This window comes from Anomalospiza imberbis, chromosome 1, assembly GCF_031753505.1.
Source record: "Anomalospiza imberbis isolate Cuckoo-Finch-1a 21T00152 chromosome 1, ASM3175350v1, whole genome shotgun sequence".
Classification (NCBI taxonomy): Eukaryota; Metazoa; Chordata; class Aves; order Passeriformes; family Viduidae; genus Anomalospiza; species Anomalospiza imberbis.
The window spans coordinates 7,977,732-8,121,910 of NC_089681.1; the positions used below are offsets into that span (position 1 = coordinate 7,977,732).

Consider the following 144,179-nt stretch of genomic DNA (forward strand, 5'->3'; position numbering starts at 1 on the left):
ATGTCCAGGTAGAGTCTGGTAATGAGCGGTCTCCCCTCAAGCTGTGTCTTGGGACTCTTCCAGACCTTCCACATCTTCATCAGTGACATGGAAAGGGAAATAGAGTCTATCTTCAGCAAAATTGCAAAATTGCAGATGACACCAAGCTGAGCAGAGCAGTTGATGCAACAGAAGGATGGGATGCCATCCAGAGGCACCTGGACAAACCTGAGATGTGGGCCCACAAGAACCTCATGAAGTTCAAGTTCAAGTACAAAGTGCTGCAACTTCGTTGGGGCAATCCCAGACACAAGTTCAGACTGGGAGGAGTACTCATTGAGAGCAGTCCTAATGAGAGGTTTTGGGGTTCCTTTTGGGTGAAAAGCTGGACATGACCTGGCAATGTGTGCTGGCAGTCCACAAAGCCAACCACATCCTGGGCTGCATCCAAAGCATCAAGGGAGGGTATTCTGTCCCTCTCCTCTGCTCTTGTGAGACCTTCTTTTGGACCTGCTCTTACAGATCCTCAGCACAAGACACAGACCTGTTAGAGCAGGTCCAGAGGAAGGCTGCAGCACCTCCTCTGTGAAGACAGGCTGAAAGAGTTGGGGTTATTCAGCCTGGAGAAGAGAAGGATCAAGGGACACCTTATGGTAGTTTTCCAGTACCTAAAGGAAACTGCTAAAAAAGATGGAGAGAAACTCTTTACATGAACAGATAGAGACATGACAAGGAGAAATAATTTTAAACTTAAAAAGGGGAGATTTAGATTTGATGTTAGGTAAAAACTGTTTACTGTGAGACTGATGAGATTCTGGATCAGGTTGCCCCAAGAAGCGGGCATCCCTGGAAGCATTTAAGACCAGGTTGGATGGGGCTCTGAGCAACCTGGTGTGGTGGACTGTGTCCTTGCTCTTGGCAAAGAGGTTGGAAGTAGCTGACCTTCAAGTTTCCTTCCAACCCAAACCATTCTATGATTGTAGCTGAGTAGGCAGATGAGGCTCACTTGGAGAGGCAGAGGGCCAAGGGATGCCTGAGACACAAAGCAGTTGTTATTTCGTCAGTTTTCCTCCAATCTAATAAATGCACTGCCTCAGTGGCTTTCTGTAAATGTTGTACCACTTGCTCTCCTGCAGAGACTTTTCCCCAGAGCTCTCTGCCTGTGCATGCCCTTCATATAAGGCCACACTGTGAAAATGTCTGTTTTCCAGGGCATCTGCTGCTCAAGAAAGCTCTTTGCCATGCCCAGGCATTCTTCTGCAGCATGCCCCTCTCAGGTGAGTGTCTTCATGGAGAGCCAGGCAGACTAAAACTCCCTTCAGATGTCTCATTTTCCTCCTGATGAGCCAGGTCTAGAAGGAAGTAGGTTGCTCCCACCCACAACTCACAGGGAAAGAGAGAACAAGCTAAAAATCTGAAGCTATAGATAAGACAAGGAGAACTGCAGTAGTTAACTGGATAGCTCTGGTGGCAGCTTAAGTGACCCAGAGAGACAGGTCTCCAGAGGCAATTGAAGTGTCTGCTGTCACAAGTGAAACATCTAAGTCTTAAGATGTCTCTTGCATCAAACTTGGATCTCTGGTTCCTCTGTGGAGAGGTCAGCTGTGTTTCAAGCCACCAGAGAAGCTGCAGCAGCAGACAGTGATATGCACCAGGGGAGGCTGGGAACAGTGAACAAGGAAAGAAGCAGTGAAGGGGATTGTGCAGAAGACAAAGTTGATAAAGAGAGATGGAAGATCAAAGCCAGAGGACAGAGGGAGGAGGACAGCAAACCAGGGCAAGAGACACAAGGACAGATTGGGAGAAAATGGGAGGAGAATGAATGAAGATAGAAACTGGGGCAAGAGAGAAGGGTAGGGAAATTAATGAGAAAGAGAGTATGAAAAAATGCTGCCTGAAAAAAGGAGATGGAGAAAGGAGCAGAACACAGTGGACCAGAGAAGAAAACAAACAATACTTCCAGAACAGCAAATGTTTCCATAGAAATAAGATGTAATTGGAGAGGGGTATGGACCCTTACTTCTCCCCAAGCTGAATGAATATAAAGATATGCCCTCGCTAGCAACAGTCCATCAGCAGCAAATAGATATCTCAGACCAAATCATCATAAATGCTTCTCTTGTGCTACAGGAAAGGCACTGCCTCTCCTGGGAACAAAACAGTCAAAGCAGCCTCTTTTAGACTTGAGAACATGTTTCAGCCTCATATTTCTAAGGATTTGAGAAGGAAGGAAAGAATGAAATTAAAGCCCCTTCTTCCCTCAGCAGGAACTAACAGTTTTTTCCTCTAGGGGCTTAGTTTCCTTCTAGTTCTCACACCCAGCTGGCATCATAGTGGCAGCAGGAAGATTACAGTTGATTGAACCCATTGCTATTCTGTGTCAGAGATGGTTTAAGGTCTTGCAGTCATTTTACTCAGCACAGTTAGGAGGTGAATTACTCCAGGGTGGGATTCCTTGTAGTAGCTTCAGTAGTCTGAGTTTTAGCAAGAACCTCTCCTCCCTATGACAGATCCTATTTCTGTTCTTTCTTCTTGTGAGCAAACCCTTGCCATACCCCTCCCCTTTCTTTGTAGTCCTGGTTTGAAAGTTGACATAAAAACCTCCCTCTCTGGCTCTGGTTGCATTTCTCCAATCCTTCCTTGCTCCTGTCAAAAGGTACAGTATCCCAAAACTTGTTTCTCTCTGTCTAACAAATCTCATACATCAGTCAAGTGTGCCAGCCTCCCATCTCCATTTCCAGTTGGCTTTATGCCCTTTTGCTCCTCTTCCCTTGGAACTTTGCTGCCAGGTACAGGAACCAAATCATGACTGGTACCTACAGCTTGGAGCCCAAAGCTTGGCAGATCTGTCTTCTTCCTTGTGGTGCCCAGCTCTGTGGCTTGAGGCAGAGCACATCACTGCAGCAAAAGTCCAGAAACATCCTCCACTGTTGATTATCTGGTTAGAACTACCCAACACCAAGAAGTAGAGCAGTGATGGCTACTCACATCTTAGTTCAGAGTCATCCATACCAATTCTTTTTCAGGGTATCTAAATACGTGGTGTTTTCCTTTTTCTGAGTTCATTCCCTTCACCCCAAGATTGCAGCAGCAGCTTTAGACACACATGAGCTAAGCACCACATAATTTCCCAGGAAAAGTAATTCCTCAGCTCTATTATCCTCTTTCATACTGCATCACAGTAATCCAGAAATCCACCTTGCTGATTGTCTCTCCACAGATATCACCCAACAGAGAAGATCCTATAGAAGCAATGTCAGTCATTTCAGTCTTGTTGAGGAATCAATTAAAATTTGGATGTTTTATCTCAGGCCTGGTACAGCAAATATAAGATACATAAACATATTGCAGAGCAATAAAACCTTTAGTCCCAAATAGTACTATCAAGAAAGACGGCAACATAGTGAGGCCACAAAGAAGAAGGGAATTTCAAGATGAAGAATGGGACTACAATGAGCTACCACTTTCTTGCTCACTTCCCCAAGTCAGTTAAAACCAAGCAGAAATGCCTACCTGCATAAACACCCTGGCCATTAGGTTTAGCTTTTCAACCCACCTCTCTTACTTGCTGGATCTAATTTCAGACACTGATAATTTCTCAGCCATGTTTTCCCTCACCATCTCTTTCCTTCACTCTCACCCAGGCTACTAGGTGTATGTGGTGTATATATATATATATATATATAGTCTTGTAATTATTAAACACTTACACATATTCTCTTCACTACTCCTATTTTTTTCTGCAAAGGGATTGACATATAGAACTTTCTGAAATTTAAATTTAAAATCAATTTAGATTCAGGTGCTTTAAGATGAAAAATCTTAAGCACATTGAAAATTCTGACTTTCCATCTCTCTACAACTACAGTTATGAGGACTGTTTACGGATGGAGAGGAATCTGCATGCATCCTGGAATGTGCAATAATAGAAATGAAATTAAATACATCTCAAAATAGGTCATTCAGAAAGTGGCCATTGTTTTATTTTAAACAATCAAACAGACAAACACCACTGCCCCACCAAAGGCAAGTCAACAACAACAACCACACCAAAAATCAAAATACAAAAAAAAAAAAAAAAAAAAAAAAAAAACCAAAACCCAAACTACTAAAAAGTTTGCAGATCCTAAATAGAATTCTTTGTTTTGCTGCCACTTCAGAGTAGCTGGGTTGCAATAACCAGTGCATCCAGCTTGCTGCAGCCTACAACACTAGACCCATTTTCTATGTGAGGACACTGAAGAATGCATCAGATTAATAGTGCTTTGAAAGCACACACAGGAGACTTTTAATTACCAAGGCCCCAAAGGAGATATAATTGGTTTCAGAATTTATGTGCAATAAATCCTTCTGCTTAGCTATTTGTTAATAACAAAGTGTTATCTGTTGATAACACTTTGCAGTGCCTTTAGTGCCTCCTCTGTGTGTTGTGGCGAGTCCAAGTTTTGTGTATTGGACAGTCGGGGCATCAGTAACCCTCTAAACTTAGGTATGAAAAGGGTAATAGCTCATGCTGAGGCCAGAAGATAGTGATTGGGGGGTCAGAAAAAGTCACGCATCTCTGCATCTTTCTGCTGTGCTATGGTCTGTACAAATGGTGAGGCAAAGGATAAGGTGTTTCTTATTTTGGGAAGGCATGTGAGTAGGCAGTGTTAGAAACATCCAGCTGCAGAAAGAATGGATTGTTTTTCTGATTTGCTAGTATTTCTATAGCAAAGTAGATCTGTAAAGCAAGTCACATTTTTGCACCACTATATCTGTTCTACCACTCAGTCTCCATGAACTTCTCCAAGTCCATCTCATGAGCAACACCTCTCCATGAAGTGTTGCAAGGTGAGTCCATCCCACAGGCAGCAGGGGGTACCTTAAGTGTCTTAACACTTTGGTGTCTCCCAGACACTGTTAGTGTGTCCAAGCACACCTGTCCCCTCCCAAAGACATTCTGAACCCCAGGAGAACCAACAGTGATGTCCACATGTCACTGAGCCCCCCAGATGGGGAGAAGAGTACACAGGTCATTCTCTGGCTGCTCTCTCCATAAGGGTTAGACAGAGCCACTGTCACAGAACAAAACCATAGCAATCACAGGTAATTTCCAGGTGAAGAATGCTGTGGTTCATCATCATCATTACATCAGCAGGGAATCCTCTTGGGGATCAGACGTGAGCAGAACACAATTGTGGGTTTACCCACAATTTGGGTAAACCCCTGTTTACCCAAACAAGGGTTTAGTTAAGGGTTGTTTTAAAAAAAAAAAAAAAAGTGCAATGAATTGTAAGGTCTCATTCAAGATTGTTTGCCTGAAAGCTGATTCCACAGAGGTTTTGATTATCGTCTGTTACCAAATCACTTCTTATTTGTAACCTTTTATGCCTTTAGCATGCCCTTGCCAAATTTAGACTAGGAGATCACATATATTTATAAGAAGATATGACAAGGCAGGCAAAAACTGGGGTTTTATGGTGAGTTACAGCCTTAGAACATTGTAAAATAAATGGATGATATAACCCTACCACTGCACATCTATCACTGCTACCCAGCCTAGGAAAAGGATCTCAGTGCCTCAACATTGTTCCCTGCATTGTTCCTCTTTCTCCAAACAGCCCCATGCAACAGGAACCATACTCACTGATAAAACAGCAAGAATTTGACTGTTTAGAATCTAATTAAGGGCTGCCAGTAGTGCTCTTTCACCAGTGAATCTTTTGTTTCACTTATGTTGGAAAGGGAAAAAAATCATCAGCTTTCTGTGCTGCAAGGTACATCTGTGAAAGAGGGAAGGGAAGGGAAGGGAAGGGAAGGGAAGGGAAGGGAAGGGAAGGGAAGGGAAGGGAAGGGAAGGGAAGGGAAGGGAAGGGAAGGGAAGGGAAGGGAAGGGAAGGGAAGGGAAGGGAAGGGAAGGGAAGGGAAGGGAAGGGAAGGGAAGGGAAGGGAAGGGAAGGGAAGGGAAGGGAAGGGAAGGGAAGGGAAGGGAAGGGAAGGGAAGGGAAGGGAAGGGAAGGGAAGGGAAGGGAAGGGAAGGGAAGGGAAGGGAAGGGAAGGGAAGGGAAGGGAAGGGAAGGGAAGGGAAGAGAAGGGAAGGGAAGGGAAGGGAAGGGAAGGGAAGGGAAGGGAAGGGAATTAACAGAAATTTAATCTTTGCAGAAGGTATATTAGGGAAATAGTCTCTCCAAATAAGACCTGTGAGACCTTTTTGGGGTATTATGAAGGATATGCCCTCTCTCATTGCCCAGCTGTGTGGTGTCCCTTAGTCACCTTTACCCATTCATTTTTAGGAGTAATACATGGCAGCAGTCACAGACTCTCCTTCAGTATCAAATGCTGCTTTTCCTCTGGTCCTAGAGACACATATTTTGAATTGGCTTCCTGTATATAACTGAAATGACTGAAATGTCATCTGCCACCTAAGTGTGAATTGGGCTGGAAAGACAGCTTTCAATCTCACCAGTGCCAATGAAAAGAAAAGGAGGAAGTCACAAGGCTCCCATTAAAAGACTCTCATGCCATTCCTTGTAGTGCAGCTTTGCAATACATTTGGAGGTGAGCTGGAGATGAGACAGAAAGGTCTTGACAGGATTTATCTTCAACCCAAAGAGGAGACAGTCTCAGACACCTGTTTCTGATAGCAAGAGAGCCTTGTTGTCATAGGTATGAACATTAGCAATGGCAAAGGCTCACAAGGGCCTAAGCCAGATCCAGTGATCATGTTGTTCAGCTGTACCAGCTGACTTCTTCAAACAAAACCTAAGCCACCTCCAATACTTGGTCAAAAGAGGGCACAGGAAGAAGTTAAAATGAATCATGCTTAAGTAAAGTAGAATGTAAAGAAAACAAACCCTGAAACTTTAGTCAAACACAAAGGAGAAGGGTTTTTTCTGGACAGTTGTGAAATCCTGATCCTCTTTCACATCTACAGCAGAAAAGGAATTGCCAGGTGCTCTGACCTGTGCCCTGAACCACATCAGTGGGCATCACTTGCAACGTGTGCCTCCAGCACCTGGACCAAGCTGGTCTGCAGGAAGGTGAAGCTTAATCCTCTGTCTAATGAGCTGAAACAGCTGAGTGCTCCATTTCCTTCAGCCATAATCCCATTTCCACATATGGAATAATCCACTTCACCTTCAGACAATAATTTTATCCATCAAGGGTGAAAGAATGAAGCAGATTATCACTTTACTGAATGAAACAACCTATTGCTCCCTAAAAAAGCCCATGTCCACCTGTGGCTCTAGCTGTTGGCTGCTAACAGAGAACAACTCTTTGTCACTGTTCCTGTCCTTCAATGCATGTCTGTATTCCTACTCCACTGTGATGTCACTGTCACATATTTCCCAGACTCCCTTTTAATCTTATTTCAAGAAAGAAGCTTGATCACAACCCCCTAAAGTAGATTCTGGCTCCTCACTCAACAGAGATCAGGATGTTGCTTTATCTAGTTTTGCTCAAGACAACTGGCAGAACTTTGTTTACATATTGGCTAAGAAGCTCAGAACCTCTCCCCCGGATGTCTGAGGTTAAGGATGGAGTGAGTCAGTGCTCACAACTAACAAGATTATTTTATCCACCTGCTGTTCTCAAGGTGCAGACAATGAGAAGACCAGATTGCTGTGTGTCCTAGAGTTTATCTAGTGCTGTGGTATAGAATTTGTACTGCGCATCAGAGATTACTTTGAATAAAACAGAGACACTCCTGCTCTCCTTTTGCAGAACAGGATATATCACTAGGGTGTGGGGATTGATCCAGGACCTTCCCCTTCACAGAGTGACAATGGTTTTGAAACTTCAAACAACTGTCTCTAAGAGGCTTTGCTACAATTGCTACAGCAATTAAGACAAGGGGCTGCACCACAGTTTTCTTCTTGGAAACAAACGTGGACACATTTGTGGGGTGTGCTTTGAGGTGTCCAGGGAAAACTACATCTAGGCTAATTCAGGCATTGCTTCTAGTTATCTGGATCTATACCACACTTTTAAAATCCATACAATACTTCTCTTTTGTGTATAACAACGTGAGTGCAAGAAACGGGTCACTGAATTTTGATTAAAAGAAAGCATAAAACATATTAAACTTGGTTTGGGGAGCTTTGGCATGAAAGTCTGTCACACAGTTGTTCAGATTCTTGCACCATGTCTCAGCTGTTGATCAGAAAGTCACTGTGTTATTTTAAAACAGTTAATCTATGTCCTTTGAAGGAAGGGAATGACTCATAAGCTTGTTCTGGGCTTTGTTGCTACCTAGTATGAAATTTTTTAATATTGAAACAACCCATAAGTTCTAGACAGGATGGCTGGAGATAGACTGAATCATGAACAGATATACAGAGATATGAGCTGCATATATATACACATACTGGTATTTTTTCTTCCATAATGCTCATTACTTCAGTATCAAAGCATGCATTTGCTTAGCAGCAATTCAAAGACCTGGAAGATCTTTGATGGAAGCAGGAAAGAGAAGATTTAAGAAACTCCATTGCTGGAGGACATGGAGAGAGTTGGTTCCAGTCACCTACTTCTCATAGGAAGAAGCATGAAGAGCCTCATCTTAATAATGAACCTATATAGTTTGCATTTTATATTAGTAAAATTACACTGCAGTTGGAGTAACTTAACCTTGTCCTGACCCAGTGTTGGTATGTATGAGCAGTGTGACACACCGACTTAAATAACAAGTGAGAAACTTCCTCCTCACTCCACATGCCTTTTCCTTTTCACATAGGAACCTGGTCCACACAAAGTCAGCTGGTCCCAAAGCAGGAGTGGAGGAAACCCTGGCAAGAGTTGCAAGTGGAAGATTAGATTTAATTGAACGACATTTTGATTTGTAAAGATCACACAGATGGAGAAGCCTGATTTAAAGGAAAGCTAAAGGTCATGCGCTACTTAGGCAGCAGTGGAATTTGTCCATCCTGCTAACTCTAAAAATAAACTTTTAAGAATGTAATAAAATTGGACTTAGGACTAGAGGCATTTTGTATATTTTGAAATGCTTATGCATGAGCCATGTGGGACAGATGTGCCTAATGAAGGGAACAGGGAATTTGCATAGTGATTAAAAACATGGGCATGAACACTGTAAGTCTGCAAGATGGAAACCAAATTGCTGTCCCATGTTCACCTATAAACTAAGACAATGATTTCACTGTCCCTGATTTGAGACCTCTCAGCACCAGATCAGCAGCAATATTTGTAACCTTTGAGCAGTGGGTGCATATAATCCAGTCACTGAGACAGGGAAGGGTTATAGGACCTCATCCATTGACTTCAAAGGGCTTAGGAAAAACCCTTTTCAGCTTGTGTATGATTTTTTTTTCCTAATTAAATTCCATGATAGATAAGATTTGGGATAATGAAAAACTCAGTCTTCCACCCGCAAAGGATGATATCTGACCCACATCAGTTTCAATTAGTGTTACCAGGAAAGGCAAGCCCTTCTGAAAACCTGGCTCAGGAATACTGATTTCTCTATCATGGGTAATGACCATGAAAGGGTGGGAATACAGCTGGAGAGCAGACTCCAAGCACTGCCCAACTCGTGACTGAAGTGGATGTGCTAAGTCTAGTGGGCCGTAAGCCCTGGCAAGTCAAGGCAGAACTCTGAACGAGGAAGAAAAAGGTGTGCTTGGTATGCTTTGAAGAGATGGGATTGTTGCTAATTTTAGCTATATCTGAAAAGGTATATATCGAGCTTTTGGATTCAATAAAATTGGCTTCATGCATCCAAACCATGGAGTCCATGTCTCTATCAATCACCATCATGAAAGAGCTCAGAGCTCACAAAATTTAAAAAGCCCTTTTTCTAAGAGAAATATTTACAAAGTTTCTGCAGCTTTTAAGCCATGCATGCATTGAGTGATAGTATGGATATCTCTATTTCTCATGCCTACTAATCTTGCTTGCCTCCTTCTGAGCCCCAAGATTATTACCAGAGGCACCAATGACACAAGATTCGGTGGGAGAGTTGCCTGAGCCACCAGTGCAGGTGACACATAAGTGCCACCTACCTCCTTGTAGGTCCTCTAAGTGATGAAAAAGTAGGAGAGCTTAAAGCAATTCTCACTGTCATGATAAAATACGAAGCAGTCATCACACACAGTACAATCCTTCCTTGAAGGTTATCAATCCAATGTGATATTTTGAGAAGACCAGCTGCTACAGAGAAACATTAGATATATTATATCATCAGAACAGACTTCCACCCTAAGGGAGGCATATTGCTACCAGTTGTTTGAGGAAAGAATAGCTTAATGCAAAAATAAATACTCTGAGGCCTTTTAATATGCAAGCATGAAATGAGGCTTCATCCTACAATACTCCAAGTAAACACCAAACCATTTTTATTCCCTGTGCCCTCCAGTGAGAGCTGAGGGCCTCAATTTCCTTGAGGAGCTTAGTGTGCATACAGAGGAAGGTTTCCAGTGTGAGGATGGACATGTATTCAAAACTGAATTTTGTTTCTCAGAAGCAGAACTTTTCCTACACAAGTAGGATTTACCCTGATCATGATTTGAAACCCAGAAAGCAAATGCCAGTGAGATTAACTGGGAAGTGCTGTCTTTCAGTGGGACTTGCACACATCACTGTGGGAAGAAGGGTGATATTTTGAGTGGCATAAAACTGCCTACAGACCTCAAATATACTTCTTTTTCATTGCATTATAATTTGTCTAGAACTGTACAATTCAAGGAGTCACTTCACCATGCATGAGAACAGACAAGTATAAATCAGACAGCTTCAGGAGCAGATTTGATGTGAACCTATGCTTGAGATCTGGGCAACAGAAAAGATGGCTTCTTAAAGCAATTGCAAATACTTAGAAACTATCCAAAGAAGAAAATTTACACTGGTGAGTGTGGATTTGCTGCATAACCACTCATTTCAGGTCTTTCTGTGCAGAGCCCAGGCATTCAGTGAAATGTAGATGCTCATGAATACATCTGGCATCTGAGAAGAAACTTGCAGTAATCCAAGGCAGGGGATCAGCCCAGTGGGTCTTCTCTATGCCCCTGTGACTCTGAACACACAAAGCCCCCTTTCACTGCATCTGATCTTTGCTGTGAACCTCACAAGGACATCAGTCGGGTGGCAAGCAAAAGATTGGAAGGCTTCCAGATTCAGAAATCATGGTTTTCACCCTGGCAGGAGCCAAACACAGTAAAAGCAGGCCCAAAGAAATTATAGTCAACAGGAAATTTCAATCATCCTTTGGCTATATCTATCAGTTCCTCAGAGTCATAACCCAAACCCTTGTGTGTATGTAACAACTCTATTTGTCATGTTCTAAATAATTCGCATAGAAAGGATTTATGTGTTTTGCTGATTATGCGGACTTCTATTTCATGATAAGCATTTTGTAAACTCTTAGACTTCTAACCAGCAATTCAGAACTGAATTTAAGTTAATTCAAAGCTGAAGATTCCTTATATGGTCAAATTGTTTTAGGGTCTGTATCTGTCTGATTTTAATACAAATTACCCCCTTTGGATTTTGCTCTCAGTGAGACTTTTAGTGCCAGAATCACAAGAGAGTCTAAGAAATTCAGAGGGTGAACTCCTCAGTCTGTTCTGTTAACAGTGTCCCTACAAACACACAAATGGAATGTAGAATGGAAAAGTAAGATGCATTCCTGTCTTCACCACTCATTAGTGCTGCTTTGGGGTGAGAATAGCATCTCACTTGTGCTATGCCAGAGCAAGGTGTGAAGCAATTACCAAAAGAAAGATCTTCTTGTAAAATAGGGCCATCCCATCTCCTTCCTAAAAGCTCCCAAAAATCTCTTCCCCTGGTCTCATTGTTTGGGAGCATGTCCTGCATATACAAGCACACCAACTGGCAACCTATTTACTTGGGTCTGGCCACTCAATCTCCTTTTCCCTCTATTTTCCCATCTTTGCTCCTCTCTACAGAAGTTATATCCTTCCCTTTCCCTGTCTTTGGTTTCTCCCCCAGCCTATCCTACCAGCTGCTCTTCCTCCACATCCTATCATGTGTCCCATACGCAGGCAGGATGCCTCTTCCAGCTGTGAGGTGAGCTGGGGAGCTGTTTCCCCTGGGAAGGGTATTACCTCCTGCCCATAAAGCTGAGGCTCTCCTGGAACAGCCCCTGCCCAGTTTAGAGTCTTGTGTCTCTGACTGGGGTATTATGGTTCCATGGCTTGTCCTTCTGCCTGTGTGTGTGTAGATGAGCCTTCAATCACACAACATAATAGAGTTCTTCCAAAATACATCACATCAGGTGAAAGAAGATGCTGTGGACAACCCTCCGGCTCTGCATCTGTGTCTTGCAGCTTTTCTGTATAGCTTGAATAAAACACTTTCTCGGTCTGTACCATGGGACATGACACAGTGGGTGAAGTGGAAGAGGATGATGATGTTGGGCACTTTTTTAATGGTTCACAGAATCACAAGGTTGGAAGAGACCTTCAAGATCATCAAAGTGCAACATGTTCCCTGACACCTCAAATAAACCATGGCACCGAGTGCCACATTCTGTCTTGTTTTAAACACATCCAGGGATGGTGACTCCACCACCTCCCTGGGCAGACTATTCCAGTATTTTATCACCCTTTGTGTGGAAAACTTTTTCCTAAAATTGTGAGATACTGCCAAATACTTGGTTGAGAAAAGGTTTAAAGAAGGGAAAACATAGGGTTCTGCTTCAACCAGATAATGTAAGAAACAAAAGGGGAAGAGAGAAACATGACTGTTCTGAGAGAAGGATGCTCTGTAGGCACTTGGGACATCTCTATTCATTTAAAGAGCACTGGAAAATCTTGGCTGTATGGAAGTGATCTGCACTCTCTGCGTCACGGAATAAGCTTCCATGGAGACATAGGACAGGAGAAAACCAGAACTCTGGACCTGTGCTACCTTGTGCTATCTCACATCCTTAATCCCATACTGCACAACTTCCAATACCATCCTTGCTGCCCTAGAGGGCTGTAGTCTGTCCATCTTCCTCATTTGGGGCATTAAATGCAGGTATTGATGTTTGTTTCTTCTTCTCCCTTGAGGCCAAGGTAAAGCACTACTGCAGCTGCTGAATTCATCACTTTGTGCAAACTGCATTTCTATGACAGCAAATCTATAAAACTTTCCCGTGTCCATTTACTCTGTTGTTCAGCTGTCAAGAAAAGGCAGCCCATCAAGTCCTTGCCAAAGGGCACAGCAGCTGCCTCTTTCTCCTGGCTCAGTAGAATCCTCTGCCCTACACGAAGCCAGACACTAGAGCAGAAGCCTCCTTGGGATTTTTCCTCAAAGATAAAAAAAAAAAAAAAAAACTAAAACAAAAAAAAAAAAAATGCCCAGACCTCTGTTCCAATAAATGATTTGGTTTATTTTCCCTCAGCAGTTCATCTTTAACTTTTGACAATCAGCCTGGTTTCCCTTAATATTTCCTGCTTTCCATAAGCCATAAACATGCATAAAACAGGAAAATAAAAGGAATGGAAGAGGAAGATAAGTCCCAAGAACAGGTACCAATGTGAGGGAGGGAAAATCTTGGTCTATCTGTGCCTTGTTATCAGCCATGAGATGATGACAAAACATCACTGTCAAAACAAGCTTTGAGTCTAATGGAGTCTTTATAGGGTGATGGAAATAAAAGTTGCCCCAGAATAGAAATCTGAGATTGCTTGATAGGTTTAGATTGAAAAGAGGTCTGGTGGATCTCATATTAGGCACTGAAGACACTTCTGTTCCTAGGGCATTCAAAATACCCTAAAAGATTTTCTAATTTCTGTAGTTGGTCACTTTGGTCTTTCCATCCCATAACAGGAGAAGAATATGGTTTAGTGTTTTAAATTGAGTACAATCAGGAGAAAATAAAGATGATGCAGTCTGTAGAACTGAGTTTCTTAGAAAATGCTGATTTGAAATATCCATGGGAATGTATTCATTGCAGCAATCTTCCATTAAACTCTAAACTTGCATGGTACCTTTGAGTTTGGAAGCCATAGGGAGCCCCTAGGCTCTCCACTCTAATATTAGGTATTAGGGTCTGTAACCAAGTATCAGTTCCCAAGTAGTGCCAAATCCTTAAAAACTCCATCCTGGATTTTCATACCACCCCCAGTTCTATCATAGAAGTTTGGAAATCATAGGCACCCCAGGCTGACAGGGGATTTTCAGACCTTCTGTGTTATCTGAGGTGGATGGAGGAATCTGGAAACTAAGAGACAATATTCCAGTGGGAAAGATCAGCAGCAAAATCCAATCAGGCTGAAGTTGATTAACCTGAGCATTACACTAATGTTTACATTTTTTATGAGGCGTAACATCGCTGGACCCTGAATTGCTAAATCCATCCTATGCACAGATTGGAGTTATTTGAAACAAGTTCATTTCAATTAGAATTCAGTAAGCATTTCTTCACAATTTTTCTAGTACCACTTTAAGGGAGAAGATGCTGGTAGGACAGTAGATGTTTGGTTGTGGAGTAAAAATCAACAGATGTGACCTAGCAGGCTGCTGAACCCTTTTTCCACTCCTTGTTATCTTGCCCATGTCTCACAGCTCAGCAAAGAAATCCCACATGGATAGAATGAGGCAGAATTTTACTGGTGGCCAAATCTCTTCTTATGCAGTGAAGAAGACTCAGAGACAGCTTTTTAAAGTCATTTTTTCAGTGAAAGCTTAATATCTAAATATCCTGAAAATTTGTCCTAAGCTAGTGTGAAAAATGAGCCTTAGTCAACCGAAGTGTTAACTTTGGCTTGCTGCAGCATACAAGGGAATAGCTGTAGGTTCCAGTTTTAAACAAATAATACAGGACTTCCCAAACCTCAGCTCTGCTCACAGTGTCCTCTTTACTCCTGGGTTTCCCGTTCTGCCCATTTTCATGATTAATTTTCTCCACTGACCTCACAGCAGCAACACTGTCAGGTGTTGGGAGGAAGCACAAAGGCTACACAGCACTGAAGGATGACAGCCCTTGTCATCTGAAACCAAACAGGAGTGTAGAGGCTCAGCGGGTTGGGACAGTCAGACCCTTCCCTAAAGCCCTTATGATTAATGAAAAAAATTTAGAAATGTGCAAGCATGGTTTTTGTTGTTGTTGTTGTTGCTGCTGCTGCTGTTTTTGTTTGGTTGTTTTCTGAGTGCTTTTGGTTCTTTGTACTTCATCTTGGATTTGTGATTTTGGTGACCCATGAACAATGCAGAGCCACCATGCCAGGACATTCCATTCTTGCCTTCTTCCATCCCCTCCTTGTAACTGCTCACCTCAAAAAGCTCATGTCCACACCCACAGGAGGTACAAGGGATGTGGAGGAGTCCCCAGTACCCAAGTCAGAGGCACAAGCACCTGCCAGGGCTGTCCAAAAGGAGCTTTGGCTCCATAGAGTGGCACCCCTCCTGTGGGCAGCACCTCTCTGGGTCTCCTCATTGATGGAGGAGAATCTCTGCATGGGCATGCATGAGAACAGCATCTTTGGATGGTGCAAGGCTTGTTAAGGGGTGCTGAGCGAGGTAACCAAAGGCAGGGAAAAGAAAGCATTAGCAAGGATTAGGGAGGAACAAACACTGGAAAATAGAGGGATATGGGGATAAAGTGGCTGGTCAAGTGTAAACAGGTTGCTGGACACTATGCTTGCCTGGCCATGCTCTGTGCCTCATGAATGCTATCTGTCCTGTCTTCTCAATAAACACCATTTCAAACCTCATTTAAACCCCCTTTTTCTGTGTGAGAGATGCTCTGCTGGTATATGGGGACAGCTCCAAGCGCAGCAACTGGAACAGGACCAGGAGCCATGGGATCCCCATGTCGGTGGTGCAGGGGTCAGAGTCTGTGGTCACCAGGGAAGGTGGAGCTGGACCAGACAGGGAGGAGGTGACATGGCCTGGGAGAAAGGGAGTCAGCAAGCCTCTGAGGTCAAGACCAAAGGAGGCTGGAGAGACCAGAGGAGTCCCAGAAAGCTTTCTGTGTGAGCAAGTTGGTCTGTAATAACAACTGGACTGGGGCTGTGATCCCAGGGATTGGCATCTTCAAGTGCCAGCATTGGTGCTTACTGTGTTCACGTGTCCTCTCTGTGTGTCGGTAGCCTGCGTGTGCAGGATTTATGTATGTGTGTAAATATGTGGTGTGTAAATGTGCCCTCTGTGTGTGCATGTGCCTGCAGGGAGTGCGTGCCCAGGGATGCTGCTGGGACCTGGGGCACAGAGCTGTGCCAGACTCTCTTCCCCCTGCCTGCTGGATCCAGCCTCCCCAGCAGCAGCCAGTACCACTGCCAGGACACCTCTAGGCACAGATGGAAAATGATTTCCATCTCTGTCAGCCCAACATCACTACCTTGGCAGAAAAGGCCATGAAAAGAAGGAAAGGGAGAGCACGGCTATAAACCCCAGGATGCTGTAGCAACTGTATCCATCAGTCCTGAGTCTGTCTGATCTGTGGATTCCATAGCCCCTCTTCCCTTTCTCTCTCCTCCATTTGTATCCCACCAATCTCCTCTCTTCTGAAGGAAATGTGTAATTACTTCTCAAATCTAGCCAATGTTTTGCTGCCTCCCTCCCTCCTGCCTTCTCAAACCTAATCTGTGACCAATCCACCCACCACAGTCAAATGTCTTTCCAGGGATGAACTTTCACTCAGTCTTGGGAGCAGTTTTCTAGTTTTGTGGTTGGTGAGAATAAAAGATTAATGTGGTTCTTTTCCGTGTAGAAGAATCAGTCACGCCTTGTGTGTACACTAAATTCACAGGGTCATAGAAATTAGAGACTGGAGAGCCCAGGGGAGAGAACTGCTCCAGCTAAGGTACTGTGCAAAATTGTACTCTGCATTGCATTAAGGTGAGGAAGGTGTTTGAGCATTCCTGAACTGTCATGTCATCCTTGTTTTCTTGTCACCTTCTTCCTGAAACCGAGGTGTGGGCATTGTCTTTCCCAGAGAAAGTAGCTTACTCATTTTAATGAGCAAGGAAGATGTGTGCTGTTGAGGAACAAGCTCAAATTAAAATATTATTATTATGCAATCAAATATGGGCCTTTCACAGTGACATTTAAAGAGCTATAGCCTTATTTTTAGTTAAAACCAGCACTAAGCTGGCTTATGAACCATCAACATCCCTGTCAGAGGATCTGACCCAGATTAGATTTATTTGATTCTATTCCCAGGCTATTATACACTCTCCCATTATGGATTGAGTCTTAATGCCAATCAAATGGCATTGGAAAACCTCCAAATGGATTCAGCTGAGTGGGAATAGCCCTGTTCAGACCATGTGCTTAAGGTCAGTGTCTGCTCTCAGGTATAAATCCAGCAGAATGTCACTGAAATCAATTGAGATATAGCTGATTTATAGAGATGACATTGGCAGTAGCAATTGACTGCCTCCAAGAACCTGTCTGTGGCCTCAACTCAGCCCTGAGCTCTCAGGATGCTCACACAGGTGCTGAAGTCAATGCACTAGAGGACCTGCTGTCTAGTTATCTTCTGACTCTCTTTTGAGCTCTTTTGGTTTAATTTTCTGAAAAAAAAAAAAACCACACATTGGGTACACTGATTCTGGTGTGGAACATCATGATGTGATTGAAAAATGCCAGGTTTGCTGTAAATTCATTGTCATATGTTCGCCTGTGTCTGTGCAACTGGGAGCAACAGGAAGAAAGTGTCCTCCTTTTCTTTGCCACATCAGTTGAGGGACAGCCAAAACAACCCCGAATTTCTATGTGGAAACCAGGACTTGCCCTGTGCTGTGCTGCTCCCACCATCCTGCACCCTCATTCAGCCCCTGCAGAGATCCTGGAGATGCTCTCAGAAATTCCCTCTCTTGCATGATGCCTCCTCCAGACTTCCCAGGGTGGGGTGTGACTTTGATGCTCACCTTGTTCACATCCTGAATTCACCCCCACTTTGTGGATTTAAAAGTTCAGCAAAAGGGCAGCCCCATGCGAAGATTTAGAGGGTTCCTAAGATAGGGATGCAACAAATCTTTTACTCCCACTCCAAGCAGCAGAGGTCTGGACATGAGGAGAAATGCACAAGGAGGAAGAAAAAAACATTTTCATTAGCAGCGACTTGCTGACAATGTGGTTTCTCTGTCAAAACCTGTGACCTGAATTATCACTGCCTGTGCTGCTGGAGGGTTTATTGGAAAATGGATAGCTTTGCAGGGTAAAGAAATCAGGCTGGTGGACATGACATTTTTTTAAAATAAAAGGAAACAACCCCACTTCCTTATGTTGCATGTAAGCAAAGAGGACATGATCAGAACACTCTTGATGATGAATCAGGCTGCAGAGTTCACCTGGTCCATGTGAATTACACGTCAGGGATGTTCCAAACTACCTTTGTGTCCTCTGCAGCTAAAGCCCCCCAAAATGCATTCTCCAACCTGTAGTTATTTAGATGCTGATCGAGTTTCCAGTAAGCTAAAGAAAACTCCCAGCCAACATTCAAAGGAATGTCATGGCTGAGGGCTGTCCTCACACCATCTCCCATTTTGTATGAACATCATCCCAGTGGAATTCTGCAGCTAGCTGAGGCTTAAGGCTTCTGGTAGCCTGGAGTCCTCATTCAAATGACGTTCCCAAGTCACTGCCAAAATATCAGGGGTGGAGGAACTTGTTGGGCAGCTATGACCATGATAGGGGTATCCTGCCACACTTCTGGATGAATGCACTGCCAGGAGGACAGTGGCTCAGATATATAATCCTTTTGGTGGTTTGAAGGATGGACTTGTGTAAGCTCCTGGGGAGCTCAAACACAAAAACAAGACAACACATGGTAGCCAACAAGGCCAAATGCAAGGTCCTGCACATGAGTCAATGCAATCCCAAGCACAAACACAGTCTGGGAGAAGCATGGATTGAGGGCAGCCCTGAGGAGAAGGGCTTGGGTGTGTTGGTTGTTGGAAAGATTGGTTACCTGGCAATGTGCTCCAGCAGCCCAGGAAACCAACTGTGCCTTGGTCTGTGTCCCAAGCAGTGCGGGCAACAGGTTGAGGGAGATGATTTTCTCCTTCTACTCTGGTCTGGTGAGACCCCACCTGCAGTGCTGCATCCAGCTCTGGGGTGCCCAACAGAAGAAGGGTGTGGACTTCTTGGAGTGAGTCCTGAGGGTGAAGAGCAGGGGCTGCAGCACCTCTGCTATGGATAAAGGCTGATATAGTTGGGCTGTTCAGCCTGGATATGAGAAGGCTCTCAAGGGACATGAAAACACCTACCAGTAACTAAAGGAGGCCTACAAGAGAGCTGGAGAGGGACTTTTTTCCATGGATAGACATGGATAGAGATAGGACAAGTAGCAATGTCTTTAAACTAAAGGAGAGTAGATTAAATTAGATATTATGAAGAAATTCTTCCCTGTGAGGGTGGTAAGGCACTGGAACAAGTTGCCCAGAGGAGTTGTGGATGCCCCATCTCTGGAACCTCTGCCATCTTCAGACTATTTATTATTTATGCCAATACTTCTGCTCATCTTCATTCTTTTCAATGTTGTGATGGGTTGACTTTGGCTGAACACCAGGTGCCCTCTCTATCACTCCCCCTTCTCAGCAGAGGGAATATAAGATGGAAAATAACTTATAGGTTGAGATGAGGCAATTTACTAAAGCAGAAGCAAAAGTTTACATGCACTGAAGCAAAGAGAAAAAAAATAAATGTATTTTCTACTTCCCACCAGCAAGTAATATTCAGCCACTTCCCAGGAAACCTGACTTCAGCATGGGTGGCATTTTTTTCCAGACAACAAATATTGTAAATAACAAAAGCACCCTGTTTGTCCTCCTTTTCTTAGTTTATATATCAGAGCTGATTTTGCATGGTATGGAATATTCCTGTGGTTAATTTGGGCCAACTGGCCTGCTTGTGTCCCTCCCCGGGACCTTGCCCACTCCTAGCCCCTTCATGGGGAAATTCTGGGCAGACAGTGCTGATGCTGTGCCAGCTCTGCTCTGCAGGAGTCAAACACTGCTCTGTTACCAACACCTTTCCAGCTATCAATGCCCAGCAGATCACCATGCAGGCTGCCATGGGAAAATGAACTCAATCTCAGACAGACCCAATAAAAATGCTTTTCTTCTTTCTGACTCCAAAGTTCTTGGATTAGTCAGATTCTCCTTTTTTATAACACTTCTGCAAACATGTGACTAAAGGGGAAGTCAACACCCTGCAGACACAGACGAGTTTAGGCAGAGTGGCCAACAAGCCGAGTGCTTGACTGCTCCCCTCCCCGACAGGCTGTCTTAAGTCAGCTTGGATCAACCAGAACTTTGTATCTGTGTTTGCCCGTGGTGAGTGTTTTTTGTTTCATTTTTTAAAGAATGGTGGGTGGATTTTTGGCAACAAAATGAGGATCCTAGCCCACCTCAGGTAAGTTCTTGCTTTCCTCATAAAGAACAATTAATCCCATCTTTATCAATATGTAAAAGTTCCTAAATAAACATCACCAGTCAGAAGGGGAATATTCGAACCTGTTAATTTTTTTCTCTAGCAACCTCAGTTTTTGAAAAAAGCTTCTACATTACTGTAGAAGCTTTTTCATACTTCTGGTTGGTCCTACATGGTTCAGTCTTGTGCTGTGTAGATATACCCAAGTCATGTCTGAAAATACCACATCAAATACAGAAAGCAAACTGATCATATTAATGGAATCTTCCAACCAGACAATCAGTCCTCCTGAAAAGCAAGATAAAGAAGCCAGGAAGCCTGGCTGTCTCATTCAGGACTGTTGCAGTTTCTTTGTGTGCTCCTGCACTGCTCTGCATAAATACCCCTTGACTTACAAGCTTCATTTATTTGCTGAAATTAATGCAACAGCATGCAGTTACTATGGTGATGTCGGCTCCCTGTCTTAGGCTAAATCCATACCCACATGAGAGCTGGTTCCTGCAGTGCCTGGAGTGTGCTGGCTCTGGAGTACAACCAGACTGGAAGCCAATGTGTAGGAAAGGCTGGGTGATCAGGGAATGTGGACATCACTGACACAGAGACATTGGCTCTGCAATAGCTATGGACTTTGTTTGCCTGCCTCCGTGTCCCTGTATCCTCCATGCATGGAGGGGACAAGCACAGATGACCTTTAATCTTTATGAAGAAAGCAATGACACAATTCGTGTCTCCCATCCTTGTTGCTCATGTACCCTTAATGATGCTTTCCTTTTGCCAGGCTCCTGACTTTAGAGACAGGAAATAAGGATAGTTCTGCCTTATTCTCTTGACTGCAAAAGGCAAGACTTCAAAAGTAGGTGGAATTCATGTGTCCTGGCTTGTAAGTTAAGCATATATTCTATTTGCCATCTGTTGGAGGTGGGCATTTTTCTTATCTCTTCCAAGAACAATGTCTCCCTCCGGGGAGATATCTTCTGTTAATGGGCCATTGAATGACTCACTGTGTGACTGATGGGGTTGCATCATCCCATTGTGAGATGCTCCACCCAGAGGGAAGAGCCAAGCATCCCTACTTGCATAAAATCAGCATTTTTTGAGACATGAACTCAGCCTCTTCACTGGATTCCCAAAGGAGCAGCTTCTTCTCCACTGGATTCCCAGAGGAAGACCAGGCCCATCTACTCTATCACCAGACCTTCAGAGAAAACTACACCCTTCTACAGGACCACCGTTTCAGCAGCATTTCATCTGCCACTCCAGGAGGAGCAGCCACCACTTAACTGGACTATCACCAACACCCTGACTCCTCAGGGTGTCAGGTTTCTGACTCCATAAGTAGTTTTTTTTGTACTGATTACATTTTTTATTATCATTATTATTTTTTTTCCTAGTAAAGAACTGTTATTCCCATTCCCATATCTTTACCTGAGAGCCTTTTTATTTTGACATTGTGGTAATTCGGAGGGAGGGGGGTTTACCTTTTCCATTTCATGGGAGACTCTAGCCTTCCTTCACAGACTCCTGTCTTTTCAAACCAAGTTATCATGCAATGACAAGGTCCTCAAAGTCTCTGAAATACCTTGAATGCTGTGATATCCTCTGTTTCCAGGGCTTCAGGGCATTTCTCAGATGCAAAGTTTTTTCACTGGTCTTCTACATAAAAGGCTCCATTTGTAATTACTAGAAGCAAGTAGGGAACTTCCAAGAGCTTTAACAAATTCTCTGTGGCTGGGAAAAGGGTGCACTTAATCAAAGCTGTGGTTTGCTGTGAATTACCCACTCAGCTGGTGATGGTGACTGGCTTTACCCTGCAGCTTATTTGTGTTCCCTGGAGCCTCAGATACCTCTGTGCTGCCATGAGGATTTTGTCTTGTTCAACCTTTTCTTCAGGAATAAATCTGTATCCAGTGGTGCCTCAGTCAGCAGGTTTGTCTGCTTGGTGCAGTTCCCCATGGCACAAAGTTGTGCTGTAGCATATTCTCGAAAAGAACAAAGTTGCTCAGATGTGCTATAACAAAGATGGTTTCCTTGCTATGGTGGCACAGAAATGTTTGCTCTGTTGAGAGATTAAAGAACATCTGCAGAGTTTTCTGCTGACAGGAATGTGTCACTTCACAGCCGGCTGTTTGCACAAGTACCCTGTCATTACCCAAGCACCCTGTCTGCAGCTGTGTGGTGCCCAGGGAAGGAAAGAGAAGCGGGCTCATTGCACAGTCTTTCTAGCAGATGACTTACCTGCTGCTTGGAGCACTAATCAGTGTCAAAACAACAGGGTCTACCAGGCTGGAAACATATTTATGGGTAGATTTTGCAGTGTCTGTAGATGCAGAAATTTTGGTAAAATTAGGGAAAAAAAGAAAAGGGGGGAAAAAAGGGAAGACTTGGAGATAAAGGGAATTTATTTGTCTAAGAAGTTAGAGATCTTAAAGCTCCCATTTTCTTAACTTAAAAATCCACAACTGAGATCCATGAATGCATTTGAGCTCTTTAGCTATGGAGGGTTGTATCTTTGGATGTTCTTTCAGTTCCCACTGAGTCTGAAGCTCTTCAGGTGGTCTCCAACACCTGACTCAGAGAGAGGAGAGGGCTGTGAGCTACAGAGATAGTTCTTCATGGAGACCTATGAGGCTGACAAAATGCTCATCCATAGGTATTGTGAAAGAGTGTCTCAAGCTGTTTTGGTGCCTTGAGAGGCTACCTAGAAGAGAGGCTAGACAGTGTTAAAAGAATAAAGCAGGTATTTATTAAAAAGGCCTTCAAAGGATACACCTTGGGCAGTACAAGAGCCCGGCCAAGGCTACACCCAAGATTGACTCCAAGTCATGAGTTTTCACACTTTTATAAGTTTTGGCCCATTTATACACTGGGTTAATTGTCCAATTACAGCTTCAGGTTATGAAGTCCCAACCTCCCAGTTTGCTCTCCTCAATTCCCTGTTGTTTGTACTTTTTGGGCCTGAAGTTGCAATTATGTCCTTGGTTCTCAGGCTGGAGAAGGATGTTTTGTCTGACTAAGCTGTGAGGAGAACTTGCTAAGACTTTATGAAGTTCAGAGTTCTATACTAATGCAGTACAGAATCTGGAAAATATGAAAGCTAAAACTTAAGGCATCAACTTCAAAGGTCTTTCCTGGAGATGGGAGGACCATGAGGAAGTGGCAAGACTGCAAAAAGAGAGGCTTCAACATATCAAGTTCTTTAGCAACATCAAGGCAACAACTTTAGAATAAAATTGCAGATTGTTTTAACCAGTCTAGAGCAGCACAGCTATCATGAAACAACAATCCCCCTGGGACTGGCACTGATGCATCTGAGCTTTCAGCTCTGTGACACCTCTGCATTTTGAAGAGAACAGTCTCCCACAAAACTTCCCTTTGTAGAGGACAGAACAAACCCAGCTGGTTAACATGCCATGCTCCCTCACATGGACTTTCCTCTTAGCCTTCCTTTTTTGTTTTTCTTGCAAGGAAAGAATTATTTTAATGCTATTTAAGCTGAAGGAATCTGGCTGCTGTTACTGTGCACTGTAATTCTGCTGCCCTTCTGGCACAGCACAGCCCTTTCCTCTCCATGGCAGCCAAAGGAAAAGGAAAGGGGAATGAGATCTGGGCTACACTGAGGTGATTATTTTAAAAAGCTCATTGAACAGACCATTTTGCAGTACAGATGTCACCTGCCATTAAAATGGGAAAGGAATTTGCTCTTTTCTCTAGCACACAGCAGTGGGGTTTGCCTCATTGAAATGTAATCCAGGTAACTGCCCCATTCAGGATGCACTTCCAACCCAGCAGTTTGGGAGTTACAGCTCTGTTTGACTCCTTAGGTAAACAAAGACAATAAACTGTTCCCCAAAATAAATAGGAAGCAGAAGACTTGACCTCAAAGATAAAAAACATCCTGTGTAACCATACACCACCTCTCTCCTTATCTCTGTATGCCCACATTGTCTCCCTGTGATGTGCACAATCACCAGCCCACATCACCAGCACAGTGAATTGGGTGGGAGTGGTTTTTGTGTTCACTGGCCACTTCAACTCACCCCACTTCATAGCCATGACAGTCAGAAATTAAATGGAAATGCTCTCTTTTCAACATGTAGGAACTAGACTACAGCTAGCAAGAATAGTAATTAAAACCCAGATCCAGGCAGTTGTAAGACTTTTCAAGGGTGTGATGCTGGAGAAACTAAGGTCAAAGGATCCCTGAGTCAGTGAAGGCTTAGATGCTAGCAGGCATTATGTAGGCCAAAAAAGGGTAAACAGTGGCTGTAAGGTCAGCAGGAGCCTTTGTGGTCATCTCTGCTGAGCTCCTGCATAAGGTACAGCAGCGTTTCCTCGTGGTTCCCACGTCTCCTGCCTGAGCATGAGTCCCTTTAGAAGGGCACAGAGCCAGCCTAAACTCTCAGTCTTGGGTGAAGATATCAAGGGATGGATAACACCCCACTGCCCTCAAGAAGGAGATGTTAGAGGAGGAGCTTGGATTTGGCCTGGAAAACCTCTCATTCCACTGCTCTCATGCCCTAGCTAGGACTAACACCCTCTAGGCCCAACAATTGTCCTGGCTGCTGCCTCAGAGGGCAGGTATTGGGCTTTGAGCTTGTTCAGAAGTTAAGCTGTTAGTTGATGCCTCTCAGCTGAGATAAAAGGCTTCACACATGTCACAAAACCCAGCCCTAAGGAGTCAATCCTCTTGGAGAAGCATGTTCCAGAGGTGGTCTCTATCCCTCAGCACTGCTGAGGGGCAACAGCTAATGGCCCCCTCTCACAGCTGCAAGGAGCTGAGTGTTTGTGTGGGTCACTGTCAACATCAAAGGTGGGACAAAACCTCCTTGGTGTTCACTTTGACCTTCTGGTGAAGCTTTGTTCTCCTTTTTCTGAAAAGTTTCCAAGTCTCACCAGGGTGAGACAGTGTTAAAACAAGTATTCAAAGATGGTTAAGCACTGAGTGAAATATGAATCAGGACCCACCCTGTGTCACAAAGGCTGGCAGCACACCTCCCCTGTTTGTGCTATTTATTCATTGGCCTTGTTGTGATGAACTGTCACCTTACAAATATATTTAGATTCACTTTTCAGACTGTCTCTCATTGGATACAGTGAACCTGGAGATGTACATAGATGTATAAGGCAAGTTGTAACTCCAAAATACCCCACACCTGCATAAGGAATCATGAAAAAACCTTGGTTAAAGGTGAATTCAAGAGCTCCAAGGCAAAATCTGTTGCCGATGTGTGAGGTACTTAGAACCTTGTGCTTTGTCTGGTTTCTGCTTCTTGACTTCTAACTGGGCATCAGAAGCCTCTCCATAGATCTTCAATATGCTGTGATCTGCAGACACAGAAACCTGCCTGTTCCATGGGAGCTCCCTGCACGGCTACTGGTTAGCCCACATGGCTCCCAAATGCACTCAAGAGATCCTCATTGATTTTAACAATAAAGCAAAATTCAAAACAGGTGAATCATTCCCAAATCTCCAAATCAATGTTAAAATAGCATTCAATATTGTAATATATTTTGGAAAGTTTTGGGTTGCATTCTGGTTTCCTAATCTTCAGGGTGCATTCAGTGCATGTTCTTAGCAAAATAGAAATAGTGTATATATAAACTAAAATACAGTTAATACTACATTTACATTTTATTTAAGTATTACTATATATAACATTTAGGTACATAAATGTTAATATACTTCATCAAAGCTAGAAATATTATTTTCTAAATTGTGAGATATTCCCATGTATTTTTTTTCCTGTGATAGTGTTAATTTTCTTTATAGCAGCTCATATGGTGCTGCTGTGTTTTGGATTAATTCTGAAAGCCAATGTTTTCATTACTGCTGAGCAGAGCTTACACAGAGTCCAGGGGTTTTCTGCTCCCCACCCCACCAGCGAGGAGGCTGGGGGGAACAAGGAGTTGGGAGGGGACACAGCAGGGATAGCTGACCCCAACTGACCTGTGAAAAACATTTTCACTCTCCTGTGAAAATTTAAAAAGTTTAATAAAGGACAGTAGGAGACAAGGACCACAGAGCAAAGGTTATTATGCACTGAGCCAAGACCACACTGTCACCTTCGGGGCTACCCCTTAAATACCTTTTCCTTACCTCAGCCTGGTGCATATTCATAGACCCTTATGCATATCCATAACTAGTTTACATTTTCCAGGAATATCTTACATGGCTCCTCCTTGGGTCCTCCTTTTTAGAGCATGCGTGTTTCTTGGCTGTGGTTTTGGCTGCTTGTCTTTATCACTTCCAGTTTGGGCCCTGGTCCACACTTCCTTCAGACGGTGAGTGCTGATAGTTGGCAGATCTGTAGCAGGTGTCCTCATCCTGTGTTCATTGGGTGCTATCCCATCCAAGCAGGCATTTTAACACAAGCATACTTATATGCAAGCATATATACTATGTCTAAGCTTAATTAACAGCAGAAATACAAACTATATATTTATAACAAAGTTACTTTAACACCACACATAAAAATGCCATTTTAATATTTGTGAAAAGCCAATGTTATAATATGTATCTATAACACGACCCAAGCGATATTGCAGGTCACACTCTGTGTATAAAGCTGGGGGAGAAGAAGGAAGAAGGTACATTCAGAGTGATTGTGTTTGTCTACCTAGGTAGGGAGATGGATCATGGCTTTCCCTGGGATGGCTGAACACCTACCTGCCCATGGGAAGTGGGGAATAAATTCCTTTGCTTGGGCATGCAGTTTTTGCTTTACCTGTTAAAATGTTTTTAACTCAACCCACGGATCTTCTCACTTTTACCCTTCCCCTTCTCTCCCCTATCCCACATGAGGGGATGAGCTGACTATCAGGGTTAAACCACAACACCCTCAAAAAAGCTATTTCCAGAAATGGGGGATTTCAGTGAAACAGCAACACTTCTGTGCACTGTTTGCTCAAATAGTGGCAGTGATTTTTCTCCCCTTCAGATTTTTTTAGGGATGAAGCCTTAGCACAGTTCAGTTCTAGAATTGCCACACAAATATTGCTTGTTACATCCGTAATTTGAATGCTGGGTATTCAGAAATGACAATTCAGCTTTCTAAAACTGAGCACTAAAAAGTAAAAGCTATTTCCAAAAGTCCATTAATAACTTGCTTATGCAATAACATCCACAAATCCAGTGTCAGAGTGAAACTTTGAATTCCACAGACTTTAACTTGCAGAAACACACTCGGCCTCTGCATATGCTACCTTGGGAGATGAAGATCCATCTGAAAAAGTCTATAAATTTGAAAAATAACTCTCATAAAAATGAATGTGATTTATGTAATCACATTAAGGGGAAAATACCCTGAACAGTTGGTTTAAGTGCTTAGACTTCTTTAACTTAATATATCCATATGGTTACATTGTAATTTTAGATTTTTTTTTCTTGCTTCATACTCTTCTTTGTTAAATTTGAGAAACAAATCAAGGTACTGGCACAAAGAAATTAAGCAACAAAGATGCCTCCAAAGAGTGCTTGATTGTTCCCACATGAAGTAATGATTCTTTCTACAAATTCCCCTAATCCTCAAGGAAACATTATTCCAATTGTCACAAGGTCGTTTGTATGATTGTCTGTGAACAGACAATCATCAAAATTTTCTGATATAAAAAGCAGAAAAATAAGTGAGGAAATGAACAAACTACATTTATTTTTTTAAAAAGCAGGATCACATTAGCTAAGTAAAGATTAGTTTCAAAATGCCAGACATGGTTTGAATTCTTAGTAAATTGTTTCATGTTTTTAACACTTTCACATTATCCCACAAGATTTTCGCTTTTGCCTAGATTTTACTACCCCTGCAATGATCCACCACTAAAAATACTCCGTTTATCTGGAGCTCTCAAACTGGCTTATGTGCTGCTTTTTAACTACAGCTTCCAAAGATCTTGAAAATGATTATTTAAACCAGCACAACACCTTGTGTCAACCTTCTCAAACCAATGCAAGCCCACATTATATTGATTTAAGTGAAGTTGATTCCTACCAACTGAAACGAAATGGATACAAATCACTTTTAGGGCAATGTGGAGCTGCAAGGGAGTGGTGTGATCTCACCTGCACATCTTGGCTCACTGACTGCAATAGTGTACAGCAAAATTCAACAAGAAAAATCTTTTCTGGGTGGAATTTCTTCTTCTCTGCAATTCATTCTTCCTGTCCCAAACATGGTAAGAACAAGGGATAAGACAAAGTAATAAATGCCAAAATGAATTTGCTTTCATTTTCTATATCAGACCAGTTTATGGCTAAAGAGGAGGTTGATGTTCAGATGAAAGAGCAAGTGTCAGCTGAAACTTGGCTCTAGGATGGCCTGAACATCTGTGGGGACACAGAGCTAAGTAAAAATGGCAACACTTGTCCAAAAGTGCTGTTCATTTTTCTGAAATTATCTGCAATTAGAGCTAGTAAGCGAATGGGGGAAGAACACAGGGATGGAGAGAGAACGGGCAAAACAGAGGGGAGAGAGAGACAGATGGGGATAGGACTCACCTGAACTGCTCCTGCAGCTTCTGGTGGAAGACCTGCATAAGGAACAGCAGGATTCTCTTGAGAAAACTCCTTATTTCTCCCAGCCAGAAAGACTGGAACATCCCCCTCAGCCCTACATGCCACCCATGCAAGTAGGCAATATATAAATATATCAATCATATTTATTATGTGAGAACATTCCAACCAGCCTTTCTTAACACAGAGATAAGATGCTGGGCAGGAGAAAGGATTTTCATTACACTTCTTTCCTTCAGACCTAATAAGCCACAATGGACTGATGGTCAACACCCCAACACTTAACACACTTTGTATGAATTAAAGGGAACCTGCTGAGATACACAAATCTTTTGGCATTTGTTGCAGAGAGTATGTAATTCTTAGCATGTCTTATTCAAGTGACAGAAGTAAAAAAAAGCTATCAAGAATGGATTCATTGTTTTCTGCTTTATAACTTGACAGATGTAAGAATTTATTTAACAATAAAACACCTGGCAGCTGTCTGGCAGGGCTAGTGGCTGAGCCTGGTACAAATAGATACAGCTGAATGGCTAATGTTGGAAACCAAGCTGGAAGGAAGGAGCTGAAACCTGTGATGCAACAATGCTTTTTAGTATCAGAAAAAAGGGAAACAGTTACAGAACAAAAATATCAAGATCAATAGTTACATAATCTGCTCTTTTTCCAGGGGACCACAATTATTAAGGCATTTTCTCATCTGAGCTACATGCAACTCATTAAAAAGGTACAATCAATAGCAAGCACAGACTGTGGACAGCATAAGTATTGAAATCCAGCTCTATCTCCCTAACCACATTTTCAGTATGCTGCCCCTGTGTGCACCCCCAGCACTTGAGAGTAAGTCCTCTCATACATAGGCAATAACACCATGCATCTGCTGGAGATCTGCAAAGCCTCATCAGTGTGATGTGCAGAGGAGGATGCCAAGGAAATGATTCAAACCTGGGAAAATGCCTTAGTCCAAAAGTCAGACTCATCTTGCCTAAATATAGAAGTCTATAATGCAGGCTGTGATAGGAGAGGTAGCCAGCACAGGGTTCCTTGACTGCTGCTAGAGAGAAATAGGAATGCTGTGAGGGACATTTATCCAGCCTGGTTTAAAGATTCACTCTGGGATGAGATGAACTTCACCATGAAAGGGCTCTCATCGCTCCGAGCTGACTCCAAAGGGATGGTGACTAGTGCTGTACAGCCATCTGTTGGGTAGAAGTGCACATCTGGCCTGATATATCCATGTGAGAGACCGAAAAAGTTCCATCTACTTAATTTGTCAGAAGCAGATCACAGTGCTAACATATCAAGGAGACCTTCATGTAAAGACAGGTTTGTTTCCAATGGGCATTGTTAACAGCAGACAGAAACAGGAATAAACAGGTGTAGGCTGAAGCCGGATACATGCAAGGAAAATACAAAGTGAAGGGCTTTGTACAATGAATGAAACAAGCCACTGCTCAACAGTAGAAGAGGTGGCTTCTTGATCTCTGGGAGCCTCCAATGTTTTTATGAAACATCAGTGCTCCAGTTCCACTTAATGTGGATTAAAGGAATAAACCTATCAACCTGAATAAAACTGTGTTGCTCCATAAATCAGACCAGATCAGATTACTTCAGAATGTCTGGCTGGTCCCTGTCTTAAATTTGTTTTAAAACATGCATACTTTTCTATATCTAACAGTCTTCTCCTCTGTTCTCCAGGGGAAATAAATAAACATATAAAAACACAGTAGGTTCTTTTGTCTTCAAAAGAGAGATAATCCTTTTCAAAAATAACTGCATTCTACACAGCCATGGCAATGAGCACAAGGATTTCATCTGCAAAGGCAGGAGCAATTTTGCAAGCCAAACTGAGTAAGTCACCTGAGCTGCTGCCCCCAGAATCAATGGTTCTTCAGTCTCCTACTTACTCCAAGTGACAAATGTAAGTTGAAGGGGTTGGGTTTGTTCAGCCCCCTCCAGGTGGTACTGGTGTCCATAACCACCTGGTTTCTGAGATAATTAGAAATATTTGCCCTGAGCTCTGCATTGCTGGCTCAGTTTAGATCTTAGAGAATTCAGTAGAACATGTTCTATTGCCTCATGTGAACTGCTGCCAGCTCCTCTGACTCCTTTGTGAAGCAGAGTTAGAGCATCACAGGGGCAGCTGGGAGGTGATGCATGCACTGTGCTATGTCCTCATGTCTTTACACATGTTGTTTCTTGTTTTGCATATTTTCCTTGCTGTAAAACAAGAAACAGTTTTGTGGAAACATGAAGCTACCGTTCTTTATACAAGGAAGTGTGGGTCTAACGTATTAAGGCAGGTTATTTTCTCAAACAGGAAACCATATAATATACTTGCCAGGAGTGCACCAAGCCCCATATGCAAACTTCAGAGAATTTGTTCATCCTTGCATCTTTCTGACTTTTGATATGATGGTTACCAACATTATTTTAATTTACAGTCTGAATACCTTCACCTGCACATGATACTCTTTTCTCCTTCATCTGCTGTACATCCTCCCTTCCCTGACATTTACCTCTCTATCAATCAACAGCAATAGGACCCCACCTCAGCTTTCGTTTTACAAGGTTGAGCAAATCTCATTCACCCATTTCAGGGCTTCATCCTGCCATCAGCTTAAAGTCATCATGTACATCACAATCTTTCCCCTTCTACACTGGAAGCATGTAAAGAGCTCTTATCCCAAGGCAGATTGTTTTATAAATTTCTAAGGGTGAGGTTCACTCAGTTATCTTGCCCTAAAGGACATCTTGACAGCTCCCTCAAATGTGCTGACTGCTTTCCAGCAGTTCATCTCTCAGTCCAGGCAACTCCTCCTACATAGATCTTGGAGAGAGTTTCCAATATTAATGATTCCATGGTTCTGTGCTTTATTTGGATACCTTCTCTTCCTGAGTAGTGGGCTTATCTATGATCTTGGGTGATGTTGCACCCTACCTCATGGAGGTGTGCTGTGCAGCACTTTGAACTACATACTGAAGCTTGCTACAGGGGCCTGTTTCTGCACCCTGGCTGCAGGCACAACCTTGTACATCAGTTGGGCTGCTGCAGCAGTGAAGGTGAGCACCTCAACATCAGGAAAAAAACAGTACATCCAATGGGATTGTAGGAGACTGGGAAATGTTCCTGTCTCCTTCGGAAGCTATTTTGAATCCACTTTCACTAAAAGCACCAAAGGCTCTGTCTGCACCTTCATAGAACCATAGTTTGGTTTGGGCTGGAAGGGACCATAAAGATCATCTAATTCCAACCCACCTGACATGAGCAGGGAGACCTCTTACTAGTTTAGGTTGCTCAGATTCCCATCCAGCCTGGACTTGAACACTTCCAGGGATGGGGCATCCACAACTTCTCTGGACAACCTATTCCAGTGCCTTACCACCCTCACAGGAAACAATTACTTATAATACATAATCTAGATCTACTTTGTCTCATTTCAAAGCCATTTTCCCTTGTCCTATCACTAAATGACTTTAGAAAAAGTCCTTCTCCAGCTCTCTTTAGCTCCTTGAGGTCCCCAAAGGTGCTGTAATTTTTTTTCACTAACTTTTCTTATCTGGTCTGAACAGCCCCAACTCTCTTAGCCTGTCTTTGTAGGAGAGATGCTCCAATTCTCTGATCATCTTCAAGGCCTCATTTGGAATTCCAGTAGGTCCATATCTTTTTCACGTTGGGTACCCCGGAGCTGGATGCAGTACCCCAGGTGGTTCTCACCAGAGCAGAGCAGAGGGGCAGAGTCCCCTCCCTCACCTGCAGCCCATGGGGCTTTGGATGCAGCCCCGGACACGTTTGGTTCCTGAGCTGCATCCAGAGCACATTGCTGGATCATGTCCATCTTCCCATCCGTGGGCACCCCCAAGCCCCTCTCCTCAGGGGCTGCTTTCCTTCTGTTCATCCAGCAGTCTGTGTTTGTGCTTGGGACAGACCACGCTTAGCACACACGGACTCTGTACTACCAGTCTGGTTCTACCCTTTGCCCCAAAGAAAACAGCCAATTATCGGGTATCTTTTTCTAACTTAAGTCTTAACTAAAGTCTTTAGCTTAACTAAAGTTCAGGTAAACACAATATATTTTATTAATCTTTTCCTGAGAATAATTTATTTTCTCAATAAACTTACAAGGTAATCTTGTTTACTGTCTCTCTGATAATCACAGGTTTGAGTTTTATCCCACTTTGTATTTATTTCCAGATGGTAAGTAGTTTTTTTCCTTCTGGATTTACTCTAAGAAATTACACTCTATTAAGCTTAGACGAATCATTCTCTGGTTCTCTAAATGTTTTTTTTTTTTTTTTCCTATTTCTTAGATGTAGGTTATGCTCTGAATGCAGCATCTGTCTGGTTTACACTAAGACGATTTTCAAGTCTTTGAAATCTTTTGTCCAGATCTCATATTTAATCATTACATTCCTTAGTTTACACAACTTCAGTCTTCTGCTATCAGAGATGTGTACTCCAAAGTGACCTGTGATGACAAGATTTTCTCTAAACATTGAATTGTTAATATCAGATCTAAAACAGCATTGCAGCTGACTTGGTGTTGCTTTACTGAAGAATTCTGCTAGCTTTTGCACACAGAAATAATGTGACATAAGTATTTTCAATATAATAAATTGATTTCTAAACATTTTTAGTTTTTTTCTTTAGCACCATCTCAACTGGTCTGTCCTGCACTGAGCTCCAAGCCGTCGATTAACAGCAGATCTTCAGAATTATCCCTGCACGAGCATTCACCATGCCTCCTCGGGGGGGATTCTGCTCATACCATTTATCCCTTCCCAGCCTATCTCAGTAGCTAGAATGTACTGAAAAGTTACTTTAACCAATATATCTGTCAAGAAAGCAAAAACACACAAACTTTTCTATCCTACCTGTGTTGTTATACTGCTTTTCTACCATTCAAAATAAATGCCTATCCATACTAAATTAAGCTGTGTGAGTAACATCTGCCAGGTGTGCTTCGGGTTTTTATTCACAACTTTCCCTGGGGATGAAGTCCACCTGCAATTACCCTTTTGTGTTATTTTTGTTTAAGTTAATACAGAATGTACAGCCCCTGGTATGTGTGTGATGTCCTTTGAGGAAAAGAATTTGTCTTGAGAACTGCATGGTGGCACAGCTCGTGTGCTTCTGTGACATTCAGGAGAGATGAAACTGTTAGCTGGTGCTGATCAGACAAACACATAAGCCTGACTTTTAAAAGGTTCTTCTTTGTTACTATATTTATTTTTTTGGAGCCACAGAAAAATGCGTTCTTGTCAAAATGTGTCTTTAACAGGCTTAGCTTGCCATTCTTCTTGTGAGCTGGAAACTCAAACAGAAGCCTAATAAACACTTCAACCTAATCAACAACATTTATTTTCTGGGTCTAATTTCACCTTATGGTTTATTCCTGACTATCCTGGGGACAAGTGAAATGAAATAAAATTACATGATGCTAATAACTTCCCAATCACTTAATGCACTTATTTTCAAGTCTGTACTTGGGAATAGATGGTACTCAAGGCACTGCGAGATCCAGATGGCCAAAGGTAAATTAGGTTTATTTTACTTCTGTGATGTTCTGTAGGTGACATCTGAACTGCAAAGAAGGGCCATTTATGTTGGAGAGATTGAACATGTTACATTTTCTGTGAAACACACACAAAGTACACATGGCTGCCTCTCTCTGCCATGTAGTTACTTACCTTTATCCTCATTTTAGGTGCTTATGCCGTTTCTTCCTTCTGCAGTAAAATATATATGGCCAATTGTTTTTATATTGTTCTAATCTTCCTGTATCCTGACAGATGTTGAATCATAGAATCATTAAGGTTGGAAAATACCTCCAGGATTATCAAGTCCAACCTTTGATCCTGCCCACTAAGCCGTATCATGAAGTGCCATATTAACTTGTTTCTTGAACACTTTCAAGGATGGTGATTCCACCCCTACCTGTGTTATGTTCTTTTTTCTATTTTCATATCCCATCAGTGCCTTTTAATTTTTTTTAAGTGTTTATTATTCTTCTCAGGGTTTACACTGTCCTTATAGCAAAACTTGCATTTATCCAAGAGTACAAAAGTGAAGATGTGTTTCATAGCACAGAGAGGTTTTTATGTGAATTTGTGGGAGCCCCAGATTTGCTGAATATTTCTACAAATCTGGCTTTTGGTGTTTACTGTGTGTTTTTATGTGCTGAAATACTGAAAAGTTTCTCTGACTTTCACAGATATTTATTGAGAGCAGATTGTACCAAATCACAACCTTTACCCATAGCCAATGCTCCTGTATACAGCACTAATGAGTCCTAGCAGCAAAAACCACGTCTCTGTGTAATAGTTTGGCCTGACAAGAAATCTTCCTTTGATGTCACAGCTGTCTCTGATGTGGGCCTGCACCCTGGTCCTGCGAAGCAGAGGCTGACACCACTGACTGTGTGTCAGTACCACTGAGCTCTTGCAACTTGTCATCATTTGAATTCCAAGAGCAAGCAGGGAAGGATGTTGTTTGTTGTTTCTCTTCTCTTTGCTTTTAATGCACCTCAGTGCCAGAGCCTGGCCGTGTGAAGCATGGAGGCTGAGGATGTGATCTAAAAGCCTGCTTTAAGCCTGCACTCTTTCCACTTGCTTTTAGAAGACTCTGGAACAGGGAAGGCTGTTACAGTCCTGTGACGTCTGTCAGAAGTGTGGGGTGTGGTTTGCAAAAATAAAAAAAACAACAGTGAGAAGACCAAGCCAGACATGAAAAAGCTGTGTGTCACTTATGCAAAGTCTACAGCCACCAAATAGCCTTATCAAGGTTGTTAGCACAGTGTATAAAGTGCTACTGTTGCAAGTTATACAAAATAAGTGCAGTGACTCTTACACATTTGAATACAGAACACAATGTACCTCTTCAGTGGAGGTAAGGCAGGTACACATATATCACCTGTCATATGGACATAAATCATCTGTCTCTTCTGCCAGTCAGAACAAATAAATTGTGCACAGTCCACCTGTGGTCAATCTTCTTAGATTCATATCTATAAAGTTGGGAAGTATTTAATCTCTTTCACATTTAGTCATACTGATCATCAGGTGTGTTCTGTATGGTGTAAAATAAATACAAATCAAATACAGATCATTAACTAATATAAATATATAGATTACCAGTAAATCTCTTTTAAAGGGCACCACCTGTGTGGAGCTTGAGTCTGACCTGGGGGCACAACCAACAAGGTCAGTAATCACTCCTGGTCTGTTCACTGAGACAGGAGCTATCCAATGGCATTTTGGCCAGTGCAAAGAACAGCCCCATTCAACTCATTCAGAATGAGTGGGAGAAGCTGGGGATGGGGCACTAGTTGGCCACACTCCTGGATGTCCCCTCTTTCCTCCCACTGGGAGCACAGTGCAGTGCTTGCACATCTTTTAGATCAAGACAACCATTTTTGAACGACAATTTATTTACATAGGCAAGGAGAAATAGCTTCTTGGCAACTGTGTACATGCCAAATGCTGGTTTTCTATTTTAACCTCTAGACACAATGGCAATTGGCTTGTTTGAAAGATGATGGATTATGAACTGAAGGGACAGCTAATGAGGGGGGAGCAAACATGAGCCCAAATCTGCACTTCCCCAGTGCATTGCCTCAATTTACAGCTTGGTGAAACACTTGAAATTGGGTTTGGGCCCAAGAAACTTTTGACCAATAAATTGGTACCAATAAACTAGTAACCAAACCAATTTATTTTTAGCTGCAAATATGGAGTAACTTTAAAATAGAAATGAAAACTGGATAATCCAGGAATACAAGGAGAAGTGTGGGAACCAGTCAATAAGGTTGAAACCCAAGCTGCCTTTGAGCGTCTGCAGGGTAGATGCCTCTTCCCTTTCTTGTTGCAAGCAGTCAGGAAGAGACAAGAAATGAAATCCATAAAAGGTTGTTATTCACCAACAATTAGCTTTGCCTATTAAAACTGTCAAGAATTACTCAGATAGTGTTCCTAGAGCAATATTTAGGGAGTTAACAGGATGTTGGCAAAAAAATACTCCAGACATCCTGCAAAAAATAACCCAAAGACAACATGTTTCATGGCTCCTTCTCCAGCACTGCCTGGGTCCATCCCTTTGGAGCCTTAGAGTAAACAAATCACAGCTGCTCTACCTCTACCTTGGGATGAGGCTTCTTAAGATGGGAGAGCCATAGTTCTGCCCACATCTGGTTTAGCAGTGTGTGCAAGAGGAAAAAAGTACTGCAATTGCTTCATTTCTCATCTTTTCTGATCAGTGCTGGTGATAATGGTTTCCTTGTTATGGTTTGTAGACTCCAGCATGCTGCTGTGTTGAAGCATAGGAGGGCTCAAATCTAACTCTTAAATAAAAAAGGTTTTGGTTCCAGCACAGCATGTTTGTAAAATATCTACTGACAAGTCAAAAAGTGTTCCACATGGCCTGTAAAACATATGTTAAAAATTATGCATCATAGACCAGCTTTAAATTATTCATTTTTAATTCCTTCAGCCTTGAAGGGGCTTTAAACATTGACTACTGAGAAACAATCCTGCCACTGAGGGAACAGCTATAAGATAAAAAACTGGCTACTTTAAAATATAGAGAAAAATGCTTTACCTAGGCACAGTTTCTGAATTTTAAAATAGGAATAAAGTCTGGATCCCCACTTGGTAAAAGCTGATACAGCTCCTTTGAAGTCTGCATAACTATCCCCCATCAGCAGCTGAAAGCCCTGGCCCAGACTTTAGAATAGATATAGTTTCTCTACATAAGATGACAAGCAAGATTTGCATGGTTAGTTCAAACTATTCCATATTCACTGAGCTGTTGAGGAAATACTGTCTGTGAAACAAATCCTGGATTCTTTCCCAAAAACATCTAAATGACACTTCCTAGTGAAATGCTACAGCATGAGGGGGATTGGATCCAGCACGCTGGGTTGGACCCTGCTGTAATTCTGATGGCATTATCAGAGAAGACTTGTTACCTCCATGCTCCTTGGGGTGCATCAGGGAAGTTGAGAGCATCTGAAAGAATTAAGTGAGTGTAACACTGATATAAAAAGGAGAAACAGGCTCCACACTTGCTGTTTCAGGTGGATTTGGTCTTGTTCTGTGCTCTTGGCTCAGCCAGGTGCTGGCAGAGTCTTGTGGATCTTCTCCATGCTCTGCACTTCTCCATGCTACACCCCTGTCACTGTGTCATGCCTCCCTGAGGCATCTCTGGGGCAAACACACTCCTCTTCTGCCACCGTGCCCACCCTGAAGTCCTCTGGCTTGGCTTGCCTGGCAGAGGCACGGTCAGCTGCGGGGGACACTCCCCTGTGTCTCGAGGAGAGTCGGGGAGCGGCTAAGACAGAGCGCTTCGCTGTCTGCCTTGTATGGAGGAGAGGCAGCGTCCGAGGAGGTAATGAGGGAGTCGGCTCAAGGCCAGAGGAAAAGTCTCAAGTTTAATCCAAGCTCCGAGGAGCTCCGAATGCCATTGTCCCAGCGGCGGAAAGCATCCTTGAGGCTTTGGCAATCATCTTATAAACCGGGGCGGTAACCAGGGGGAAGGGACGCCCACCACCCAGTGGGGGGATTCGGGGGAGTGGAAGGCGGAGGGACAGACAGAAACACAAACCAGAGGGGGAAGTTCAAGGGAAAGACCCCTGGCCCTCATCCACTCACTTGACACCCAAGGTGGAAGATTCTGGGAGAGTGGGATGGGGAGCCGAATGATGGACAGGGTACCAGGGAGGGGACAGGGGAATGGCTGAACATTTTCAGGGAGATTTTCATTGAGGGAAAGGCAGGAAAGCTTGGGGTGGAACCACCAGGAGAAAATGGGGGGTGAAGGGGCAAACCATTGCAGAACTGTTACAGAGATATAAAAACACAATATAACACTCTTCCACCTTGCTTCACAGAAGGGAGCCTTTCTGAGCAAACTCAGGCACTGCAGAGCTCGCCTCCATATCTCCTTCTTGCAACTTGTGACCAAGGTTGGTGTGGCTGGAAGGGTGCACCATATCCTATCTCTTGTGTGCTCCAGAAAAATGATGCAGAGACGGGACTTAAAATACAGGAAAAAAAAAATATATATCACTCCCTTTCTTCAGTCACAGAATCATGGAATAGTTCGGTTTGGAAGGGATCTTAAAGATCATCTCATCTCAACTCCCCTGCCATCATCAGGGACACCTTCCACTAGATCAGGCTGCTCAAAGCCCCCTCCAGCCTGGCCTTGAACAGTGCCAGGGATGGGACATCCACAGTTTCTCTGGGCAACCTGTGCCAGTGTCAACTTGATTAACTATCAATAATTAGGACATTCTTGGCTGCTGGGTTAAGCTTTCCTTGATACAACCTAGTGAAACTTTATATGTTGTATGATGATAAATCAGCTGTTTTACAAGATACATTTTTTTTTCTGTTGAACTCATGGACAGACCAGGTGTGGTACAACAGCTAGTGAAATGCAGAGTGCTCAGACTCTTTCTCATCACTCTCTCACACCCTCCCTCCTCCCAGAAATACTTGGCAGAAATCTCCAAACCTGATGCAAAACTGAATTACTGGTGAGCTGTTCCCCAGAGATTCGTAAACAGAGATTTTTCGTAAACAATCCCAGTCACCCACTATTATTGTGAAGCAAATGAAGCACCAAATTCAACCAATTTGCCTGAAAGTATGAGAGCATCAAGGCAAAAAGGTAACAGAGACACTAACAGACAATCAAATTGGAGCTTCTCTTCCCACTTCCAGCAAAGTGTCAAGCAGCTCCTGGGAAAAAGCACTGAACAGCTATTTAATAGACTGTTTCCACCACACAGTAATCCCTTGTATTGATACGCTCCTCGTAAAAGACTACTGTGCTTTTTTTTTTTTAATGCTCATTACTGTAGATTAAATCCCTTCCAAACCCTGTTTATGAAGGATATAACATTATGCTGCTCTTCAGTATCCAGAAGCAGGATTCAGTGATGGGGTGAGTCCCTTGAAGGGCTTGTTTGGGCTTATGCTTCCTAAGCAGAAAGCTCAGGCTGTCATAGGTGCTCTCATCCGCATGCAAATGTCTGCACAGCGTGGTACATGATGTGACACCGGTCTAAATCCACACTCAAGCTTTTACTAACATAACTCTATGGAAACAAGCTCAGTGGTGATTGATGAATTACAGCTCCTACACAGCACGTTACAGTTTCCACTGGAAGTACCTGGTGCTGGATTTAATAACCCAACAATGTGGGCAGTTTCAGTAATTAGATTAATCACCTGTAAACTCATCTGCTTCACAAAGGGAGTTGTGCACCGGCTGTCCAGGGTTATGGAACATGTTTTTCAGATCTCAGGAATGCAATCTCCCCTCTGATATGTGCTGTGCATGTTCACTGTGCATATTCGCCTGCCTACGGAAGGGTGGAGGAGAGAAGATCAGAGATCATTTGCTTCTTTGGAGGTGCTATAATCCCCCCACTTCTAGTCATAGCCCCAGTCTTTACACATCTCATGGCTCCAGTCTTTACACATCGACACTAAAAAAGCCAGCATTACGTTGTTAAATAGTTTTAGCAGACACTTTATCACTTCAATGTATCTGTCTGGGGAATTCTTTAATGATGCTGCTTTCTTTTTAATTCTACAGTCACCTTAAAAATGTCTGATGCTGGACAGAAAGAAGAGGGCTGAAAAACCTCTCCTGTAAAAACAGGCTAAGGGTGGGGATTGTTCAGCCCAGAGAAGAGAAGCCACAGGGGAGACCTTATAGAACCTTTCAGTATCTACAGGGGCTGCAAGAAAGCTAGAAATATTTGTTTGTTTGTTTGTTTGTTTTCCCAAGGGAATGTAGTGATAGGATAAGGGGGAATGGCTTTCAAATGAAAGAGAATATGTTAGATATTTGAAAGACATTCTTTCCTGTGAGGGTGGTGAGACACAGGACCAGGTTGCCCAGACCAGTTGCAGATGACCCATCCATCAAAGTGTTCAAGCCCAGGCTAGATGGAGCTCTGAGCAATACAAGCTCTGGTCTAATAAAGGTGTCCTGTCCATAGTAGGGTGATCAAAACCAGATTATCTTTAAGGTCCCTTCCAACCTAAACCATTCTATGACTGTGAAAATCGACTATGCACTGTTTTTATTTTCTGCCCCGAGAAGCGCCGAATTGCTTTCCACTTTCCCTGCTGCGATCACCTTCGGGATCCGCGCAGCCCAGTTTCAGACACAGCAGTTTGGCGAACACCGACATCCCTGGGAGGTGACTCTGTAGGGAGGACCCGACGAGAGCCGGCTTTCATCCCGGGGGCGCTCGGGGCGAGTCCGGGTTCGCATCGCACCTCTCCGCTGCACAGCCCCGCTCAGCGGCCTGGGGGAAGTGATGGGAGGGGAATGGGGGTGAGGTGGGAGGCGATGGGGGAGCGATGGGGAGGGGGGTGATTGGGGAGTGAGATGGGTTGATGATGGGGGGTGAGATGGGGTGATGACGGGGGGATGATGAGGAGAGGCGATGAGGGGGTGGTGGTGGGGGGTCCGCCCCTCCCGGCCCGGCCCCGAGGAGGAGCCGGCGGGGCCCCGCGCCGTCCACGTGGCCGAGGGCGCGCTATATGAGCGGGCAGGAAGCGCCGGGGAGGGAGCGAGGGGAGGGACGGGGCGCCCGGAGCGGCTCGGCGGGTAGGGCCGGCAGGCAGACGGACAGTCACACAGACAGCGCGGCAGCAGCCACAGCAGCGACCGACCGTCCGTCCGTCCGTCCCCACGGCCATGGGGCTCGGCCGCCCGCCGGCCCCCCGCACCCCGCCGTGAGTACCGCGGGACCCCGTCCCTCTCGCTGCCGCCCTCCTTCCTCCCCGCTTACCTGCAAATCCCCCGCTCCCCGCCGCTGCAGAAGGCGCGGTGGGAGCCTCCCAGTCTCCCGACTCCTCACTCGGCTGTTGAGTTGTTGGGGTTTTTGAAAAATTATTTCTGTGATTTAGAAGCAGGGGTGGCCCCGGTGCTGGCGGAGCTCGCAGCATCCCCCGGCACTCCGGAGCGGGGAGGCTTCTCCCCATCCAGCCGGGATTTCCCCACTGGAGGGAGGCAGAGGGGAGGCGGCGGGTGCCGGGGTGGGCTCTGGAGGAAGGGGCCACCTTCGGGCGATGCTCGGGGGGCGACGGCGCCGGAGAACCCTCCTCCAGCTGCCCCACGGGGACCGGTCCTGCCCAGCGCCGCCGCCGGCTGGGAGCAGCGGGAGGGACCAGCCCGGCGGAGACCTGCACCCTGGCTGGTTTGTGTTATTTCTTTCTCCCCTGGGTAGGCTGTGTGCCGAAAGAGTAAAGCCGGTGTTACTCCGTTAGAGGGCAAAAAGCAGGCTAGCTGTCTTAGGTATCCGCTCGCACATTCCGCCTTGCAGAATTAATTTCTAGAGGAGCATAAATATAACTACTCTCCGAGGTCAGCCGTTTGTTTTTATCGTACTTGGTATATTTATCTCAGTAGCAAACATCTCTCCCAGGTCCTTAGTGTGACTGTGTGTAGTCTCGGCACAAGTGAGAAGCCAGTTAAAAAAAAAAAAAAACAAAAAAAAAACCTTGATGTATATTTACTCATTTGAGGCACACAAGATTTTTCAACTCTTTATAACGGTTGGGCATGTATGAATCCAATATACTGAAATAACTCATTCATGCAATTGTAAGTCTGAATTATATATTTGTCTGCTGGGCACATGTGTTGAAGGAAAAACCTCCCTAATTATGGATCTTTCAGAGAGATTGGAAGGGTGACAAAGTCCTTGTAATCTTTTGGGTCAATTTTCATAAGCTCCAAAAGCTCTCTTTGAAAAGGAAATTAAATTTCAGTGTACAAAAGGGACAGGAGATTCAAGGATATAAAAAAGAGTCTCTTATTCTACTTTGATCTTGTCCTCAGGAGTTCATTTATTTTAGTGCTCTTCAGTGACAGAAGTTAAAATGAAGAGTTGCCTTTAACTGGAGTCTTCCTGCCTCTTGGCATTTCGGGAGGTACTCAATTAGCAGCACACTTCTCCTGTGTATTATTTACACAGCTTCAGCTGGAGGGGTGGCTCTGTGTGAAGCATCTGCTTGGAAACACTTGGCTTGTTACATCTACAGCATCCTGTACCACCCATGCCAGCCAGTACCTTCCACAAGACAGTGTGTTCAGCCCTCCTCAATTTTTCTGTCCCAGTGCAGAGCCGGTGGTGCTCTGCCCACTGTGCTCAATGCCTCGACAGCGCTGCTCTGGTGTTGGAAGAAGTTGGGGGTGGCCCTGGGCTCCTTTTCCTGCTTTCAGCAGAGGCAGGATGTTATCTGCAGGTCATGGCTGTGCTTAAAGTCCTTTCTGGACCTATCTGGGAACCTGACAGTTTCTAATCTGCTTGAGCACGTCCATAGGGGTAAAGGAGGGAATGGCTGGATGTGAATAAAAAGAATGAATTTGTTTATTAGTTAATAGCATGTGTTTTCTTGATTATCCTGGAAACAACAAAGCCCCAGCACAGGTCTGTGGTGAACTTGCTGCTCTGTTCCTCTGCTGATTTCTCACTTCATTTACTCTGTTTTGGTGCTGCTGTAAAGTAACATTTCTGTGTCAGGAGGTTTAAGTCCTCTGCCTCAATGAAGTCCCAGTCTATGGTTCTGCCAAACCAGCTTTTAAATTACCACTAAGTTTTTAAACTATGGTTCTGCTAATACACATTTATTTTACCTTTTTGCTTAGTAGTGTGTAGAATCGTTGTCTCTGAAAGTGCAAAAGAAGAGAGAAATTGTATTACTTATTCTTTTGGCTCATTCACCTGGTGCACAATCTGATTCTGCAGAGGAGACTGTGAATTGCCCTGTTTGTATGAATTTGTCACACATCCCAACCAGAAACAAACCTGAGACCTTCTTTACAGTTTTTCTTCCAAACTTGATGGTACTGCTAATGGTAATGGCCTCTCAATTGAGGAAGGTTGCTTTTCAAACTGAACATAATTTTATGTAAGACTTGGTATGTGATTATCAATTTTCTTTTTTTGTTTATGTAAAACTGTGAACAACTTGAGAGGAAATTAAGGTCATGCAGATGGGACTTCCATCTTCTAGGTTATAAAAACATCTTTTATGTCAAGTGAGTTGCAAATGCTGCCATTAAATGATAGTAGAAATAAATTTTTACTTGGAACATCTTTTGCACTTTTTTTCAAAAGCGTAGTGAAGCAGAAACCTGCTTTTAAAAAGCAAAGGAGAGGGAGCAAACTCAGCTCACAGCATATTTCAAGTGCTGTTAATCCCACCACCTGGTGGAGCTTTTCATGGCTCTGGCTGAGGGAACTTTGAAAAGGATGCATTTTTTGTCTTGTTTCAACACTGTCACATACCACATGTAGAATTTCTTCAACTTTTTTTTTTTCTTACCAGACTTAATTAATTTTCTGTCTTCTGTATCTTTTATACTTTGCAGAAGGCAGCATAGGACTACTGGTGTCTCATCTGAAGCAGCAGATAGATAAACTGGTGAAGTAGGGGGTAAAGTTTTCACCTACAATACTTCTTAAGTGAAAGAATTATTTTTAATAACCAGCCCCTCTGCCAAGATACTCTGGTGGAACTTTTCAGTGCAAGCCCAGTTAGCTTTGTATATATTTTTATATAAATATTACTATAAAATATTTTTATTTACTATAAAATATTTGCTAAACAGCCTGTGTTCAATCAAGCTTGCAAGGAGCGGAGAGGCAGATATATTTTGAACTGATCTGAGGGTCCCGATGTAGGTTATTAAAACATGGGTATGAATTCTAGGAATTAAGGTGAAGTATGGCAGAGATACTTAGCCTCCCTCTGCCACAGTTTTGCCTGACTGCATCAAAGCCTGTCTGTTATGTTTATGGTGTGCCTCCTAACTGATAAGTGAAAATCTAACTCCCAGGTATGCAAGCTGAAAGTAAACTCTGGGGTTATCTGTCAGCTCACAATTCAGAGGAATTGCTTACAACAGCGAGAAAGCTCCTTGACCCATACAGACATTTCCTGTTCAAGACATGCAGCCTTGCAAAATGTTGTTGTAAATGTTTGTATTGCTCTTTTTACCACAGTGCCTGTGGCAGCAGCCAGCCAGTGGAGGCCATGGCTAGCCCAGGAATGTGACTGCTCCCATCTGCCTCTCCAGTCCTGGCAGGAATGGTGTGCCTGGTGCCACTGGTGGGATGGACAGCTGCCTTTGCAGCCCATCCAGGGCACATGTGCATCCCTCTCTGGGCTAGCCTGGTGTCTGATTCGCTGTCCGGTAGGCGTCTGCTCTGTATCGCCCAGCATGTGTCTGCTCCAGGGACCTGGGACTCTCCTTCCAGGCTTCAGGGGTCTTGGCTTCTCAACTGTAGTGTCTTAGTGCTGTTTGAACAGCCCTGGACTATCTGTCCTTGTCTTCTGACACCTGGCGTTGTATTTGAGACTTCAGGAGGGTGGGTTTGATGTCCAAGGTATCTTCAGTGGCACTTGAAATGTGTTTGGTGGCCAAATTGACCCTGTGGGAGCTGTGTGTTTTCTGGGTACAAGCGTCTATCTTATGAAATAGATAACCTTATCAACATAAGTGGTCTCTGTTCAGGATGTATGTCTGTTAGTTGTTCAAAGTTGTTACTTCTTGTGACCCCTCTTGTCCTGATAACTGCTCTGGGCTGACCTGGCACTAATTAACAGCAGCCACAGAGGAACTGCTGTCACCCTTCTGGTCACCTTTCCCACTCTTACCCAACCTCCTCTTCCCACTGGTGCCACGTGTCCCACGCTCTGGTTTGTAAGTAGCAGTTGCTTTATGTAAAATGTCCTATAAAACTTTGAAAAGCTCTTTTAAGTCACAACCCCCTGAAGCTGTGAAATAGCTGTGGAATGTGGAAAATGGGGGGCCTTGACAGACAGGGAGCTCTTTTTAAAAGAAACTTCCCCCATAGTATTGGCAGAAGCTTGCTCTGAAGCATGAGTTAAGATTAGGAATGTCATCAATTGTAAAGACTGTAGTAATTGTTAAAATACAATTCTGGGGGAAAGGAGGGTGGAAAGCAATTCTTTCCTGGCTTTGCTTCACTTTGAACTGCCTGTGATTAAGTTGCTTCATCTGGAATGACATGCACATCCTTCCTCGGGGAGAGGAGGATTTGTGCCCTGTGTACGAGATGAGCAAACCTTTGAGCAGAGAGGAGTTGTGCTGTTTCTGGAAACCTGTTAACCTCATCAAGCCACATCTGTTTCTCTGGGCCAGTCCCACAGCTATTTCTGGCAAGCAATTGCAAGGTATCCTAAAATGAAAAAGAGACACAACATAAGTGGTTGAAACTTGCACCTGGTGACAAATGTTTGAAGCGTAGCTGTCATTCTCTGAGGACATCATCTCAATAGAACTTTTTTGTTTGTTTTTTGTAGTACCTTTTCCATCTCTTTGGAAGTCCTTTGTCCAAGCAGGTTTTCAGTGCAGGCTCAGCACTCTATACCTTTCCATCCCAAAGGATTTGAAAAGAGGACAAGGAGGAATGGGGTACAAGTTACAACATTCCCCACCTTGCTGGTGCCTGACAGAAGACTGCTGCTGGCATGGAGGCAGTCACACATGCTCCTGGTATCCCCAAAACTGCTGCTGTGGGCTCCTTAGCCATCTCTTTGGAGGATTGTTCTGCACAGTAAAAACTGGCACAGTGACACTGAGGTATTAAGTCTGATGCAATTTTAAAATGTCTCTGGACTATATAATTGCTACTGACATTTTTCCAGGAGCTGTGGAGTTTTGGATTTTTTTAATTTTTGTTTTTAGAGCTTTGGTACACCACAACAAAACAAAGGTTTTTCCTTTTAAAGGACACTGCATTATTTCTAGAGGCTGGATCTTCAATCAAGAACTTAATCTTACTTATCTGAAATACTTTGTGTGCTGACACATCACAGTGCTGTACCAGCTCGAAAAAGAAATCTAATTCTATCAAATCTGCCAGCTCAGTTAATATGACCCTGCCAGGGAAGCATAAGGCATCACTTCCAGTTCTTTTAGGAAGGTATCAGATTCCCACTGCCAGCTCAAATTCAAAGCACAGTGCATGTGGCCAGGTTTGGATTTAAAAAAAAAAATTCTAAGGTACTTCTTGCATCCTGGCATGCAAAACCACAGATCAAATTGGAAGATGTAATCTGAATATTTGGGTTGAAACATAGCAGTTTGAGTCCTACAGACAGTCCTTTGGGATTAGCCTTGAAGCAGAAACCACTCAGAGACTTCTACAAGCTCCTGTGTAAAGAGCATGGTGTAGGGCTACCTGCAGCTTGAATCAGAGCTGACCTGACCGTTTTTGTCTCTTTTTGACACTCTGGAGTGCATCCAAAGCTGCCAGGGTGTGATAAGGACACTCATGCCTGTATCTTGAACTCCTTTAGCCTGATGGGATATGGTGATGCCTGCTATGGAACCTGCAGCCTGCATTACTGCAAGACTTTGCCTGGAAAAGCTGTTGCTCCATGCATCTAATGCTTTCTCTTACTAGAGCATCACTTAAATCAGTTTGTGTAAATTATCTGACTTAGACTTTTTTTGGTGACAATACTGAGAAAAATACTCAATGACATTGAGTTGAAGCAATTTTTAGTTTAGCAAAGGCAGGTCAAAATAATTATGGTTTTGAGAAAGTGATGCATTGTTGCTTTTAGATTTACTTTATCTTAATTCCAGGTCCATTTCAAACCTATCAGGTAGTCAAAATCACTCATTTTGAAAGAACCAAGTTTGCCTTCAGAGATGTCAGAATGATTCCTCTGAATTTGATATGATTGTCGCAGTTTGTCAGCCAATAGCAATACTGATATTATAGCTGAATCTGGTGTTTTGTTTCTTTTCTCTTTGAAACTATTTTTGTAGCGAAGTTATTATTCTTTGTAAGATTTACCCCGTTTTTCTCTTCAGAGACAATTCTATATATTTCAAGTAAGAAAAGGATCTCTCCTGTTTCTCAGTCTGGTGCTTATTAGAAGAATTAGAACTCTTCCTTCTTGATCTCTCTTCTCTTTTCAGCTCCTATATCCTCTGCTTTTCCCCTTCAGTTAAAATCTGCCTTTATTGAGAAGCATTGACTTTATGATCAGGTCTTCTGTGGCTTCACTCTGCCTATTAAACCAGATCTGCTGCTCTTCTCAAGCAGCTGGCTTGATTCTAGCCTTAAAATTTAACCAGAGAAGTGAAAATGAACTTCTGCTTGCCCGCTATCAAATGTTCAGCTTCACACTTCAGACTCTAATTCTGAGGGCTACCTAATATCTCCAGGGGATCAAGCAGTAGCACTGGTGAGAACACAAAGCAGGTAGAAACTGAATTTGCAGGGAGGACATTAATGCATATACAGCAGCTGAGAATGCCACAGCCACTGGAACTGTGCAAGTTATCATGGAATCATGGAACATCCTTGGTTGGAAGGGACCCACAAGGATCACTGAACTGGCCCTGTGCAGGACATCCCAAGAATCCCACCTGTGCCTGCGAGTGTTGTCCAAATGCTTCTTAAGCTCTGTCAGGCTTGGTGTTGCAATCACTGCCCTGGGGAGCCTGTTCCAGTGCCCAGCCACCCTCTGGGGGGAGAAGCTTTTCCTGGTATCCAACCTAAACCTCCCCTGGCACAGCTTCAGGCCATCCTGTCCAGAGCTGTGACTGATCACCTGAGAGAAGAGATCAATGCAGCCCCTCCTCTTCCCCCCTTGAGGAAGTTGTAATTGCAGTGAGGTCTCCTCAAGGCTGAACAATCCAAGTGACCTCAGCTGCTCCTCATGGCCGCCCCCAAGGCCCTTCACTGTCTTCATAGCTCTCCTTTGGACACTTCCTAATATTTTTCTATATTTCTTGTGTTATGTTGCTGTTGTGATGTTATGATGAAGTTTTCTCTTGTGCTCTGGAGACTGCTGTAATGGCAACACAGAAATACAAGGGAGAACTGCATTTCCCTTTGTAAAATGTCAGGAGTTAAATAGACCCTTGCAAGAACTTCCCTTGTTTAGAAAGGCATTATTGAAATGTAAACTGGCTCTTACAAAATATCATATGGAAACCAAAATTGTCTCTTCTGGTGCTAGGAGGAAGAAAACTATTTGGGAGGGCAGTGTGAGGATGCTTTATAAGTTTTACTAAAAGGTAGCTCCCTTCTCTTGGGCTGCTGGAAATACCTATGGTGTGGCTTGCTGGTGTAAGTGGGGACTCTGCAGTGGATTCATGGAGAAATTCTGGGCAGGGAACACAGCTGTGGGGTCAGGATATGGCTTTGCTTCAAGATTGCAGCTATAGGCAAAAAGACAGCTCTACCTATTCTGATGTCTGCCATGTGGTGATGTGAAGTGCCCATGGAAGTACCAACTGTGTGTGAGATACTGAGAGCTTCTTTAGAGCTTCAGGAGGGTTTTTTCTAGTTCCATCTCCATTTCTCTCCTTCCTGAGTAGGTACTAAAATGTTCTTTAGTTCTGCTTTTCAGGATTTTTCCCTGTCATGCTTTAACCCCCCAGACAGCAGCTAACTGTCACAGCCACTCTCTCACATTCCCTGAAGTGGGAGAGAACTGGAAGGGTAAAAGTGAAAAACCCGCAGGTTGAGACAAATTTAATATGTAAAGCATAAGCTGCACATGGCCAGCAAAGCAAACTAAGGAATTAATTCATCACTTCCCATGGGCAGGCAGTTGTTCAGCCATCCCCAGGAAAGCAGGGCTCTGTCCCCCATAATGGTGAATGGGAAGATAAAGTCCATCACTCTGAAGGTGTCTCCCTTTCTTCTTCTGCTCCCATTTTCATATGCTGATCATAATATGACCTTGGGTCATTTGGGGTCAGCTGTCCTGGCTGTGTCCTCTTTGAGTTCCTTGTGCACCCTCAGCCTCCTTGCTGGTGTGGTAGGGTGAGGAGCAGAAAAAGGCTTGGCTTTGTGTAAGCTCTGCACAGCAATAATGAAAACATGTGTGTGTTACCAGCAGTGCACCCAACACAAATCTAAAACACAGCCCCATACCAGCTACTGTGAAGAAAATTAACTATCCCAGCCAAAACCAGCAGAGTCCTTCTTTTGCACATTCTTCCTCTCATCCATTCTTTTTCCACAAATTCTCCTTGCTTGAAGAAAACAGACTATTCCTGCAGCTTCCACCAACCCCCTTCCTCCCCTAGGCTTTGTTCTCTGCATGCTAGGATCAGAGTGAACCAAGACAGCAGGAGAGCCAGGGACACTTAAAGTTTGCATCTGAGGACAAGTGTGTGGTGTTGGGAGGACGCACTTATGGCTGAGAACTTGGAGTGAGGGCCTGGCCCCTCTCAGCTCCCTGCTCCAGACTTTCTGGCTGCAAAGGACAGTATTTCAGTTTCCTGGAGGTTGACTTCCGCCTGTGAAGTGGTTGGAGATTCCAGTAAAGATGTAAACACTGCCCTTTTGACCAACAGCTTGATTCTTGAACTACAAAAGTAAAGGGAAATGTACCACATGGAGAAAAGAGATTTAGAGAAGGGATTCACTGTCTGCCACTCCATTGAGTGGTGCAGTCATCAAAGATGTATGAAAGCACAGCTGATGCAATATAAATCATCTATATTTCTGTTTTATTTACTACAATGAGGTTATCACCATAGTGCTACAAGGATTGTGCAGTTGTGCTTTATCCATGTGGCTGTTCATGAACTTGTTTTTGCTTGCCGGGATCCTAAGACCTTACAGCGGAACAGTGTCATTGACTCACTGTGGCTGTCACAGCAGATTTTCTGCTAAAGAGTATGCAAAAATAGATATGCAAAAGTAAAAACTTCTTCAGACCCGGAGTTACAGAGAAAAAGCCTGTATTGTGGTGGCAGAATGTGTGAAACAGCAGCAGCTTCACAACTTTGTGATATAACTATGAGGATGCTGGACCACAGCTGTCCTGCATCCTGCTGTTAAATCCATATCTCTCCAGTTCAAAGACAAGGATGTTGTGTGGGACAGTATGTCAAATGCTGTGTACAAGTTCATGTAGATGATGCTGTGGAAACCCAGGACATCCCTCTGGCTGCCTGGAGACCCTGGTAGGGGACTTGGAGACCTTGGCATGAAGTCAAAAACACCCGTGGCTTTGATTTTAGCCTGTGGAAAAAGCTGCCAACTTTGTATGAGGAATTGCAAGCCACAAGGGTTTGAGTAGTGTGGTAGTTGAATTAACACAGGGCGAAAACGTAGAATTTTGGGGTTTTTAGAATGGGGTTCAAGGGGACAAGATGGAGAGATTTGGGCATGTCCTGACCTTCTTCTCCTTCTTCTTGTCCTCCATGTCTTGCTGTGATGGTGACACTTTTCTATTGGTTTAAGGTAGAGACACACTGTCCAACATCAATGATAGATATTGGCATGTTATTGTAAACATAGTACATGTAGTTTTTAGTATAAAATGTAAACACCACCCTAGAGGGCAGACAGAATGCCATGGACGTCTTGCTAAACAGAGCTCAGCAGGTCAGAGAAAGAATGTTATAGATAAGAGAAAATAAACAACCTTGAGAAGCCGACCCTACGCATTCAGAATTCTTTTTTTGGCTGCGTGGGCTAGGAAACAAAGACTTTTACATTCTTGGGGTCACCTCAATACCTGGACCCCAAGATGATGCCAGTGGCTCTTCCCTCATCACATAGCATTGTAAGACCCTTGTATGCCCATTGCAGAAGGCCACCAGATTAGTCAGGAACAATTTTACATAATGCTCACAATTCAGTTAATTACGCCAAAAGTTGTGTGTTAACGCCCAGGTCAGACACTGATTTGTGTTTCTCCAAAAGCTCTGTAACTCTGTTGTGTAAAACACCCAATGCTTCAAACAGAAATTACCCCAAACAACTACATAACTGTGAGGCCAAAGAGCAGAGGAACAGGAGATGGAAACTGGCTGTTTAAAAATACAGGGTTATTGAAAAACAAATGGTGATACAGTAACTGCAGAAGTAGCTAAAACACTTGGAAGTAGTAGTGAAACAAAGGAGTTTAGGATAAGCTGCTTCTCCCCAAGGCCACAGTCTCCTTTTGATACTGAGCTGAGTATTGGCAGAAGATGTTGCTATGGAATTGCAATTAATTTTGGAATGATTTAATGAAGGAAAACAATGGAGGCCTGTATAGAAAAGAATCAATAGGTTAGAATTACCAATCAAACTCCTTTTGAGGGAGATGTCTCTGTTTCACAGAGCACCAGAAGAGGCTGCTTGTTTCTTCCTCTGTTGCCACCTGACCCGCTGCTGCTGTAGGACAGGGGCTCATTTGCTGAGCTTTGTTTCTGCTGTCTTAGGAGGACACACACTGTTCCTTTGCCTGTAAGTGGTCTGGGTGAAGAATTTTATCATTGAATCAATTAAGTTGGAAAAGATGTCTAAGATCATCAAGTTCAACCATCAAACTACCACCAACACCACATTCACCCTTAAACCATGTCCTCAAGTGCCACATCCACAAGTTTTTTGAGCAATTGCAGGGATGGTGATTCCACCACTCCCCTGGGCAGCTGGTTCCAATGTTTACAACCTATTTAATGAAAAATAAAAAAGTCCCAGTATTAAATTTAAACTTCCCTGATGCAACATGAGGCCATTTCTGCTCATCTTGTCACTTTTTACTTGGGAGAAGAGACTGACCTCCACCTGGCAACAACCTCCTTTCAGGTAGTTGTAGAGAGAAGGAAGGTCTGCCCCCAGCCTCCTTTTCTCCAGGTTAAACACCTCCATCTCCCTCAACAGGTCCTCATAGGATTTGTATTCCAGCCCCTTTAGCTTTATATACCAGCTATATAAAGCTAAAATTCTACCAGATTAAGGCGGAAGTGCTCAGTGTGTCTACTCTCTTTACTGTTCCTTGGAGAAAAGCTTCCCACACTCCAGTAACAGTAGCCCTTTGTCCCTTTGGCTTAAAATACCCAAGTCCTGTCTGTGGTGACTGTCATCACACTAATTGAGAAACAATTCTAAGAAATTTACCCCGTTTTCAAGTTATTATCTTGGAAAAAGGACAGTTGTCTTGTGGGAACAAGCTGGACCAAGAGTTATATCTTAGTGCAGCAGAAAGCAGTCCTTTGATCCTCCTCAGGCAAGCTGTCAGAGACACACCCAACTTTTTGTTTTTGTTTGTGTGCTTGTGAATTTTTAAAGAAGTATTGCTCAAAATGTCTTTTTTTCTGACTTATCATACCCCACACAAACTGAGAAGTCCTCTGTATTTTATGAAATAAACCCACCAGGCACAGCTCCATTGTGGAAAAAAACTTTTCATTAAGGTGTAACTCTCCCCTGCCTTGCTCTCAGATCCACTAACCCTACGCTTGGCATGTCTCTGAATTTGGCAAATAGTATTATGAGTCTGGCTGTTGTCTGCCAGTATAATTTTTACACCTTTAATGTCTTGCTTGGAAATTTAGTGGCTCTGATGTGCAGAAGGTATCAGTGAGGAGCTTCTCATAGAACAGACTGGAGCTGGAACAAGACCCCAAGGCAACTTGATGCACTTGCTATGGGAGTTTCAGGCTTGCTTGGCAGAGGGCAGCACCCTGAGGGTGGGATTCCCTGGGTGCCATGCAACCCTTCCTGCTCCTGGAAGAGACCAGCTGGCTTTACAAGGGTGAAACTTGGTGCCGTTGGGACTGGTGCCACCTGTTGTGCTGCTGGCACCCTCCTCACTTAAACACTGAGATGTGGCACACTGCCACCTGTGCCAAGGATTAAGTTAAGGGCAAAACTGGGAGCCATTTGCTTGTTTTGAAAAGTATCTCTTCCACAGTCCCTCATTTCTACAAAGGAAACCCCTCCAAAGTTGCCTTTGTTACTTTTGTGTCTAATCAGACTTCAGTTGACAACTCTAGTTCTTGGAGCTGGAAATTCTGTTATTAGGGCGCTGACACTTTTCTGAATATTAAAAATCTCTTGCTTTTATAGCTGTCAGAATCAGTCTTTCAGATCTGCCCCTCCAGCTGCTGTGCTCTCTTGTGAGCAGATTGCTACTTCTGGGCAGGTAAGTGTTGGCATTGTTTTGCCAGGCACCAACAATATTGACTGCCAAGGAAAGGAGGGTGTTTCTGCATCTCGGATCAAGTCCTGTGTTTTGTTTATGATATTCTCTTCTGTCAGAAAAAAAAAATGCTGCATAACACTTTCCCCTGTCTCCAAGAGAGAATAGGGTTGTGCTCAGTAACCCTGAGTGTAGACTTGTTGTGTCTAGTGAGCTCATTAGAGCTTGATCTGCTCATTACCTGGAGACTGTTGAAGGCAAAACCAAAATATTTGAGAAGTCAGCGAGGGCAGCATGCTTCCAAGAGTGAGCATGGAAATGTTGTTCAGCACATGTATTTGAATTGATTGCTGAAGCTGACATCTGCTTACTGATGTTTACAAAGCTTGTGGCTTCTCATAATCTGTAAAACACATGGCATTTGTATGAACAGGCTTGTCAATGGTAGTTCCCTTACCCAAAGCCAACAGGATTCTTCCATCTGTGTAGCAGAGCCCTTTCCTTAGAGCCATCAGTCATCACTGTCTAAGAGTCTAGCTGAAAGTGAGTAAAAACAAAATTTTCTTTCTTACTCTTCCCTTCCCCAAGGAAATTATTTCACTGGTGTGACAGCCCTTCCCAGTCCACTTATAGCTCCTGCTGAATTTTAACTTCCTGTCCAAAATTGTTGGGACATGAGATGGTTAACAGGATCATGTTCCTGAAAGGCCACAGGACAAGGGATCCTTGTCAGCAGTACATGGTGAAAGATTTCAAACCTGATGAGTGGTCTTTAGGGCATGCAGCAGTCACCCAGAGAGTGTCTTGGGTGTTGAGAAAGTTAAAATTGGTTTGCATTTTTTTCAGGAGGTGCAGAATAAAGCCACAGCACTGGCATTATCATGAAGGATATCCTTCAGCCTGCCCAGTCAGCTATTTTAGGAGGCATTAAGTGATGTAAACATCATGGCAGAGACTGAAACACTTGTTGTGGTTAACCCCAGCCAGCAACTAAACACCACTCTCTCACTCTCCCTCACCAGTGGGACTGGGGGGAGAATCGGAAGGGTAAAAGCTGGAAAACTCATGGGCTGTGATAAAAGACAGTTTAATAGGGAAAGCAAAAGCCATGCACACAAACAAAACAAAGAAATAATTTCCTTCTTGCCATGGCCAGGCAAGTGTTGAGCTATCTCCAGGAGAACAGGGCCCCGTCACAGGGAATGGAGACTTAAGAAGACAATCGACAATATCCCAAATATCCCCCCTTTCCTCCTTGTTCCCCCCAATTTGTACACTGAGCATGATGTCACATGGTCTGGAATATCCCTCTTGTCACTTGGGGTCACCTCTCCTGGCTGAGTCTCCTCCCAGCTTCCCATGGACTCCCAGTCGTCTCATCACCATGGCAGTATGAAAACCACCCAAAACACAGCCCCATACGGGCCCAAATCAGACACCACTCCACACCAAATGGAGCAGTGTTTGTGCAAGCTCATGCTATCCTTCTCAGTGGGTAACTTCATAGTTCCCCATCACTTCTGGGATTTGTATCTTTATCTAAATAGGATGGAGATTTGCCACTTGGCTTTTTTCACCAGGATTCTCTAGGTGCACAGTGAAAACCACTGTGCAAGTAGGGGGTCACCACACCATGGTGAATGGCAAAGTTACATCCTTTTAGTTTAGCTGAACAGAGATGAACTTTTCATTAAGGTGGTGACTTGGTTCCTGAGCTTACCTAAAAATAAACAAGGTGCTGACTGGCAGGGTTATATTTTCCCTGCTTAACCTATCAAAGTAGACAATGGCAGGGAAAGGACACAAATTAACTTTCAGATGGCATTGCATTAATTTGTAGCACTGCTGGAATTTCCGTTGAGATGCTTCCTAAGGATGTTGGACATATCTGGCTAAGGCTCTGCTTGTTCTTTCCTTTCATATATACCCAGAACCAGAGACAGATGCTGTAAAATGGAGTAATTAAATGTGTTGATTTCTTGTAAAAATGGTTATTGTAGTTCATTTCATAGTTTGGGGGTAGGGGAGGATTTTTAAACATATCTTCACTCTGCTTGTGTAATTTGAAGGTGGCCTTTTTTCTCTTTTTTTGGTGTCAATTAGTGGAGGTTTTTTGGGTTGGGTTTTGTTTTTTTCTTTTTAAAGCACAAGGCTTATTTAAGAACTTTGTAGACAAAAATACTTTACAATGCCAAAAATCTTCTGCTGTGTGTTCAGAGCAGGACTTTCTTTGCTTTTCAGATCTGAGTGCTTTAGACAGAATGGGAGAAGGACATGAAAGAGAATTGTGCTGTACTTAGCTGAATTAGAATAAGCCCACAAGCACATGGTTTGTACTTTTTAATTCCAAGAGCCTGAATCTGATCTCACTCTACTAATCTCTGAAGGGATTATTCCTGATTTACACCATCCTGAATGAAATCAGAATCTGGCCCTGAAAGCCTGTTTGTACTTCAGACATTGTCTCAAGGCAGCTGACCTGCAAATATGAAAAGGAGACCTGAGTTCCTGTGGGTTAGCTGTTTAAATTTGTCAAGCTAAGTCGACTACAGCTTGTTTAGCAGGGAAATGGCACTGCAAAACCTCAGGCTAGAACCCATTTACCTCTATTGGACTAATAGGAGGTAATCAGAGGATCCTCTTTGGTACAACACAGTGCTCTGCATTTGCATAGCATCTTTCATCTGAGGACATTAAATAACTACTTCATTGCACTTCTGGAAGCTGTTCAGCCAGACAAATCTCTTTAATGACCTGCCACGACTATGGTTGCTAGCAGTGAAGCAAAAATAAGTAAGTACATTGAGTCTCTGGTCATGAGTGGCATCTGTAAGAAGAGGTCTGCAACCTAGAACAGTGTGAAGCTGTTAGCTGAAAATACTGGGGTTTCTGGAAAAAAGGCTATGTCATACTTAGCTGCTGAGAAGAAAATTGATTTTTATTAGCACAGGCTCAGTTAATGTTCACTGAGACAGGTACCAAAAGCAAATGTACAGTTTCAGGGTGGGAAAACACAGGTTGCCTTTAAGTCATCATGACAACTTTTTTAGGGCTCCAAATTAATATTATTTTTGTTTGTATTTTGGTTCTCTACATGCTCATTTTTAAGGCTGTGTTTATATTGAGATTAAGGGAAAGTTGAAAACACCTTTTCATGGGGCTTCTCTAAAGGAAACTGGTATATTATTATATACCTGTGCATATTCTCAAATGAACACGTCACATTTGTCATTCTGCAAAGCACAATTTTGGTGGGAACCAGATGGGCAGCCTCATGCAATGGCTCTCCTATTTCCTTTTTGATTTTGTTCTTGAATTCTGTTACCAGCTCAAATTTCTTAGTAACTATGTCTTTGCCATGCCAGCTTGAGTTGCTCCAAGCTGTAGACTGCAGTAGTTAGATGACTCTGGATGGTGCTGTCTTTATGGACTGTAGCATGCCTACATCCCATGATTCACCCAGCACAATGGAAAAAACACTGAACCTCTGGGACACTTACCAAAAAGGCTCAGTATAGGAAGATTTGGCTCACTCTGGTTCAGTTACCCTATGCAAACATCTACTCCTGCTCTGCAGCTGAGCTGCTTTTTCCTTTCCAACCCGAAAGCATGGTTATGACATTAAATATATTGAACCAAATTTGACATGCACAGTCATTTGTCTGGAAAATACCCTTAATTTTTCTTGCAAAAAGTAAGAAAGTCTGCTACTTCCTCAAAGGTGTATTTAATTTTATTGCTGGTCACTCCAAGTTGTTAGGCATGGCTGATGTAAACCCTGCCTGTCCATCAGCAGAGACTGGAGGAACTAATGACTGTATTCCTGGAGGTGAGACTTCATTGATTCCAGCTGAAACAGCTGGTGAGCAGTGCTCTGAGGAGTTGGCATTAGAATAAAAAACACAGTTGGCTTTGTGTCTATATTTTGTTCATATGAGTAACCCAGAAAACTCTGTAGTGAGGTCTCTGCATTTTTCTGTTTTCCATAAAATAATCATCATCATCTCAGATCCACATCTCTCCACTTTTCTATATTTACCTGATATAAACCAGAGTAAGTGCCATGTAAGCAAATGTGGGATTTACTGCGGGAATGAGAACTGGTTAATCCCACACTCTTCAGCAAAGCTCTCCCTTCCTTCAATCCTATCTCTGCAGCAATGTATCAACCTGGGTCCTCTTCAGTGAAAAAGAATGATACTGGACCTTCCTTTGAAGCTTTTGCTGTTTGATTGAATCAAATTCTCTAAAAATTCTCTCCATCTAAATATCTGCTATAGGGTAAGAGACATTTTCCCCTATTTGTCTCTGCTCTCAGCTGGTCCCACAAAGTCTGTGGCCAAAGCAGATGTAAAGGTGGAGAGATTTTAAAATACACCATATACCAGATATAAAATCTACTGCCTTGCTGGACTGGTTAATGTTGCTTAGCTGACATTTCTGCAGTGTAGGAAAAGCTGCATATTACTGGCCAAGCACTTTGTAATTTTCTGTTATTTCTAAAATGGATGCCAGCAATTGGAAATATTGAGTAATTTTTAATTGAAGTGATATGATCAGTGGGTGATTAGTTTTTGGAGTGCTTTGGATGTGTGCTATGTTGTAGAGACAAGCCATCTGGAGCAGGGCTGTGGTTTAGCTGCTGTAATGAGTACCCATGCACTGCAGTGCCAAAATGACCAGGTTTATTACATCGATGAAGATCTTGAGTAATTCAATTCATTTTCACAGATCTAAATGAACTAAAATGAGAACATAATTTGGCCTGAAGTTTTAGTTTGATGCTCTCAATTATTAAACCAAGGATCATCGATGCATTTTCTACTATGCTTAAAATAACCCAGCCACAGCAAATCAGGCTGTTGAGTTCCTTCCTCTGCCTGCAGCTTTTACCAAATTTACCACAGCCAGGATTCCCCATTTTGCCTGGATGGCCAGTGTGGCTTCATTAGGTGCTTCTTGAATTTGCTGCTCCTCTGACCTACAAGCATCACACTGCCTCTGACCTTGGGGATAGCTGGCAGGGGAGAAGAATCCTGGAAGCACAGAATGAGTTGTGTTGGAAAGGACCTTTAGAAGTCATCTAGTCCCACCCCCCTGCAAGGTGCAAGAGGACCCAATCCACTAGATCAGCTTGCTCAGAGCCCTGTCTGTGCTGATCTTGAACGTTTCCAGGTGTGGAGCACCCATCACTGCTCTGGGCAGCAATGCTCTCACTACTGAGGATTGCTGGGCAGATGAGTCCCGCTGCAAATCTGGGTCAGTCACAAAGCTTGCAGCTTGCATTGCTGCAGGGTACCTGTAGCAGCCCTGGGTGTCTTGCCAGGCTTGTAGCTGCTGGACTTATTTACTCCAAAATGAAGACTGATTTGTGGTATCACACCAAAGTTAATCCTCTCTCTTCCTGAAATTTTCATTACACAGTCTTTTTGCTGAAGTCTGATCGGTCATGGTGATGATGTACAGCCCTGAAACTTGAATCCGAAGTACTGCCCTGTATTCAATGTATTAAGGGGTGTTTGGAGCAGTGAGGGTTACTGGAAGAACTGACTGGAAGTGGCTGGAAGGGAAAAAAAAAAGCAAACAACCTTTGAGAATGCTTTGATCTGAAATCAAGTATCTGCAACAAGAAGGCAGTGTATTTTTAGGAAGAGGGCACAGGCTTCGTGTAAGTAGATGCATTCTGTTTGATGTGCTGAGATCAAGGTGTCAGAGTCTTTAACTGCTCATCTGGCCATCTTATCTTGTGTTTTCCCTCTTAATTTTTCCCCTGTGTTTTAAAATTGTTTTTCCCACTTGTTCTGTGAAACATTCTTATGCAAAGCCAAGTCTCCTGCAACTCAAGCAAGCTTGTTTGTAGCACAACAAGAGCAAAGAGGTGTCAGAGTTTTGGTTTTTGCATAAAAACACATCACTTATTTCCTTTTTTTTTTTCTTCCCAAGCTTGTTATTAAATGAGTAGTACTTTAATGAAGCATTTAATGGCGAAAACAAAACAAAACAACTTCTATATCCTCTAGATTGTACCCAAATCCCCGAATGAAAAAATATTTAGAGATTAAAACCCTTGCTGTTTCCTGTGTCATTGCAAAGCAATAATAAGCAGAACTTGAAAAGCTCTTCTCTCTCCTGTTTTAGAGTACCAGCCTCTATCACAGCATCAAACAGCCATGCCAGCACTTTTTCATGGTACCAGCTGATTAAGTTTCATAGCAGATTCTCCCCCAATTTAATGCTGCTAATGACTATGTGAATGAAACTCACAATATAAGCACAAGTTTGAAATCTCAGCTTCAGCATTGGAGCTTAAACAATCTGTACAGGAAGAGGCTGTTGAGAATGTAAGCATCAGCTTAAAATTGTCAAGTTTTCCAGTTTTTATTGCAATTTCCCCAAAGCCACGCAATCCACAGCAGACCCAGGAAAAAATTGCAGGAATCGGGTTCTTGCTGTAAGCAGGGACAAGTGGCATGGCCTGAGCAGTGGCACATGATGAAAAAGCCAGTGGTCTCTCTCTCTCCAAGAGGTGAGTCACTTGGGTAATTCCTGTTTTAAACAGGAGAACTGAATTCATGCTTCAAGCAGCCTCACACAGCCAAAGAGGAATAAACTTCAGGTTAAAACCTTGTGTTTTGTATCATTACCTTCTTCTCCTGCCTTTTTACCCCTGCAGTGACAGTGTGTCAGAGGGTAACGATGGGAAGGGGAGCTTTGCTGCATGTGGGAATAATAAAAATCAGCTAGGTCTACACTGTGAGGTCCCAATCTGCAACAAGAGAAATAGAGCACTTGTCTTCTGATGTACAGGAAAGAAAAACAGAGGCGTGTTTAGATGGAATTTTAACTAAATGGTTTAGGCTTTGCAAGTTGCAGCCTTGTAGCCTTTAATGGAGAAGAATGAGTGGCTCATTTACTGTGAGGGTGGTGAGACACTGGAACAGGCTGCCCAGAGAAGCTGTGGATGTCACATTCCTGGAAGAGTTCAAGGCCAGGTTGGATGGGGCTATGACTAGCTCACTCTAATGGAAGGTGTCCCTGCCCGTGGCAGGGGTTTGGAACAAGAAGATCTCAAATGCCGCTTCCATCCCAAACCATTCTGTGATTAATCTTGATACGCAGCAGACATGGTTACAGATGACAGGACTTGATTGACAGTGTGCTGAGAGTAGATGTGCCTCAGCAGGATTTGCTAGCAGCGTAGCAAAGATGTGGGACACTGTTGGAGGCATTATCCAAGTGGGATGCTGCTGCCTGCCTGCCATGAAAGCAGAGGTGAGACCCAGCCATGATGACCCTTGAGCAGAGAAGGATGCAGGAGTGAATCAATCCAGGTGCACAGCAGGGCCCCATGGGATGGAGTTTGGAGAGCTGCCAGGCCCAAAGTAACTGCAAAGTTGTCACCCTTCTAGGCAGAAAATTCCTTGGTGGCCCAAGGAATTTCTGCTGCCCAGGCAGGTCCATAAGCTGAGGTGCTGTACAGTCTGCAGTGACTCTGGTGACTGCTCAGAGATGTTATTCTCCTACTGTACTTGACATGCAGTGATGGAGAGTGGAGGGAGCTGCCACCATGGAACTCCTCTTCTCTGGCAGGATGGAGCCTGTCACTGTTTTATCTCTCTCTCTGCTTGGTCCCAGTGCTGGGAAGGGGGGGTTGAAATGTGGCAATTGTACCCATGCCAGGGAAGGTGGTTTTAGGTTTTCAGGGCTTCCTGAACATTCCAGCTCCGGTACATTTTGTTCCCAGACATGTCTTTATTCTTCATTTCTGTGGCTTTTCAGGCAAGGCTGCTCAGAGCACTGTCCTCCTGGGTGTCCTGGGTTGATGGTGAGGACAGAATAGGACAAGAGAAAGCTGCCAATTTGAGCCAGTGATCAGAGGAGCCAAGAAAACAAACAGCTAGGAAAAATACCTGGCTTCTGGTACTTATTTCCTTAAGAAGCAAAGTGAAGAGCAAAAACATGTGGGATGACTAAGATAGGAAGGAAAATCATGCTCATGTTTGGTGACAAGCCCTGCCTTTCAGCACTGAGGGTAGGGGTTGGTTTCTCCATCTTGCTCCAGGGCTATGTGGGCACATGTGTGGCTCTCATGGACAAGACTCCCACTCCACCTGCCCCTTCTCCTCACTGCTGGCTGACAGAGCCCCTGGCAGAATCAGTACTGGGAATAATACTCTGCTGCGACCCCATAATGTGAAAACAATCTTACAGGAATGAGTCTCGGAGGGAATTGCATCTTCATTTTCTTTTAAGAATACTCCGGTTTCTCTCAATCAGGAGAAGACTGTTCTCCTTATGAAATGAAAGGCAGTGAGTGCTTGGAGGACAGGCATGGTACAAGGTGAAAACAGTTCATGTTCCTTATGCAACAAGGAGCGTTTTCCTGTGCTAGAGCTTCCTTAGAGTGCAGATACTCTAGAGTGCAGATGTTGGGTACATCTGACAGAGTACAAGCATCTGCAAAGCATGTGCTGCTGTCAGACCTGGTAATCTATCCTTCTTTTATGGGTCACAATGAGAAATAGGTACTTTAATATGTCATTTGTCTCATTTAGAGGAGGCATTGGAAAAATAGGCCCTGGAGGTGGGACTTCCTCTGTGCTGACAGTTAAAGTAGCTGTGATGACTTGCTCGGGCATTGAGGTGTGATGTGAGATCAGCTGGGTCCTGCCCCAGCACAGCTGGGAGTGAGATCCTCTTAACCTCTTAGCTGGGGATGCAAGGGCCAGAGGGCAGAGGCTGGGATGTCTAAATGAGGCAGCTAATGCTGGGTCTGTGGTTACATTCTTCTGTGGAGAACTGAAGCACTAAGGTAGTGCCCATCCAGTAACCTGATGGGAGACTTTCAGAGCCCAAACAGCACTGAGTTGTCTACACCTTAATGAAAATCAGTGAGGGCCATGCTGCCTTGCTTCTTTTATGTCATTAAAAGAACCCAAACCAACAAAAAAATATATATATTTTTTTGTATGTAATTTTGTGTGTATGTCATCTTTTGAAAAATATCTAACATGTAGGTGTTCCTTTTAGATGAATGTGGAAGAGATGGAGAAGCTTCCTTCTGGTCTAAAATGAACAGAATCTGATCCTCTTTCTGTAGGAAGAAAAAAAAAATCATTGGCCTGGTTGACTGAGATATGTCCTGCAGAACCAAGACCCAGACTCTTTTCCACTAAACCTTAATACATAAAACAGAGTCAAAACACAAATACTCAATTGTGCTTAGATCCATGGCTCAGCTGAAAGCTGGTTGGTGCCTTCCTGTTGCCTACACCCCTGTACACTAGCATGGATAGGTGATCCAGACTGACCCCATCTCAAGTGCTCACACATGCAGTGAGTGAACCCTTTTCAAAGTGTTTTTTTCCACATGAGGAAACAGCTTCCTCAAGTATTTATTACTTTGCCGTGACCCCTGATTGAAAGGATGCTATAAGCCGTCTGCACAGGGCAAATGTTAGGGTGTTCATTTTTTTTCCTCAAAGGAAAGAATAGCAACATTCAAGTTCCAGTGGAGTGGAGATGCTTCATCAGAGTCTAGTTGACCCTGAAACTTGCTACTGTGCTATAGTTTTGAGTAAACCAGGAGAGCAGGGTTTCTGATACTCCGGGTGCTGTATCTCATGTTTGGGCTGTATTGCTGCCTCCATAGGGTTAAGGAGGAAATGGCTCTTCCTGCCTGAAAGAGCCTTTCATAACGTTCTGGTGGTCTTTTGGAACACCAGCTGCTGATGATAACCCGAGGATGGAATTTCTCCTGTACAACCATCTGAACAGTTGTAATTTCAGTGGCAATTTTCCTTTGTTCACACTCCTCAAATGCACTTTTCTGATGATTTGTAGCAGAGGATTCATTAGTTTCTTTTTCAGCAGGACAGCTCTGCTGTGCATGCAAGTCAGTGTTGATATTATAACACGTTTATCTTTAATTTGATAGCCCATTGCTCTTACACACGTCCACTGTCATTGCAAAAGTGTGCTTTTTGTTGGTTTTTCTCAGGAAGGGATGAGGGGATGCAGAAGTAAAATTTGTTCAGTAAAGAAACATAATTTCTGTTCTCTGTTAACAGCTAAGTATGTAAAAGAATAAAGCCAAAAATATTGGTCAGTCATAGAGAAGTAAAAGGAGCAATGCTTTGCAAATGCAGCTAAGGGATGTGAAAACACGATTCATTTTCAGAAGATTTTGTATTGTAATTCTGTATCACACCTCTGGCTCTCAACACTCTGCTGTCTGTCTCTCTGTGTGTTCAACTCATAATATCCTGATTATTTGTCACTAGCTGGGTAGCTATAGCCTTAGTTACGATGTGATCTAAAATCCCCTGAGACACCAAAATTCTTGAAGACAAGGAAAGATGTTGCTAAATAGCACATGATATAGCTGGAAAATCTGACCACAGAAAGCCCAGATGTCTAGTGGAGGCGCTATTTTCTTAATTACCTAATTTTGGATACTTAAGGAAGTGTGTTAAAAAGAAACAAAACTAAGTTGTGGGCAGTTCTTTTGAGGTCTAACATGACTGTTATGGATGATCCTTAGATTTTCATATGTTTTCAGAAAAAACAAGCAAAGAAACCTCTACTGTATGCCATTTTAGCATGTTGATTTTTTTTTTAACTCTGGAAGCTTTTGAATCAAAAATTGCATTTCAGGTTGGGGAATACTAAATCTGTTTCAGAATGATGCTTTCCTTATTTGCAAGGTTTTTGCTGAACCTTTTATGAATATTTGACTTTGCAGAAACCCCCAAATTACCATCCACCCATGTGCAGCTTTGCTCTGAGGTGGTTCTCTGGTGCTCTGAGTGCCCTTTCTCAGTGCCAGGCCTCGGGGAGTCACAACTTTCTGGTACAAAGCACTTGCCCTGTAGTTCTGCTTTTGCTTTGTTGTATTTGAAGTTTTTTTAACCTTTCTTCCCCCTCTGACCTGCTGCTGCTGACCTTGCTGAACCTCTGTCCTGATCTGTATCTTATGCTACCCTGAAATATCATGCACAGGAAGCATCTGGCTGTTCCCCTGCTGTATGGGGCATTCTTTCAGCGGATTATCTCTGTTTCATTCTGCTTCGTTCTGGCACAAAGCCTGCAAAAGTCATTTGACAGACCTAAGCTCTCTGCAGATCCAGATCATCCATCTCTTGCCACTCCTGAGACGCCCGCGATTCCTGCGGTGTCCACTTGCTCGAAGCTGGCTGCCGTGGGGACGTGGGCATTTGTCAGGTTTGCTTTTTTTCCCCTCTCATTGCTTTGTCAGTCATACCGCCTAGAAAAGGAACTGCAAGTTGCTAGGAGAAGGTGAATCAAAATGTGCTCAACTTTAGGAAGTGAAGTGTGTGGTGGAGATGAGATTTTTAAACATCCACTGACAGTATTCCTGGTGGCAAGGAGGGCTGTATTTCTCTCAAGCTTCTGGCTTCTGCACTTGCAGTTTTCCCATTGCGAGGGAAGTTAACTTTGGTTTTGCAGGTGCAAGAGAAAACAAGTGTCTATGGCTTCCTTCTGGTTTTACACTGGCTTTTCCTTTTTTTAAATAGATTTGGCTCAACTGCTTTGCACAGCCCTGGCAGGTACCCAACCCCCGTCGTGTTTCTTTGTTGAGTCAACAATAAATCCAGCCAGAGGAGAACAGCTTAATGGTCTGTAGTAATCATCCATCCAAAATCCTGGCTAAAATCTTAATCTCTCCAACCTGTGTAGCTCCTTTCCTTCCAAAGGGGAACCATTTATGTGTGTAGTGGGTTGCCAGAGGGTCCTTGTTGTGCCTTGGTGTGTGTTCAAGGCTAGGTCGGATGGCACTTAGAACAACCTGGTCTAGTGGAAGGTGTCCCTGCTCACAGCAGGAGCCTGGAACTGGGTGATCTTTAAGTGTCCTTCCACCCCAAACCACTCTGATTGTTTGTCACGAGTAGTGCAGGTAGCGTTGGTGCAGCATAAAATGGCTGGGACCCCTGGGATCCCCACATCCCTGGTGAAGTTTGTGCCTAACATGTCCGCTTTTGGAAAATCAGGAGAACCTTCAATTGGGATGTAATACCTTTTTCCAGGCTAAAATATAATCTGCTCGGTTCCAGATAAATGGGTTTCACTTTGATGCTGCAGGTTTTAGTCTTGTGCGTTATTGCTGTGTTGATAAGATTAATGATGTTGCCATGGTCATCTTAATGGTGTTTTACCAAAATGCCTCCTTTTCAGGTTGGGTAGCAATGTGGGAATCTCTCCCTTCATGTTTTCTTTTTTTTTTTTTTTCTAACTTTCCTATTAGCAAGAAAAGTATTGAAGTGTGATTCCCAGTGCTGAGACCGGAAGGTTTGTTCAAAGAATTCAAAACCTCATGGTTCCTGAGGGGTATTTAATATTTGGGGCTACACCAAGCCCCTCAGAATACAGCTGCAAGGAAGAAAAGCCTCTGAGAGATATACTTATTCATTACCGTGTACAGTCATACATTACAAAGTTTAATGCTTGCTTGCAGACTGGGTGACAGGGACTCCATTTGTGCTGTGTTTGCCTCTTAATCATTACAATAATTGCTTCTACATCATCTGTAAAAGGCAGATTAAGTCCACACACGACAAAACCTCCCATGGTGTTGCTCCTGAGATCTGCCCAATAAAAGTAGCACTGGGTTTATTTTAATTTTTTTTTGAGGCAAGGTTCTTATTTACCTATTATCAAGCCATGCAATTACTTACAGACATTATTCTTCTGGTCAGTGATGAAATAAGCCCCAAAGTCTCACCAGTGAGGTCACCCAGGTACCTGCAAATGAAGTGCCTGAGCTTAGCAGCAGTTTGCTAGGTGCAGCTGATGCAGTGCCCTGGAAGCAGCAGGGCATTCATTAGCAAGATGCTGTTTGGCTGTGGCACTTTCCAGCCAGGGTGCATGGTGTGCTGGTGGTGCCTGTGCTGCTCTCAGCATCATGGAAATCCTGAAGTGAGTGATAACTCTCTGGTCAGGGCACGAGCAGAAGCAGGGCTGACAACCTGACAGAGACCAGACAGTGCTGCTTGGTTCACAGCACAGTCCTTGTGAACTGAAAGAATTCATTTTCCCTTTCAGGGCCCCTGAGCTTGAGTTTCAAAACGAGAACCATATTTTGAGGTCTTTGTTCCGGCAGAAAATCAGCTCCTCTTTCCTGCTGAAACTCAGTGCTGCAAAGGTGTAAAAATGAGCCAGGCTCTGGCTCATATTGCAGCGTGGCTCATGCCTTAAATTTAGTGTTTTGTGTTTGCCAGATGGGCTCTTTTGGTGGGCCCCTGTGCCCCGTGCGAGCTGTGGCTGAGCAGGGGAGGTCCCACAGTCCTGTCACACTGTGCCGAGTGCGGCTGCTCTCGCTGCCTACAAGTCCTCCAGCTCATTTCCTGTGAGATGTCTCTCTTCTAAGTGAGTAAACCACAGATGTAACTTTCTGCAAAATTACCGACTTTTATGGAACACTTATGGCTCCCTGCGAGGCCTCCTCCTCCGCTCCCACTGTGCTGCTGCTTTTCTGAAGGCAAATTAAACAGATCTATTCCAATCTGACTGAAGCCATTGAGTTACTTAAACAGATTGACCTGACTTGGGCTTATCAATTTCTTTAATGAGGTGTCCTCTGCAACTTCTGCTTGGCTTTTCTCCATCCTTCTTATTAAAAAATTTATTTTAGAATGTCTTTGTTCCAGGTGGAGTCATTGCCAAATAGTTGCCTGCGTATATGCCTGACCCTTACCCCCTAATAATGCTTTAATTTTCATTTTTAAAACTAGCAAAGGCACTGAGAAATCACCTTGCTTACAGATGTAGGATTTGGAAAGTGTTTTAACTCTAAGTGAGGAGCAGCAGTGAAGAGGTTACTTCTTCCCTCTGACTCCATGGAAATAACCCTGCATAACAGAAAGAGTTTCAAGATTAAAATGCTGGGTTTTGTAGCTTGGGTGAGATGTCTTTTTATGATCACCTTTTAAAACAACAACAGTGACAGATTCCACCCAGGCTAGAGGGATAACCACTTCCCATTGAAACTTCTTTATGAAATTGAATCTTCAGGATCAAATGGTGGATATCTGAAAGGTTTTCCCAAATTGTAGGGAAAAAAATAATTGTTGATATATAGAAAAACCAGTGTGCTTCTTTGGGATGAGTGTGCATCAAAACCGGTTGGATTAATTCAGATTTACTCCAACAAAACTGTCCTCTGTCCTTGAGCATCTCTCCCTGGGCATGTCTTTCTTGATGCTGATGGTCCTTCCCCTAAAGCTGTTGAACTGACTGATGTTAGGAGATTGTTTTGGTCTTTTTCCTTGAGCCATTAAGGTCATTTATGTATTGTACAGCAGTCAAGGCCAGATCCTCCACATGTGCATGAAGTCACTCCTGTTTGAAGGCCTTCCTCAGGCTACAAGGAGAATGCCTGTTTTGTACTCTAGATCCTTCAGCTCGAACCTTCACCCAAAAGTACCTCCCAAGTTCTTCCTCCTCTCCTAAAAAATAACAAGCAGTGCTGGTTGTCTTCTTTCAGGTCATAGATTACTAATCCTTCAGGTGTAAGCCTGAGCGGAGCCCTCAGCGGTGGGAAGGGAGATGTCCTTCAGTCTTCCTCTCAACAAAACTGACTTTCTGCAAAAGCCCATCTTGTCCATGTGTGTTGGGCACAACATATACAGCGGAGAGAGGGAAATGAGTGATTTCGGGGGCCTGTTGTATGCAGCCATGAGGTATAGGGCAAATGCTCACTCTGTAAAGGTGTAGGGACATCACACCAGGTACTCTGGGAACATTATCACTACTTTGTTTTTTTTTTTTCTTTTATGACAAAGTCTCTGTAGAGTTTAGGTGCCAGTGTGGGAAGAGGGCTAATGACCAGGAGAGGTTAGATGCACATATTTGCAGTCAGGCATCCTCTTGTTGTCTCTCTGACTCCCTGAGCAGAGTCCAGAGTTCCATCTGAGCTCACCAGGTTTAGCAGGAACTGGTTTTATCTTCATCTTCTGCATGTTCTGTCTATACTTAGTGGGGGCAGGCTCCCAACTCCACTAAAGTGTTTTGTTCTTACATCCGGGTATAAATAAATCCAATTTCATGCAAAGTTGCTGCAGAAGAAAAGCCTTTTGCACTGGCAAATAAACCACCTCTGCTCCAGTCCCTCCTGCTTCAGACACACAGCCTTGCTGCTGACAGTATTTCCATCTCAAATGCACAGTTAGAAGAGCAGGGCAGAGAATCTCAAGATATATCTTGCAAAATAGATACTTTCTATGTTGAAATACATCTCATTCCCAGACAGAGAGGAGTGTGTGGCTGTGGGTCCTGGACCAAGCAGGAGGCAGAGAAGTGGGTACAGCCCTGTGGCATTAGTGAGGACACTGTGTTTGAGATCCCAGCAGCGTGCTCCAGCCTCCTGGCTGCAGAGAACAGTGTTTATTACTGACTGCTCTTGGATTTTTCTGAAACTGATTCACGAGAGCATTGGTATCTGCACTATGTAAGGGAGTGGGGAATGACCCTGTGGTTACAAAGTTAGATGTGTGCTTAAGTGTCTTGCTGAGCTGGTATTAATTTAGAGAAAATGAACAGGTCATTCCTGCTTTGGCTTGAATCTGGGGTGAGCGTGTGCCACCTGATTAGATTTAGGATGTTTCAGTTCTGAGTGCCTAACTGTATGCCTCAACTGACAAGTAAATAAAACCAATATAAGCATCCACCAGAGAAGAGCAGAGCCTTAATGGCACTGAACCATATACAACACTCATTTACCGAGGGTTTTCCAAGGTGTGCGATCCAAGCAGTTGGATAATGAATGTAAAGTTGTCCAGAGGACCATGTATATTGGATTTGCAGCCAGTATTGTTGAGCTGTGGTCAGACTAACCACAGAGAGACCCCTTCTGACTCAAATAATCAGATAGCACTCTGCATGGAAACCACAAGAGTTTTGAGAAGGTGTTTTTTTTTGTGTCCTGTGTGTGGCCAGTGGGCCTGATCCTGCATTGCTGTGCTGGTTCTGAGAAACTGATCATTAAAATCAAAGAGGTTTTTGACTGACTAAGGCGTTCAGACTGTATTGCTGTGGATTTTAGTTCCTGACATTCATTTTCCTTTGATTATCAGTACAATGCTTTATTTTTGTACAGTGTAATATTTTATTAAAGGCGCATTTGTAGCTAATAACATTTATGAAGAGGAAGCTTTGACTGAAATTGCATCTGAATGTCACTTGAATAATGAATGGGAATACCATATATCCATTAAAATTTGAACAATGATAACTGTATGTGTGTTAGAGTCCCCTTTTTGATGGATATGGCCAGCAGCCATTAAAATACAGTGAGAATTATTGTTCACAGTCCCACAGTGGCTGATAATAACACTCTTGATAAGAATTTGCAGCTCAAGACACCAATTTTACAAAAGGGATTTATTGCAGCTAACAGCAGCTCTGAAGATTAAAACGTAGCCATCATTCGGTTCTACTTTAATTTTTTTTTAAGTCTCACATATGTAAAGACCAGATTTTACTTCCCCATCACTCTCTGGAGTTGGTTTCCTGCTGGCCCTTATTAAAAGTTACTCACTTTTTGAATATAAAATGTTAGCCAATATCCCCACTGGTTTAAAAGAAAAAAACCCAAAACTTTTTATCCTATTTTTAACACAGAGGGTTTGTAGCATTTAGAAATAGATGTGGCCTACTGGGCCATCTAGTCAATTTTCTACACCCCTCTATTATTTCTTGCAAGCCTTCATGTTTCTGGGCTTTTTAATGTTTATAGATGCATTGCTGCTGCAGCTGTTCTCCAGCTCAGTGATGTGTGTCACTGGGCTCTAACAAGGAGACTCACATGGCACTTTGAAGTTGGAGTAAAATAGGGAAAAATCTTCTTAATAGAAGCTATCCCAGAAAGTGACTTTGCTTAGCTTACTGTAAATATGAGGTGCTTCAAAAAATGTATTAACTGTAGAGTCTTGTAAGTGTTTTCTTGGACCTACAAAGCTGATGCAAGAGGCAGCGTAGTACAGTGGCTGAGATGTCTGACAGATTTATATCCTGCTTTTTTGACCTTCAAAAAGTCACTTAATCGAGCTTTTCCTTTCCCCCCTCATCCCTTCTGCAGAGCAGAGTTTATCTGAGCAGAAAGTTCTTACTAAGCACCAACTGGACACCTACTGTGCCAGGACCTGAGCTTTATCTTTCAAGGCTGGTCAAATGCAAAATAGTAAGTTGATCTTCTGAAGAAATAGGTTGTTGAAAGAATCATGTAGGCTCGGGTTTTTGACTGGCACAAAAAACTGGATTTCTTAAGGATTTGGTGAGCTGAGTTTAGCTTTTCTTCTATAATTATGAATATAGTTTGTTGACTTTGCTGATTCTTCACCTCCATTCCTGTGTTCCAGTCCAATCTGACAGCAGAAGCTGGAAGGCTCACATCCTTGTGCATTAAACTAGATGCAGTACCTAATTATTATCTTGATTAAATTTGGTGATTAAGTGCTCTGTAATTGTGTGTAAGCTTAGATATCCCAAGATCTTACTCAAAGCCATGGTGACTGATCATCTGGTCAGGGTTGGGGTGGCAATGTGTTGATTAAATCTTACTTTAAGGAGAAGTTGGTTCACATCTCTGAAAGCACTTAAAGCTCTGTGGAATTTTGCTGCATTTCTCTTTGCTGAGCAATATGTAAAAGTGCATCAAGTGCAAGTCTCGATGAGTAATAAATGTCAAGAAAGACTATAGAAGGATGTATTTGTAAAATATATTAATGGCTCCTTGTTTAATTTAAGAAGACAGAAAAATACCACATTACTGATCAATTTCTGAAGTAAGTACAAAAACACCATGAGAAAATAAATATATGCCAGCATCATAGCTTCCTCTTGATGACTAAAGCTATGGCATTTTTAAAGCCAGGGATGAAGCAATTTTAGGCGTGATTCAGTTGAAATCTCTGCCTTTCTCTGTCCTCTCAGAATAAACCACCCATGCATTTTAAATTTTGCTCCTTTCATATGCTACGGGATATTGATAAAAAATGATAATAATAAAAAAGCAACGTCCCTTATAGCAAAGAAAAGGCAGTCTGGTAGTCAAATGTTTTTCAAGCTTGGTGCAACTTGGACTGAAAGACTGGAATATCACCCAGTAATAAGTTTGTGAAGATGAAATCCACTTGGATAAAAAGTACAGAGCTATGCAACTTGACAGGCTGAGTCCTAAAGGGCAGCAGTCTTGGATCCAATAGTCTCTCTCATTTTGAATAATTGCTGTGCAACACAGAATCAAACATTTATTGCTGAGTACAGGTGCATTTGCTTTCCCTGGTGACCCTCTATAAGCAAATGTGCAAGACGATTTTATTACCAGGACTGCAATTCACACAAACTGTTTGCTTTAGAAAATTAAATAAACCCAGACGAAGGACAGTCAATACTGTTGTTTTACCTTCTTGCATTTAAATGCTGCCTCCTGGATGGTTCAATAGCAAGCTGGAAGACAGAGGGGTTCTGTATAATGATTCATGTGAAGAAATTTACCTTTGAGGAAAAGCCACAAGAGCACCAAAATCAAGGGGTTACTTTGCTGTAGGCAAATTCAGAGTATCACCTTCATCTGAGCAGGCTGCTGCGATTGATGACTAGTGGGAATTCAGTTGACTGGAGAAATCTTGGCTAAAAAATTTGTTTCCAAACTGGAATGGCCAAGCAGTGGCAAAGCTTTGATTTTGCTGCCAATGCAGCATTTGAAGAGTGAAACCATATTTGTGGCGGTGGTTGAAAGAGCTTCTAGGAGACATTTGAACCCATGCCATGAATTTTTGAACTAGGAGCCTTTTTCAGTGCAAGGGAAAATGATATCTCAGAGCAGCCCTTGCCTGGGAAGGGGTTGTGATCAGTCTTGCCTTTGGGCAGAGCCTTCCCTGAGACCATTATCTCTTCAGTGCAATTAAAAATAAAGGGAATAAAGGCATCGGTGCCTGGCTTGTAATGATGACAGCACATTGCACGGCTGTGGAGGGACATTAGGAGCCATTTAAAGTGCCAACTAATGCCTTATTTGTTTTTCTACTGTTTTCACGGAGTGTTGACTATCCCTTGTTAGGACAAAATAAGACTAAGCAGAGGCAGAGAGGTTAGTGCCTTTGGTCTTTTCCTTTTTATCAGCTTTATGAGCACAACAGGCCTAAGGCATCCCAAGTCTTTGTTGTCTTCATAAACCCCTGAGAACTCCATTCAGTTCCAACACAGCACCCTGGACTCTCAAACCTTGTAATTGCTTGCATTCAGATACAGGCTGGTGTTCTCTCCCCAAGCTCTGTGTTTTGTACAGTGGAAAGGTAAAAGAAAAGAGAAGCACTATAAAATGTGTCTTGGATGTGATTGATAGCACCTCATGGAAGCAAGAGTAAATACTGAAATGCTGATTTATCTTTCCAAGACTAACACCTGGGCTTTTTATGAGACTTGGACTAAGGAATATAAACAGCGGGTGACAGCCACAGTAGGACTGACTATTCAGGCTATACCTCCAGTCTATCCAGTTAGTAAGAACCAGCACAGAGCAGTGCAGAGAAGCCATCAGAACATTGCCAGAAGTCCCCAGCTGTTGCAGATCTGTTTGTGGGGCAGGGATGAGATATCCCAGGGCTCAATCCCAGCCAGGGTATTCTGGGGTGGGAATCAACACCAAACAAACATCACAGGCATGGGATGAAAGCCATCATGGGCCATTTTCTGTCTAACTCTGGGTTTGGAGCAACAGGTTTTGTCCTAAGCAAAGATAGGTGGAAGGAGATGTGTCTTATCAGCACTCTTGAGAGTGATCTGGCATAAGAGTCTTTACCAAAATTTTCTTTGTAATCATTTGTGAGATAAATGAACTGCAGGCATCATACACAGCCAAATGAAATGGAAGCTATGGCAAAGCTGGTCAAGAGACTTCTTCAAAAACTCTTGTAATAGGTGACCCAGACTTTCAAGACAAAATATTTGGCAAGTGAGTTCAAACTGAAGAAATTCTCTTATTTGCTCAAAAGCTCGTGCTTCTTGCCAACACAGTAATGTGCTGTTGGGACAGGTAGAAAGGGCTGCTTTCCAAAAATAAGCAGATATTATGCAACAAGCTTAGTTATATTAATAAGTGAAAAACTGATGTACTATTAATTATCTGCTTTCAAATCCAAGTAGACAGTCATAGTGATGATAACTGATTATTTTTTTAGTCTCACACAGAGAAACATTTGAGGAAAGGGAGAACTCAGTCTTGAATATTCTTTTGTTTCCACATTGGAGCTTGGTAATTGATGAAAGATGTTCCATGTGTTACTTGAAACTTTTCTGTTGGCTTTGTGATCTGAACTAGGTCTGAGAAGTTACATCAAGAGTCCTTCAGAGGACACTCCCTCTAGCAAGAGTAATACCCTTCTTGCAGGACCTGCTTCTGGAGTTCCCATTGAAGTTAATTGACTTGATGTGGATAGACAGCATTTGTCTCTATTCTGCTATTTTGGGGGGTTTTGTCCTGATTCTGTTGAATATAGGAGCTGTCCTGCATGTAATGTCCACTGTTATAAATAGGAGCAATACTAAAATTCATTGTTTTTAAATTAAAATTAATTGTTTTTAAAAAGGGATTTTGGATAAAAGAGCTGGTGGAAATCATTTGAAAGACTCAGCTGGCTTTGCATGAAGTTGGAGCAGGCTCAAAATACACTTGACAAGTCCAGCAATGAAAAAAAAATCTCTGTTGTCAGCTGATATATCTCCTTCCTCTGCACTCTGGGCTATTATCACTGTCTCTCCTTAGGCACTGAATTTCAATGTCTAAATTGGGAGCCCAGTAAATGAGAATGCAAGTCTGTTGGGTTTGCATGGCAAGGTTTTGGCAGTGGGAGGACTACAGGGGTGGCTTCTGTGAGAAGCTTCTGGAAGCTTCCCCCCATGTCCAGCTTGAGCCAATGCCAACTGGCTCCAAAATGGAGCAAGTCCATCTGCAATGCTGGTAGTGCCTCTGGGATAATGTGTATAAAGAGAGGGAAGAGTTGCTTCTCAGCAGCAGCCAGAGGAGGGAGGAGGGAGTATTTGAAAGCAACAGCTCTGCACGCCCTGAGGTCACTGGGTCCTGGAGCATTGCACCTGTGGAAGGGTCCCATGCTGGGGCAGTTCATGCAGACCTGCTGCCCATGGGAAGGACTCACACTGGAGGAGTCTGGGGAGGTTTGGCTCCCTGAAGAGGAAGGAGCAGCAGAGACAGTGTGAACTGACCACAGCCCACATTCCCTGTCTCCTTGCACTGCTGGTGGGGTAGCAGGAAGAGAAATCAGGAGTGAAGTTGGGCCTCAGAATAAGGGAGGAATGGGGGGAAGATGTTTTTAAGATTTGGTTTTGTTTCTCATTGTCCTGTTCTGATTCCCAAGTTGAGTCTGTTTTGCCTGTGATGGTAACTGGTGAGTGATCTCTCACTGTCCTTATCTCAGCCCACAAGTTTTTCACTATATTTTTCTCCCCTGTCTAGCTTAGGAGGGGAGTGACAGAGGGGCTTTGGTGGGCACTTGGCATCCAGCCAGGGTCAACCCAGTACACTGAGGCTCCCCTCATATCCAGTGGTGGGAGTGAGCTGTAGTGTGATCACTCAGGGGAAGAATTTAACTCCAAAATTACAAGTGTGCATTGAAAGCATGAGACTGAGGCTTCTGTCTCAGAGATGGGCTGGAACTGCACATCCTGGCTCTTGTCCTGGGTGCTCGTGGGGTGTGACTCAAGAGCTTGAACACCTCCATTCAGCTGCCCCATCATCACAAGGATACTTACATTATCCTCTGCAGGAGTACCGCTCTCTGCATGAGCAACCTGCTGTTCATATCACACTAAGCACCCAGATTCATGTCTTTGCTACCTCAGTAGCCTGAAATGCCAAATGTGCAAATGTGTGCAAATGTGAATAGCTGCATGTGGCTTCTCTGACCCAGAGAAAGGCAGTATGTGAAATCTGGGCCTGTATGCCTACATGGACATACATAGCTAGAAGAAAACAAATAAGAAACCACTTGGTAATATATGCCCATGTCACACTCAGAAATGCCCTTGAATAGGGTGGCTGGCAATAGCATGCAGGTGGAGGCAGCAGATAACTGTGCTGGCTTGTGCCAGGCAAAGCAGCTCCTGCTGCCAGGGCCCAGCATGGAGCCCTGTGGCTCCTTTGGAGGCATTGCCATGGGTCACTGAATCACAGCCAGGGAACCAGCTGGTAGCTCTCTGTCTGCAGCTTTCTTTATTCCATAAAGAGTTTAAAATGCTGCCCCCTGCTCCTTGCTTTTTAACAGATGACATTGAAGGACTTTCACCTTTTATCCCCCCAGTTTTTTTTAAGGTTCTCCCTGCTTTATCACATCATGGGTGATGCCCCGACAGCTGACCACTGACTTCTGCACCAGCAAGATTTTCATGGAATCATAGAGGCATTAAGGTGGGAAAAGACCTCCAAGATTATTACCTCCAAGGGCCAGATGTCTTTTTTCTTGTCCAGAAACCAATCTGTGGCAAGGCAAGCCCTCCTCCCAGGGCAGGTCCTCCTTCCAGTGCAGGCACTAATTCCTCACCCCACCCCAGGCAGCTGCTCCATTCTTCTGCCCGAGGCACCAGGGATGGGGCACATCCTGACCCTGGGAACAGCCACCCTGCTCCCTGCTCAGCTGCCCTTGCCAAGCAGAGCTGCAATCTGGGCTCAATTCCTGAAGCAAATTGCAGCTGAAGCAGCTCAGTGTTACCCTCTCCAGAGACCAGCTGCTCTCACCTGGCGCCTCGCAGCTAATCTTAGTGACAGCAGCCATTGTTTATTTTCCTCCATCCTTGTCTTCCTTGTTTTATGGAAAATTAGAGCAGGCAGGCAAGCCATCCATCAGCCTATAAATGCTGCAGAGTCTTTTGGCTTTGTGCTAAATAATTGTGCATTTTATTGCTATTTACACATTTATTTTCCGAGGCAATAAAATACAAACTGCAGTCCTCAAGACTTTATATTTTGCATCTGTATCGCAGCAGCAACACAGGCTTCAGCAGCAGCATGCAACCTGCTGCCATAAATTCACTTTCTTATTTTAGTAGGTCTAACATTTATTTATAATTAATGTCAGAGACCTTACGCAGGAATGCCAATTATTGATTTTTTTCTTTTTTTAAGGAGAAGAAATCACTTTTTTCTTATTACTGCCATAGCAGCACAGTCAAATTGCAGAGGCTAATCTTGTCCACAAGAGTGGAAGAAAAGGCTCTTAAAAACTGAGTTGGTGGTACAGTTATAAAAAGCATCATGCAACCCCTTAACTCTGGAGTTTGTATATATGGAAATTATTGTGTGGGGGGCAAGGGACAGTAATTCAAATTAGCAGCTCTGCTGGTGTCAGTGTGGGAATAGGAAAGATCTCCAGCAGGAGCCATTGTAACCACTGCAAAATCAGAGCCTTTGCGAGTGGCAAGGGGGCTCAGTGTCCCAGTGCACCTCAGGATGGGGGCACCCAGGGTCTTGGGTGGATCCCCAGGCTGCATTGCTGTGACTGAGGAGTGACTGCTGTTCCTGCAGGTTTTCCCTGCCCCAGACTGCATTGCTGTGACTGAGGAGTGACTGCTGTTCCTGCAGGTTTTCCCTGCCCCAGACTGCATTGCTGTGACTGAGGAGTGACTGCTGTTCCTGCAGGTTTTCCCTGCCCCAGACTGCATTGCTGTGACTGAGGAGTGACTGCTGTTCCTGCAGGTTTGCAGTGCCCCAGACTGCATTGCTGTGACTGAGGAGTGACTGCTGTTCCTGCAGGTTTTCCCTGCCCCAGACTGCATTGCTGTGATTGAGGAGTGACTGCTGTTCCTGCAGGTTTGCAGTGCCAGCAGTGCCCATGGGGTGCAGCACTTCCCATACAATGGTTGTACATGGAACTCAGCTCCACTTGCCACAGTCACATACACAAGGATGTGAATTGGACCAAAGAAGCCTTGAAACATATTTTTTTGGCTTGAATCACCCATTACCTGCTTAGTGCTAAGGTATGCATTTACATACCCATGCATTTGTAAACTAAATGGCCCTTATCAGTAGCCTTTGCACAGCTGCTGCTTCTCCTTCAATCCAGCTATGCCAGGAAATCTGCTGAGGGAGGCATCAGACTTGGCAAAGAGTGATGGGAACAGTAGCCAACTCCATCTTAAACTAATTTTTACCCCTGGCAGGGATGGCTTCCTAACAAGTGTTCAGAGGCTGAAACACAGCCCTGAAAAAGCTGCAGGTTGGAGGTGTGAAGGGGCTGCAGAGGGCAAAGTAATGAGTCTGCTACTGCACCAGCTTCCCATTCCTGATGATTTACTGTCAAAGGGCTGAGCAGCTCTGGGAGAAGGAAGAAGTGGAGTTGGGAGCCATTTACATTTCTACCTCAAGCTCTGTAATGGTGAGAATAAGATGGATGCCTGCAGGCTCACTCACCCCTTCCACATCTGCAAAGCAGAGCTGGCACCACCAGCATGTCTTCTGTATGGTGGTATTTGGAGGGATTACCAAAAATAAGGGCTTGTTGTGAACAGTTGTCATGAGGGTTGAATACCTGCTTGTTTTGTGCCACCTTCCCCTCGAAGGGGTTCTCCTCCCACAGCAAGTGAACCTCAGTGGGTCCGGAAATAAAACCAGAGGTGATCAGTCCATCTCTGTGATGCCTTCCCAAAGAGCTCTGTAAACAGTAAGGAAGCCAGGCCTGTGTTAGCTGGGAGGGGTGTGATGTCCGTGCATGTGGCAAGAGATGCTGTCAGAGCAAAGCTGGATGTTGCTGAAAACAGGTGAACTGTGTGATTCAGTCTGAGGAAAGCAAACCAATCCTGAAGGATTCTGCTCTGCCTGCCTGGGGATATTGAGTGGCAAAAGTTGTGGAAAACAGTGAGGTGTGGATTCTCAGCGTCTCTGGAAACTCATACCCCAGACATCTCATGTGGAGTACTACAAATGGAAGCAGTGAGTGCTTTGTCATTGCACAGCCACAAATGCCACCTGAATTCTGTCACTTCAATTCTGGCTTTTTTTTTTTTTTTTTTTGTGTAACACACTTAGGATTTTTCTTTCTTTGCTTGCTCATCAGGAAGATAGCTCTATTTTCATTTTTTAATGAGCTTGGTATTTCTTCTCTCATTCAAAGATGCCTGGTCAACTTGAAGTAACGTGCAACACTTGTCATGCCAAAGGCTTTGCACACCAGGACTGGATAGCCTGGGGACAGAGAGAACATGTGCTCTCATGGAGCTTCACTGTCTGGGCATGGGGCAGGTATCACTCACAGGAACCTCACCTGCACAGGGGGGATGTTGCTGACAGGTATCTGGGCATAAAGGAGCTTTATTCTTGCCCAGTAGCACTGGTGGGGCTGCAAAAACTTCTTCATTTGCTCTGTCTGCTATGACAATGCTGGGGAGCCTGGCCACCAAATGTGCAGCTCACCTCCATGGGTTTTGTAAAGTTGTTTCTGAAAGCAAATCCTGTTTTTATTCTGCTTGTGTTGAACAAGTTGAGCTGTAAATCATGTTTCACCCCATGGATGCTATTGCAGGTCCAGCCCTACCTTTTTGAGTTGGAGAAGGCACCAAACACATCCAAGGGCCTGTAGGAATGGGACAAGAGGTAATGGTTTTAAACTAAAAGTGTTTAGATTCAGACTAGATATAAGGAAGAAATTTTTATGAGGAGGGTGGTGAAACACTGGCACAGGTTGTCGAGAGAGGTTGTAGATGCTCCATCCTTGAAAACATTCAAGGTTGGGGTGGATGGGACTCTGAGGAAGCTGATTTTTTTGAAGATGCACCTGCTCATTGCAGTGAAATTGGACTAGATGACCTTTAAAGGTCCTTTCAAACCCAAACCATTCCATGATTCTAATAAAAGCTGTGGGGAGAAAGAGGGGCAATGTCTCTCTCATTTTTTATCCTTTGCCATAGAAGAGGGGTTTTATCTCAGTGGGAGGTTGGTTTGGTTCAGACCAGCAGAAGTTTGGACATCCCTGTGTGCCTCCTGTCCTCCTTGCACACAGCAGCATGACCCATATAGGGGTTAATTCCAGCAGTAAGCCCTGTCAGCAGGTCAATAAACCTGCTCCCAGACCCTTCCTGCTTCCTGCTAATCCAGGCAAATCCTCTTTCCGTGTACCTTCTCCTGTTTCTTCCATTACCTTGAAGAAAAAAGGTGAGGATGAAGAAAAGGAAGGAAAGTTATGAAACACGCTTTAGCCATTTTGGTAGGTGCATGAGAGCAAAATCATCCCTGAGGTGATCCCGTATTTGATCTGCATGGAGATGATGCTCTGGGGTGATCCCAAAGAGTTTGGGTTTTATTCAGAACTGAGAGGATGGCAGCACAGTGTTCCATCTCCACACTGGGCTTCTTTCAATTTCTTTTTTCAGTCTTTTAAGACTGTTAAACAAGAGCTTGGGGAAACACATTTTTTTGCTGCCATCTTATGATCTGGTTGTGATAACAAATCACTTAAGAGAGGCAAGAGAACTTCCTGTACTGTTTGTTTGTGGAGGAGGAGTTAAAAAGTCCTCTATTAGTCATGTGTGACTGGTTGGTACTGCCTTTGCATGAGAGGAAACCTCTCAGCACCTCACCCAGCTGAGCCTCCCACGAGTCTATGAACAAATGTCCAGGATTAAAGCCAAACTGTCTCAGTTTCGGGTGTCAGCCAGGAGCTGCACCTCTCCAAGGGGCTCTGAGGGGTGAGCAGTCTTGTCCTTGGCCACCATTCTGGCTGGTAGCTCCATGAACAGAAATGATGACTGCGGGTATTTGTAAAACTCAGGAAAGATCACTTTGCCTTCATGTGCTGGGTGCTGTCGCTCTGAACATCTCTGCACTTTCCTCACTGAGGAAATGAGAGATGCACCAAATCTGCCATGCACATAAACCAGGGCAGGGGCAATGAAATTCAGAAGCAAGAAATACTGGAGGCTGCAAAATGAGAACAATTTCCATCGGCTGCGAGTTTGGAAACATCCTGGCAGCAGTGATGCTGAGAACTGGAAACTTGGAAACTTCATCATCTTTCAAACAAAGTTCTAGCAATCCACTGTGGGACAGCAACCCCCGGTATCCATTCTCTTTTCCTGAGGATGGAAACTCCTCAGCAACAGCAATTACCTAGTACTGGATCATCCCCCTGTAGCTGAGTGTGACAACACTTCTGGGGCTGGGAAGTCACATCTCATTTTGGAGGAAATTAAAAACAATGGTGCCCTTCAGCCTTCTTCTCCATAAGAAGTCATAGGTCAGTTCTCCTCTGGGAATGTCTAAGTTCTGTTTGGAATGACTTCCCTTTGGATGCTGTCATTATTTTTCAGCATTCACTTTTTATTTTTGAGCAAGAAAGGCGTAGTTTAAATAGACTAAAAACTCACATTACCCTGCTTAAAACCAAGCCAAGCAGAACAGCGCCTTTCGCAGAGTTTCTTGGTATACATTTCCTTGCAAATCTTAGAGAGATTTTAATTAAAAGTTTCTTTTTCCTTCCCTTAATAAAGGCAAAACACAAATAAAAATCTTGTAGCTGCCACTTTTAAAGCAAGCTTTTGGACACAAATTGGTGGCTCATTTAAGAGAAAACCCAAAACCCCAGGGCTCTGCTGCCCCTGGTCACTGGGGACTGTTAGTTTTTAACAGTGTGCCCATTAAAACTTGCCAGGAGCTTTATTTCTAGAGCAAGTGGTGACATTTTCATAAACTCCATTTTAAAAGTTACCATGCAATTTTTCATTGGAATAAGAGCAGTGTCCCACATTTGTTGCAATAGTCATATGCACAAAACCTTGCAGTCCCAAAGGGAAGCTTCCCTGTCCCACTGAAAATGGAGAGATGATTTAGGTGGGGAAAGGATATTACAGTGAGTGTGGGATCCTGTTCTCAGAGTTTGAATGGGAGGTGTGATCTTGAACCAAGGACAGAATTCAGCTTTAGATGTTGCCCTGCTGTGGGTTTTGTGCTGACAAAGGGCTCTTACAATTATGGCCACTTTGGGAGAGTGACACTGAGCCTAAAGCTGAGGTTTCTAACAAGCACCAAACCAGCCCATGTAGGACTGGTGTTTGTCTGTTGATGCACAAGAAGAACTTGGTTTTCTAATGTGTCACTAACTGGGAAGATGCTGGAAAGTATTATTGGGGAAAAGTCAGCAGCTAGGGCTTCCCCATCCTGATTCAATAATCAGGACCCCAAAGGACAGAGATCTCCCCTCTTCCATTCTTTGTCAAAGGTAAAAGGATAAATTCAGGATAAATTCTCTTAAATTCAGGCTGATGCATCTGGCCTGTTACAGATTGATTTCTAGGTAGAATGCTGGCAGCATTGCAGAGAGCAAGACTGAAACAATATTGAATTGGTTACCACTTTCTTGTGTTAAAATTTCTCCTTTTACAAAATCAGTGATGCCATTTTAGAATGGAAAAATTAAGTTCTAAATTAATTGAAGCTTTCTCTGCTAAGTATTTCTGTATGGCTAAGTGATACTTTGAATGAGGAAGCCCTTAAATATTCAAGGATTTCTCCCTGTTTATGTTTTAGCCATCTAAGTAAGACAAGTGGAAAAGATGCCATAGTTATGTGCATGTCTGTGTGTGTTTCTCCAGCATTCAATTATCAGCATCCAAAACCTCAGTATTACCATTTTTAATGCAGTTCAGGATGCCCAGATGAGTACTGTATGTGCAGCTCTGATGTATGCAAATCCATTTTGCATGCAGCTCTTGACATATATTCAAATTCAGGATTATGGGAAGCTTTTTGTGTGCCACTTTGATGTATGCTAATCTTTGTTTCTCTAAAAACACTTTAAAAAAGTCCAGACAAGTAGACAATACTTCTCCTTTTCTGAAACCTTGTGGTTTTTCTGTACCCAGGCTCCTACATAGCTCCACCAGTGGTGTGTTGAAGGGCCTTATTCATGTGCCCTGCCCTGGGCAGCTGCTTGTATCCATCAGGTACCAGAGACAACCTGAGATCTAGCAGTCCTCTGCATGAAAGGCAGCCTGAGTCATTCACTTCTTTCTTGACTGTCACCTCTGTTGTAGATGCAGGGCAAAAGCTGGAATGGGAACCTCACACACAGAGGCTGGGTGATGCCTGGGCTGGTAGCAAGAGCACACAGCGCAGCTGGATCCAAATAGGTCAAGTACACCTATTAGGGACATAAATGATCAATCAATTAAAGTGGTTGCCTAATGGCTTTGTAATTCTGCCTTGTAACACAGGATATGAATTATCAAACGTGTTACTTATATCTCTAATATATTTTATTGTATTATTTATAGACTTCTTGTAAACTTTCTGTAGTTGCCAGACTTACCATAGTGTGCACAGTAGATGAAAAACTTGGAAGTATTATTTTGTTCTTGCAAGGTTTGCAGTGGGTGCCAGGTCCAGACTATGCACAAGTGCTAAAACACCTCTGAGTTTAATTGTGGGTAGTTTGACACCTTTGTAGCACCATAAAGACTAAATGTAAATCCCAGGTTAATGAATGAGAAAATCCCTGTGGTGTCATTAAATCTTCCCCAGACCGAACTCAGTCTGCCTGATGAATAAATGTTTAATGCAGTCTGTGTCAGATGGAGCCATTGATTGCGAGAGAAACGCTGTTGGTTTAACGAGGATCCCATCAGCTGAGCTCCAGTTAACAGCCCCACAGTGCCAGCAACTGCTTGGTATTGCTTCAGGGCAGGAATCCCAGCAAAGAGAGTCAGAGGTGCTCACATGGGCACAGAAACATTTCTCCTAGATTTTCCTAGAGTTTTGGGATTATTGACAATATCATCAATATTATCATCACTAGTGTCTAATCTTTCTTGGCATTCAGAATTGTAGTGCCATGACATCCCCTGCAGTGCATTAATCACTTTCTTAATATCAGAAATTAATGTTTCTCACAACACATTCTTTGGTGTCACAAACAACTGTATTTATAGCCACGTACAATTCTCTACAGCTTTAACCAAGGAACAGGTTGGTGAATTGAGCTGGATACTCACAGATGGTGTAGCAAAACACCTGTGGTTGGGTTCCATTTTGTATTGGGACTACCTGGACAGGTTTTGGTCGTGGGATTGGGGTTGGGGCTGCAGGATTGGCTTCCGTAAGAAGCTGCCAGAAGCTGCCCCCATGTCCAGTATGGGCACCTGGCATCCAGACAGGGTCAGCCCACTGCACACCTTTAGTTCAGAGTATTCTATAGTCTGGAAAAATCCTATCTCCTCACCTGTAATCCTATAAAATTAAAACAAATGCAGCTACAGGATTCACTTTTCAGTAGTTTTAGTTTGCATCTGTTTCTACTACTGCTGCTATCGTTAATTAGTCACTGTCTACTTGAATTACATGAAAGTAGTTTTCTTACTGTCTTTGGTGAATTAGCAAGACTTTAAAAACAATCCATAGCCATGCCAACATGAAGCTAAAAGTAAAAAGAAGAGGTGATTTTATTTTCCTTTCTTTTACAAGGAGTAAAAGGGGTGCTTTGTATTTGGAGAGTGGTGGTGGTGTTTTTGTTTTATTTTGAATTTCTAAATATTTTGCTTTCCTTTAATTACCAAAAGTTACACATTTTCCAGAAAAAGCTTTTTCAAAATGAAAAGTAGATTTCTTCATTTAAAATGTCAAAGACCCTTCTTTTTGAAAATTTCTTAATACTGCAAATCAAGATGAAAAATAGATTTAATTTTGACAAACTGATTTGAAATAAGACAGAAATAAAAATAAAATTTGCTTGAGAAACTCCTTGCCAGCTCCAATTCTAGACTTGTCATATCATGAACCACTTAAAAATTCTTCTAGGTGCAAACACACATAGGTGTCCTGGAAGTCCCTTTGATAACTCTTCTTTTCCAAGCAAAGAGTAGCAGAGCTTTGATCACAGCCTACAAATCAGGTAATGGCATGGGAAGGATGTGGAAACACCAGGGCAGTCTGTCCACCATGGACTTTGCTATCAAAGTTTGTCAACAGGAATCAAACAGCAATTTTTATGTGTCCAGCTGTCTGCTTGGATGTTCTTAAAGAACTCTTTGAAGTAGAGCAATTCACAGACATAGAGTGAATGAATTTTAGTGAGTGAGTGAATTTTAGTTTAGGATTTTCAGCACAGAGTTATTCTTTTCATTGTCCCAGCTTTGGACTCTTGGTGTGCAACCCAAAAAAATCCCATCCCAACCCATGGTGAATATTGGCCCACCACAGAAAAGTTCTCATCCAGTGGGTTAAACCTATGTGTCTGTCCAGCATTGCAAACTACAGGATAAGGATGGAAAATAGTATTTTTTTAAGAACCCGTAACAATATATTTGCTATTTAAAACATCAATGTGTCTGTGGGAAAGGGGATTTGGAATATATAAAAGAAAATTAAGTAGCCCCAGGGAAGCAGAGGTGCCATTTTCTGATTAATGGAGTGTGTGCAAAGCAGTAAGGCTCCTCTAAAATCACTTTCTAGCAAGACAGGGGCTGTGGAAGACATTCTGACCAGCAGCTTATTTTCCCACTGTTGTTTTTGAACACATCCCTGGTTGACCTGGCAGACTCCAACCTCTTGGCCAAAAATGCTACTGTTCATGACTTAGCTGGAAAGTTCTGCCATCCCAGTGCTCCTATTTTGTCCTGAAAATACTTGAATTGAGGATTGAGTCAGAGGAATGGACCATAAACAGGTCAGCAGTGGACCTGCATGTTAGGTTTGAATTCATCAACAAATCCAGGCCTTTTCCCTGGCCTCTCCCAGTTTATCTCATGGTTGTTTCCTGGTATGAAGATGAGGCTGAGTGCTCCCTTGGCACCATAATGACCTGGAAAACTTAAGACCAAGTTCCCACTGGCAAGCTGTGGTGCATTACCAGTGTGCTTTTCTTCACTGAACCTGGCATGATACCAAGCCTGGCTGCAGTAACAAAAGACCATTATATAAACAGTGACTTACTCACATTATGGTTCCCAGTGGAAATAAATTGATCATGAGTTTATCTCCACGGTCCCAGACATTCATGTGTTTCTGAATGATAAGTGATACCCAGGTGAATGCCATCCTTGCAGGGCTGGTGCCACCAGTGGAGGGATCTGGGCTCTCCCCACCCTTTCCCTTCACCACAAACCCTCTTTCACCTCCTCTTTTAAGTCTGGAGGTCAGGTGCTGTGTGAAGAGATGGTGGTAGGGACCATGATATTTATCAAAGAGGAGGAAATTTTATTGGGATAATGGAATGGATCATCAGCATTTTTATTCTTAGAGTCACAGAATCATAGAATTAGAGTTTGGGTTAGAAAGGACCCTCAAAGTCCAACACGGCCCCTCTGCCATGGGCAGGGACATCTTCAACTAGATCATTTTGTTCAGAGTCCCATTCTACCTGGTCTCCAACACTTTCAGGGATGGGCATCTGTCACCCTTCTGGGAAACCTGTTCCAGTGTTCCACCATTCTCGCTGTAAAATATTCTACCTTGTATCTAGTATAAGTCTGCCATCTTTCAGTTTAAAATAATTTTGCCTTATCTTGTCACTACAGGCCCAACTAAAGAGTCTCTCCCTACCTTTCTTAAGCCCCCTTTAAGCACAGGGAAATTGCTCTGAGGTTCCCTCTCTTTTCATAGTAGAGGTCCTTCTCCTCAAATTTGCTCTCAATCTTTTCATCCTGTATTGATACCTGGGGTTGCCCCTGTTGAACTTCATGAAGGAGGTTTTGGAGCCAGATTATCTTTCATGGCATTTGCAGTCCCATTCAAAGCAAAATTTCCCACTTGTCTTGAAGTCATGAGTACAGCCCATGGAAGACAGCACAATTAATCCTAGCACTGTGATTAGCACTGTGATTTCTCCAGCCTTTGCAGGAGTGAACTCTTGGAATGCAAGGGAGGAGGATGTGGTGGAGGAAGGAATGTCTTCACCATGGTGGGAGGTGGCAGAGATGGCAATTCTCCACACCCAAGGATAAGGGCAGACTCATGACCTTTCCAGATCCTCCAGCTCTTTCTTCAAACACCGCAAGGGAGTTTTCATTTCCAGACCACTCAGCAACAAGCCTGATAAAGTCTGCCAAGAGAAATACTTATTTTGAGGCAACAGAAGGAAAATTCTCCACCCAAGTTTCTGTTGATCTCATACACATCTAGCACAAAAAGGTGCTTGCTTACCCTGACCTCACAGACCTGTTACGTGTGTAGGCAGGGCAGGCTGTGTGAGAGTACCAATAGGGAGATTCCTTTTGGACCTGGCCAGCCCCAGCCTGCTGCCAAACTGCTCACTGATAAGGCACAAGTGGGTAATGATTTTTTTTCAGATCACTGGCACCTAAAATGCTGTGCAGGTTACGCTCCATAAACCATCTCCAGTTTTTCTTCTATTCACTGTGATGGATGAAACACTGCCCAATAGCTGGCTTCACATTCAAGAAGCATGGAGGAGCTGCTGCATTCAAATTTTTCTGAAGCTACTTTTTCCCATGGCGTAAATGCTCCTGAATGCTTTTGTTTTCCAGGCAGTGTTGATACAATTAGTTGGAGTTGCTTGGAGTGGACATTTTAATAAATCTGAGAGCAATATACCAACTACCTTGCCTGATTTCAATGCTGCAATGCCATTTGACAGTGGCAATCAAACAGATTTATGCCTCTCAGCATGGTCAGTGATGGGGCAGAAGAGTTACAGATCATTTTCTTACTGATTAAATGGCAGGTGAGACTTGGCTCTGCCAAGATGGCACATATGCCATCTCTGTGAGGATGTAATGATGGACAGGAGAAAGGAGCCAATGAGCTCTGAGAGACAAAATACAATCTGATTTTAATTAATCATAGAATGGTTTGTGTTGGGGGGGACTTTAGAGATCATCTAGTTCCAACCCCCCAGTGCTCTGGGCAGGGACACCTTCCACTAGACCAGGCTGCTCAGGACCCTGGTCAGACTGGCCTTGAACACTTGCAGGGATGAGGAATTATATGGAATCCATAATGTAATTAAGGGATGGATGGATGGATGGATGGATGGATGGATGGATGGATGGATGGATGGATGGATGGATGGATGGATGGAAAGGGATGTGGCAGCTTGGGCTTTTCCAAAATTGTGTCATGTGGTAGCTTTTGGTGCCGTATAAGGGCAGGGCTCACCTTTTCCTGCCAGAGCAGGGAACAGGCTGCAGTGGCAGAGGCTGTGCTGGGGCACAGGCAGCGCCCCATCATGTCTCCATGAGGTCTTCAATGCTTGGTGGGACTGACCTGCTGGAGCTGAGGGACATGGAGCAGGGGTATGACAGGGGGTCCCAGCATCATCTGGTTGAGATTCGCACACACTCTCTGTGCTCAGCTCTGACTGTCTGCCAGGCTGTCCTGTAATTCACATTCTGTCTCACGTAGCAAAAGCTCAGAGGTCTCTGGTGAGGTGTCAGACCAATGAAGTGTTTCTTTCTAAATGTCAGCCGGCTCCAGTCAGGGGGAGGCAGGCAGTGATGAGCCTGGGTAGGGCAGACAAGCCTGTGGTTTGGAGTGAAGCAGTTCCCTCCACTGTTTCTCTCCAGGCCTAGCACAGACCTGGGGTATGAATTTATGTGTGTTTTTCCAGGGACGTGCTTTTTGTTGTCCTAGAACGAGGTCTTTCACAGCTGCTGTGGGCCCTTGTGGGTACAGTAATGCAAGATTTAACCTCCCAGGCCAGGGCTTTGAGACCATGGGTTGCTCAAGTAGTTGTTCACAAGAAGCGTGGGCGGGAAAAAAGTCCTCAAATGGCAGAAAGGATGCTTAGGGGCATACTGTCGGTGTTGCCAAATTTATAACATTATAGTTGCCAGTGGCTTAGCTGAGAAACTACTTAATCTCTGTAGGTTTTACAGGGAAGGAATCTGAGCTGTGCTTCTGAAAACGGGCACTTGCAGTTCTGCTGCTGAGGCCTTTCTAGCACAGCACATCCTCTTGAAGCCAAAATTGCAACAAATCTTGAACTTACTCCTTCAAGTGTAGAGTTTCCAGCTGTAAAATACTGGAAGGTTCAAAGGTTGTGTGGTGGCCACCATCAATCATGAGAGAGCTGCAGCAGTCACACTGTCCTTTCCCAGATTCTGACAGGGCAGGTGGATATGTGAGTTTTGAGTCTAAAGGATTTTGGGACCTTTGAGCTGCTCAGGCCCTGCATGGAACACTGGCAATGTCTCTGTGCTGTTCCCTGTTGCCTTTGTGCTCTTCTGCCTGGCATGCTGTGTCTGAAAAATGCTGGCAACTTCAAACTTGAGAGTGTGTTTCACACCAGGGTTTTAATGTGAGTTACAGACCAGAAATGCTGGATCCTGAGCCATCAGCATCTAACACAGGCTAACAAAGATCCCCTCAACGTGGCGCTGGTACAAAGCACTTCTTTGCTAGGAAAGTAGGCATCAAAAAAGGGCCAAACACCAATGTACTGGGACATTTACAGAGTGGGGGGATGAGTGGTAGTAGTATGGTGATTTTTTTTCTCAATGTTTTTTCATTATTATTTTCTTCATGCATTTTGTCTAAGGTTCATCCATTAAAAAAAAAGTTTTAAAAAATTAATCATTGTGCTAATATTGTGTGTCTGTCCTTGTGTAATGCCCAAATGCCCTTCAAGCCCTGTATCCCATAATCTGTCCCATGGCAACATATCTCAGTGCCAAAGGCAGAGTTGACTCACCTGGGTGAGTTTGATGCCTGAGGCTGAGGTTGTGCAGGGCCAGCCCTGGGAGGGATGCAGGCAGGATGCCCCTTCTTTGAATTCTTGTGTCAGGTTCTCCTTTGGGATGGTGCCCTTGAAGGCTCCTGGGATGGGCCTGGGAGCAGCTCAGAGAGCATGCTCCTTTGTGGGTGTGCAGAGCTTTTGTCAAAGAACCTGACAAGTGCAGTGAGAATACATTGCATTAGTAAGTGGATTTGTAAAAAAAATATTTACTTAAGGTGTTAATAATTGCTTTATATTAGGCCATTGAACTGATGCGTTTTTATCTTTGTTGATTGCCAGATTGGCAGGGGACCAGGGACATTCTTCAGATTGTGAGTTTACAATGCAAATGAAGTCTATCTTGGAGGAGGAAAAGAAAAGAAAAAGAAAAGCAAAAAAAAAAGCTCTTCTTTCCTTCCTTCTAAAATGTGAGAAGACAATGACAACAATCACAATTGATTGATCCTGGTATCTTTTAGAATGTTAAATGTAGACAGAAGATTAAGCTCGACTCTCAAAACAATTTAATCACCCTGGACCCAATTCTGCATTCAGGACAGAGTTTGGAGGAACTTGTCTCTTCTTCTGAACCTGCCTCTGCTGTTCCCGGGAGGTGCCCCTTCGCATTTTCCCTGCACTGCACATCACTGGGTATTATCAGCATAAATAAACAGCCCCAGGGTGCACAAAGGTGCCTTTCATGGGGATAATGACATGGTTAAAAGAGGGGGGAGTGGGAAGGTAGCAGGCAAAATCCTGACCAGAAATAAGACCTTAAGCACCCAATCACTTAAGGTAGCTTAACCTGCTGCTTGCCTGGTCTGAGCTGGCATCTCTGTGCACAGGCACAGCTGCAGGCATGCAGTGCTAAGCTCTGCTTATCTCTCAGGGGACTGTAGCTGGGAGAGGGCTGGGCACTAAATCTTCCTACCTTAAGTCCCCAGAAATTGTTTCTGGGTCTGAGGACAAAATAGCCTGTTCACAGATGTGCTAAGGCTGAGGTCATGCCAGGGATGGTGATAAGGACTGTGGCTGGTATCATGCTACTTGTAATGGCTTAATTTAACTATCACAAGCAGTATCCAGAAGTGAAGTATTCCCAACAGCTGGGGTTGGCATCCCTGCAGGATTTCCCACACCAGTCCTTGACCTTCCACTTCCCACTACCTTGGTGAATCCTGTGGAAATGTTTTTCCAAAGATTTATGCGTCTTTTGTGAGCAGAGGAAGGGAGACAGACACAGGGATAGTCTGAGATGTGGTACAAGATGATGTGAAGAATAAAAGTAATGATGTCTGAGTTGTATCTTCCAGGTGTTTTAAGAAAGAAAGAAAGGAAAAAAAAAAAAGCTCCAAGACACACTGAACTCAAAAAAAAGTTTTACATTCTTTTCAGTCATCCATTTCCTCAGGCCCTAAATCTAGATATATAGTCCCTGGAGCCTGTCTGTCAGCGTGTGTGTATATATATAGACATATATATATATGTGTGTGTGTGTGTGTGTTTGTGTGCATGTGTGTATATATTTGTATATATATTTCTATCATAAGTACCTATAGGAAGCATGAACATTCAGAGGAAACTGTAAGTAGTAAGAATTAAAATAGAATATCCAGTTTTCATATCCACAAGGAAAAAGGGCCTTAGGAACTCTGATTTCTTACCTTCCCATCACATGCTAAAAAATCAGAATGATTAGGAATTTGAGGAATTTGAAAACATTGCAGCCCACTGTGTAAACACTGGTTTGAGTTTGGGTTTCTTCCTCCTGGAGTTATAAATTTTACCTTAGCTGTGTTACAATAAATAAATAAATAAATCTAGCGAAATGGGTGCTTGTTTTGGAGGTCAGAACTGTTTTATCAACAATACTCCACTTTATAGGCTTTTCCAAGAAAGGCTGGATAATCCCTCTCCCTTCTCCTCTTAAAAATCCAGCAGAAGAGCAGGAGCTGTGTTTACAAACACTGGCTTGGCCCAGCGCTGACAGCAGTGGGGGGTTGACCCTCCAGCATTACAGCCCTTGAATTATCCACTCCATAAATGGAAAATCAGTTTGCTTCTGGGATTCAGCATGTTTTCTGGGTTGTTAGAGGCTGTGTTTTTGCTTAGACTCACATCTGCAGCCAGGCTAGGAGAGCAAACGTGTTTGGGGCCGTTCTGCAGCGCAGACAGCAGCTGGCGTGGATGGGGCTGTGTGCTGGAGTTGTTTGAGCTCCCTTTCTGACTCTCCAATGCACAGTGCCAGCATCCCCATCAGGTCTCTAAGGTTGGGATTCCTGAATTTTACCCGGGAATACTTCAGAAGATTTCTGGTTAGTGTAAAAACTTCCCTCTGCAACATTAAAGTGAATGCAGGATGGCTCCCTGCTTTAGTGGTGCAAGGAGCCCAAGCAGATGGGGTTAATAAAGCCCTTTGTTATCCAGCCTGACCCACTTGTCAGCCCTTGAGCTCCTATAAATGCTTGTGGAGGGGCCAGACTTAAAATAAATCTCGAGGCATTTGGCAAACAGCAGCTAATTGAAGGGCACATGCTGCCCATCACGTGCTGAGGAGGAGAAACCTGGGGCAAAGGCTTAAAAACGAGGTCTGAGGTTCCTGTTTTCGGGACTGGCTGTATGGGACTCTGTAAATATTTACACACCACCTCTAAAATCCAAGCTGTTTCCAAGGCGCTGTGTCAAACCCCCTGGAAAAGCAGCTCCTCGCAGGTCCCCAGGAGAGGAGCCAGCAGGAAAGCTGGGGATGCTGCAGCTGCACTTCCCTCGTGTCTGGATGAGCAGCACGTTTGGGTGATGCAGTGAGGGGGGTCCTGCCTCAGTGCCATGCACAGAAATGGGATAAAATGATGAGGGTTCATGGTAGCAGTTGCAGTTTTGTGGCTCTTTGCTGGTCTGAAGCCTGGAGCTGAGAAGGGAATGAGACTTCTCTCACTGGGCTTTCACTGTTCATAAATTGCACGTATCCTGACATGGTTGCTTCTCTGATTTTTTTCCTACCTTAAAAAAAAAAAAAAAAAAAAAAAAAAAAAAAAAAAAACAAAAACAAAGAGTGTTATTTAAGCAATGGCACTTTTGGGACTTTTTGTAAACATCTGAAGTTTTATAAACAACATGTTTTTCTTCCCACTAAACAATGCCTGTCCCACAATGGCATTCCCACAAAATACTGTGGGATTAAGGGATTAATTTTATGACTTTTTAAAACTTGTTTAAATCACTGCTGCCAGGCAGGGAACACCAGGAGGGAAAGGGAGAGCAGCTCTGGGTCCCTCTGTACCTCCAAAGCAGCTCTGTGCCTCTCTGCCTAGGCTGGGGTCAAGCTGCTATCACCTACCTTTCCTTGACAGAAAAAAGAGCAATTTTCTATGTGAAACAAACACCGTTTATACTTTGAGTTCCCCTGTTTGTCCCAGGACATATGAGCTGGTTTTGCTTGGCTTTCTCTAATCTCAAACACAATCCCAATCCTTAAGAAATTAAGCTGGCTGGGGAAAGAAAGAGAAAAGGACTGATTCATCTTCCTCTATCCTGCTCCTCCCTCCTTTGCCGGGTGCTTGCTGTTCAGCTGCTCTGAGTTATGAATACTTTGCTGCATATCTTGTGGCTATCAAGGTCAGCCTGAAGGAGGGAGGTGACTCATTGTCATTCAAATAGCTACAAACTGTAATACAAATAAAGCCAGAGCAGAGCCAGGAGGCTGATTCAATACAAAGAGACTCTATGTCCACAGGTCGATGCTCTGCCCTTTCCAAAATTTCACCCTCACACTCCTCAGTGTGCAAATACTGGAGCAGAGCTTGAAGCCAGGGCTGCTGTTTCGAGGGCTCTGACCTGATCAGAAGTTCTGGGATGGGGAGGGAAAAGCAGTGGGAGGAATGAAAAAAAAAAAAAAAATCTGACCATTTTTCTTTCCTTTTTTGTCTGTGTGTCCCTAGGTTGCAAACTTCTCTCCATGGCTTAAATGGACATTGGAGCATGTCTCTCTGATGGAATGTACAACCTCAGATGATGCGATCCTTCAAGAATTAAATTCCAAGAAAAAGAATACAATTCTTTCTACAATTTGCTTGTTTTATGCATGGCTTGCTCTCACACACAAAACCTGAGTTTTAATTTCTGTATGCAGAAAGACAAGGGTCTGTCTTCAGTAAACCCTCACCAGGAGAGGTTAGCAACAGGACACAGAGAGGTGGGAAGGAACTTCGAAGCACTGTGAGAAGGTGAAAGGAAATACCCAATTTGGGAAAGATGAAGCTTCTCCCTTATGGCTGGAAGTAGTGGAGTCAATCAGTTCAGCCTGGGGTGGTAACTGGCAGGCACCTGCTGCTGCCTTTCCTGTTGCCTTACGTTGGACCCTGCGCTGCTCTCGGTCAGCGGTGGGGGCAGAACCCGAGGGGCAAAGATGGTTGTGGTGAGGAGGAGGAATGTGAAAGTGTTCACCTTCGCCTTTTTGCTCATCACGGTGACATCGTTCCTGCTGAACTACACACACCAGGTGACCACGACCACCTGGGACCCCCGACATCTCGTCATGCAGTTTTCAGAGCAAGTACAAAAACTCTTCAAGTACCCCAGGAGACCTTGCAGCTGTCACACGTGCATTTCAGAGCTGGGACATTCCCTCTGGTTCGATCAGAGGTTTAACTCAACTATGCAACCTTTCCTGACCTCACAAAATGCCTTGATCCCAGAAGACAGCTACAGGTGGTGGCTGGTAAGTGGGGGGTGTGGATACAGCCCCGGCTTTAGGTGACAGTGCTGGTGTCAGGCTTCCAGGGGTGCCAAGCACATAGAAAGAGATGTTTTCCACCCAAAGCATTTGCTGTCTCTGCTGACAAGGCAGAGGTGGAAGGAGTGGGTCTTTGTGCTGCTGTTCAGCTCGGAGGGGCTTGGAGTGCACATTCACTTGCTCCAAGCTAGAGAAGTCCCTGACAGAGTTAGGTGGTAGATCCAGAATTTGCAAATGTCAATACTGTCATTTTCTCCCTTCTCTTCCAAAGACCAGGCTTTGTAACCCCTCTGTTTCTGCTTCAGATGGGCTTTTGCCATTCATTCAGGTGGATAATCAAACTAATTGTGAAGTGTGTGATTCCCCCAGTGGCTCTTCCTACCATAAGATATGTAAATAATTAGCAGGATTAAATGGGAAATTATTTATTCCATGTGTATGAGAACATTCTCTGTTGTGGCTGATGGTGTAAAACAGATCTGGAAAGCTCATGGGTGGCTGTGGATCACTGGGAAGGAGCAGCCCCAAGTGTATCCTTGAGCAGGGTGGTCCACCTACCCCTTGAAGCCTGATCCAAGCATCCTGAAAGCGAGAGGATGTTCATAAAGCACAGAAGGGAAAAAGATGCATCCTGTTGTTTTGTCTAACAAAAGCCCTTTTTAAGCTCTCTTGAAACAAGATATCAGTTTTCTGATTTACTTGTGGCTGTGCTGCTGAGGTGCTAAATTGCAGGTTCTGCTGCAACAACCCCAGTAAAATCACAGTTTCATTGCACTTGTTTTCCCCCTCTTCTGGAAAAAAGAGTCCCCTGTGCCTTTCTCTGAACCCACAGCAGCCTGCAGCGAGCACAACCCTTGTTGAATTCTGAGCTTTCAGGCCTTCTCTGGCATCCTGAGGGGTTCTCTCCAACAGGGACCCACTGTTGCAGTGGGGACATTTGCATTTTGGAGGGGATGTCAGGTGCTGTGGCAATGAGGCTGTATCAGATTTATCACTTCTCGCTCCACTGGCTGTTGCAATTAGTGTTGAAAAATAAATGCCACTAAATTCTGCCATCTTTAATTGTTGTGTAAATGATTGCTTTATGATGAGGCTCTCCTTCTTGCAATGAGTCTCAAGTACTCCAGGTGCTGTATCTTTTCACTTGCCCCTTGGCCATGACTTTGATTTCCCATTGCTTGTGGTTTTTCTTGCAGCTTACAGACACTTTTCCTTCTGGTCCCTGTGTTTGTTGTCTGGGCTTTGCTGGAGCCTTGAGCAGGGAAGATGGCAAGCTCAGGTCCTTGCCCTTGCCCTGGCTTGAGGCTTCACCAGGCAGCTGGGCTGATCTAACAACTGGCAGTTCTCAAAGGAGTGGACATACCCCAGATTGAGCTCAGCAATGAGGGAATGAGGTTACTCATGGATACCATGAGCAAAGCCACTCTGCATTCTGCACTCAGAACTCACTGATTTAAGCATGAGGTTTGAATGCATTCTGTCTTAGGAAAGAAAATAAAAATAAGAAAAAGCTTGGGACTCGGTACAGAAGTCTGAATATGTAATGCTCCTTCTTGTAGTGAAACAGAAAAAAAAGAGAAGCAGTGCTTCCTTTATTTTTTAATTTACAGAATCAGGTTGGAAAAGACCTCTGAGATCATCGAGTCCAACCTATGACTGAACATCACTTTGTCAATCAGACCAGGGTACCAAGTGCCACATCCAGTCTTTCCTTAAACACTTCCAGGGATGGTAACTCCACCACTCCCTGGGCAGCTCATTCCAATGTCTAATCACCCTTTCTATGAAGAAATTCTACTAATGTCCAACTTAAACCTTCCCAACCATCACTTAGACTGTGTCCTCTCTGCCTGTTCCCTGGGAGAAGAGACTGACTCCCACCTGGCCACAGCCTCCTTTCAGGTTGTAGAGAGTGACAAGGACACTCCTGAGCCTCCTTTTCTCCAGGCTAAACAACCCCAGCTCCCTCAACCTCAGTCACCTTGTAGGACTTGTACTCTAGACCCTTCACCAGCTTTGTTGCCTTTTCTGGACTTGCTTCAGCACCTCAATGTCCTTCTTCAAGTGAGGACACAGCAATCGAGGTGTGGCCTCACCAGTGTGTTAAAAATTCAGCTCAACCTGAAACAGATTCTTTTAGAAGAGGTTTGTTTCTTTTTCAGCAAAATGAAAAACACAGACTTTCAGAACAGCCAAAAGTCTCCCCTCCCCATCCCAAACAAAAGCTGTTCATTAATTTTCAGGGCTGTCTAATCATGTTTTAGTGTTTTCATTCTTTCATTGTTCAGATCATTTTCAAAGAGAATACACCACTTCAGAATACAAAATCAAAGCAAATTTTTTTTCAGATGATAAAAATAAACCTTCTAAGATTCCTAGACTTTTTCAATCTTCAACCAGGATGTGTGAAATATTTTGATGTCCCCCATAACTGCATTGTGTATTGGAAGTTTTTACTTACTGAAAGTCTTTGCCCTAATGTGTAGTAGATGGAGAAAGCTCCCTGACTCCTCTGAAAGATGGTTTTGGGTAAATCCCAGGCATGATGTGGCCTCACCTCCTCATTGCAACTGATTCCTTATGTACATGTTGCTTTGGGTAATCTTTTCCAAGAGAGTGCCATTTCTTCAGTAAATAATTCCCAGGTGCATCCTGAGGGCAACTCCCTTTTCGCTGTTCATTTTTAGGCTCATCTTCAAAACAATTCTGAGATTTCAGCCAGTCTTTAAGAAAACATTGCTCATGGCCATGTTTCACTCTTGTGTGCTTTGCCAACTCAGTAATTTGTGACTTTTTGCTATATTTGTACATAAAAATGAGCTATGAGGAAACCTGAGATTGCTTGAACTTCATGCAGGGGGAGGAATGACTGTGTGTTCACTCTCAGGAGCTGGTTTCAGACAGTGTGGTGGTTTTGTTGAGCTGTAACTGAGGCTCTGAGATGCACTGGGGCTCTTTATTACACGGCTGTGACTTCTCTGTCATGGGGAGACCTGTGTGATGTGCTGCCCTAAAAGCAGGCACAGCCCTTGCCTGTCCACCAAACTCAGTCTGCCCTCCCCCTCCCTTAACCCTGTTGCTGTAGATGTGAATAATAAGTGCTGCTCATCCAAACAGTCCTGCAGCATTAGTATGCCTCCAGTACTGGGACAGTGAGGACTGATTTCAGAGGTTAATGACCAGTATTGGAGACAAAGGGACATTTGGGACTAAAGAATGGGGTGTACAACTTTTCCCATGGCTGCCAGGCTGCTTCCTGGTTTATTTGGAGGATATATAGTTTGAACACTTTCAGCCTGGTAGGATGTGACCTTTAGAAGGAAATATTCCTGCTTGCTCTGAAAAAAACTGATTGTGTATACCGGATTTAGTGCTACCACCTGTGCAGGTGGGAAGGAGCAGGGGGGAGAAGGTCAGTGCCACCATCCCTGCAGTGGCTCATCTTGCTGCATGGGGCAAGGCTGCTCCAGAGAAGGCCCCTGAAAATGTACCTGGCTGTTTCTTTGGTTATGGAAACAAGGGGGATGTTGTCAGGATTGCTCCCTGCTTCTCATTTGCTTAAATAAACACAGCTGATAAACTTTCCATTCATAATCGTGTAGCAAATACTGGCCCGGATTCTCCCACGTACACCCCTGCAGCAGCTCTGTACTTTTTTTGACTTAAAGTTGAATTGGAATCCTCTGCTCTCAGGGAGGATCTGAGCATTGATAACACTCCAGGCTGTGAACATTTTGTTAGAAATTCCTTCCTCCCTCCCTCCCTTTTCTCCCTCTCACCCTTCCTGTCTCCCACCTCCTCTCTCTCTCTTTCTCCTCTGCCTTCTCTCGTCTTATTCTCAGGCACTGTGAGAGTGTTTTTGCAAGGTGGCACCTGGTGTTACATGATACATTCCTTTCTGTTTATATTTTCTTTCCCACCTCCCTGAGCTGGTTCACCTGCAAGCTTTCCATTGTTTCATCATGACACAAATGCTGTGGATGTTCTCATTAAATTTTTTAACCCATGTAAAAGGAGACATGGCAAGAATTACACGCTGTGACAAAGCACAGCATTTATTTATAGTTTTCTTGTTTTGTTCTAAGGGGTGGATGCATTGTTCTTGGTGGTCAGAAAGTATAAAAAAGAGGAGATCAGAACCTGCTGTTCTAAGCCCAAATGTTGAGGTTGATGGATTGAAGTTGTGATAAGTAAATTAAGGCTCAGTTTCCTGGTAATCTTCTCTGTACCACATTGTTCATAAACTTTCATGTTATAAGAACTTTTATCTCAAGTCTTACAATGTTTGAGGGTTTTGCATTTTCTTTGGAAGAAAACTCAGATTTTGGAGCCATGTTATTAGCATATCAAAAAGAAAATATTAGTTTAAACTCATTACGTTTGTGGAAAAAATGTAATATATGGCTGAAAAATTTGTTTTCAGCTGGTGAACAAAGGGGCATCCCCACCCAACACGTGCTGGGGAAGTTGGGGCAGCTGAACTGATTTTTAAGGCAGCAGCAGAGCTGCTTGGCATCTGAGTCATGCATTTTGAATGCTCTCTGAGGAAAATGTGTCCAAAAACTTTGATCACCAGAAGTTTCCTTTGAAACTGGGACACTGTCTGTGACACTTTGAAAGCAATACAGAGGGCTCAGCACTTTGAAGGTAGCATGTAGCTACCAGATCACTGCAGAAGGGGGTACGAAATCCCAAATCCAGGCCAAGCTCCGGGCTCTGGTGCCTCCTATGGTGAGGACAGATGGATGTGGAGTGGTCCAAGCCCACAGGTCTCTCTCAGCATGAGGCTCAGAGTAGTGTCGAGGTGACCCATACCAACCATGGAAGTCAGAAATTGTGCAGCTCAGCATATTATTGTGTGATATTTACAGAATATATGCATGTATATATTTATATTTGAGAATGTAAATTTTTTGACTACACAGAACATTAAACAAAGCTCAAACACTTGATAGTTCCTCTATTCTTCCCCTTCAACTCTTAGATGCATAGTAATTGAAGGACATTAAATATAACAAGAATAAAGCCATTTTTTCCAGACCAAAGAGGCATTTTTAAATTGGATTATTTCCTTTTAGGCTCTCCTTGAGTCTGTAGAACAGAGATGTGCCCCACCAGACTGTTGCTAGAATTAATCTTGCAGCTGAGAAGTGTTGCATGAGTGTTAATGCCTCCAAACAACAGCAGTGAGGCAATTAGTAGCCATGCAAAAGAGATTCTCATTTGCTCTATCTTTTAAAAACAGTTAAAAAAATAGAAAAGCCACAAACCCCAGTACTGCTGCCACACCCACAGCTGTACCTGTCTGTCCACCACAAGGGTTCAGCCTTGCTCCAGGTTCTGTGTGCATCTACATCACACCCATGACTGCAGGCTCATCTATTCTACCTGCTAATAATTCAGGGTTTTGAAGCTGTGCTTAATACGCTGCCAAACCTGGCCATGGGTGCAGGATGCACGCCAGGAGAGCTTTCCTTTGAGGTTCTCCTGACTCATTTGAGGCTCCAAGATAAGAAGGACGTGGATGGAGCAAGTCCAGAGGAAACCAGGAAGATAGCTGGAACACCTTTCTTGTAAAGGCAGACTGAGAGGAACGGGGTTGTTGAACCTGACAAAAGAGAAGGCTCTGGGGATATTTTATTGCCAGCTTTCAATATCTAAAGGGGCTACAAGAGAGCTGGACAGGGACTTTTTACAAGGGCATGTATTGATAGGACAAGGGGGAATGGCTTTAACCTGGAAGAGGGCAGGTTTAAGATTACTTATTAGGAAGAAATTCTTTCATTGAGGGTGATGAGGCACTGGCACAGGTTGCCCAAAGAAGTGGATGCCCCATCCCTGGTAGTTTGCAAAGCCATGTTGGATGGGACTTGGAGCAACCTGGTCTAATGGGACCTCTCCCTGCCCATGGTACGGGTATTGGAACGAGTTGATCTTTAAGGCCTCTTCCAGCCCAAAACATTCTGTGATCCATGACTGTAGCTGTGTCCTCCCCACTCCAAGCCATTAGCTCTGAACAGCCTTGGCTGAATTCACACTCTCCTTTTGCAACCCCTTAGCCAAGTTTTGGGTACTGCTGCTTGGTAGTGCTGTCAGTGTTATGGTACTGGAGAGCCCAGTGAAGTTTAAAAAGGCAGCAAATCCTTAGTGGGAGTGTGCACAGTGATGAGGAGGGAACAAGCTCTTTCTTGGAGAGCCATTCAGGGGTGAAGAAAGGGAGAGCATGAACTTTGAGCGTTCTTTTTTCTTGCCTTTTTTTTTCTTGCTTGTTTTTTTTCTAAATAAGAAGATGCAAAACCGGCTAGTTCACTTCTGTATGTGAAATGGGGAGTTTCTAAGGCTGGGAGATGATTTAGGAAACTTCTCAATCTGAACTCCCAAGTATAGTTTTAACAACCTAAGGTGGAGAGCTGACTCTCAAGTGACACACAAATATTTTATGGAGGGAAGCTGGACTGTTGAGTGATATTTTATATGTGGACACAAGATGGGTTCAGATGCTTTATGATCTTGGACAAAAAGTTGAACTACTTCTTTCAACACACATATTACTTGCACAGACTTGTGAGAAAAGCAGCCACTTCACTCAGGACACAGGGGTCAAGTATTTCAGTGTAGTTAAGGCCACTTGTAGCAGCTATATCCATACACATGTCCCTGTCACACATCTACAGCACCTGGAGGGAGGATGCTGTCCTAGCAGAGCCACGTGGCACTGCTGTGGCTCTGCCTTGCACAGCACGGACAGACTTTCACTCTCTGCTTTTGTTGATTTCCTTATGGGAAAGGTCAGACTGGTGGGAGCTTGATAAGGAGGAAAAAAAAAAAAGTAAACAATACTCCAAAAAAAAAAAAGACAAAAATTTGGGGTGGGAAAGTGAACTATAATCGGCTTGTAATTGTAATGCTATTAAAATGGTCTTTTTTCAATAAGCCAAGCAAACATTGTGCAATAAGGAACTGGCTGCATGTTAAGTCTGAACATTTACAAGCTGAATATGCCTTGGAGTTAACCAGCTTTGTTGCTTCCTCTTCTCTGTTTTGCTGAAATGTCAAAGAGTGTTGATAGAAGATTAGGCCTGAAACATACAGTTCAATCAGATAATCATTGGGAAATCAAAACAGAGCACTTAAAATGAGTTAAGGACAGATGTCTCATTGAATGGATGTTCAGCACACAGTGCAATAAGGTCATCACCATATGATGATCATCACTGAGAGAATTTCTAGCATTAGTAATGGTCTTTCCTATGAAAGTTGTGTATAACAGAGGGATTGTAGGACAATGGTGTCCTGCTTTCAGGTTGATGTTGGTTCCCATGTCTCAGCTGGGTTGCAGTAGAGTTACTCTAGACAGAAGCATAAAAGAATGGTAGATGCCTGAGCTCTGTGAATGGAGGTGCCTATCCAGGATGTCTCTTACTATGTTAATGCAGCAAAAATGCATCACTACTCCACGTCTTTCCCTTTTCTAATGCTGTCAACCTGGAAGAAAAGAAAATGTATCTTAAAAAGGGCACCCAGATACCTGGAATTTTTTGAAAGGTGCCTTCCTGTTCTGAATTTTCTCAGGCTAAATCAGTTTAAGAATAAGACTTTGGTGGGTTTTCTATTCATTTCTTAAAGACACTTAAGAGTCAGCTCATCTTTACAGAGAGAGAATATATGGTATATGCAAATGTGTGTTCAAATTACTCAAAATAAGTTCCTTTTTCAAAAAAAGATTGTATTTTACTACATTATACACCTGTACTAGACTCTGTGACATCTGTGAAGCCTCAAATTATTTTGAAGGCTGCAGGGTTTCTAACATTGTTTCTCTCATTTCAGAGTAAGACAAGGTTAGATTCGATTGATAAAGAACACACAAGAGATTAGATGTGTGGCCATGTGTTTGTTGGATCACACACAAATTCAGAAGATGACCTTTTTTATTTATATAATTGAGCCTTGCACTGAATAGTGGCATACATAGTCATAATTACAGTGCTTGTCTGGTCATCCTTATTACTTTGCATCCTAATCACCTTGTGCAGTCCATATACAAGTATATAGATTAGGAAGGATTAGTGGGAAGATCAAGTCTGTGTATGCATTTCTTTGTCTTCTTTGTTTCAAGTTCTCAATGTCATCTTCTAGCTCTGAGCTCCGGAGACCTGTTGTTCGTTTCAGTGCAAATAAGGTCCTGCAAAAAGCACAGAAATAAAACAAAAATTACAGTGCTGCACGTTTGTGTTTGTGTGAGAGAGGGAGATAGCAGGACAAATTAACAGTTCCTGGTGCAGTCAAGGGAAACACATTGGAAACTGAAGCCAAATTAGCCCAGGCCATTCCTGGGAGTTGTGGGAAAAGGTATTTCTCTTCTCTCCCTCCCTGTCTTTCCATGCCCTGGGCTGGCAGAGCAAGACAGAGTCTTTTTGGCCCATTTTGTGCTGGAGCTATTCTCCTTTTGTGAGCTTGGAAGCAAGTGGCACCACGAGGGTGAGCAATGGTGTTTGTGAGCATGCCAGTACTGCCAACCTCTTCAGTAAATCTCAGAGAGCTGAGCCCCAGAAAGGGAGTGTCTGACCATCACCTGCCCAGCTCCTTGCCTGTACCTTCCCAATCCAGCCATTGTTTCCACCATGCACCACAGAGCTGCTACAGAACAGTTTTCCTCCATGGCAACAGACACAATGACCAAGGTCCGGGTGGTTTTCTTCATCCTGGAGGGTTTTTTTTAGATGATTATACATCTCCAGCCCTCAGGGCTAGCTCTAGTAAAGCTTCTTATTGCATGAGCAGCTGGTTCCTCCACAGTTCACTTCCCATTTCCCTCTCCCACTCCTGGCATATGCCAAAATTTGTGGCAGGGATATCAGCCACTTCTGTCTTCCATCAGCTCCCCTGAGACTTCACAGGACATTTATAGGAGAGTTAAAAGAGATCTTACACATAAATAAATAAAAGAAATCTTACACATATCCTAACAGCAAATACCTGACCCAGATTGGGTTTAGGCTTATAGAACACCAGAGGAATATTTATTCCACTAAGGCCAGCCTCAGGGAAAATACTTGATCTGTTCTACCATGGCTAGATAGAGGAAGTGTGGGAATCTGATGAGGAGGAGGAGAAAAAGGAAGCCAAGTTTAAAAAGTTGAGGAGTTTTCCACTTGATTTTTTTCACACTTTGGCTCCCAACACGAAGCCTTGTACTGCAGAAGGCAGTGTCTGTGGGTAGATGCAGGATTGCTCTTTGAGGAGACACTTCAAGCCATCTCTAGCTCACAGAAAAGCTGCCTGTGTTGGTAACCTGGAGTGTTTTTTCTCCCTAACAGAAGCTGCAAGGAGAGAAAGCTCCAAGGAGTTTGAATGCCACTCTGGCAGAGCTGTTTGGGGTCATCCCCGGGGACGGGGATCCGCTGCAGGAGCGCGGCTCCTCCTCCTGCCGGCGCTGCGCCGTCGTGGGCAACTCGGGCAACCTGCGGCAGTCCCAGTACGGCCAGGATATCGACTCCCACGACTTCGTGCTCAGGTCAGTGGAAACCACTCAGCTACAGCTGCCTTTGCTGTCTAAAAGTCACTGCTAATTTGGGGGGGGACAAGCGAGTAAACAAGGTTTCAGGGTTTGTCCAGTGAAATCTGGTACTTAAGTCTAAGTTTCAGGGGCATATGTGCGTTGGACATGCCACCTCATGTTTTAGCTTGGACAAAAAAACATTAATAAGTATTGATGCTGTAGCTTGTTCTGCACAGTCCATAACTGCCCATGTTAAAAAATACAGGAGAAAAAACAATTGCACTTATGAGTAAAAGTTATTTCTGCAGCCAGTGCTCACGAGTGATCTCTTAGACATTTAGCTGACTGTATTAGATTTTACTTTCTTGCACTAGTTCATTCTTGAGCAGTGGTAGGGTGGGTAAGCCAAAGACACTTTTTAGTGGACAGGAGTCACCTGTTTGGCTGCAGGTAATTTGTAAAGGATGGCATTGCCTCTCCCTTTTGAGGCAACAAGGTTGGCTACTTTGTTCCACTGAAAGGCAAGCAGGAACTAGGTAAGCAGAGATTATCACCCAGAGGGCAGCCAGAATATCTGGACTAAGTACATCTCCAACGTGTCATCTGCCTTTCACACCACAGCTGCCAGTACAGTACAATTTGGAGAGCTATAAAGGGCAGGAAGGGAGAGATTGCTCTTGAAATTCTACATGTGGGATTATTCTCTCAAAAGCAACAAAAGCCTTAGTAGGAAGCTGTGCACTGAAGTCAAGAACCAACCAACAAAAGATCAACACTGTTTGAACTCTTAAGTCACCTTGGCTTCTCATGTGGCTTGAGCATGGCATAGAGTCTTCAGGTGACACCTACATCTTCACAAATCATATCAGGAGTTGCTTCCTGCAGTTGCATGTCTTGCTCCCTGCCAACAGTACCTCCCCAAAGGCAGAGGCACCAACCTGGCCTTCAGATCCATGAAGGGAAAGGGAGAGCCCTCTACATTATTCCTACAGGTTGTAAATGTGGGGCAGCTGCAAATGTGGGAAGCTGTGGTGCATTTATGTTTAACTCTGTGTCCTTCCATATGGAGACAGCCCCATTCCTGTGTGGACTTTGTTATATTGTCTGCCTTACATTTCCAGACTTGTGCAGAAAAGACACTTGCTGGTAGTACCCAGTTGCATGTTCCTGCTCCAAAGCCTTGCCCATCCCATAGCCAGCCATCCCTGGCAAGAGCAAAACTCTGGGTGACTTAATGACTCTTTCCATCTCATATTTATATTTCAGCAATCTTAAGCCAGACCTGAAAGGATTGCACAAGGTTTTAGGATTCACCGTGGGAATTTGTGCAGAGAAGGTGATCCCTCTATGCATCAAACACAAAATCTCTGGTGACCTGAAATTGACTTCTACATGCTCTGGCAATACAGCCAAGTGCAGGGGAGAGCCAAGGAGTCTGAGGGGGCACCTTTCCTTCCAAACAGCCCACTTTTATTTGTATAACTATCTATTTTCACTACAGAAGGAAGTTCCTGCTTGGTCCTTCCTGCTGAGACTGGGTGTGAGCGCTGCTTTCTGCTGTATGGCACCGACAGCCCCACCATGGGTGGTAGGAAAGGTACATAGACCCAAGGGCAGATTGTAAGATGACCAACATGTCACCCTTGTCTGTGTCTTGCTGGAAAGAAACACCCATATTTTATACCTTTGACTGACTAATCTTAAGGCAAAACACAGAAAGTCCCGTGCTTTTCCAGTGTTTCTACACCGTATGGTGTGGGTCTCTGGCAGGGAAGGCAATAACAGGGAACTCAGTAACAAATCCACAAGGCTGGCAGGATATTCTAACTACACTAATAACTCCCATTAAAGGAGTCAGAAAAAACTTAAGTAATTCACCTGAGGGAGAACTGCAATAACACAGCCTGGCATAGACTTGATAAACAGATTTTGCCTCTCCTGTTATCATTAACCAGGGCAGCATGTTGTCTGGCAATGTATGATGTTCCTCATTACCTCGTCAGCTACATCCTTCCTTTTCCTCCCTGTGCTTCTGCCAGGAGCTGAGATAATGTTATTGCAGGAAAAAAAAAAAACAACATTTTGCTCAGAGACAACTGAGGGGCTTCTCCATGGTTTTGCACAGCACCATGGATTTGTACAAGTTGCTTCAGGGATCTCTAATGTGCACTGTGTTGCACCACAGAAATATGCAAATCTCTGCCACTGAGGAGCTAAAGCATCAGAGAGAGAATTGCTGATGTGTTCCCAGATTGGCTTTCAGAAATGAACACAGGCATAGAGGCATTTCTGCAGTGCTGAGCTCAGAAATCCCCTCTCTGTTCTATGTATGGGCCACTCATTAAAGAGTTGGACTCCATGATCCTTGCGGATCCCTTGCAACTCAGAATATCCCCTGATTCTGTGAATCTGTGACACATCCAGCATAAGGTAGGGTATCCCCATTTGGCCAACACATCTTAACTGAGCCCTGGAGGCCCTGGGCAGATCTCATACACTGACCCCAAGGGTTGCCTAAAACACCCCATGTGTGTGCAGAGTGACCCTGAGTATCTGTTGGAGTTGGAGTACCTACTACAAAGTAAAAGTAATGTTTAAGTAAATGAAGGGTCAGCAGCAGGTCCTGTATCTGTCACTGTCTTTGTGTCTATTTGGCACTGACTTTTGTGCCTTTTTGTGGGAGAGCCATAAGGAATATTTGCTGCTTCTCGTCGCACATTGCATATTATTACCTTGACCCTAGACATACAAATACACCTGTATGGATAAGGGGGAAATGGAACTGCAAGAAGTTGAGCTGATGTACTTCAGGGCAATGTTTTTCTCACCAGCTGGAGTATGCAGCTTTAGGATGAAGTGAGATGTGTCCTCATGGACTCACCACTCTTGATGACTGTAAAAGGAACACAGGGATGTGCTCAGAGATACACCTGCTTGGTACACTCCTGTTCAGTCCAAAGAATTCCACATTAAAGCTGAGCTTTCTTTTACTGTTCAGTCACGTGGGTTATGCTAATTCCAGCTTGCCTGAGGACGCCTACACCCTCTCAGGGCTGTCTGAAGACCCTGCATATAGCACTCCCCTTAGCCATGGGAGCACATTCCTGACCTCAAGCAAATGACTTGGTGAAAACTCACATGTACTTGTACTTACCTCATTTCTCTTCTGTCTCAATTCTTGTTTTCGGGCTGCAGAATGAACCGTGCCCCCACTGCTGGCTATGAATCAGATGTTGGGAGCAAGACCACCCACCACTTTGTTTATCCTGAGAGCTACAGGGAGCTGGCAGCAAATGTGAGCATGATCCTGATCCCCTTCAAAACCCTGGATCTGCGCTGGGTTGTCACTGCTCTCACCACAGGCACCATCAACTTGTGAGTAAGGGCAGGCACAAGGGGTGGGAGCTCCATATTTCATGTTGCTATAGGAGATGGTAGCCTATGTGGGGCAAATCCCTGCTTCTGGTAAGGCCTACTGCTGCTTTACAGACCCTCTCAAGTCAGACTTGAGCCCTAAACACTTGATTTCTAGGAAAAACTCAATGTTATGATGCAGTTGTTGAGGCAGAGATCGAGATCCAGTCCCTTACGTCCCCTGTGGTCTCAGAGAAATGAAAAGGGAAGTTTTTGCTGGTGGAGGTGACCAGTTTGGTCAAAAGACTTGTGAGCTTTCGAGTTCAGTGCCTCGTTTTGGGCTTTTCTGCTCATCCTTCCTCCTCTCTGGTTCTTTGGGAGCCAGTACACTTGCAGAAGAGGATGAGGAGGCAGAGAGGGCTGTGCAGGTTGCTCACCTGAGGCAGTGAGAGCAGATGCAGACCACAGCACTTAGTGCCTCATCTACAGGATGAGCTCCTCTGGACAGGTTGGTCAGGATTTTGGTCTGTCTTTCCTGGTGGAACATGATTGAGAACTGTGCGGAGGAAACAATGTTTTATGTGTCACCTGCGTGTCTTAGCCTTAAATTCAAGAGTTCTACTTGCCAATAATGTGGCACACTGGAATTTATTCTCCAGTTCTTTTTTGAGTGCTGTCAGAAGTAAAGGTTGTCTCCTGCTAGATTTATGGCAGCACCAAAATTAGAAATGTGATCAAAATGAATGTTTCTTCTGGAAGCCTACTAGCAGATTATTTTCCTTCCTCTAAGCTGGCTTTTCCTAATCCAGAGAAGGAAATACGTGACATTTGTACTGTGTGTGAGGTTATCTGCTGGATGTGAAACCACAGCCCTGTGGGGGTGCTTGGAGACACTGCTACACACAGACAGCAAGAGCAGATCTGATTGCTTTACTCCAGAGAGAAATATTTCAAGACACTTAAACTTTTTTCCCAATTTCAGTCTCAGAAGATTTTAACTTGGAAAAGTGTGTCTTGGGCATGCTGACTGGGCATAAGACCCACTTCACAATTTTAAGACTCTTTGATGAAAAAACAAATGAAGTTTTATTTCTTTTCTTCATTTTCTTTTCTCTCTTTGTAGATACATTTTGAATTCTTTTAATTTCTTTTTAAGATTCCCTTAACTTGTAAAAAATCTTTGTTAGCTTCCTTTTACCTTTTTTATCACCAGCATTTAATACATACAATCATAAACTGGCCAGAGAAAAATCCACCTTCAAGACACACTCATGACTTGGAAAAATCAGTACACTTAGAAAAGTGTACCGCTCACTACAAGTCATTGAGGTGCTGAAGCCTGTCCAGAGAAGGGTCATGGAACTGGAGAAGGGTCTGCAGCACAAGCCTGATGAGGGGCAGCTGAGGGAGCTGGAGGTGTACGGCTTGGGCAAAAGGAGGCTCAGGGGGGACCGTAACAGTCTCTACAACTGCCTGACAGGAGGCTGTAGCCAGGTGGGGGTTGGTCTCTTCTCTCAAGTAACAGGAGACAGGAAAAAAGGATATGCCTCAAGTTTCACCAGGGGATGTTTAGATTGAATATCAAAAACAATTTCTTCACCAGAAGAGTTGTCCAGCACTGGAACATGCTGTCCATGAGAGAAGTGGTGTCACCATCCCTGAAGGAGATTAAAAAATGTATAGGTGTGGCACTTAGGGACATGGTTTAGTGATGACTTGGCAGTGGTGGATTAACTCTTGGACTCAATGATCTTAGAGGTCTTTCTAACCTAAATGATTCTATTGTTCTATAATTTACATGGACACGTTTTTCAGGCAGGTCCACTGCCTGTCCCTGCCCCAGGAGAAAGCTCTTGGTACTTCTTGAACTCTGAGCCCTGCACTAATTTCACGTGAGCCCTCAGCCTATTAGGAAGATATAACTGGTTGACCACAATGCAGTCACAGCATATGAAAGGGAAAACACCTTTGCTTAATAAATTACAGGATATATTATATATTTCTAATTAGATTGTATACATAGGCTTTGTAAGCATCTGGTATAAATTAGTGTGTGATTATTTAACCACATGAAAGAAATACCACTATTTTAAGATATTTACTCAAAACAGGGAAATTGCATAATTAATAAGCTGGAATAATAAAAGCAGAAAATCATAAGCATACAAATCATAGCAATGTACATAGCATAATTTTAGCCTTGTAGAATTAACCTACGAGCATGCATTAAACACACAGTGTCAGATAATAGGTATAAGGAAATTGCTGAGTGCACATTTTTAAAGGGGAGCAAGCATGAAATAAAAATAAAACACATTTGAAAGTCAGTATTTTAGAGAGGAAGAAATACTTATCTCCTTACCCCAGTCTGCTTGGGCATTGTTCCACGTGCACAGCCTGCATAGTGTCAGCTGAGTTTAGGCTAACAAGAAGCCAAGTGTCCTCATAGCTAAAAAAGATAAGCATCCTGTATTGGTTAGACTTTTACAAAATGTTTAATTTTCTATATTTCAGCTAAATGAAAGAATTTCCTAAAACTCAAAACCTGTGATTTAAATATATTCTTCTCTTAGTATTATCATAATTCTTGCAATTTTTATGATTCAAAATAAAAGCCAAACTTCAGATTGCCTTAATATTAGCTTCAATTGACAGCTGAGTGATTCTCTCAAGACATTCTTAGTCCCATTTGACGGATGTACTTCCATTAAAAACATCCCTCTAAGACTAAGCATTGTTCCAGAAAAGACTAAGAAATGCCTTTTCAGGATAGGAAACTTTCAGGCCCTCATCAGCCATGCATTTACCCTGATTGCCTTGACTTGCAAGTGTTTTAGGAATCTGTATGGTGAAAAAAGTCCACTTTGTTTGGCAAAGACAGTTACTGTATTCCTTAGAATGTTGCACTTCTTGGGTCGAGGGTTCAGTAAATGTTTTGTACAATGAAATGAATGTTTTTTACAGGGACAATGACAGATTCCACTGGAGCCCTGCAAAGTGGCTCATGGAAGATGCTTCCCAGGTGATGTTACACTGCCTGTAGCCACCTTCATCACAGGGGTCACTGTCCCACCCCTGTGTGGTACCTCCTGGGTCACTCATTCCCTGGCTGCTCTGCAGCCCAGGTTTGACATGATCATAAGAGCAGAGACCTTAATCAGTGTGCCAATATTTTCTGCATCATTTTATGAAATTCTGCAGCCACGTGACAGCAGGACTTGAGTATTCTGAAACAATGAAGTAGCCCTTGGTTAAAATGATTAATATGTCATCTGACAAGATCTCCAGCAGCCTCCTGGTGAGATCACAGATGTCCACAAGAACTGTCATGAACACTGCATACTCGTCTCTTTGATCTTCTACTGTATCTATCCATGAAACACAGACTTCTTGTTTCTTCCACATCACCTTTTTAGAAAAGATTAACTGTTTATTCATATGATATTAAGGAGATTCTACTATCAAAGAAGCCCTTTTTGTCTTCATGAGCACAAAGAGGGCATGGGATCACCAAGACTATGTTTACTGATTTGCTGATCAAGGTCAGGCATGGGCTGCAGCTGCAAGGGCATATTTGCTGAGACCAGATTGAGAAGTCTGCATGGGTGTCCCTTTCCCCAACAGCATCAACTCCTAGGAGTGTTAGAACCACCCATCACCTCTCTCACTGCCTCCAGCCCAGAGCACGGATGGCAGGTCAGGAGAACATTGCCAGGTCACCACTGGTTTGGGAAGATATAGACTAAGTTTTAAAAGTGATGATGTTCCATGGTTCAAAGAAAATAAAACTTTAATGACAGGAACCTTGTCACCAAAACCCAAGTGAAAACATTTAGACTGAACTAATGGAAGGCTTTGGTGATTTACCACAGCCCATCTAAAAAGTGTGCAGGGTATATTTTGGGATATACTTCAATTTTACAAGGCCAACTCACCCGAATTTTTTCACTTGAAACAAACTCAGGATGAATTTTTTTGTTACAGCACTCGTGATGAGCTGTGCAATGACATCACACACCGTGCATGAGATATGGGGAATAAAAGTTTTTTTCATTTTCAAGACATGACTCGTGATTTCAACCCAGTCATAAGGTGTAACTTGGAAATTTTATGCTGGAAACTGCAGGAAGCCTTCAGCATCACCCTGGGGAGGAGGGAAATCGCTTTCTGTGAGGGGCTGTGTACTGGGAATGCCCGAGTTCCATATAACCACAGAACTGGTGAACTCTGCTGCCACCGACTCTGAAAATCATGTGGCAACTCCGAGTATTAGGAGAGGAAAAGTCTCCCCCTGGTGGGAGAAGGTTTTTCTGCCATGAAATTAAATGGAAAGTCTTTCCCGTCATCAAAGAGCAAAGACTCCAACAATAATGAACCAAGAATTAGAAGTCTCGAGCTCCATATAGTATTGACTCTACAGTATATTCTCAACGAAATCTTCGGTGTCCTACTGTCAATAATTAACTTGAATATTTAAGAACATAATAGTTTCCTATAAAATTGCTTCAGTGACAGCTCAGGTTTTTTTCCTGCTGTGTTACTTAATTGCAGCCTCATTTTACAACAACTTCTTGAATTTACTACTTTAAAATAATTGGAATTTATCACTGTATGTGAAGAATATTCTTTCTTTGGAAATACATGAAAATACTAATAAGTTGGGCTTTTATTTGTCATGATGCTTTCTTTTTTCTTTAACAGCACATATGTTCCAGTTCCAAGGAAAATCAAAGTCAAAAAAGAAAAGGTGAGCAATGCTGGTTTGTGCATTTGTTCTGCTAATTTATTTGTAGGTCTTTTGCCTGTTTGGGAGACTGCAAGAATCCAAGCAAGCCCTTGACATTCATAAAAAGCTGCAGCCAAAATACAGACACTTTAAAAGGCTCAGCTAAGCTAAAGATTTGGCTCCTGTGTGGCATTTAGGCCATAGATCAACCACTAAATAACTGTGGTTGGAAAGAAATTGCTCTTGTGGCTGCGTCATTGCATGAACACTGCTCTGAAGGTTGCATCACTTCCTCTGGTGCTGCTCAGGAACATTAAAAGTGCAGCATTGTCCTCCACAGTAACTGCTCTGTTCCTACTCATTGCAGCCATTTGTATGTAATGATACTGAGGAGAGACTTTGGAGGTTTTCTTAAGTAATTTTAATATTTGAACACCCAGGATGTTTCTGACTCCCAGGTCAGTTCCTTGTAATAAGGAACTAAATGAATTCTGAGCAAATAAAGCTGTGTGTTTCCAAGTCAGTGGAGATTTCCTGGTGGTAGGCTCTTAGCCCACAGCTGCAGTAATTACCTGTACCCAATTAAACAAGCTTGGAGGCTGAGCTCAGGCCAAGTCCAGGAAGGTTTTGCTCCAGGTGTATTACAGGCAATGTTCAAGCACAGTTTGCATGAGATCACAGACAGGGACAGGCTGGAGGCAGGATTTGCTATGGGGCAGGATGTTAATTCCCATGGAGGAACTTTAGCCACTGTGCAAAGACTTCTGTGGTTGTAGCTGCATGGTTTGAGGCTATAACCAAGGCAGACTCTTCCTATAACCAGGAAGAACCCCTAGCTTCCAGAAAAACAAAGGTCTCATTCTCTCAGCCTTTGGAGAGACTGATTTTCCAAAGAAGTAAAGGTGTCTAGTCCATTGAGGCCTGTTAAAGTATGACATTATTTCCAGAACATTAAAGTTACAAATTAAAGCACACACCTTTCATTCAAGAGGCCAGGTTTTGCCAAAGCCTTCAGGTAAGACCCTGAACTAATATCAGTTTATTTTCCTTTGCTTCAAACCACGGACCTCTAGGGTGCAATAAATAATCCCTTGGCTCATCCTTACCTGTTGTGAGGTACATGATAACCTCTGCAAAACCCCTGTGAGAAGCACCAGGGCAGGTTGTTAAACTCACATCACAGTTCAGTGGCAGCAGCCCAGGGTATGGTGATATGCAGCAGCTTCCTGAGCTTGAGAGGAGAAGCCTGTGTTTCTTCCCACACTGTGCAATGCAAAACACCCTGTGAGAAGAGATTACACACAGATGCAATATCAGCAATTAACCTCTGACTTTGTAAAAGGAAAAGCCTTGCAGCTAACCAGATACCACTGAAATGCTGTCACTCTAATTACAAACACAGCGTGGAGGGAAAAGTCTCTGTTTGCCTCACTCAGGGCAGGGCGTTCAAACCAAGGGCTCCTACCAGTCCTTGGATTTACTGTACTCTCAGGTCTTAAGTGCTCTGTCTCTTTGAGATGACCTTTGTGAGATAAATAAATGCATTTTATGTCTTGTAAGAAAAAAACATAAAGCACAGAAAAATGGCACGTTTGAAAAGCAGGATAAAAGAATCATACAGGGCCTGATAATTCCATTTTGCCCTTGGTTTCCTTAGATCTGTACCTATAGAGATACCAAGACATGGCTGGCACACTGTGCATAAGAGGCAGTTGCTCTTATGGTCTCACTAAAATTGATGGGAACTGATGATCTTAGGGGTCTTTTCCAACCTAAATTAATCCATGGTTCTGTGAAATGTGTCATGGCATCTCATGCTTGCCTTGTTCAGGACTCCAGCTCCCCAGAGCTCACCTGCAGAGTGTTGCAGGAAGAGTTGAATGGCTAATGCCTAATTTCCATCTCACTTGTTCTGTTTCATACCCATTGGTTTCAGTAGGAATCTCCAGGATTTACATTACTGTAAGCAGGAGGGATAGCAAGACCAAGGAAAGACTGTTGATATGTAATTGCACATGGGAAATATTCCTGAATGCACTTAATATGGGACTTATTGTTGCCTTCCATTTGCCTTCAAGGAATAACTATTATTCCTTTCTTACCTGGTCCCCTACCCCGGTGTCCTTTAGGAATGATGTGCTACCATTGTTTTTTCCCCAGGGTATTTTCCTAATGAGTCTTTCTCTCCAATTTTGCCTAGATCCTGGTTTATAATCCAGCTTTTATGAAATACATCTATGAAAACTGGCTCGAGCATCATGGGAGATACCCCTCCACAGGCCTTCTGTCTTTGATGTTTGCTCTCCATGTATGCGATGAGGTAAAGTCTGTCTGCGTGTGGATGTATGGATAAAAATCAGGACATTTCACACTGAAGAACCAGGAACAACCCTTGGCCATTCACTCAGCCTTTGTTTCCCCCTCTCCAACTTCTCTGCTATTTACCTCTTCAAACATATGCAGGCTCCTCAGAAACATGCAGACACGCTCAAGTGCTGCTGATGGATTTTTTTAATGTCAGCAAATCGTAGGGTTTGCACTCCAGGAGAATATAATTAAACATAAACAGAGATTCCAGCTGGTATCAAAAGACATCTAAACATGAATGGTATTTGTGCTCATCTTGCTAGTGAAAGTTTGAATTATGTTTTGTCTCCTATTTTCAAACTCAGGCTTGTGGGTTTATACTGTAGGTTATAGTAAATGCCTTTGCTCCAGCAGTTACTTGGGGAGATTCCCTGATTTGAGTGATGTGAGGTGCTCCAGGGTGACTGGAGACTCAGCTAGTTAGAGTAAGGCCAGGTCAGCTCTAGAAACTCCTGCAAGCATGGGCTTGTCAACATGGGGGATAAAAATCACTTTTCTGGCAAAATCCCTGTCCTGGACACACATCTTCTGATGAGAGTTTTGGTCACCCAGGCCTGTTTTGCTTGGAGAGGTGATGGAAATACTCCTAAAGATACTGAAAGAAACTCTATCATAGTCACAGCAGATTGGGTGTTTTGTGGTAAGCAGGCAATGAACAGGGCTCTGACATTACCAAAAACTAAAATAGCTCATATTTGAATGGGCCTGGGTGTGGCTGGTTTAGGGAGCTGGTTCGGGGCTATGACCCATTCTAATCCAGTCAGGCATACCACCTCTCTCAGTTTAAATAAATCAGTGGTGATGTTTGATCTGTTACCATCACAGGTGACAGGCATAGCCATCAACAAACGAGCCTTTGGGAGAGGAGAGGCTGTAGCTGGGTACACATGCAAAGAACATAAAATCCATCTTTCTCTGAAGTAACTGCAAATATCATATAATCAAGCACGTAAAAGTGGTCACCATGGGTCATTATTTGGAAGCCCAGGACCAAACCAATTTTTTTTTCACTCTTTGTGGCTTAAATCAACTGTAGAGGAGATTCCCATCCCAAGCCACGGACCTCCTGAGGTCAGTCATGCTTAAGGGATAGGAATGCGTTGTCATATTGCTAAACACGAATTAATGGATGGAAATCTCCTTTTCCCTGTGAGTTCAGGTCTGGTGGTGTCTCAGCATAGCTTAGGATGTCACATTCCTTGGGTAGGCCTTGGGCTGTTTCTCTGTGCTCATGTCATGCAGCAAAAAAGCTCAGGATGCCACTGAGCACCTCAGGTGCTGCTGCATGTAAATTCACTGAGAATAAAGAGTTTATACAGCATTTCAGATGAAGAGCAATTGCTTTCCAGTCCATAACACTCATTCTCCCTTCCCTCCTAGGTGAATGTGTACGGCTTTGGAGCAGACAGCAAAGGACACTGGCATCATTACTGGGAGAACAACACTTCAGGTGGGGCTTTCCGGAAGACAGGCGTCCATGACGGGGATTTTGAGTTCAATATAACTTTGACTCTTGCCTCCATTGAAAAAATAAAATTTTTCAAGGGCAGATGACCCTGGCCATGGGGACAAGTGGGGGCTGCAATTTCCAGCTTGCAGCAGAACAAAGCTCAGTGAAGATGATCTGGGAACCAGCCAGGTTTGAATGCGTGGATCTGCGGTGGGTTTGGAGCATCTCACACTGCAGGGACGAGGCCGAGGACTGGCTTCCAAGCTGCACATGATTTCCTGTCTTTGGTTAGCCGGGAGCTGCCAATCAGCTGGAATAAATTAATCTCTGCTTAGGCTCTACAGCTCGATTCTTGAATTACTGATGAAAGATCTGCCTGTTGCAATTAGAGGAAGCCTGAGCACAGGGACTGCTGTCTGTTTGTCTGTTCTCTCCTCGAGCAAGGCAGGAGATCATTGAAGAAGAGTGAAAATGACTTCTGGGACTTGAGATCCGCTAAGGCAGCTGTGAACATCATAGTAAGGATTACCTCAAAGAAATGAATTCACTTCTGCTGTTGATCTTCTTTTTGAACCACCTCTTCTCTGTTCTCTTATTACTTCTGTTTTCATGCTGTATTAAGGAAAAACACAATGAAGTTGCCTGGAGGAGTAAATATTTCAACCATTGCCTCATTTTGCATTGATAGTGTCTAGAAAATATGAATCAAATCATCTCTTGTATTATTTAATATTGCTTCCTACACAGCCATAATGATGGAGAAAATAATACTGAAAACTCCAGGAAAAAATGGCCTTTTTAGCCACTTGTTTGTCTCGTTTGGTTATATGTAATTTTTGGGTTTTTTTGAGGGTGTTTTGGTGGAAAATACTCTGGATTTTTTTTTTATTTAATCAGTTTAAAATTGGAAAGTGGACTTTCTTCAAGTCATTTATATGTGCCTTTTATAATTGTGCAACAAATGTGTTTTTTCTTTTTAAGATGACAAACCCTAAATTCAACATTTTTATAAAAAGGGGAAAAATTAACCAAAGTTTAGCTTCTGTCTGGTATGCTTTTGTAGTCCAAACCAATAATAACAACTCCTTTATTGTATTTGAACAAACACAAACAAGACAATATTTGAAGGTAGCTTTTGCCTTTTTTATGGGAAAATATTCAAAAGTCCCAAGGAAAATTTTCTTCTTTTTTTTTACAAGTTTACAACTGTGGTATCTCTTTACAAGGTCTCTATTCGAAATGGAAAAAAAAACATAGTTTGGGATATTAACTAGTTATACACTAAGAATCTTTTGCTCTGTAGCAGCACCTACAAAGACACAATCTGTATAAACTGATCTTAGAGCATGAGACAGACTTCAAACTCATGTTCATCTCTGGAGAAATTAGTATATTGATGTCAGTACCTCCAGGCAGTGAGAGGAGGGAAGTTACAGTGGAGGTTTTATACTCACAGATTTTTGCTGGAATCAATGCATTAAAGCTTCAAGGACAGATAAAGTATAAATCCAAGTTTAGTCAGTGAAGAATAGAAAACTGTGGTCTTTTCTTCTCAATGTGGTGAAAACAAGACTCGTGGATTATGGATTCACTTTCAGCCTTGTTGAAACCAGAGGAGTTTTTGCCACAGACTTCAAGGGACTTTTGATCAGGCTTGAGAAAAATGGCATATTTAATTTTTAATATATCACATTGGTTGGAGTTTATGGCAAAATAAATCATCATCTAAATGTCCTCTCTTCTATGCACCAGTTGTGGCAGAATGTCCAAGCAGATGAGTATCTGAGTTGGTGAAAGCCCTTCAACAGTGATGTGCTTCATCCAAGATTTATCCCTTGTCTTTCTGCACCAGTTGGTACCAGTGAGGTGCCCTCCAAAGCAGCAACACGTGGCACAGTGCCATGGGCAGCTGGAATTTTGGGCTGCAGCACCGCTCACCAGCATGAATTGCTTTACCCACGTGACTATTACTGGACTCATGGGATATAAAGAGCCAAGAATGCCAAATGTCTGTGTGGGAACAGAGCTCCCCCAGCTCGTGTGACCCTTCATTTCAGCAATATGGAAAGGGCAGGATTTTCAGAACCTCGTGATGAGACCTGTTCACAATCCTCATGTCAGGAAGCCATTTCCTAGCATGAACTGACCTGCATGTCACAGGCACAGCAGATTTGATGGGCTGTCTTCTACAAGTCCTTTGTGAAAGAATGAAGCATTACTGCCTGAACCATGTTTGTTTGCTTTAAGGATTCCTGCTTTTTAAATTGCTGTTAATCAATATGCCTCTTGTGAGATGCTGCAGTAATACAAAGCAGGTTTAAGAGGTAAAAGACTACGTGTAAGATGCCAGTCATAGCTTCACAGTGTGGCTGGATTTTGGAGCTTCAAGTACTTTTCTTTTTTTCCTCATGGACAAATATTAGTAATTCAGAAACATTGACTGCTCTTTCAGTCATTTTTAGAAAGACTTGGAAGAAAACTCATGGTGGTTAAATCCCCTTGATGTTTTGTTGTTTTTGTTTTTTTCAATCACAGGGGTTAATTTGGAATCAAAAACAGTGGAAAAAGAAGCCAGCTATATTCTAGCCTGTGTTGTTCTGAAAGTTTCCTTTTGCTGTTCTAATAAAATTTCCGTTCTCCCCTGAACATTCTGCCTCTGACAGCACATATAAAACCTCATGGCTCATACATGCAGATAGATTTAGTGTCTTCATCATGGAACAAGCTGCAATTCCCATTTCATTCTGTTGCCAACAGCAAGCAGTAACTGTGTACCACTGATGTCCATTTTTCAGAGTGTGAGGAGAGCAGAGAGTGGACCTCTCCAGGTGCAGGATGAGGAATAGTCAGTGCCATCACATTTCTGTTCCAGGGGAGCTTTTTCTAGAGTCCTTTAGGCAGCTGACTGTTGATGCTGAGGGAAGAATTAATTCCCACTGGCATTATTGGAGACTGTTTTCCTGCTAGAAAATTTTTTGACTTAGTTTAAAAGAACCAAGGAAAACATTTAACAACATGTCAAGGCTTCAAACTCTTGGACTGTATTTGCCACCACTGCAAAATCTCTGAAGCACTCCTTGAGTGTGTGTTATGTTTTTTACCAAAGCCAAATCTCTTGAGCACTTTTTTTCTCCCATGCCCAGGTTTTCTTTGTACTTTTCTCTGACTACACAATTGATTATGATTTTTTTCTCTAATGGTGGAGAGTCTCACACAATCATTTGTTGACATTTTATTTATTTAATTTTTCAGTATGATATGAATCAAAATAAATTTTTTATTGTAACCAAAGTGTTTCTGTGCACACTTCTTTTTCCACACTATTTTCATTAACTCCTAGAACCTCCTCTGTCACATAACAGTGTAATGAAGCTTATTCCCCTTCCTCACACCCATCTAGTCAGACTCAATGATCTTAGAGATCTTTTCCAGCCTTTTTGATTCTGTGATCCCTTGGGTGACATTGACATGTTTCAGGCTGCTTGTGGTCATGGCATCACACTGATCACATGGCAGCTCTAGGCTTGTCTGGAGAAAAGAAATTGAACTTAATATGCATGTGGTCTCCTGATGGATCTATGCTCTATTTAAGAGACAAATAAGGGAGAATAATGCAGACTCGGAAATCAGTGACTTGAGAAAAAATTCAGCTTCTCTGACCTGGCTGAGATCTGAAGACCCACCCCAGGTCCCTGTTTTCAGGGCCTGCTGAAGTCACAAAAGCATATGACTGGCTGAGCTGTCCATTAGAACCCCTCCAGGAGATGGATCCCTGTGGTCAGGTATCACTTCAGCTAGTCACACCCACATCTGCATGACCATGGCTCTACATGTGGAAACACCACCTTGGCTATTTCTCATGGACATCATCAACTGCTCACTTTCCTTATCTGTCCTTTCCTTTTCATTGTTTAAGCGACTGAGTAGGGTAGATGGTCTGGCAGTGATGCAAGTTGCCCTTTGAAATGGAACCATCCTGATGGTAGGAGCTCAGGGAGTCCTTGAGGTCGGCTTAGGAAGCTCCTGTTCAGACACAGGCAGTGGTAAGTTGGTCACAGTAAAAGCTGCTGGCTAATGTGACCTTCAGAGGATCAGGTTCTCAGAAACTGCTTGACACTTTCCTTTTCAACCCAGGCTCTAGACATGCTGCATTAGTGAGATGTTAACCACCATTAATGGATACAGCCCAGCCAGAATCACACTTGTTGAAAATTAAGTGGGAAGTACAGACACACAGGTCTGAGGAGCTATTCCAGTCACTTCAGGTGCAGAGGAGATGCAAAGCATTTGGTCCTCTGTTTTCCTCAGCAAAGCAAAATAACACCAAGGAACAGTTTTCTTAGAAATCATTTTGCATTTTGCTTCATGTCCACTCACAAGAGGTGCAGTGCAATGCGACTTCCAGGTCTGAAATTATTTTGTCAGGAAAGTAATTTGTATAAAATTACAATCTGGAAGCCACTTGAGACTAGTAAGACATGCAGCAACAACAACAGCAGCATGCAGACAGATGGACCAACCACAGGACTTGGACAGAGGACTTTGTTTATACCATCAAATGAAGAACAAAAGGACCCACAGGGGAACTGTATGGCTTCAGTCCATGGCATGGGTTCCTTTGATGGCTCACAGTCAGAATAGCAATTAAACCCAATGAATGAAAAGGCAAAGGAGTCCCTTGCCACTCTTAAAAATTTTATTTCCCTTGTCTTTTCTATAGAATTTGAGGGAGTTGATCTCATTACATTTATTGTCTCCAGGCAATAGGAAATAAAATATGGGTCACACAGTAAAATGTTCTTCATGGTCAGGTACTTGTATGCAGAGGTAAATCTCTGTGTTTTCAGTTAAATTTTCTCCTGTAGGAAATTTACTGTGTTGGTCTACTCCTTAGTTTGAGTTTCTAAGGTAACCTTTGGCTGGCAGAATATAAATATATCCTTGTGGGAGTTTGTCTGTCCCCATGACATTAACACTCCTACTAAGACAGGACATTTTCCACAATAATTACTGTATCCACATAATCAGAGACTCCAGAGTTACACAGCCACTACCAGCTGGCCTCCCTGTCCACCCAGACACCAGACGAGCGAGGAAAGCATCCAAACCTGTGCCACAAAAGCTGCATCCTGCAGCACCATGGGTTCCCCCAAGGATGCCCCAAATCAAGTGTTACATCAAGGAGCCCCTTATGGCCATTTCTCCCCATGTGCATTTTTGTGTTCTATCCAACCGCAGGGATGGTTGGATAGAATGGTTGGGTTGGAAGGGACTTTCAAGATCATCCAGTTCCAACCCTGCTGCCATGGGCAGGGTGACCTTCCACTAGACCAGGGTGCTCTGAGATCCATCCAACCCGGCCTTGAACACTTCCAGGGATGGGGCATCCACAGCTTCTCTGGGCAACCTGTGCCAGTGCCTCACCATGCTCACTGTAAATAATTTCTTAATAACATCTAATCTAAATCTCAGCTCTGTTAATTTAAAACTCTTCCCCCTTGTCCCACCACTATTTCAACTCCTCTTTCTGCTTTAAATGTTGAAGGATTCAGGTATCAGAGAGTGGGTGAGTGTGAGCAAGTTCCCCAAGATGCTGATGAGGCACAGAGCTCCTGCCTGCAGAGGTAGAGGCACAGAGCTCCTGCCTGCAGAGGTAGAGTCACAGGAAAGAGGTGAGGGAGAAACTGATGAGTGATGGTACTTCACTGGGGACACCAAAGGTTTAGCTCGAGGGAGAAATTCTGCAAGCTGACAGGCTCTATAATTTGAGGGTTTGATTTGAATAGGTAAGTAAGGAAATAGAAATAAACAGATTTAAAGGTGAAGATAGGATACATAAAAATAAAGCAAATGGATCTTTTGGAGAACCTTTTGAAGAAAAGTAGAGTTTTACCCATTTGTTTGGTTCATCAAAGTAGGTGGGCCAGGAGTGAATTAGGCTAGTAATGCATTTGGGCACATGTGTGATTTGACCCTGGCCAGTAGCCAAGCACCCACACAGCCACTCACTCACTTCCCACAGCCACCAATCCAAAGCACAGCACTGTATGGGTGCTAGGAATAAAACTAACTCCATTCCAGGCAGATTAAAATAAACTAGATATTGGAGGAATCTTGTGGATTCTGCAAATATGTGTTGCCAAAAACACCTGAAATAAATCTAGGTCAAATTTGCACCTAATTACCTCAATTGCTGGATGCTTCTAATTGCCCAGCCATCCCAGAGCTATCCCACTGGAATCAGGTGAGATTAATACCACTAGCAGTAAAGACAGGAAACTAGCTGAAAAAACTACAAGCTGCTTCAGGAGGAATTCACCTGGGGCATTGGTGGCTTTTCACTTCTTGTTACTTGTAGGGGCTGGGATAACATTTTATACCAAAAGCCAGGGGCAATGAGAAATCGCTCTTATGTGGCTGTGGGCATGGTGTTTGCTTCCTTCCTTGAAGGTGGGTGCCATTCCACCTCTCTGTGGTGGCTTCCTGTGGGCCAAGGGAATGTCATTGCTTGTCACCAGCTGTAGGTTTTGCAGCAGCTCAGCAGAGAGATCCAGCAGATGCACACAAATGGAGCCAGAACGATGTTTTTTATTTCCTATAATAAGCAAAGGAATGGGAATCATCAGCATGCACACAGATTAATGGGCCTTTGAGGAGTGAGATGTGATTAACTCATTTTAGTCAGCGCTGGGGATCTCAGCACCTCATTAGCTTTTTCATTAATGGTTACAACTAATATCTGATTAGCGTCTGTTTTGCCAGTAATGAGTTCTCCTTCTTAACGGAGACAGAGTTTTCCACTGTGTGTGACAGTGAAAGGAAGCGGGAAGGAGCTTGCTAATTACTGTGCTGATGGGGCACTTTGCCATCAAGGTCTGACCCCACTGTCCTCCCACGGCCCTCTTACTGGCTCTGCCACACTGGCACAGGAAACGTGCCCTGTGCCAAGTGCACTCAGCCAGGCAAAGGAAGAAGACCCAATTCTGGCTCCTTAAATCAGCCCAAGCTGCGTGTCAGTACGGGACAGCCTTGGAAGGACTGTCCCCCTGCCCGGGCTAAGGGGTACCAGGGCAACAAGTGACAGGAGATGCACAGTGGAAGAAACACTGGACAGAGACAGGAAGCAACAGCTGCTCTCCCATGCAGTTCGGTGCAGCGATTTGTTTTCTAATAGATTTTTCTAAAAGACTTTAATGATTTCCCCACTAGAGCGTGCTCTTTTCCTGTTCTGTGAGTTATCCCGAGGCTTCTGGAGCACTCTCACAGCAGTGTGTTACATCTCAGGCTCAGAGCATGTTCCCTCCTGACACTTCTATCTTCACAGTTGTAAGGCTTGGGATTTATTTGCTGAATCTGTCTATTTTGGCCTCTGGGTAATAACTAAATGCAAGAGCCCACAGGCCATGATGGAGAACAAGATGGGAGAAGTTCTGCAAGGCTTCACACCCTAAGGGTTTCTATCAGTGCTGCTTTCTGTGCAGTTTTTCTTTCTGTTTGAAAGGGGACAGCACTCGCAGATATGCTGTGGATTTTTTTTTTTAACTGACCCTATAGAAATGCTCATCATTGGAAAAAAATAAATTAAAAAATCCTTCCGTTGTAACCTAATTTCCTGGTAAGGAACACATATTTGGGAGTCCTGGCTGTGTTGTAGTGGTACAAATCTTGTATTTGGGGATGTAAAAAGCTTTTGTTATAGCAGACAAAATGCCCTTTGTGGATCTTATGGTCGACTCAGTTATTTCTAGAAGGACTTTCATGTTATGCTACCAATACCATCAGCTTGTGTAGTTTTGGATTTATTTGTTCTCAGCTGTAGTGGGCAAATGTTAAATGAGGCAAAGATATATTGTAAAAAAACAATCAATGCTGCAAATTAATTATCTGGGTTCAATGAAAACAGAGGGTCTATCTGGCTGCTGGCTGCCAGCTGTGTTTCAGCTGTTTGCCCAGTGCTTTCTTCATGATAATGGAAAGCACAGTAAGGCTCATCTACCCACTCTAGACAACCTTCCAGGAATAACCAACTGTTCATTACTGTGACTACATCAGCACTGCTCACACTTAATTTTCTGGAGCTGGTCTCACCCACAGTGCTGAACATGAGTTCTCTCCAGCTGGCTGACCATATCTGTTCTAATTAGCACCTAACCCTGCATCTCTTGTAGCCCCAAGTACTGTCCCTGTTACCTAAAATAATGTTATTCCTTAAACTCATGTATTTTTAGTAAAAGTATATGAAATAATGTAAGAGTACTGCAGCAGCACCATCAGAGGGGGATTCCTATGACACGAAGCTGAATGTTTACACTGTGTCCCCAGAGGTGGCAGGAAGGGAATGCTGGACATTGCAAAGGGTGAACTGGCAGCTGGCACTTAACAGGTGTGTTCTGGGACATGTTTATACATGTAGATATATAAACATAAAAGTAGGATATAATAAGATAGGTCCTATCCCATTCTTGTGACCAAGGGCATGGAGTATGACTGTACAGCTAAACCTCAGTGTCTTAAAAATACTGGATGGCTTCATCTCTACTGTCTTTGGGAACAATTCTTGGCTTATGCTGCATCCCAGGCTAAGCCTGGGCACAGTCTGTGGGGAGATGAATAGCCATGAGCTAAAACAGTGCCAGGAACCACACTCTGGACTAAATAACAACGATGATATCAGGTCCTAGTTAGTCCCTAGCCTGAATGTGTACCCTGAGTCTTCTTTTCTACCATATGAGCAAACAGTGTATAAAAAGGCCAAGAAATGCTGTGTGGCTTTGATGCCTTGCCCTTCTGCAAAGGGGAGGTGAAGATGGCTGAGGCATGTTCATTTATGTAGGATCAAATGGAGTAGAAACAACAATGGCCTTGCATTGCAGCTTGGGAGGTTCAGGCTGGACATTAGGCAAGAGGCCTTTCTCACTAGGAGGATGAGAAGGAAACAGGTCAGCCAGGAGAAGAAATGGGACCTCTGTCCCTGGAAGACATCAGGGCATGGCTAGATAAAGCCATGGCTGGTCTCATACAGTACTGTGGATTCCCTCTTGGGTCAGACAGCTTCAGAGAGTCCTTTCAGCTGAGATTTCTAGGAAGAAAAAACACTAGTGAACAGTGTTTTTCTCTTGATGTGCAAGGCTGGGGTTACAGGGTTATGGCAGTGGGCTGCTCCAGGAGGGGAATCGCTCTGGTGAACCAGCTGACATTGCAGGGTTTGGTACAAAAGACAGAAAAATTCCTTTAAACTCATTAGCGAAGAGTCTCTGTCATCCAGGTTATTTTGGGAGAGGCTCTATTTTGCAGGAAGGATAGAGAGATTACTGTGCTTACAGCAACAAATGTTGGCTTCACAACTGGTACAGAATAACTTTAGTTCTTTGTGTTTCAAGTATTCACTTCCTTTGATAACAGTGCCCTTCAGACCCTCCACTCCTGTGCAGTCCTACAGCACCGTAATACTTGGCCATGTTCTCATGGATGTAGATCATCTCCTCCCAGAGGTCAAAGCTACATCAACTTACACCAGGCAGCACAATTTTCCATTAGTCCCAGAATAAATAAAAAATAACTTTTACAATTCCATTTTTGTCATCACCTGTATCCTTTCCTGCAATTTAACGTTCTGGATCTGGATTTATGGAAATGCCACATGGCAAATCTATAAATGGATACTTGGTATCCATTCCATTCAAGTCTTTCAGCTTGTAAATCCTCTGCCTGGAGCTTAGTACAGGAAGATCTGGGCCTTGACCAGACAGTTTTGATCTGCTCAGCAGCCATGAAAAAGAAAGCCTGGCAAAAACATCAGACAAATATTTTCCTGTACCTCAACAGGTTCCTAAAAATCCTATCACTTTATGGCATGCAGCAGGGCCACAAGTTGTCACCAAAATGTCAATGACATGGTGAGTCCTAGTTGATGGAGCAAAAGTGTTCAGTATCTTCATAATGGTGTCTGTCCTCGCTACCACATGTACAAACACAGAAAAAAAAAGATTCCTATCCCCAAGATACACAGGTTATGTAAATATTTAATGTAGCCACTGTGCTATAAAGAATAAACAAAAAATCGAATTAATTACTATATAATTTTCAAAATTATCTTAAACCTTATTTTTACAACGTAGGTTGTATAGAAATATGCATATATTTGCACAACAAAAATCTAGCTATCCTCAGAGCCTGTTTTTATTTTTTTAACATGTTGTCCAAATCTTTTTTCCTACCTCCAAATTTTTAGAAGTTGTGGAGTAATTTTGAAAGTCAGAGAAAAGAGTAAAAAGCACCTGTATTTACAATGTAGCAATAAGTTCTAGAACAAAGTGAAAATTTTCTTTGGAAAAAATTAAAAACTTTAAGTTAATAATTAATAAGTTATTAAATCTCATTCTGTTTTGAAAAAACCCTCATCTGTGGAGGGAGAGTACAGCATGGCTGCTTTAAGCATGAGGTTAACAGATTTCACCTACAATAATTTATTCTGTAGGTCAGTCATTAACCATTATCCAGGCCACTATTCTAAAACTTACCCTGACTGGACTTGTCATGCTCACAGTTCTAAACTCCTGGACCTGACGACCAACATCCATCCTGGCTTTGAGGAAGCCCTCACCCCTCAACACCAGCCCTGCTGCTGAGAATTCACACCAACCACTCCACTGACATCAGCCTAAAGCTGCTTGGGCAGTGAGCTTGGTCTGATCCCATGTTGGCCTGAATCCAGTTTAGGACATGACTCAAAGGCTGCTGGAGCCACCAGGAGATATTTCCATTGTCTTTACTGGTTTTGGATGAGAACTGCAGGTGATGTCCATGTCCGAAGTCACAAACCTTTAGCACAGCTCACATCCACCCAGCTGGCTGCAATTAGATCCATGTTCCAGGTGCTGCCTCATGGGAATGGCCCCCAAACCAGGCCAGTAAGTTTGCAAACAGCCAAGCAGAAAGAACAGCTGTGGGACAGGGTTTTAATCTGTGTTTTATTTGTCATTATGGACCCAGCCTGAGTCAGCTCAAAGCCAGGTCCCACCAATGCACTCTGAAGCAGGAGGAAATGCCACTCTGCCAGGGGCAGGTTAAGCCATCCCCATGTTCTTTGCCATCTCCTCACTGTTCCTCCCCACTGCCAAGCGGGTGTTGGCCACCCACTGTTAGCTTTGACTCAGAGCCTGGGTTCGGCGCTTCTCTACTAGCAAGAGAGATGGCAATCAAAGCCCGTGCATGTTTTCTTTTCCACTTCGCAGATGGACTGGAACAATGGAAAGTGATTTATGCTGAAAAAGAGTTGTACAAGGAAAATGATGCCACGAATGCAGTCCCTACCAAAATGGGAATGGGCAAGGGAAGGGAGTTCACAGCACACAGATCAGTAAAGTAACTTGTTCTGGTTAAAAGCCCAACTGTGTTGTGGGTCCTGATACTGTGTAGAGGACAGAAATGTCATTTCATGGCTCATTCACTCTTTCCTATGGAAAGAACTACTTCTCTTGGAAAATTGTAAGTTCATTTCATAGCACAGCTGTCTGTGCAAAGACATCCCTGAACTGGTCCAGGGAATGGAGAGAGAGAGGTCAAGTGCCCCTATGCTACCCAACACCAGTTAAGTCCATGGCTGCTATCAGCGTGCCATCAGGAGGTGACAGGTCCATCATCTCTTCCCATGTATTTTCTTCCCCATCATCATCAGGGCAATCAGCTCAGACAGGAGCAGGCAGCAAGCCCATCGGGGGTCCTGCTGAGTCAGCCCTCTGTTCTGCCTGATTTTGGGTTACTACTGACCTTGGTGAGACAGGAGGTAGTGATCGGGGGTCCTGCTGAGTCAGCCCTCTGTTCTGCCTGATTTTGGGTTACTACTGACCTTGGTGAGACAGGAGGTAGTGAACTGAAAGCTGGAAAGCCTCCTGCTCCATTCCTCATGCCCCGCTCCATACAGTAGCCTAAGGAAAGGCTCTGGCTCATCAGTTTGTTATTGATCCATGTCACAGCAGTTGTAATTGTGGGGATGGGAATAACAGTTAAAGCAGTGGAAACAGTGTTAGCTGTGGGGATTTCCAGAGGAGGAACATCTCCCATGCAGGAGTGGGCAGAGGTGGTTCAGAGACTGCATGGTCAGGAGCAGCACACTTGGTCTCTGATTCCCACTTTGCAAACCTGGATGGAAGCCACCCCATTTTCCTCTACCCACACCTGCTCACATGTGCATCCACCTCATTTCTCCTGGCCTAAGGACAAACAGACCACTTGAACTCTTGAGAATTGTTCAAAAGCCTGGAAGGCAGAACTGAGCATCTCTGATGTGCACATAACATTTGGACAAGGGGACCCCACTCATGCAAGAAGACATACAGCAAGTTCCACTAACCTTGAGATGATCTGCATAGTCCATGTGTCCTACTGCTCTGTGCTGGATAAGAGAGCTCAGCATCCTAAGATTCCTTTTAAGGAATAATTAAGCTGATTTTAAGCCAGAACAGTTTCACAGAACAAGAACAGACTAGGATCTCAACTGTTGAGAGCTAAGAAAGCAGGATTTAACACAGTAGTCTTACTGAACAACAACAAAAAAGTTTTACTGAAGCTGGTAGAGCTCCAGGCCCATTGATGCTTTTTTTTTCCCTCTTTCCATCCAAGCTACAGATTGTGCAAGAGAGCAAGACTGCGGTGGTGCAACTGTGGGGAGGAAAGGAGAGAGGTAAAAAGAGGGAGTGACACCTGTCCCTTCCAGCAGCCAGGAGATGCCAGACTCACTCTCCCATTTTGTGTCATAAGGAAGAGGCTGTGCAGATGCACAACCACATCACTGGGCACAAGGGCAAACAGCAGCAGCCCCTGCTCATGAGGAGGAGCCCATATCTCCTTTTATTTTCTCCCCTGGGAAATCCATACTGATGTATAAGCTGCTCTGGAGTGACTGTCCCACACAGCTATAGAAACCAGCAATAACCAATAAACACAATTAACAGATAACATCATCCTGCTTCTGGCAGAGAAACCTCCCCAGGTCTTTATGATCTTTTACTAGAAGGGTAAACAAGGACACGTGACATGTCCAGCTTCATTTATTGTGTCTCTGGTCTGCATTTCAGTCCCGATTCTAGTCTCTTCTCTGCTGGCAGCTAATGAAATCCCAAAATGGGCTTGTTCTGATTTTTTCCCACCCCTCCCATTGCTCCCATTTCTGATTTCTGAGATGTTCTGAGAATAATTCTGTTAGCAGGAAAATAAACAGAACATTACTCTTGATGGCATTCAATTGTATTTTCTCTTTCCCTGATGTCAGGCCTTGGCAGAGGGGGGTAAAGAGGAACTCAGGGCCATCAGAAAAGCTTTTCTGGCACAGACAAGAAACCTGCATGCTGCCAAACCCTTTGCTATTGTTCAGTGTGCACCCTGCTGTTTGTTTGGGACCTGGAAAATACAGCCTTACTGTGAAATTTAAAGTGAAAAATATTAAAGCTGAGCATTGCAAAGGCAGGTCAAGCAGCAGAATGAGCTGGTCCAGCAAAGGGGCATTTTTGCTTTCTGTGACAGCTAATGGTGAGAAACGATAGTTTAGATTTTTTAATGGCTATTGTTTTTGGCTTATAGATGAGGAGTTTTAAAAGAGACTGAGCAGAATTAAGAGACTTGGATCTTTTCAGACTCCATCCACAGGGCATCCTTTATCTCCAGAGACACAGCTAGGCCCTCCTTGGCTCAGGTCACCATGGTCTAGCATTCCCTTTCAGCCTGATGGGCCCCTGACATCCTGCCCATTCAGCATCTCTACTGATGGTGCTGAGTGCTTCTGCTTATTTCTTCACATTTACCACCTCAGAGTGAAGCAGATATTGGGGTGCCACAGGATCAGTTCTTTGCCAGAGCAACTTAAACACAAGCTGTGTCAGTTGAAAATGCAGCTACTAAGTTTTGGGAGGACTTTCTCTGCACCACATGGCAAAACTGCCTCTTTTCAGGGACTCACATCGTCAGGAGTTTCCTCACATCCCTGCAAGGCCTCAGGATGCTCTAGTCAGGCAGCATAAGGAAGAGCCAGCAGCTGAGGAGGCTGAGCTGAACCCTTGATGGTAGTGAGTGCTGCCACCTCGCTTCTCAGACTTTCCTCCAGATGGCAAACATCATGTGCCCAGTGAAACCCGAGCGACAGGCTGCAGTAACAAGTGACAACATCAAGGCTGACAGCGAGGAAGAGATATTGCTTGAGGCAACACTCCAAACTGAATGCAGCTGGTTGGGTGCAGGAGGAAAAATAAGATGCTTCAGACGGAAGAAGGCATCTGAAATCACCTCTTTTTCCTCACAGATGAGCATCAGCCTGTTCTCCATCCTGCCAAGTGTGTTGCACTGCTTTCACTGAGATTGCTCCTGAAAGGACTAAGACTCCACTTTCCTTTCCAGCCCAGAGTTTTCCCTGACAGCGTGAGCTTGGCCCCAGAGTCACAGACCCAAGCTGCCCTAGCATCTCATCTGACATCCTGAAGCAGATGCCTGAGGATGTGCACACACAGCAAGTCAAATATTCCTTCTCTTTTCTACCAACTTCTGGCAGTTGACCCCAAAGAAGAGGTTATACTTCAATCCACCCTGTCCTACATGGATTTTTTTGGCTGCTTTGACACACTTTGAAAGGCACTGCAAGTGTTGAAAGGGATCTGAACCCTTCCCATCAAGAGAGGGCAGTGCTGTCCCCACTGTCACAGCCCAGGCACACCTGTGCCAAGGAGAGATAAAGTGCATTATAAATTATTGCACTGGCACAACTCTGTGTTTTGGTCTCCCAGTAAGCCAGCTAAAGAACTCTGGGGGTTACAAAAGCCAGGAGTTAATCAGTAACTCAGATGTTTATCACCTGCATGTTTAACTATTTTTTTCCTCCCCTGCAATACCTTCTGGTTTGAATTATTTTACCTTCTTTTAATGAGTAACTACTGAGAAGGGGATTAAATACACCTGTTCTCTCAACGTATTATGACTTTTGGTGGTGGCCATTTTGACTGTAAGCAGCTGTATCCCACAGTCATTGACACATAGAAAGGAAAATCCGAGTGTTTCTAGCAAAAAAAAAAAAAAAAAAAAAAAAAAAATTCAGACCCTTCAGTACACACCATGTCTAGTCAGGCATGTTGCCAGCCCTGTGCTGTTCTGCAGGCATCTCCATGCATGCCCCAGTATGACTTAATCCCTTATATGCTCTCTCAGCATCTCCTGTTGTCCTTTCCTTTCCACCTGTTCACTCAGAACCACAGAAACATTTGGAGAAATGGAATCTCTGAAAGTTTTGTGACCCACATACCTCCCCTCTGCTCTCTGCCAGTGCTTGCTGGGAGAGGAGCAAGGAGGTGAACAATTTTTTACTGTACAGTGAATTTTGGATTAGGTACTTTCTATAGTTTTGCCATATGTGTGTAGATGAAGGAAGCCAACAACTCTGTCTGCTCACAGGTAACGTGAGGCAATGTGGTCCATGAGCACTGCAATGCTAAACCAGCTGAGCTTGAAGGGTTTTGACATCTATGAAAGTACATAAAGGCAGCACTAAGCATTAATATGCACTTTTAAGGCAACTCTTCCTCTACAAAGGATGGGCTGATCTCTCTGCACCCCTTCCCACTATGGCTCTGATTCCTTCTTGCGTTGCATTTCTCCCCAGGTCTTCAGTGCTTGGTTGCTTTTCTCTCTCTCTTTCTTCAAAATACAGCTTTTAAAGCAGTTGTTAAAAAAGTTCATGGTGTCAAAGCTTTATTCATGTTTATAATCCACTCTTCTCTCTACTGATAACAACATGCAATAATCCAAGTTCAACTCTTTGGCCACCAGAAGTGCTGCAGCTGCTCTCCTTAACTCACCTCCAGCTTCCTGGTGGGGCTGTCTGTCCCAGAGCCTCTGGTCACCCACATAACCTCCAGCAGAGAAACTGACTGTGAACATGGGCCTGAGCTCACTCAAAATAAAAGCTGGGGGCATATAATTAAATGAAGGCACAGTGCTTCTGCAGCACACACTCCCGGTGATGTTGGCAGAGCCTGAAAGCACACAGCTGGATGCCAACAGTCCAGGCAGCATTTAAAGGAGCGGTACTGAGAAAGGAAGGACAGATTGATGGACATATTCTTCCTGTAAACTGGAAAAGTCTAACCACAGAAAGCCAGAAACAACAAATCCAGAACTGTGCAAGGCAAATTTCATGCTTGCTTTTGAGAGAAGAAACTCTCTTGACCTGGCAATGATGTTACTTGTTTCCTAACATTGATTCTGAAATCCCCTTTTCTCTTTCCAGCCTACATTAAACACTAATTAAAGCCACCTATTGCAAAAACAGCCCTAGGTTCATAGTACTATTTATTAAGCTGCTTGAAAAGCCCCAGCTCCCTAATGAGATAAGAAAGAACAATATTTTTGTGTTACCATTTTTTATTAACTCTTTCAGTTATATGCAGTGAGATAGATGAAAGAGACAAAAGAAATAAGCAAGAGATAGAGATCTCACCAAAAAAAAGGATCAGTAATTTTCCATTTTCCTTTTGCTGGAGGTAGGGTAGTAGTTTGGTCACAAAGAGCAGAACAATACAGAGCAAGCAGAGGTCCATGTTCTGCAACATGATCAGAAATCAGACAAGATTTTCTTGGCACAGAGCATGCCAAGAAAACCTGTGACCACAGTGAGAGGCCAATAGTGTTGCATAGATTGGTTTTCCATAGCAGGTCTCTTGTTGAGCACGAAAATGCCATACAAAGTCGTCGGTCAGGCTGAAGAGCTCTGGTCTTACAAAACACAAGCTTCCCATGAAAGCCAGAGTCATCCCTAGATACAAAGGTTTTTGCCATTTTCCTTAAGGCTACAGGCAATCAAGAGAGTCAGCCTTCTACAGTGCAAGGTGAAGTAATTTACAGTGTAAATTACTGTATTTCCTGCCAAGGCCTTGTCCAGGTGTCAAATGCAGTATGGGATCTCAAAGTGTTAAACCTTAAAATCTTTGCTGCGCCCATTCCACATAGTTACCTACATAAATCTGAATTTATGGTGGTGAGAGAGAACAGTGAGTGCATACACATTTACCTTAAGTGCAGTATTTCACATGCCACTGAGAGCCCCCCAGAGCTCCTTACACAGCTCAAATGTGTTTGCTAATTACAAACCCAGGGGGAACCTCCCTGAGATGAGACATCCAGGATTGAATTGGTCAGGGGCTGAACAACCACCATATTGCCCTATTCAGTGATTGTTAGCAAGGAAGTAGTAAGTTTTTACATTTCTACCTACATTCAGTTCCCCCTTGTGCAACAAATTTCTCTCTTCTGCTCCGTTGCTGATGCAACATCATTTCTGGTGGGTGCCTTCAGTCAAGCGGCTGCAGATGAGAGAAGCACACATGGGCTGTATGCTGGCACTGGAGGTAGGAGAAGGGTTGGATGGCTGCAGCAGATAAGGGGTAAGACAGCAGATTCCCATAGATGCCCACTAATTTCCCACTAAGTTTGGGAACCAGATGTCTGTTGGTTCCTGGCTTCTTTTTCTGCCTCTGTCAAGGTCGGGATTGAAGTGCTTGAGATGGTATTTCGTGTTTGGGATCAAATGTTTATTATTTCTTATCTATATTTCAGTCTTACAAGTTGTGAGTTCTACTGCATTCTACTAACAAGCCACAAAATGGGTAACTATCTTTTTCTTCAAGGTCTTTTAAGGCTAAACTATCCAATTAGGAAATGACACCTAAATTATTTTTGCTTTTAACCCAATAACCAATCACCCATGTCCTGCAATGTGGATTTTTCTAACCAATTATAAAATACCACCAAACCCATGAAGAAGAAGGTGAAGAAGAAGAAGGACCAGCCACTGCCTTAAAACTTCCATTTGAGCTTTACAGATATTACTATATTCTAAAACATTAAACTCTAAGTTTCCCACCATGTGATATTACACACTTCTATTCAAACTACCCACCCATAATCCCAGTTTTATCACACAATTTTAGAAGCCTTCTCCATGGCCCCAGGTCAAATATAGCATTCTCTTGAGAGGCTGTGCCTTTCAACACAGAAACTTTAAAATTTTCAGCATTCAGGGTTCCAACAGATGTCCTTACACTGTAACCTCCTCTGAAATCTTCTGATAAACACTGTTCATGGCAGAACGAGGCATTATAGGCACCTACAACCTGTGAATCAGGAAAGGTAGTTTTCTTTGGAAAGCTTTTCTGCAGTTTGTCTTGCCTCAGGACAGATAGTCTTTTTATCTGCACTGCAAGAGAAGGCCTTATCTTTCAGAAGCATATCAGTATCTTTACATGGAAACAAATTACACCTAGACTACTGCCAAATATGATATGCTCATATCATATGGATATGAGCAAAACCACTTTTTATGACTGCAGACCTTAATTCTCAAAAAAAAACAAAAACAAAAAAAAAAAACACTAAGGGAAGAGGAAGGATGAAAGACAACAGCTCATCAGAGGCAGTGACATGCTCAGAGCATACACAGGTCAAAACATGCCAGGCAGCACTGTTCTTCTTTTAGCACTGAACTCAGGAACATCACATGGAAGGTGTACATCCCAGGAAAAGGTATCACTCACTCCTCTGAGATGTGAGGGACGTGCTTGCAGGGATGTGATGTTAGAGAATTAGTTGCTGATTCACCACTGGGATTTTTGTCTGAGTTAAAATTTTACTTTATTTTCCCAACACTACACGGCCCAGCCTGGAACTCACCAAATCTAGCAAGGTTTATAACCTGCTAAACTTCAACTTTGTCTGCAGTTTTCTCCTTGCTTCCTTTCCTGTGCTACTAATCATTGCTTTATTTCTGGAAAGTGGAAGCCAGACATGGGGAAAAGTGACCAGTCAAGCAATAACATTCCAGTTCTGACCAATGCCAGACACAGAACTTCTTATGTGCATACATGTACAAGGATTTGGAGTACAAGAGCAGGAGACAGGAGGTGGCTGCTCCTTAAAACCACCTTGAAGGTATTTCTCAGTCAAGTTTTCTTCCTCTCCCTCAGATCAGACACTCAAAAGATCCAAGGCGTCGCCAGGGTGTAGTTTCATTTAAGCCAAAGTGGATTCTCAGTGGAAATTCACCATCAGTCTTGCCTTGGACTCTGGGCACACCTGGAAAGGCCAAACAGAATTTTAGCATCTGTGCCTACACCAGCTCCCATGCCTGGGCAGGAGCTCTCAGACTGCCCTGCACGTTCAGTGTAGCTTTCACCACCATTGCCATTCTGGGAGCTGCACAAGGGGGGTTTGCAGCCCACAAACACACCCAGGCATGCACAACAGCACACAGGAGTTTCACCGCAAGTCTCTGAGTTCACTGTTTCTCTTCAGGTATCAGTAAAACCATGAACTGAGACCCAAAGGAAATTAAAAGCTGGGGTCTTCAGGTCATGTCCTCCATGACAGTTCTCTATATTCTCAGGTACCTTTCACCTTCTGGTATTGGTTCTTTGTCTTGATAAAACAATGTCTATCTAATAATATCTATCTTTTCCCACTACTGCTTGTGGTTTCCAGGAATCTTGGTAGTCTTTTCTGTTTTGAAACACCCTATATTTCCCTGAACTTGTGGGGGAAACATTTCAGCCTCCAAAATACCTTGCAGAACACAAGGAAAGGAAGGAAAAGAGGTGAACTTCACCCTGCCTTGTTGTGGGAAGAATGAAGTCATCAGATTTGATGACTCACCTTGCTCCTCTACGCAAGGTGAGACATTGTTTTGTCATCATGGGTGGCTACAATGAAAAATCTTGATTTACACATCAGCTTCCTCATACCAGAACCATGCCTGTGTTCTGTGTGGTGCACTTGTGCTGATATTCAAACAGCACAGCATGCCCCATCTCAGAGATAAAAGATTAAGAGAGTCTGGATTATTCAAGACATAAACTCTTTTTAAGTCACTTCTGAAAATCCTATCCTTGAAATCTGCAGGCTTGGGGTCAGAAGAGAAAAAAAAAAATTAGTCTAAGAATATGACAAAGAAGAACAGAGGTGATGACCTTAAGGAAATGAGTGTGGACCAGGATATGAGTCTCTTAGTCACGTACAGATGCCAAGAGCATCACCCTTCACACACAGACACAGCAGCAACCTCTCCTTCTTGCTGCCATTTATAGTAACAAAAACCAACCAAACAAAAACAAACAAAAACCAACTAAAAAAAATAAAACCATACCAAACCAACCAACCAAAAAAAAAAAAAAAAAAAAAAAACCCCGAACAAACAAAACCCCACCTTGTATTTAATGGTCTGAACACTCCTTCTAGGAGAAGCTAAGATTGGACCTGACCAGGATTTGAATGGGAAATCCCTGCTGTGGGTTTACAACAAAGAATGAGAGTTGATCACTTGGTAGAAAAACCGTAGAGCAAATTTGAAATGTTCTCTTTGGTACCATCTTCACAGAACAGAAAAAGAAGATAATGGTGATGTGAACCCCCCCTGCAAACTGTGTTTCCTGACAGGTCATCACTAAGAGGAGGGACTTGCATTAGCAGCAGAGAGACTGAGTATGGCAGAGAAGTAAAGGATTTATGAAGAGCCTGAGGAATTTGAGGAATTATTAACATACTGTAGATTTGATCTTAGAATTTTAGGGGCTCTCTGATATTGGGATGTATCAGCTGCAATGCCCTGTATGAAGAAAATACGGTTTTGACTTCTCCAAGGTTTGAGTATGCTCCATCCCCAAACAAATCATAATGAAAATATTGGCATTCCAGACATGGACCATGAAGATGTGTCCTCACAAGCCCAGCTATATGTTTTTGTGTGCTGAAAGGAAAACAGACATTCCCCGGATGAAACTCACGTTGTCACCACTTGTCCTGCATTTTTTTCCTGAAAAGCAAATATCTTGTGTGAGTTGGGAAGGGACCAGATTAGCTGAGTGACTGGATGTTAATGCAATTGAAAAATGTCAATATTAAACAGAATAGGAAGCAGTAGAGCTCTGGCTGAAACTTAAGTTTTCCCTTTGCCCTAAAAGTGCTCAAACACATAATGGAAGCACCAACTCGAAGAATTGGTGAGCTCAGTAAAGCCCAGGGTTAATCATATAAATTCAGATATTGGCATAAAACTTTTGTTTCAGCAACTGATTTCTGAAGAGCTCATCAGTTGTTAAGTGTTTTCTTTCCTTTTGTTTCTTCACTTAAGTGCTGCAGGGCTGACCTCGGACCATCCCCCCTGACCAAACAAACCCTGCCAAAGCTGTAAACCAGCAGGTGTGCTGGAAACTGGTATCAGGAACGTCACTGTTAGGTAGCAGAGTGATTTCTTTAAAATATGCAAGTAGTTCCAGGGTAAATTATGCCTGCAAAAGGTTTGCTAGAGAGGAAAACACTTAGCCAGGTTCTGGAGAGCATTGCTCTGTGTCAGCACTGCCAACATTGTTTCTGAAAGCCAGATTTTCCCAAGACAGCTGCAGTCTCAATGCCACCTAGCTCCTCACAAAGTACTTTACTCCTACCCTGTCCTCAAAAAAGTCCTTCCAAAAGGAGAGAGCTAGGAAGAATTTTCAGAGGATATCTAGCTGATGTGTCTTCAATGTATTCCCTGCTTCACTGCCATGCATTTGAGAAATGTACCCTTAATCTGTGGCAGAAACCAGGAAATATTAGGATGCAAAGTTCTACAGAGGTGGACTGTGGTCCTTTAAAGGACCTGTGAATATGGAGGAACAGATGCTTCAGGGAATTACCATGTGATTTCACAGCAGGCACAATGTCATACAAAAATATTGTTTATGGTGATTATGTCATTTTTGTGAAAACTAAACATGCAGCAAAAGGGCTAGGATAGCACTATTCAAATATTTCAGAAATGCAAAGCTTCCTCAGTGGTAGTTGTTAGAAGCCTAATCTTTCTGTAATGTAAATACTCCCTGGGAGGATAGAAGATATAAAATATGGCTCCAAGTCTCTCAATTTGCACTGAAAGTCCAATCTAGGATTAATTACAGTGCACCTGTAAACTGAACTTCAGTGACAGATAAATGTTTAACCTTCAGTGTAAGGCAAGCTGCAAGTTACCTGCACTAGATGTTATCTAGTAAATAAATCTAGCCTACAGCAGGCTTTCTCACAAGATTTCTGGCAGCCATCCTATTTCCATCCCTCCTAGGAGCTCCACACAAAGAAATTGAAAAGTCAAGTGAGGAGAAGCAGAAATCCTCTTTCCCCACCCTTTTTGCAGGTTTGCCTTCCATCCAGGCTCTTGGAAGTCCCTTCCATCCAGGCTCTTGGAAGTCCCTTCCATCCAGGCTCTTGGAAGTCCCTCACACCTCAGTCCCACTCTGCACCAGGAGGTAAGTCCTACCACTTCTTCTGGCATGGAGCTCCTGCTATGCCCAGCTGTGAGAGAACAAGTCACTTCTGTGGACACCATGTAGTGCTCTGAAAGTGATCCTGTGATACAAAATCCTGGGGGTTTTGCTATCCCTGTCAAAACTCCAAGAAACTTCAAGAGCATTTAGCTCCCTGTAGTGAGGCAAGAACGCAATACCTTACCCAGATTTCTGTAAAATATATAGCACAAAGGTAAATCCCTAGAAGACATTTCAAATCTTCCATTCATGTGTTTAATTTTCTATCAGACCTTACAGGATTTATTTGCCAAGAGCAAGTCTTTTCAATTCAGTATAATGTTCCCTTCAGGCTCCAGTTCCTTGGCCTCCTACCCAGGGAATTCTGTCTCACCATTTTTCCCATTAAACGTAGGTTGGGCCTCACCTGCTGAGGGCTGGGCTGTTCCCTGCAGGATCCCAAGTGCATTCCTGAAATAGTTGTTGGGTGGAAACTTATCCTGGGGTCCATCCTACTTGAATATGTAAAGGATTCCAGTGTTATCTGGAAGATTTTCTGCAGGGTGCTGTGTTCCAGTGCTCTCCTCTCTTACCTTATCTGGGATTTTCTGCTCTTTGAGAGCAGCCAGGAGGATGCTGCGGGTGCTGTATTAGCTACAGCAATGCCTCTCTCCAGTGGGTTCTCCCCATGGATCCCACTGCAGTGGGATGTGTCCACTTGCACACTCTTCTATTCCAGCCACAAGCAGTGCACACAGGGCTTTTTAAGTCTAGTTCCATCCTCATGAAGAGATGACATTAAATACTAATTTTTGATCATAAAATAATATATTAGTATTTATTTTTATATTTATTTATTATTAATTTTTAATTTCTTTGTGGTGTATAGGAGAAATACTATTTCTGGGTGTTGGTGTGTGTGTGTGAGTGTGCATGTGTGGGAATTCTGCATATACTCTGCACCTGCAGCACACCTCAGGTACTGTATGGTTGTGATTACAGACTGCTGGTAATCTTCTGATAAATCTTCATCTTTCGTGGGAAAATGCAGATGCAAATAAACTCACAATGTATCCTTAGGAAAGGGTGATTAAAGAATTCATCATGTCAGACAGAAGTGCCAAGGAAAAAAAAAAAAACGCCTAATCAACACCTCAAGTGGAAAAATCTGACCATTTTTCCAGTGAAAAAAAACAGAATTCCAAATTATAAATGGCCTTTACTTTCATAATTTAGAGTTGCTTGTTGGAGTTGGGGTTGCTTTGTGCAACACCTGGGCAGGAAGAAATCTTCAGCTGGTATGTTTGCTTCCCACATTGTTTTTATTTATTTTTCTTTTAAAACTCAAAATTCACCTGAAAAATCAAGTGGCAGAGGTATACTTTAAAACACAAAGCATCCTGTGCCTTTGTGGGAAACAAGTGGCAAACGAGGCAAAAAAGAGCAGCTCTGTGTGACTCAGTGGCGAGTCATGCATCTACCATCAGTGCAAGTGATAAATCCTCATTTGCAGGAATACAAAACTTGAAAGATGGCTGTGGCTGCAGCTTTGCTGTTCCAGATTTAGGGATGTTTTTTAAGAGGCAATCAAACAATCCCTCTAGTTAGTAAAACTTGTGACTTGCCTTCTCCCACTCACACACCCCAGAGCCAGCACAGGGTATAATAATGTCCATTGTTTTGATTACAAGTAACGTGGGGGAAGTAATACTTCCCTTTAACTGAGGCAGTCTGAGGCAGCATTTTAAAGAATGCTGAATCGCGTTACAGGACATTTCAACTTCTGAGAAATGCAGTGCAAGGTCTCCATAAATGCCTATCTGCTCCCAGCAGGCCTCTCAGTAAAGGTCAGTGGGCAGACTGAGTAGCTGTCTGAGGTTTCAAAAAAAACACTGATGTCCTTCAGGAAAGGTTATCTTTGGCCAGATCCTGACAGGTAGGACAGGACTGTGCAACCTTTGGAGGCAGCACTGCCCCAGCTCAGGGTGAAGCTGAGCAATTCGGTTGGGTGAGCAGTGCAGGTTTTCAGCTACAGGCTGGGATTTGTTTGCATGGAACAGAGACAGTGACCGATGTGAACCTGGCTTCTGCTCACATTGGAGTCCATCTGACCTTGTTTCCTCTCTCATCCCTTCCCAGCTTGAGTGCCAGGTCCAAGTTGCTGCAACAGCAGCTGAGCTGTGGCAGTTCTATTGAGAAAGTTTTATTTTTCTGCCATCTTGTTCATCCCTCTCTGGGTTGCAGTTGCACAGCCCTGTGTGTTTCACTGCTGAAGGACATGCTCCCTGCAGTAAGCTGGGTGGATACTGATATGGCCACTATTAAAACATAAAAGAGAGATAAAGACGTGTTTCAAAGTGACAAAGGGACAGAAAGGCAGATGCACACAAACGGCTGAGTAGTTAACACATATTTCTGGATAAGTCTTATCTGAAGTCAGAATTTCATGTTTACATTTTGAACACTCAGAAATGTCTTCTGAGCAGAAAGCAAAGTACAATAATGCAGTACTTAATTTCAGGATGGTATTGACCATGCTTTACCATAGTCCCTGACAAATCCCATCGAGTGTGCCAAGAGCTGCCTTAGCACAGTAATCTATTCCAAATGATAATGAGAATTTAATCAACAACTGATATTCAGGGGGTTTTCAGCAGACATCATAAATCAACACTGATCTTTGCTGAAGCATGTGACTGCTCTGAATAAACACATGCAAGAAAGTGAGTCCAAGTGTGCTAATAAATAGTGCCTCCAGAACAGTAGCAGGAGCAGTAGTTTATCTCCTGATTGGTATCAAGGTGGCAGCTCTCATTTTGGAGGTGTACAAGGTGAAATCAGCAGACACTGATCCCAAAAGGAGGAGGCTCAAGTCTGAAATTAGCATTGTGTCCTTCACAGGTTCTTCAGTGATCTCAGTGATCTCCTATGTCTTTGGCACAGGCCCTTTGAGTTGTGGCAACAAACACACATCTTGTGAAAGAGAAGGTTTCCTCCCTTAGGTACATGGGGGGTACATTTAGGGTCCATCACACCTGTTGATTTCCATCTCTGATGAAGGCTTGTTTTCCTTGTGTGGTGTTGTTTCTTTGGCTGATGACTCTTTCCATGGTGCTATTCCAAGCTGTGATCACTGTAAACAGGTAACATTCATTCTCTATTTTCATTGTCATACAGTGGAAAGGGCACCAGGCTGGGGTCAGAGAGGCACAGGGAGCTGCTGGAAGAAGCTTGGGGCTGTAACCATAAGCAGAATTCCCAGCTCCTGCCACTGCTTGTGAAGAGGGGCTGTGGATTTGCAATGGTGAATGGGACAACCAGAAAGGAGTGGAGAGATGCTGGAGAGCCCTCTCTGCAGAGTGAGAACTTCTGAGCTCTACCAGTATGAAAATAACTGACACCAAGTAAAAAAGTGTTAGTTTTACAAAAACTTAAACTTAAAGGAACGTTAAATATAAGTGACATTTTCTCCCCCCAAAAAAGTATGTATTTCCATAATGCTAAAGCGATTTCTTCATTTCTTTACCTTGTATTAAAAAACCAGGCAAGATGTTATGTAAAGCACTTGTTGCATAAACTCCAGTGATTCACCATCTTGGTGAACATTACATTCCCAAGTACCAGTCTCCAAAACCTGAAAGCCTGGTAAATTGAATAATTTACAGCAGTACCTTGCTATACCATTCAAAACATCTCTTGCATAACTGACTCTTTTGATGGCACCTTTACCTTGGAAAAGAAAACTGATGTATACATATATTCTGTTGAGAAGGTTTAGCATGTTGCTACTGGCTTTATCAGACAAGTTTGGAGAAATGGAGAATGTGCTCTGTGACATCGATGGGGGAACAAGATACTGCTCAGAGGTGATCCTATTCCTACCAGAGGTGATCAAAGAAAGAGCAGTCAGAAAAGAAGGGGTGCAGATCTATGCTTGCCTGTCAATCCCACCACTCTGCCCAAAATAATCTGTCTCCTGCACTTTCTATGAGCCACTCTATTTGGAGTTGTAGATATTCTTATTTTCCAGCTTCTCCAGACCTTTTTTTTTCCTCATATAGCAGAACCAGGAGTACACATAAGTACCTTTCTCATGTGCTGCATACTTTCCAGCTATGCAGATGGTCCACCTCCACGGGACTGCCTTATCCTGAACCACAAACCCAAAAGGAAGAGGGTCAGCTCTCAGATTGCTGGGAGAAAATCATCTGCACGATCAAGGCTGGTTTCCAAACCTTTATCTTACAGCTTCTCGGGGGTCCAGGTATCGAGGTGACCCCAAGAATGCAAAAGTCCTTGCTTCCCAGCCCGCGCAGCCAAAGTCTGAATGCTTAGGGTCAGCTTCTCAAGGTTGTTTATTTTCTATTATCTCTTACATGCTTTCTCAAAGACCTGTGGTCTGTCTAGCAGGTTAGTCTGAGACAGACTCCAACCCCCTTGGCGTGGTGTTCCCATTTTATACTAAAAACTACATGTACTATGTTTACAATAACGTGCCAATATCTATCATTGATGTTGGACAGTGTGTCTCTACCTTAAACCAATAGAAAAGTGTCACCATCACAGCAAGACATAGAGGGCAAGAAAAAGGAGAAGAAGGTCAGGACACACCCAAATCTCTCCATCTTGTCCCCTTGAACCTTTTATTTTAAAACCCTAAAATTCTACTTTTTCACCCTGTGTTAATTCAACTATCACACTACTCAAACCCTTGTGGCTTGTAATTCCTCATACAAAGTTGGTAGTTTTTCCGGTGGGCTAAAATCGAAGCCACAGGTGTTTTTGACTTTGTGTCAAGGTCTAAAAGCCCACTGCCAGGGCCTCGAGACAGCCAGGGCAGCCAGAGTGATGTCCTGGGTTCCCACAACAGCTAATACTTTTGGCCTTGAAAGGTCACTGGGAATGGCTCTGACATGGCCTCAAGGGCTGGGGTAGGAACTTCCCACCCGCTCTCCTGTAGGAGTGCAACCACTTCTCACTGTTATCTGGAATGAGCATTGCCCAGCCCTTAGCACTGCACATTATCAGACAATATTGGGCAAATCTTGCTCAATTCAAACACTCAGTTTGAGATTTTCAGAGTGGGAGCCCCCCATCAGCACCGAGGTCATTACTGAAGCTATTTAAATACTCCCCACTCCCCTCCCTCCTCCTTCTCCCTCTGCCCACTGCTCCACACTCCAAACCAAACACTTTCCCCTTTCTGTGCTATATTAAGATAAAATGCAGAAAATCCAGTACATTATCCTCAGGATTAAGTAGCATCAGCAGAGCGTATTCACACGTTGCTGCTGTGCTTATATCAGGGGCACATTTATTCTCAGCAGGCACTAAATGTTCCCAGCTATTCCCTGTGCAGGGAAGGTGGGTAGCATACCAAAGCCATGCATTTAGAGGCTGTGGAACAGTTTAACTACAGACATATTAAGGAATTTGCCTCAGGAATGTAAACAAATCCAGAAGGTTTTGTGTGCCAAGGCAATTAATTTTAAGAGTTCCCTTGCATGCACACACATGAGTATGCACACGTACCTGCTACACCCTTCTGCCTGTACCATATATAAATATGCAACAAAAGCAACATTTCTGAGGCACTAATAATAGAAAATGCTCTTGCCACAGAGATAAAAACTTCATACTTATTTGGGGTAAAGTTAGAGGTCATTCACTGGTCACACAAGGAGTTGTCCATTCATGATACAATATTAAAGGATGACTTGGGCTTAGTTGCAGTGCATGGAGAGTGTACATAAAATACATCTTTGAGGAGGTAAATGTGGTTAAATAAATTTACTGGAACAAAGAACAGCTTGACCTCAGGAAAGAAAAATCAAATTTAATCTTGTCAGGCATTTATTGGAGCCTTGGGTCACCTTAATCTTCAGTGCAAATTGCTTACTCCCTGTGTTTTTATGCAGCTCTCAGACACCCAAATGAAATGTTTTTACATACCCTGGTCAGTCAATTCTAGGTCTAATCACTGCCATACTCTCCTTTTAGGCATAGACTACTTCACTCTAAACACTGCACCTAAAATTTTTCATGACTCTTTGGCATGAAGGTACCAAGACATTAAACAGGACTTCATCTTGGATGTTCAACAATGCTCAGTCACCACCAAATTAATCAGTGTACTGACCAGCTCCTGCACATGCACTGAGCTGCCCTGTCCCAGCAATCAGGGACCTGTTCCTCACATTGACTCCCTTTTGAGACTGTTGGCTGCTAGCTCAGTCCCTGAGGCTCCTGTTCTGTATTTTGTGCTGCTAAGACCATCATCCTGG

The 144,179-nt window shown here is 43.5% G+C and overlaps 1 protein-coding gene and 2 long non-coding RNA genes across 7 annotated transcripts in view; 1 reads left to right on the plus strand and 2 right to left on the minus strand.

The window, feature by feature from the left end:
* Positions 1–21,855: 21,855 nt before the first annotated feature.
* On the minus strand, positions 21,856–42,314 carry LOC137468690 (uncharacterized). Its single transcript, XR_010996111.1, has 3 exons — positions 42,008–42,314; positions 41,629–41,967; positions 21,856–22,286 (listed from the first exon to the last, which is right to left on the minus strand). It is a non-coding gene; the product is annotated as an uncharacterized lncRNA (long non-coding RNA).
* On the plus strand, positions 41,429–118,882 carry ST3GAL1 (ST3 beta-galactoside alpha-2,3-sialyltransferase 1). 3 transcript variants are annotated; one of them, XM_068180570.1, is made up of 7 exons: positions 41,429–41,572; positions 93,399–94,177; positions 103,513–103,709; positions 106,890–107,069; positions 111,750–111,795; positions 113,975–114,094; positions 115,522–118,882. In XM_068180570.1, exons 2-7 carry the CDS (start codon positions 93,866–93,868, stop codon positions 115,693–115,695), a joined length of 1,029 nt encoding a protein of 342 aa, XP_068036671.1. In that variant the 5' UTR covers positions 41,429–41,572; positions 93,399–93,865; the 3' UTR covers positions 115,696–118,882. The 3 variants fall into 3 exon arrangements, with proteins under 3 accessions (XP_068036671.1, XP_068036662.1, XP_068036678.1); XM_068180561.1 differs by lacking the exon at positions 41,429–41,572 and adding an exon at positions 59,212–59,438; XM_068180577.1 differs by lacking the exon at positions 41,429–41,572 and adding an exon at positions 64,975–64,993.
* A 20,181-nt stretch (positions 118,883–139,063) lies between these two features.
* LOC137468697 (uncharacterized) overlaps positions 139,064–144,179 on the minus strand; it is an 8,406-nt gene continuing 3,290 nt past the window's right edge. Inside the window, exons 3-5 of one of the 3 annotated variants that reach the window (XR_010996125.1) lie at positions 141,140–141,773; positions 140,931–141,028; positions 139,064–140,213 (exon numbers count right to left, since the gene is read on the minus strand). This is a non-coding gene — a long non-coding RNA (uncharacterized lncRNA). Of the gene's footprint in view, positions 140,214–140,406; positions 141,029–141,139; positions 141,774–144,179 lie in introns of those variants that run through there. The other 2 variants (XR_010996121.1, XR_010996118.1) reach the window with 2 other exon arrangements.

Coding starts and splice junctions, on each gene's coding strand:
- ST3GAL1 (XM_068180570.1), top strand. CDS start 93,866: ATGGTTGTGGTGAGGAGGAGGAATGTGAAAGTGTTCACCTTCGCCTTT. Junction 103,710..106,889: donor TCCCACGACTTCGTGCTCAG/GTCAGTGGAAAC, acceptor TTCGGGCTGCAG/AATGAACCGTGCCCCCACTG. Junction 107,070..111,749: donor ACCACAGGCACCATCAACTT/GTGAGTAAGGGC, acceptor TTTCTTTAACAG/CACATATGTTCCAGTTCCAA.